This window comes from Heptranchias perlo, chromosome 41, assembly GCF_035084215.1.
Source record: "Heptranchias perlo isolate sHepPer1 chromosome 41, sHepPer1.hap1, whole genome shotgun sequence".
NCBI classification, from domain to species: Eukaryota; Metazoa; Chordata; class Chondrichthyes; order Hexanchiformes; family Hexanchidae; genus Heptranchias; species Heptranchias perlo.
The window spans coordinates 13,641,179-13,767,100 of record NC_090365.1 but is presented as its reverse complement, the minus strand read 5'-3'; the positions used below and the strand labels follow the sequence as shown (position 1 = coordinate 13,767,100).

Sequence of the window (125,922 nt, the reverse complement as noted above, 5' to 3'; positions counted from 1 at the left end):
TATTACCTCAATTTTGTATATAGTTCAGCATATCACTTGATTTTATGTTGTGGAAATCTCATTCTGGGGCAGATCTAAATGTGACTAATGACCTTTTCTGGTGCTTGATCCCAACCACTAATATGCCACTCCAGTTAGTTTTAAATGCCATGACTTGTTTACACTGCAGAGGGGAAGGGGAGGAGGAAAGGCAGTGTTTGCATTAGGAGTTAGACTCTACCAACTCCAGCTTTTCAGTTTATTTAGAATATTAAGAGCTAGAAATTTTAGAACTAATGTAAAATTAGTCATATTTTCCTAAAACTTGACTGGTTAGGCCATCAATGCCTATGGGGCCCTTGTCAAAGTATTTTCCATCAGCTGGATGGTAAGTGTTTAATAAATTAGTGTGGGGAGGGGGGGGGGTATTACAGCTGAGTTGCATCTACTTTACAGGGGTCTCCATCAAGAATGGGAGCCCTGTATGCTTTGATATCATGGTTTGATAACCATGCCTCCCCTTCACTCAACCCAAGGATGTGGGTATATGCAGAAATTAGTTAATTCAGTATTGACCAGAAATTGCCTAACTACCTTTTTGCTCTTTCCAAAGTGGGGTTTTCTGATCTTCCAGTTCTGGTTTTCTTTAAGATGTTGGATGTGTTGCATATTTCCAGCAGACCAGGAACCAAAAATTACCACTCTGTACCATACCCTCTAGTATTATCTACTGAGGCAGGGGAGCCATCCCCATGCACTGAGCTTTAAGAGCAGTACAGTACTTCTAAAAGATTAAATGTTTATGCTTGCAACAAACAGATTTGAGTTCTGTTGTAGCTAATTACTCTTTAATCTGCAGTTGGGTTGGACACCTGATGCCTACTTTCTAGACTGAAAATATCAAGTTTCTAAAGTATTTCTCATAACTTGTCCCTCTGCCTCCTGTGCCTGAATATCTCCCACTGTTGCCTGGAAGCCAGAATTAGATGCAGTCTGACTGGATGGAGCACTTCAGTTTATTCACTACCTCCCTTACCTTATTTTAGCTGTCTAGGTCAACATCCTAGTGACTTCTTATTACTGCTCTGCACCAGTTGGACACTAGTATTGAGTAAGACTCCCAAGTGTCTCATCCTTTGCTATCTTCACACCACTAAGTATGTATGTCATCCACTTTTCCTTCTTGGATGCAGCACTTTACACTTGGCTGCATTAAATTTCATCTGCCACTGCTCTAGCCACTCACTTTTTGTTCAACTTGCTCTCTAATTCTCCAGTCTTTTATTCAGATGTGGGCATTGCAAGCATTGTGCCCATCCTTAATTGCCCTTGAAGGTGGTGAAGGTACTCCCATAGTGCTGTTAGGGAGTTACAGGATTTTGATCCAGTGATGAAGTTGCTCCATTTTAGTATCTATAAATTTGACCACCTTTACACCTGAGTTTATGAATCCAGATCCTATAAGACAGTAGTGGTCCTGTCACTGAGTCCTGATGCACCTAACAATTCAGTACTTTTTTAAGCTGCTGCCGCTGCCCCCGCCCCCCCCCCCCCCAAAAAAAAACCTCCTAACCCTGCTTGTTTTCTACCCTTCAGCCAGTTTCCAAAGTTTACTGTCCATGTTAATATGGACAGTAATACTTCCTAGAAGACTCTTTAAGATTAAGGGCTAAGTGAAGATGGTTGTAATTTGCTAAGTATCCATTTTAAGGCTCTGAATTTTGGATGATACCATGTAGTTAATTCACTGAAGTTGAATTAACAGCAGAGAGATATTAACAGTCATGATATAGTTGCAATTACAGAGACATGGTTGCAGGGTGACCAAGGATGGGAACTGACCATCCAAGGGTATTCAATATTTAGAAAGGACAGGCAATAAGGGAAAGGAGGTGGGGTAGCATTTTTAGTAAAGGAGAAAATCAATGCAATAGTGAGGAAGGATATTGGCTTGGAAAATCACAATGTGGAATCTGCATAAGTGGAGCTAAGAAACACCAAGGGGCAGAAAATGTTGTGGGGTTGTCTTATCGGCCCCCAAACAGTAGTGGAGGGCATTAAACAGGAAATTAGAGATACATGCAAGAAGGGTACAACTATAATCATGGGTGACTTCAGTCTCCATATAGATTGGTCAAACCAAATTAGCAATAATACTGTGGGGGAGGAATTCCTGGAGTGTGTACGTGATGGTTTTCTAGACCAATAGATTGAGGAAACAACTAGAGAACAGGCAATTCTAGACTGGGTATTGTGCGATGAGGATTAATTAACAACCTTGGGCGGGGTCCCTTAGGGAAGAGCGACCATAACATGATAGAATTCCTCATTAAGATGGAGAGTGAAGTAGTTGAATCCAAAACTAGGGTCCTGAATCTAAAAGGAAATTACAAAAGTATGAGGTGAGAGTTGGCTAGGATAGATTGGGGAACTTTACTAAAGGAGATGACGGTGGCTAGGCACTGGCTAATATTTAAAGAATGTGTGCAGGAATTACAACAATTCATTCCTGTCTAACACAAAAATAAAACAAGGTGGCTCAACTGTGGCTTACAAAAGAGATAGTATTAGATCCAAAGAGGAGACATAAAATTGCCAGAAAAAGCAGCAAGCCTGAGGATTGGGAGCAGTTCAGAATTCAGCAAAGGAGGACAAAGATTGATTAAGAGGGGGGAAATAGAGTAAACTAGCAGGGAACATAAAAACTGACTGAAAAGCTTCTATAAATTTCAAGAGGAAAACAATTAGGAGGAAGTTATAATGGGGAACAAAGAAATGGCAGAACAATTAAACACATACTTTTGGTTCTGCCTTCACAAAGGAGGACACCAATAACCTGCCAGAAATGTTAAGGAACCAAGGGTGTAGAGGGAGGAATAGAAGGAAACCAGTATTAGTTTTTAAAAAAAAATGCTAGGGAAATTAATGGCGCTAAAGGCTGACAAATCCCCAGGGCCTGATATACATCCCAGAGTACTAAAGGAAGTGGCCCTGGAAATAGTGGATGCATTGGTGATCATCTTCCAAAATTCTATAGACTCTGGAACAGTTCTTACAGATTGGAGGGTGGCAAATGTAACACCACTCTTTTAAAAAAGGAGGGAGAAAAAAACAGGGAATTACAGACCAGTTAGCTTAACATCAGTAGTGGGGAAAATGCTAGTGTCTATTACAAAAGATGTGATAACAGAACACTTGGAGGGCATTAATGGGATTGGATAAAGTAAGTCAGCATAGGTTTATGAAAGGGAAATCATGCTTAAATCTACTGGAGTTTTTTGAGGATGTAACTAGTAGGATAGGGGAGAACCAGTGGATGTGGTGTACTTGGATTTTCAGAAGGCTTTTGATAAGGTCCCACACAAGGTTAGTGTGCAAAATTAAAGCATATGGGATTGGGGGGAATATACTGGCATAGATTGGTTGACAGACAGGAAACAGACTAGGAATAAACAGGTCTTTTTCTGGGTGGCAGGCAGTGACTAGTGGGGTACCGCAGGGATCAGTCCTTGGGGCCCCAGCTATTCACAATATATTACCAATGATTTGGATGAGGGAACTAAATGTAACATTTCCAAATTTGCAGCAAAGCTGGGGTGGAATGTGTGTGAGGAGGATGCAGAGAGGCTGCAATGTGATTTAGACAAGTTGGGTGAGTAGGAAGAACATGGCAGATGCAGTATAACATGGATAAATGTGAGGTTATCCACTTTGGTTGTAAAAACAGAAAGACAGATGATTATCTGGTGATAGATTGGGAAAAGGGGAGGTGCAACAAGACCTGGGTGTCCTTGTACACCAGTTGCTGAAAGCAAGCATTCAGGTGCAGCAAGCAATTAGGAAGGCAAATGGAATGTTGGACTTCATTGCAAGAGGATTTCAGTACAGGAGCAAGGATGTCTTACTGCAGTTATACAGGGCCTTGGTGAGACCACATCTGGAGTATTGCATGCAGTTTGGTCTCCTTATCTGAGGAAGGATGTCCTTGCCATGGAGGGAGTGCAATGAAGGTTTGACTGATTCCTGGGATGGCAGGCCTGACATATGAGGAGATTGGGTGAGAGATTGAACCAATCTTCTGATTAAAACCAGGTAACCTTTGTTCCCATTTTCCACTCTCCACTTTTCAGTCACCTTCATTTTCATCCTTTTCAGAGAAGCCAGTCAGAACCATATTCACTAGAGTTTAGAAGAATGAGAGGTCATCTCATCGAAACATAAAATTCTAACAGGACTTTCTGCAGGGAGGATGCTCCTGCTGGCTGGGGAGTCCAGAACCAGGGGTCACATTCTCAGGATACAGGGTATGTCATTTAGAACTGAGATGAGAAATTTCTTCACTCAGAGGGTGGTGAACCTGTGGCATTCTCTCCCACAGAAGACAATGGAGGCTAAGTCATTAGATATATTTCTTAATGCTAAAGGGATATGGGGAAAAAGCAGGAACAGGGTACTAAGTTAGATGATCAGCAATGATCATTCGGAATGGCGGAGCAGGCCCGAATGGCTTACTCTTGCTCCTATTTTCTATGTGGTGGGCCTGCAAGCCTTTTTGAAATATTAACCAATGACCTGGCTACTTTGCTGGTAGAATGTTTTCTCTTTAGCTGTTTTATTCCATACCAATTAACAACTACTAACATGTAAACCAAGAGTTTTTATTCCAATAGCATATATATAAATGCTAAGGGCCTTTGCTGGACAAAGTAGGCAAAGGTTTTTTTTGGGCATCTATGGACTTGGACATCATTTTGTCAACTATGGAATAGAGGAAATAAACATTACCATTTATGGGCAGTAATTTGAGATGTGAAAGGATGGTTCTCCTTTCTACGTAAATGGGATGGCCGAGATAACTGGACTATAGTTCAGACCCCGGAAGGGAAGAGTTGTAGTGCTGACTAAAGTTGAGTTCTTGAATAGGGAGAGGGCTATTAAAATGCTTAATTCCTTCCCTAAAACATCAACACAGCAATGACATTACCCTTACAGGAAAAACTGAACAACATATAGCTGCTGCATCTACTGTAACTGACAAAGGAGTGCCTCCCTGGGTTAGAATCAGTATTCCATTGCAAGTCTCTGAGCAAGAGAAATTATGTAGGATGTGCAACAAATGGGATTTTAAACTGTGCACAAGTTCAGTAAAGTGGCACATGTATTGGTGTGACCCACTTATTTCAATTTCTACAGGCTTTTGTTTTGAGAAACAAAGGCAAATGCTCAAACTGCAGGACATGAAGGTTGAAATTATGAATTACAATGAGGCAAATCTAGAAGTGAAATTTAGGCTTTAAAGTCTAAAAGATCTGGAGTTCTGAAGTCCTAGGGGAAAAGAGTTTGAAAAGGGGCAACACAGTGAGGGTGTAGGCAGGTGAATGTGTTTGAACTATTTAGCAGTTTTAAGAAAGTTCAGAACTCCTCTAACCTCAGGAACTCTGATAAAATAGCTGCAAGGTTGTAACAGAAGGCTATAGAGCTGATTGCTTATCAGACCAACCTGTTTGAACGAGCACCTACCACTACTTGGTTTTAACGAGCACCTACCACTGCTTGCACTCTAACAAGCTGTTGGTATATGTCGTGTATTCAATATATAGTACCCTATTAATTAGCATATCCTATTTGTGCAGTGTCACCTGTTCAGATTCAGGTATCAACTTTCAGCTTGTATCCAATTACAATCTGCATGATTTTTACACTGCAAATACTTCCTTCACATTGAACTGGATAAGTATTTTAGAAAATTTAAAAAACTGAATCCAAGGAAAATGAAAATACTATGAACTGAATTTTAATTGCCAAACATTCTAATCCATTTGAGCTAATTCTAGTAATTGTGCTTTTGCTCTTATGACAATGTATAATAGGATATTTAGAAACAGGAAATTAATTGCGGTGACTAGGATTAGAGGGCATGGAGCTGGTTAACTTCTCACATGTCTCATTTAACACAGATTTTTCTCATTTCTGAAAGTATTGATGCCTGCCTCTTATGAGAGCAGCCATATAGTACATCAAGTTGCCACTCTTCAGTTGAGAGGCTATTTGTGGAGAGTAATGTAACCAGGTTGTGTGAATGGCCACAGGATAGTGAGCAGGAACCTTGCTGCTCCTTTCCTTCCTTCCCATCCCTCTAAGTTTGGGTGCACTCAGACCACTTGTAGCACCCCTACCTACTGAGAGCAGGCACAAGGCAGTAATGAATTGCAACTGCCACCTTCCTGATTTATTTGACTCCCTATATAGGATAATGCATTCACCATTGGGTGCTACGCACAACTTACCTCAATGTTAAACAGCATTTATCAACTTGCTTGGGAGTTCTTTGTAACCTTCCAAATAGTTGTGGAAAACCGTAGCCATTTTCTGGGTATTAGATGTTGGTATGCACTCACTCAGCACCTGTTCCAACCCCTTCCAATGAATAATGGATAGTTCATTGTTAATTACTGAATAAATAATGAATTGTTCCATTGGGTTTAAGGTTTCATATACCTTACACTATAATATGGTTCAGTCTTCAAGAACCTGTGCTGTTTCATTGCTGGGGGATTAGCTGAGAATGATGTTTAAACAATTTGGCACTGCAAATCAAGTATAGTGGTTGCAAAAAGTAACTTCTTTTTTCTATCCAAATACTCTTCATGTTTTCTATTTAATTCAATGAACACTAAAAGGGTACAGACAGATTGTTGTAATTCCAAATGTGCAATAAATGAAGATGGTAGCAGAAGCCTGAGAGCATATATCACAAACTAGAGCAGCATGCCCCAATTTTTTAAAAATTCATTCTCTGGGTGTGGATATCACTGGCATGCCCATCCCTAGTTACCCTGAGAAGGTGAGGGTGAGCCTTCTGCTTGAACCCACTGCAGTCCATTTGGTGAAGATACATCCACAATGCTGTTGGGTAGGGAGTTCCAGAATTTTGACCAAGTGATGATGAAGGAATGGACGATATATGTCCAAGTCAGGGTGGTGTGTGTCTTGGAGGTGAACCTGGAGGTGTTGGTGTTCCCGTGTGCCTCCCCTTGACCTAGTTGGTGGAGGTCACAGGTTTGGGAGCTGCTGTCAGAAGCCTTGGGTTCTAATAACAAATCGAAGACAGATTATCACATTGCTCTTTGTAGGACCTTGCTGTGTGCCAATTGGCTATATTACAAGTGACTACTCAAAAGCATTTAATTGGCTGTAAAGTGCTTTGGAACATCCCAAGGTCATGAAAGGCACTATATAAATGCAGGTTTTTTCTTGGTGAGTTACTGCAGTGCATCTATAGGTAATACACACCAGCCATATAGTGCTGGTGGTGGAGGGAGTGAATGTGGTTATTGGGCTGCTGATCAAGCAGGCTGCTTTGTCCTGGATAGTGTCAAGTATATAGTGGTGTTGCAGCTGCACCCATCTGGCTAAGTAGAGAGTATTCCATCACACTCCTGACCTGTGCCTTGTAGATGGTGGAGGGGCTTTGGGAGTCAGGAGGTGAGTCACTTGCCACAGAATGCCTGCTCCGGTACCCAAGGCATTTATGTGGCTGGTTGTGGTGAGCCCCGGCATGTTGGAGGATTCAGCACTGGTGATACCATTGACTGTCATGGGGAGGTGGTCATTATCTGGCAGTTATGAAGGCATTGGACCAGGACTTCATATCACAAGAGGGACAGTTTTACTCTGCCAAAATGCTCCCATGCTGCCTCTAATCAGCAGTCCAACACCAAAACAGGGGGTTGACTGAAAAACAGAGGGTCAAGATAGCTCCTTCTGAATCACAGCATTTTATAACATCATTCAGCTCCTCATGGCTGTAGCAGCTCTCTGACACGTGATCCCTTTAGTCCTATTTCCCTACCCTATTAAATATTTCTTTCAAATCTTTGCTTTTAAATGCTATTATGGAACTTGACTGTACTATTGTTTCTGGTTGGGCATTCTATATCCCAAGAGCACCCTGCATTAAAAATAACAAAAAGTGTGTTATCAAATTTATGTTGTCGAGTTGTTGACTCACTGATCAGTTTTTTTCCCAAGTTGCCTAATTAAAATGTCTTGTAATTTGGAACACCTCTTTCAGATGAACTGTTCCAGTGAAACAAGCTCACTTTCTCTAGTTACTCCTCACAACTGAAGTCTGCCATTTCAGGTACCGTCTTAGTAAATCTCCTATATTCTCCCCATACAATTGACACTTCCTAAACTGAAGAGTTACAATGTAACTCTGCCCTAAACAATGATTAATAGTTTTAGCATTACCTCTGCTTTTGTACCCCATGCCTCATTTACAAAAATGGCATATAATTTTTCTAAAAGCTTTTTTGATTTCTCCTTCCACTTTTTAAAGCTTTTGCATCTGAGCCCCTAAAGTGTCTCTGGTTAGATTCCTTTTAAAGTTTTACCATTAAGTGTACATTTTTATTCTACTTCATCAGCTCTCATTTCTCTATATTGAACTTCATACAGCATCCATCTCCTAATCTATGGCCTCCTAAAGTCACTTAGTTCTCATTACAGTTAATGATATTGCTCCCCTTATGCCCGAGTATAGAAAGATGGATGCCCCAAAAAACTAGGGCCCTGCAGCGTGGACGGTTTGCAGGGGTCCAGGGAGCATCCCAGGGGTGGCAGCAACCAAGTTATCACCATTTCTGCCCCCCTTCTTTCCAAGTTGATGAGGCTTTCAGCACCTTCTGGCTCCTGATCATCAGTAGCCCAAAATCTGGAGACCTAGAGTGTAGTTGCAAACACCTTGAAACTGTTGTTGCGCTCCTGTTTGCTGCCTGATCTGTAGGTGCAGGGTGTAGGCCAGTGCCTGGGGTGCCCCAGGAGCTGGTTGGTGACACAGGATTGGAAAAGCTAGCACTTCTGAGCCTGGACACGTGCAGTGTGTATTGGTGTGCTGTTCTTGGCTAGCACTAGAACAGACGAGTGGGCTTCACTTCAACAGCGTTTGGACTAACACCCTCCCTAGGAGAGTAGCTCATGCTGTGTAACTCATGGTGGGGGAGGGGGAAAATAATTTATTTTCCATTACAAAGCATACTGATTCCAACAAGATACAGAAGCAGACAAGATGAATGGACAATTTGAATTAAGTTCCACACAGATTTTATTCATTATATATTTATGTTTGGCCTGAAATGGTATTTTAACATTACACCAAAAAGCACCCATTTAGTTTGGATGTCATTTAAAAAAAATACAATCATTTCACAAACAAAACTTTTTTTTAAAATCAAGAATGGTCTCGATCCAAAAAGTCAAACAAATCCTTTAAATTTTCCTGTTGCATTCTAGTGAGATTTATTTGCTGAAGTTGTCAACAAGCTGTTTCTGTGGCCATGGCCCCGCTCCAGTGGATATGAAGTGATAATTCAGGATGCCCTTGGCTTGTTGGTATGTTTTAGCTTTTATCTGGAACAGTTATGGACACTCATTAGAGGTCACTTCTAAAATACAGAAATGTGTGGATAATTCTGTAATTGTTAATTCCCAAAATAAGGTAATCAATAGCAACATCACAGCTGATGTAAAAATTCTTCTGCTAGTCATAGCAAAATTATATAGGTACATAAGGAACAGGTTTGAAAGGCCCAGTCCATCAGCACTCTATTTACACTGCTTGGTGTCCCAGAGTACTGCCAGCACCAGTGAAACACGAGTGCACCTGCAGCTGTGTGTTATAAACCAGGAATGTCTGATTTGGACATCAGTACTGAAAGTGGAAAATGTTCTGTTCCTCAGTACAAAAACTCAATTTAGGATTCAAGATAAAAATTTATTCCTTGGATGAAATAGCAGGCAAATCAATGAGGGAGAGAGATGCAAGGGATATTACTGCCAGGTTAGGCAGTTAGAGGTAGAACAGGATTAATTCTGAACATATCTAAAAGGCAGCTGGTGTGGGGATTAGTGCTATTCATTTTATTTATTTAAAATGCTGATTAAGGGTTAGTCAAAGCATCGTTTTACTGCACATTTGTCACAGTAGATATGTAGAACAAGACAGCTTGTAAAATATCTTTTCAAACTAAAATGATCATGTATTTGAACTCATTTTTCACACTAAACTTTCCAGATTTTGGTTGTTTTTGTTGAGTTTTAGAGAGTTCAAAATGGTTGAGATATGCTTCTACCACATAACATAACTTGTTATTGAGAAATCTAGGTGAAGGACCAAGACTCAATTCAGGACACCACTAAGGCTTAGAAACGTGGGACAGAAGGCAAGCTAAATCAAAAAAATAATGACTGGGTGATGTCAAACTTGGGTTTCAAAAGCATGTAGGCTGTAGGATCCCCTTAGACTTAGGGGAAGTCACTACAGATCACTCCAGCAGATGGATCAAGTGGAGTATCGACGGTCACAGCAGCAAACCATTCCCGGCTTTGGGATGGGCTGGGCAAGGAGAGGAAATGGGTAAATCAGGAAAGTGATTAAAGGGATTCTGTATGTTAATTTGTGACTGCCTTTTTCAGTGATCCCATAGCACACTGCTGTGTCATTTTTTGGGGGTAAATAGGGTAAAAACAGTACATTTACCGCAGGAACAATTATAAAAAAGGTGTTAGAGAACGTCTACTAAAAATTGATCAAAGACTTTACAGACAACAGGACTTGTGGACTCCACTTCCAAATGAAAATTTCAGCCAATAATAGTTCTGCATTGAGAGATGGGCTCTGTGGGGTCTTTCACTCTATTCCATTCATTGTAGTGGCTTTATTTTAAATATATACTTTGCCAAGTGAATGCCCCATTGTTTAAATATTTAAATGCCCTAATGTGGACTTTCCCTCTACATATGGAAATTTCTGTTTACCTTGGCATCATGGCATGTTGACAGGTCGAGTAAATCTTGGCTGTCCATTTCTTTCGCGACACGTCGAAAGGAACAGAACTTGGCAGCCTTGCACAAACGACTGGCATTGCTGATTCCATTTTTAAAAGGGGAACTAGAAGAATATTTTTAAAGAATTGTTGAGTAGGAATAATTTAAGAAAAACCAACCAGGCATTAGAAAACACCCAATAATCTTGATATTGTAGTATAATCTCCACTTTTTTTTTTAAACAAAATACTCTGTACGTCAGGCATTTTTTTATGACTCATTTGCCAATACCAGAAATCATAAACCAACATTTTCTGTAAACTTCATTTCTTCATTGAAATGTGCTTTTTGCATAAATGCCAGTCAATTACAGAGGATCTGCAGTGCTATAAATTTCAGTAGTTCTCTACCATTTGGTTTGTGATATGAAACCTTCTAAAATGATCACCTTTGAGACCGAGCAGATGGTCTTACGGCAGGTGGTCTCTTAATACAGGCTCACATTTAATTACTGTGAAATGCAGTGCATGTCACACCTTCACAGGTTTTTAAATGGTCTGTAATCCTCAGGGCCTCAATTTTTATACGCATTCAACTTGTACATCTTTCTTTCCTCGTGTTAATTTATTATTGGGGTAAAGTTATTATAGCCAGGCGAGCTTTAAATTAGGATTACTCCTTCAATCTACTATTTTGGTTGAATTGCTAATAACACAACTTGGTAGAAATTACAGCCGGCACTGTTCTCTCAACACGAAATTCCTCTGTGCGATATTTTAATGCAGGTGTTAATCCAGATTAATAATGATGTTAGAGAGGGGATTTTTTTTTTCATAGTTTGGTGTAGATTTAGGACCGACAGCAGCTGTCAGCTCCTGGAGAGTCAGTAAGTGAGGAGATCCTATCAGAGTAGTGCCAGGTAGCAGTGATGTATTTACCTTCCATTTTCTAACTGATGTCCAAAAATATCTGACAACCCTGATTAACAGCCACGTCAAAATAACGTGGAGTGGAATTTGGTATGACTGTGTTAAGTGTTCATATGAGAATAGCACTGATTGTCATTTCTACCCCAATATCAACAACCTTCTGCCAGTTAAAGACATTGTATACATTACTTTTAAACATTTAATATTTCAGGCAGGGTGGAACCCTTGCTACTAAAGCAGAATCATCAAGACTTACTCTTCTGTGATCTTCCCTGTCGCTCCATCCACTATCTCCACTGTGCTATCCCCCTGACACCAGTTTATGCTCAGCGTTTTGTAAAGCGGTTCAATCTCCTTCGGTTCTTCCTCACCACAATGGGAGAAGTGCGCCCTCACAGCAGTGAACGGATCAGGAAGCTTCTCATTCAAACTCTCATCCACACGCTGATTGATTGCTTTTGTGACGATATGCACCGCATGGAATTGGTCAGCTGATTTGGAAATACAGAGAAGTATCCACTGTGTTTGCCAGTTATTTTTCCTTAATTTGTCATTCACTTTCACTCTCACGTTTTTGGGTTTGAAGTTACATTGTTCAATATTCAAAATTTATTTAAAAATGGAGTTAAGACAGTGTGCCTCAGTAACATTTTGTTGAGGGCCACAATCTCATTCAGCATCTTGCTCAAAGGGGCACTCTTGCAAATCCTCAAATACCTTGACACTCAATGATGGAACCTATGCCCATCAGAGCGAGTACCCAATTTCAATCAAGCATTCTGGATAATTGCCTTGGACCAATAATCAGTGAAAACTATATCCTCTACAGCTTTAGTATAGTCCTTTTACTTACTCTGTGGATACAAGGATACCCCATCTCTGCATAGCATTCCCTTGCATTTTGCCACAAGAAAAACCAAACTGGTGACATATTAGTCAGATAGGCCATGAATGCATTGGCAAAGCAACATGCAGAAATCAGTCTGCCGAGAGCCACAGGCAATGGGGAGGTACACTTCAAATGATCCCTGGGCCATATTATCACTAGCTCTAGATCATAATGATGCCAATTTAGTTTCAATACAGTTCAAAAATCCTCATAGCATTATTCTCAAGTTATTTCTCCATATGAAATCCATTGTACTTACGAAGGACAATACTGGTGATGTACAGCGGTTTGATAAAGTGGCTGAGGAGGGCTCCCTGAACTCCCAGCACCATCCATCGGCTCAGTTTATCGCTAGCAGTCATGCAGCAGACTAAGGTTGTCGTCACACTAGAACGACAGTTTGCTGCTGGCATGGTGGAGCCTTTGGAATGAATGTGAAGTCTCATTTCAGGGTTTCGGTACGGCACAGGGTCCCTACAAAGGACGATTATACAGTGAAGTAAATCAAGCAGAGATGAAAAGATAGATAAGTTTTCAGCAATTCCATCCATAACTATACATCTGACAAGATAAAAATGCATTTACCCTGTTTGTACTGTCAATTTTACCACGTGAAAACAGCATGGAGCTGATACAAGTATTAAGCTGCCATTACAAGTCAGTAAGATCTAAAACCTGAGAAAAAAAGTGAAAGGCAAATCTCCCCAGAACACATGGGTAAAACATCTATAGGACATGCCAGTCAGAATAGTAATGTAGACACTCCACCTGGAGCGCAAAGTACCCAGCAACCCCCTCCCCTCCCACCTACTGCTTAAAAATCCCCAAATAGTAATAAATAATGCAACACGAAAATAGGGAACACTAACAATCCTCCCAAATCACCACCGCCCCCCCTCCACGTACCAATGACTCCATTTGATATTCACACAGATTTTTTTCAAGAAAAGGAAGTGAATTTCCCCTCTATTATTAAGAAATCATGTTACATATCCACCAGGGTCGCAGTTGAAAACACTTACATGAGAATGCTCTGTGCAGCCCCTTTTGGCACTTTGCTGAGGTAGAGATGGAAAAAAATATTGTTCTTGAGGGAGAGGAAATCACTTCCTAAAGACTTGCAGAAGATGCATTTTTCTAAACCCTCAGGATCATTACTGCAGAACAGAAGGAGCTGCTTAAACAAATATCTGCAAAATGGAAAAAGTTACTGACTATAAAAAGATCACAATACTACGTATTTGTGTTACAACAGATAAAACCGTTTCTTATCATAATTTCTTCTCTCCCCGCACCTCCATAACAACAAAAAGCTGACTCGATAAGAAATCAAACTTCAAACAATTCCAATGTGTTGCGATAGCAAGATATACAGACCGGGTAGATCCTAGGTTTGATCTCTGGTCTGTGCTGTTAGTTAATATTAGCTGAGGCAGTGAAGCTAGGGAAATGGTAGAAAACAAAATGCCTGCGGTCCCACTCCTGATCACTGGAAGTACGTGGGAGTTAGTTACAGAGAGGATCAGACTTGCTCGTTGTGCCCCTGAAGTTGTATACCTGCCAATACTCACTGTCTAGGCTCAATCAAAAAATGTCTCTCTCTATAAAGAATTTTCTTACTGGAGAGTCAGCAAGAGGAAAAATAAAGCACTGAATAGCCACATCAGCAATTCTGATAGCTGGCAGGGTACTATGCGAGATCGAGCACAATGTTCATTAAATTACTTTTATACCACACTGAGGGATGCGGTATTGGCTCCATTTCACGCTTGCCATGCTTTCACTGCTGGCTCTCCGTTGTAAACTTAGGGAAGTCACAGTTCTACATCTACTCAAACCTATGCTTAATGGTCTTCCACTGAGCGAATTTGTTCTTATGCATGAAAGGGGCTGCCCAGATAGTCAATTGTTTTCAATTAAAATGTGAAGAACTACTGAAATTAAGAAATTTGAAGACATTAGTCAATGCCTGCGTAACCCTTTAGAGGGAGCTGTTGTGTTAGGTAGTCCAAAAACTATATGGGGCTCGATTTTCAAAGTAAAAAAACAGGTGGGTTGGGGCAGGGGGCATTGAAAATTGCCACCATTTCAGACTCGCCCATTTCCGGTTTTCATGGGGGTGTGACAAGGGGCGGGCGGCCAACCCACTCCCTCAAGGAGGCTTCAGGTCTCCATTTTTAACTAATTCCCCATTTCAACCCCGGAGGGCCAGGACTCCCAGGCCTTCAGTTTTACGCCTTGCGAAAGGAGGCAAGGCGGCCTGAGACTGCAGATAAGTGCCTAGAAAGGCACAGCTTATGGACCCGGAGGAGGAGTGCTTCCCCCAGGCCCAACAAGCCTACCTGCACTGACCACCCCAACCCGACCCCGATCGCGGAACCCCTCCCCACCCCCAACCCAATCCTCCCCCCCGCCTCCTCCCCCCGGACCCAAACCGCCCCCCCCCCCCCACGAGCGATCGCAGATCCCTGCGATGACTTACCTGAAGACGTCCTCTCCCTGGCCGGTCTCCCGTCGGACTGAGACCAGCCTGTCAATCAGCCAGTCAGTCGGACGGCAGAATTGTAACGTGTGGGAAACCCGTACTAATAGGTTTCCCGACTTCAAATTGACGCCCCCGCCCCCTTCCCGGCTCAGTTTCAAAATTGAGCTCATGGTTTCAGTCCGCTCGGATATTGTGTAGGGTAGGAACTGCTGGCCAGAGTACATACTAGGTTAATTTGCATTATACGGAGCAGAAATTTTGAGGCAATATTAATTCTAGTTTCTCAGCCCAAAATGTACCTCTTAGAAGATCTGTCTTAACATACATGTATGTAGTTATTCAGATCAAAATTTTTGGAACTTGTGGTATAACTCTTTTGCAGCAAGCCAAAGTTCAAATAATACCAAGGTGAATTGTCCATTTGCAGTTTTCATTTTCGCAAATAATTATAAGTTATCTTAAGAAAAATACAAACAGTCTCATACAGATCCAAGCTCATCCATTTAGTTACAATCTAGTGCCCTCCATTGTAGATTCCAACGGTTTCGTAAATTATTCCAGGGCTCTCGTCTCCATAAACCAATCCAGAAGTCCAGTCCTTCTGTTGATACTCATTTGAGTGAAGAATTTCCTATCATCAATCCTAAATTTGCCTTTCACTCGTTTGAATCGGCGCCATCTTGTTCTGATGTCTTAGTTTAATTTTAAATAACATCCGGGTTCATCTTTTTTTGTAGATTTTATCTTAACATACCTCTATAAAGTCCCTCAGTCATCTCTTTTCAAGCCGGAAAAGTCTAAGCTTCTCCAGTCTTTCCTCACAATTCCATCCTCTCACGCTAGGGATCAGTCTCATGGCTCTTCTCTGCAGTGCCTCTAGGATGCGAATGTGTGCCTAGTGTCTCTATTTGGGCGAACTTTTTATGAATAGACATTCCAGATACTGGAACAACCAGTGTGTTACGGATTTGAGGTAGAGGTCTCAGGGCATATTTCCGTGCATTTAAACAATTCTGCACACTGCAGTTTCTGCGTTATTACCTTTGCAATGCCCGTCTTGCAACCACTACAGCGTGGCAGTCGTGAAGTGAACGACCGTCAAAACGCATCCAACTGCTGTAGCAAGTCTCTCCTGTTCCCAAAGCAACCACTTCATATCGTTCACCAGTTTCACCATTGCAATCTTCAGTCACTGAAACCAAAAAGGAAATAAAAGTGGAAAAATATCTGCTTTACAAGGGTAATATTTATACATATTGAAATAATTTGGGTGTAGGGGCTGTAGAACGAATTCATGGAGAGTCTTAATGCATTTATTGGTGAGTATAGGTCCATAGTACAGAACTGAGTAATTTCACATATTGACAGTGCTGTTAGGTAGGGAGTTCCAGGATTTTGACCCAGCGACGATGAACGGCGATATATTTCCAAGTCAGGACGGTGTGACTTGGAGGGGAACGTGCAGGTGGTGTTGTTCCCATGTGCCTGCTGCCCTTGTCCTTTGCTGTGAATATACCATTCACATCATTTACTGCAAAATTAAATTTTACTATTTTATATTTCAATCAGACTTTAAAGATATTTACTTCATGATACTATGTAGGTAAACTGCTACTTGTAACAATCTTAGCAGCCAACATCCATTCACAAATACTATAATACTATAGATTCAAGTACAAGTTACAGGCTGAAAGAGGAGTGCTGCCATCTAAAGGTTGGTACTAATAAGAACATAAGAAATTGGAGCAGGAGTAGGCCAATCGGCCCCTCGAGCCTGCTCCGCCATTCAATAAGATCATGGCTGATCTGATCCCAACCACAAATCTAAAGAACACAAGAAGTCGGAGCAGGACCCGGCCACATAGCCCCTGGGCCCTCTCCGCCACCCACAGGGCATTGACCGATCCGAACTCAGCTTCATGTCCAATTTCCTGCCCGCTCCCCATAACCCCTAATTCCCTTTACTTCTAGGAAACTGTCTATTTCTGTTTTAAATTTATCTAATGATGTAGCTTCCACAGCTTCCTGGGGCAGCAAATTCCACAGACCTACCACCCTCTGAGTGAAGAAGTTTCTCCTCATCTCAGTTTTGAAAGAGCAGCCCCTTATTCTAAGATTATGCCCCCTCGTTCTAGTTTCACCCATCTTTGGGAACATCCTTACTGCATCCACCCGATCAAGACCCTTCACAATCTTATATGTTTCAATAAGATCGCCTCTCATTCTTCTGAACTCCAATGAGTAGAGTCCCAATCTACTCAACCTCTCCTCATATGTCCGCCCCCTCATCCCCGGGATTAACCGAGTGAACCTTCTTTGTACTGCCTCGAGAGCAAGTATGTCTTTTCTTAAGTATGGAGACCAAAACTGTATGCAGTATTCCAGGTGCGGTCTCACCAATACCTTATATAACTGCAGCAATACCTCCTTGTTTTTATATTCTATCCCCCGAGCAATAAAAGCCAACATTCCGTTGGCTTTCTTGATCACCTGCTGCACCTGCATACCAACTTTTTGATTTTCTTGCACTAGGACCCCCAGATCCCTTTGTACTGCAGTACTTTCCAGTCTCTCGCCATTAAGAAAATAACTTGCTCTCTGATTTTTCCTGCCAAAGTGCATAACCTCACATTTTCCAATATTATATTGCATCTGCCAAATCTCCGCCCACTCACCCAGCCTGTCTATATCCCCTTGCAGGTTTTTTATGTCCTCCTCACTCTCTACTTTCCCTCCCATCTTTGTATCATCTGCAAATTTTGATATGTTGCACTCGGTCCCCTCCTCCAAATACTGCAATCAATATTCTCAAGATGTGGAGATGCCGGTGATGGACTGGGGTTAACAATTGTAAACAATTTTACAACACCAAGTTATAGTCCAACGATTTTATTTTTAATCCACAAGCTTTCGGGGGCTTTCCCCTTCCTCAGGCGGTGTGGAAGTGACAATTTCGAATCCTTCGCATTTTAAGATCACATAACAAAGCCTGGTGATTACTGCCCGTTGCCAAGGCAATCACAGTGAGCAGACAGAAAGGTGTCATCTAAAAGGCCACTGAATATACAACCCCCCAAAAAAAGAGAGAGACAGACAGAACGAGGACAGTCAATGACCCGTTATACGCCATGTTCTCCGCAGCCTTCAACATGTCATCAATGATGACGAACACCTCGCTATGGCCATCCCCACACCTCCACTACTCGCCTTTAAACAGCCACCCAACCTCAAACAAACCATCGTTCGCAGCAAATTACCCAGACTTCAGGAGAACAGCGTCCACGACACCACACAACCCTGCCACGGTAACCTCTGCAAGACATGCCAGATCATCGACACAGATACCACCATCACACGAGAGGACACCACCCACCAGGTGCACGGTTCATACTCCTGTGACTCGGCCAACGTTGTCTACCTCATACGTTGCAGGAAAGGATGCCCCAGAGCATGGTACATTGGCGAGACCATGCAGACGCTGCGACAACGGATGAACGGACACCGCGCAACAATCGCCAAACAGGAGGGTTCTCTCTGTCGGGGAACACTTCAGCAGTCATGGACATTCAGCCACCGACCTTCGGGTAAACATACTCCAAGGCGGCCTTCGAGACACACGACAACGCAAAATCGTCGAGCAGAAATTAATAGCCAAGTTCCGCACCCATGAGGACGGCCTCAACCGGGATCTTGGGTTCATGTCACACTACACGTAACCCCACCAGCGAACAAATGTTATCTGTTTTTAATATAACGGGTCATTGACTGTCCTCGTTCTGTCTCTCTCTCTTTTTTTTTGGGGGGTTGTATATTCAGTGGCCTTTTAGATGACACCTTTCTGTCTGCTCACTGTGATTGCCTTGGCAACGGGCAGTAATCACCAGGCTTTGTTATGTGATCTTAAAATGCGAAGGATTCGAAATTGTCACTTCCACACCGCCTGAGGAAGGGGAAAGCCCCCGAAAGCTTGTGGAATTAAAAATAAAATCGTTGGACTATAACTTGGTGTTGTAAAATTGTTTACAATTCTCAAAGGAACTGGTTTATAGCCCCATCATGTTATTGAGTCAGCAACCTCTATCAGTGATGATTATTGACAAGTTAAGGATTAAGCCACTGCTTCTTGTACACAATCAACACAGTTGGACAGGCTACAATATTTAGGAGACTGGGTGCCAGCATGTGTTGAAACATTGTTCATCTGCATTCAAGTCTTGGGTTTGAATTTAATCCTGAATGATGAATGTTCCTTCCCTGCAATAGCTGTTACGTATTTGAAGAAAAGAGTTTCCTGGTATCAATCTAATTTCCACTACATGCAAGTTAAAAAATAAAATCCTTCAATGTAGCAGTATTACATCCACCCTAACTTGGCAGAGTCACCAAGGACACAAGGTCAGTTGGCGTGTGTAATAGCTCACACTGGGGTAGAAGGTTGCTCTGCGCGGAGGGCAAAGAGAACTGGAAGAGTAATCAATTCACTTGAGCTTCCAGTTTGGTATTTTCCCCCCACTAAGTTTGTTAGCAGAATAACGTTTAAAAAGTTATGTTCACCTGAAGTTTGTAATCATCGCTGAGTTGGCCCAAAAGTAAACTTCTATTGTGGTGTAGATGACACCATCCTCTAATTTATATTATTTCTCTAAAGCAGTACTGCAAAAAGAAAATATATTTTATTTATTTTTAATCTTTTGGTACTGGCCCACCCTCTTCAAAAAGGTCATTTAAGTCCCTAATACTCCAGAACATGGGAAATTCAAATGCAAGGCAGTATCACAGTTACCACTACCAACCAGCCATAAACTACAGGTACTATTGGTGATCACTACTACCAATGGGAGAATCCCATTAACGATTTGGGTAATATGGGGGGGGGGGGCTTTAAACTTCTGTACCAAACCAAAGGCGGGCACCATTACTTAGTGCAAAGAGGAAAATTCTCTATTCCCAGATTTTTACTCCCCCCAAAATCAGCATTAAACTTAGTGATAAAACTATTTAAAAAAGGAAGAGGGCAGAAGAACCAGATCTTATTCATTTTCCACCTCAAATTGTAGATTTCCGTCACAATTGAATGCCATGCAACGATTGACTAATTTACCTTTCTCCACTATGAAAGCAGCCAGAGTCCCTCTGCAGCTTTTGTATTTGGGAAGAGACTCCAAGAGCATATTCAACATACATTTGCTAATTGCTGCACAACGAATGGGGTGAATAACCAGATTTTCTGAAATAAACCAAGAGAGATTGCACTCAATAACCCGAACTTAGAAAATAAGCAGGTTAGGACTTTAAAAATCCTATTCTTTCATTCAAACTTTACTGCCTCACTTTTAAGCGATCCCGCCTTCATTTCCTGTACCAATCATTTACCAGCCATGAAAGCAGACAGTTGACATACTTCTGGGTCTCAGAGAACTGGCAATTAATAGCAGCTCAAATCGGCAGATATACAAGGTACTTTCAGCTTTGCACTTGTACTACATTGAATTTTGGGGGTGCACTATCCAAGCGCCACTCTCCTTCGATATTTACAGTCTCTGTGGGCACGCTGGGCTCCACTTTATACACAGCCCTACAGATAGCAAACAAGCAGGAGCTGCTTTTAGAGTTTACAATGCAAAACCCTGCTTCTGTAGAGATTTGTAGAGCTGCATTTTCATGGGTTTAATAGGATAAGGCAGTCAGGCTTCTTTATACTGCGGAGTGGAGCGAATGGAGGGAGACCTAGCCTCACTTTGACAGCTGCACTGATTATGTAAAATTGCCTACGGTCACACAATTGCATGACTTCAGGTTCAACATGCATGTTAACATAGTTCCCTCATGTGGGCAGGAACAGTAGGGTTAACTGTAATGACAGTTATTTAAAACAATTTTACTTTTAGAAATGGATACAGATGACAACAAGCACTTAAAAATCTAATGCCTACATCATGAATGCAATTAAATACAAACTTTCATATTGAAAATAAACAATCAATCTAAGGGAATAACTTTTAAAGTTAGATTCAACACAATGGGCTGCACGCTCCTCTTTTGGGCAGAGTTCCAGCAATTCGGGTCTTCCACCGATCCTTCCAAATCTGCCCCAACCCCTAACCAGTTCTCTGCATTGGGGGTCATTTGATATGTACAGTGGGCTGCCTGCTATCAAGGGTTGCCAACTCTGGCTGGACGTATTCCTGGGACGTTTTATCATATGATCTTCCAGCTCCAACCACCCGCTCAAACTGCCTTTTTCTTCATCTCCACTATTTTTATAACAAATAAATGAATGTGCTTAAAAGAAAATGATAAAAACACACCATTTTGTTTTTTAATGCAGTCATGATTTTTCTCCTGGGTTGCTCGCGGCAGTGTCCAGGAAATCTTTAATTTCTGGAGATTCCAAGACAATCCTGGAGGGTTGGCAACCCTAATCAAGAGGGAGCTTGCAAGTGTTCGGCTGCAAAATCCCAGTGGTGCTGCAGTGGGACTGCTGCTGCAGCATCAAAATAGGCAGTCAGGCATTTAAATGGGCAAAAGAGCCCCAATGATCAGAAAAGTGGCAGCCCAGCAGGCCTCTGCAAAGACCGAGGCCTACAGCAGGAAGTGGAAGCCAGACTAGGGAGAGGGGAGCTCGGTACAAGGCCCCCTGCCTCCATTGGGGGACCTCAGGGCTACTACGACACGACGCCCTGGAAAGTAGCTGTAGGTGTGGCGGACGGCAGGAAAATCTGCTGGGAAAGGGACGGCCAGGTGGCAGTCACGGTAAGGGGAGGGAAATCTAAGTCGGGCTGAGACGGCAGTAGGCCGCGCTGTCGTAATTCTCCCTCACTCTCCACCACCACCCTGCCCGACTTCTCACCCAGGAGAATCTAGACCAGCATCTGACATGCACATCAAGGGGACGTATAGATTATGCCCTATTTCAAACAGAACTTCATCTATGAGGAGAGGAAGATGTTGAAGGATGGTTTAAAATTTGCTTATCCACATTTGGGTTATTGAGTAGTTTGACAAGTAATAATTTCTCCCACCCCTCTTGCACATTGCAGCAGAAGACATTGGAGGATTCAAATGTTCTTTTCTAAGTTAAACAACTTTCCTGAGTAAAATACAAAGTTTGTACATGCTCTTACCGCTCGAGGCTCGAGGGCTTCTCACAGATAACACTCTGGCACCTGTAGATGGCTTTATGTCTTCTGGTGCTTGATCTGGAGCTTGAGCTGTTGGATTTAAGAAAGGATAAACCAATAGTGTTCTATTTTTGATTGAAAAAAAAAACTGAAAGCAATGGAGTTTATCATAATCATGTATAACTACTGCCCAACTGTCAAACTCACATACGGTTCTTGCTCTTGAAATAGTTACACAGCAGCCCAATAAGATCCTGTTTGTTATGTTTTTATTCTTTGATCACAGTAACCAGGCAAGTGAACTTCTGAGAAACTATCAAAACAAGGCTAGAAAATTGACATCACTTGCTGCTAAATGTGGGGCAAGCAACTTTAGTTCACAAAGCCATGCGTGTCACACCAAGTTAGACGTTTCAGTGAGGAGATATAGTAAATAGCTTAGTTACAATGCAAGAAAAATAGACAATGAATTTAACAATAAATAAATGTAAACATAAACATTAAATAATGTCCATTATTAAAAGAATGAATGAATGAAAAATGATAGCATTAGGTGTTTTACCAAGAAGAAATGTTCTCAAAGTTTGTGAAGAGGATTTCAGAAACATCAACATATATTTGTACATTTATTATTGAGAACATCATTCAGATAACAACTTGAGTGAGAAAACAGACAACATAGGAGCTTTAATGGTTAAATGTCAAAAGGAAGAATTTTGGCCTCCCAAACTTCAGACACTACTGCTAGGCTGCCCAGATCTGTTTTAAGTGCTGCGAGCCCTCTGCTTCTTCCTTGAACGGAGGCCCAACCTGTCCCCATCCACCACCCCGCCCCTCCGCCTGGCTGAACTTGTTCTTACATTGAACAATTTCTCCTTTGACTCCACTCACTTCCTCCAAATAAAAGGTGTCGCTATGGGAACCAGTGTGGGTCCTAGCTATGCCTGCCTTTTTGTGGGATACGTGGAACATTCCTTGTTCCAGTCCTACTGAGGTCCCCTCCCTCACCTCATTTTCCAGTACTTTGATGATTCTATTGGTGCTGTTTGCTGCTCTCGCCCCCAACTGGAAAATTTCATCAACTTTGCTTCCAATTTCCACCCTTCCCTTGCCTTCACATGGTCCATCTTCGACTCTTCCCTTCCTCGACTTCTCTATCGCCATTTCTGGGGCTAGGCTGTCCATCAATATCTATAAGCCCACCGACTCCCACAGCTACCTTGATTACACTTCCTCCCACCCCACTTCCTGTATGGAATCTATTTCCCTTCTCCCGGCCTCCATCGCATCTGTTCTGATGATGCCACCTTCCACACCAGGGATTCCAATATGTCTTCCTTTTTCCTCAACTGAGGATTCCCCTCCATTGTTATTGACAGGGCCCTCGACCTTGTCCGTCCCATTCCCGCACTTCTGCTCTCACCCCTTCCCCTCCATCCCAGAACCATGATAAGGGTCCCCTTTACCCCCACCCCACCAGCCTCCACATTTAACATATCGATTAGCAGATCTGTTAAAGGCAAATCGTATTTAACTAACCTGATAAGAGTTTTTTGATGAGGTAACAGAGGGGACAGTTGATGCAGTATGTATGGACTTTCAAAAGGTGTTTGATAAAGTGCCGCACGGTAGGCTTATCATCAAGATTGCAGCCCATGGAACAAAGGGGGCAGTATCAGCATGGATACAGAATTGGTTAAGTGACAGGAAACAGTAGTGGTGAACAGTTGTTTTTCAGACTGGAGGGAGGTGCTCAGTGGTGTTCCCCAGGGATTGGTGCTGGGACCACTGCTTTTCTTGATATGTATTAATTACTGGGACATGGATGTACAGGGCACAATTTCAAAATTTGCAGATGACAAAACTAGGAAAGGTAGTAAACAATGAGGAGGATAGTGATAGACTTCAAGAGGACATAGACAGGCTGGTGGCATGGGCGGATACGTGGCAGATGGAATTTAACAGAAAAATGCAAAAAGATACATTTCCGTAGGGAGAATGAGGAAAGGCAATGTAAACTAGAGGGCACAACTCTAAAACGAGATCTAGGGATATGTGTGCACAAATCGCTGAAGGTGGCAGGGCAGGTTGAGAAAGCAGTTAAAAAAGCATACGGGATCCTGGGCTTTATAAAGGAGATCTTGAAACATTTGCCTGAGGAAGGAGAAAATCTCCGAAAGCTTGTGAATTTAAAATAAAATTGCTGGACTATAACTTGGTGTTGTAAAATTGTTTACAATTTATAAATAGAGGTATAGAGTACAAAACTTGGAAGTCATGATGAACCTTTATAAAACACTGGTTTGGCCACAACTGGAATTGTGTGTCCAGTTCTGGGCACTGCACTTTAGGAAAGATGTGAAGGCCTTAGAGGGGGTGCAGAAGCGATTTACTAGAATGATTCCAGGAATGAGGGACTTTAGTTACGTGGATAGACTGGAGAAGCTGGGGTTGTTCTCCTTGGAACAGAGATGGTGGCGAGGAGATTTGATAAAGGTATTTAAAATCATGAAGGGTCTGGACAGAGTAGATAGAAACTGTTCCCATTGGTGGAAAGGTCAAGAACCAGAGGACACAGATTTAAGGTGATTGGTAAAAGAACCAAAGGTAACATGAGGAAAAACTTTTTTTTTTATATATAAACACAGCGAGTGGTTAGGATCTGGAATGCACTGCCCGAGGGGGTGGTGGAGGCAGATTCAATCATGGCCTTCAAATGGGAACTGAATAAGTACTTGAAAGGAAAAAATTTGCAGGGCTATGGGGAAAGGGCAGGACAGTGGGACTTGCTGGATTGCTCTTGCATAGAGCTGGCTTGGACTTGATGGGCCGAATGGCCTCCTTCCATGTTGTAACCTTTCTATGATTTTACCTATCATCCTCCGCCATCTCCAGCACGATGCCACCACCTAACACATCGCCCCCGCCCTTTCAGCATTCTGAAGGGACTGTTTCCTCAGTGACACCCTGGTCCACTCTTCCATCACCTCCAACACCAGCTCTCCTTCCCACTTGAGTGCAAAAGATGCAACACCTGCCCCTTCACCTCCTCCCTTCCCACCATCCAGGGCCCCAAACACTCCTTCCAGGTGAAATAGCGATTTACTTGTTCTTCTTTCAATTTAGTATACTGTATTCTCTGCTCACAATGCGGTCTCCTCTACATTGGGGAGACCCAACGCAGATTGGGTGACTGCTTTGCTGAACACGTCCGCAAGCGTGACCCTGAGCTTCCGGTTGCTTGCCATTTTAATTCCCCATCCCACTCCCACCTCTCTGTCCTCGGCCTCTTACACTGTTCCAATGAAGCTCAACAGAAGCTCGAGGAACTCATCTTTCGATTAGGCACTTTACAACCTTTTGGACTCATTGATTTCAATAACTTCAGCTCATAACCGCTGCTCCCATTTTTCCAGACAACTGGTGCTAGTAATGGTTCTGCTGTTGCCATTTACAGGTCCTCTGGACCAATCTTTTGTTTCTTTACTTGTCCCATTACCACCCTCCTTGCATTGCACCATTATCCTGTGTGTCATTTAATCACTCCTGCCCTCCACCCCATCAGAGACGTTCCCTTCTGTTTCACTTTCCCCCCCTCCCCCATCCCCTTTGCCTGGCTCTGTACTTGCTAAAAACTGTTTAATCTTCAACTTCTTCCAGTTCTGGCAAAAAGTCATCGACCTGAAACGTTAAGTCTTTCTTTCTCCACAGAGAACGCCCGACTTGCTGAGTATTTCCAGCATTTTCTGGTCTAAGTGCTCGTGGTCTGGTCCCTAGACTCTCAGCAAAATCCAAGGTTGTCAATGGAGACTGAGACTCCCTACCAAGTCCCCTGCATAGACCTTAGTAGAGACAAACAAGGAACTAGAAGCACTGTAACCACCCTGGCTTGAAAGAAGATCCACGAGGTGCATCAGCCCTCTTCCCAATATGACGCAATGGAGAGCTCCCAGAATGTGAATTTTGAGCCTGGCACGAGAAAGGGATCACCAGATTACTACTGAGAATTCAATAATTTAAAAAAAAGCTAAGGCAAATCAGGAAGTAATCATTAGGTAATACCAAGTTTGCAGTTTAAATGCCATAGTTTTGAGACTCAGGGAAGAATGAGAGCGAGAGACAGTGGGGCAAGTCTTGATTTCAACAGTGAGAGTGAAAGGAGAAGGACATTTTTAGGACAGCATATTTGAGATAGAGGAAAGTTCAGAGAAGCATTGATCATAATAGCGAGAGAGCGAGAAACTAACACACACAAGAGGTGATGTACGTTGGCTAGACTCGAGAGCTATGAAGAAAAACAAACAATGATGTTCAAAGAACTGAAACAAGATATACCTAACTTGGGATGGCTGGATGCCAACACTGGATACTTGAAATGGGAAGAAATCCCAATCCCCAGCATTAATATCCCTCACTTTGATGCACACATTAAAAAAAATGTGGATAGGGCTGAATAAGTGACTATGGACATTGATTTGAAAAGGGGACACAGAAGCATGGGGATCCACAATTAATGGAAATAAGTCAGAGCATGTGTCAACAATGACAGCGCAGAGTAATTTGAAAGAAAATTACATGGATAGGCACATAGCTTTGGAAGGAAACTATTTCATAGTAACTGGCTTAGAAATGCAATGTCAGACTCTTCAAAGCCTTGGGCAACGTCCACGATAATGACAAATGATTTAACTAAAAGCATTCCTTGCTTTTTGTGATTATATATTAACGATTTGGATTTAAATGTAGGGGGCATGATTAAGAAGTTTGCAGATGATACAAAAATTGGCTGTGTGGTTGATAGTGAGAAGGAAAGCTGTAGACTGCAGGAAGATATCAATGGACTGGTCAGGTGGGCAGAAAAGTGGCAAATGGAATTCAATCCAGAGAAATGTGAGGTAATGCATTTGGGGAGGGCAAACAAGGCAAGGGAGTACACAATAAATGGGAGGATACTAAGAGGTGTAGAGAAAGTGAAGGACCTTGGAGTGCATGTCCACAGATCCCTGAAGGTAGCAGGACAGGGAGATAAGGTGGTTAAAAAGGCATATGGAATACTTTCCTTTATTAGCCGAGGCATGGAATAAGAGCAGGGAGGTTATGCTGGAACTGTATAAAACACTGGTTAGGTCACAGCTTGAGTACTTTGCACAGTTCTGGTCACCACATTACAGAAAGGATGTAATTACACTAGAGAAGTTAGAGGAGATTTACAATAATGTTGCCAGGACTGGAGAACTTTAAGCTATGAGGAAAGATTGGATAGTCTGGGCTTGTTTTCTTTGGAACAGAAAAGGCTGAGGGGTGATTTAATTGAGGTGTACAAAATTATGAGGGGCCTAGATAGAGTGGATAGGAAGGACCTATTTCCCTTGGCAGAGAGGTCAATAAACAGGGGGCATAATTTAAAAGTGATTGGTAGAAGGATTAGAGGGGAGCTGAAGAAAAATGTTTTAACCCAGGGGGTGGAGGGGGTCTGGAACTCACTGCCTGAAAGGTAGAGACAGAAACCCTCAACTCATTTAAAAAGTACCTGGATGTGCAGCTGAAGTGCCGTAACCTACAAAGCTACGGACCAAGTGCTGGAAAGTGGGATTAGGCTTTAAAAGCCCTAGACTTCAAAGAAATGATTGGTCTGACTCCCATGGTATTTACAAATCCCCAAGAGTGCTGTACAAATTTCACTGTTCACCATGAAGTACATTTTGGCCATCATTTTTGGCCGGCACGGACACGATGGGCCAAATGGCCTCCTTCTGTGCCATAAATTTTCTATGATTCTATGAAAGCAGAGCGTCAGAGGCAACACGATCAACAATGGAACAGCCAAATTGAAAACATTAGCAATCATGGATTAGGCTAGAATTTCCAAATTGAAAGCTAAAACCAGAATGGTAGAGTCAATAAGCAATTGTCCTTGTATTTTTATGGTCTATAAAAACTAAACCACAAAGAATCCCATATACAAGACACAGGCCTATATTTATGACATAAAATCAGTTCTAAAGATCAGATTTTACAGCAAGTCTTGGATATATCATTAAAGGTATGAAACAGTTTGTCTTTTTTCCACTCACCATCTCCAAAACCAGAGCTGAAATTAGTAATATTCTAAATTAGTGTAATTTTAAAATCATAAATAATGGTGTAAATACAAAAAAGAGTAAACTAGAATCTGAACTGCTCTGCCACTAAACCAGTCACTTTTTCTTGCCGAAGATCTTTTAAAACTTATATAGCCCTGTAATAAAGTTCAGAGGACTAAATTAATTTGTTAATTTCAACTGAGACAACTACTGCACTTCACAGCACAGGTAATATATTATCTTTGGCATATATTGACTACGCAAACAGTATTTTTCCCCAATAATGAATTTTTGATTATCACTTAAGAGCGGAAGATCTGATAATATGCAAGGATTACATCACGACTGTTAATCTTTCAACAGACAGCATTCACCATGACAGCTTCTGTCGGCACAGATCGAGATCACTTCCACGAATGGCACAGTACACATTTCTCAGTTTAAATCATCTGGGTATCTTGATGGGATTGCAGGCCTTGGATCATTTTAGATGCTTCTTTCGTAGATGCATTCGCTGCTGTCTTCATTGGATCAATGCAATTTTATTTTGCACCCGTCCCAGTTTTGGAAACTAAAGCTCAATACAATAATTTTCCACTTTAAGAAATTCACCTGTGTTTTTTAAGCATTTAATAGCATTAAAGCAGTCCCAATGGAAGAAAGCAGAGGGACAAACCATCCAGTGGCAAAGTGCAGTCCAGACGGCAATGGTAAAAATATTTGAACTACCCTACTCCTATGCGTGAAGAACTTATAGACCTAGAAATTTTTGGCACCACACCTCTTTTACAGGCGCAAAACAGGCACCTAAATGTCCAATATGGCAGGCGGTGTGTCTTTCCGGCACCAAAAGTGCTCTGCCTGCCACAACGGATTGGGCTCCTGCGTAGGCGTCCAGGGCTCATGCCAGAAGTATTGAAAACGCTCATTAAAAATACTTAAATAAGGGTCCTACGCTCTTAGCTGTGCTGCTTGGCTTTTGCTGTTTCCGAAACAGATTCACTGTGGTCTTGGGTGGGCTGGTAGGGCTGCCTTTGGGACTGGGGGAGGAGAAAGAAAGAAGCCAGAGAGCAGGAACAGCTGGGAGAAGAGGGAGGACGAGGGCACAGCGCAGGAGGCCATATCCACAGTGGATCTTCAGGGAGCACATTCCTGAACTTCACTGTGGAACAACGTCTCAGGTGCTTTCACTTCACAAAAGGTGGCCAACACCAAGCTACGTCACCTGCCGCAGCCACAACTCGAGCTCGAACCAGGGCATGGATAGCACTGCCTGTGGCTGTGATGGTCACCGTGGCCCTCAACTTTGATGCAACTGGCTCCTTCCAGGATGCAGTAGCTGACATCAGCAACATCGCAGTTTGCAGTCCACTGTTATATCAGGGAGGTCAACGAGGCTCTCTACGTCAAGAGGAACACCTACATCTCTTTCCTCATGGACAGAGCGAAGCAGGACGAGAGGAGTGGGCCTTGCACCCTAAGATGGGCCAGTGTTGACTGGCTTCCAGAGTGTCACATCACTCCTGCATTCTGTTCTCATGCAGAGCCCTAGGAGTCCTGTGGTGCAGTCCCAGGAGCGACCTCAAGCAGCTTTGGGCCTGGCCACAGACTGCTGCATCTTGGCGTGGGCAGGGCAGTCAGGCACAGCTGGCTGTGTAGCACGAGAAGGCATGCGGCCATCCTGAGAGGATAGCCTCTCCCATGGAACTAATATCACGCTCCTGGGACTGCACCTCAGGACTCCTAGGGCTCTGCATGAGAACAGAATGCAGGAGTGATGTGACACTCTGGAAGCCAGTCAACACTGGCCCACCTTAGGGTGCAAGGTGCCATAGAATGCATTCACATTGCCTTACGTGCTCCCCATCACCATCCAGGCATCTTTCCGAATAGAAAAGGATTCCACTCAACATCCAGCTTGTTTGTTTGTGACCACAGGCAGTGCATCCTGCAGTTCTGTGCCTTGTTTCCTGGCAGTAGTCATGATGCAATCATTCTGTGCCACCTTTATTCCAACCGGTCCGTCAGGTCACAGGCTGGCTATTAGGGACAAGGGCTGTTTCCTTCACACTTGGCTCATGACTCTTGTCAGGAACCCGGGCACAGCTGGCTTACAGAAGAGCCATATGGCACCAGCAATGTCATCGAGCAGGCAGGCGGCATGCTCAAGCAACACTTCCGCTGCCTGGACCATTTGGAAGGAGCTTTACAATACAACCTTGAGTAGGTGTCCAGATTTGTCTGCTGCATAACCATGCTATCATGAGTGACCAGCCCTTACTAACATCTGGGCAGCAAGGCAGCATGAAGAGGAGAAAGAGCAGGAGCAGCATTGAAAAACAGTGCTGCTAGAACTTTCAGAGAGCAGCTCATCCAAGAGCACTTCACCTGAACCATTGTTCTCATCACCAATACACCAACAGTCCCACAATCCTTATCACCGTCCTTACCACCGCCATCCGAATGTCTTCCTTCAGTCCAGCTTTATGGGTTTTGCCTTCACTTTACTACAAATATAAATACCAACACCAGATCCAGAACAAAAAAAAAAATTATCCAACTTCACATTTCCATCTGTATCTAATAGTTAACAGAAATAATTAAGAATCACCCTTGTGCCTGTTTCTGTGCTAGTTTATTTATCCCAGTGCTCCTACGAAGTGTTTCCCTAGTGGCTACAGCTTGGCCGGTAGGAGGCTGCGGAGCTTTCATTGAGGACACTTCAGATGGCTCTGGTGGGCGACCTCAAGCAGCTTTGGGCCTGGCCACAGCATCTTGGCATGGGCAGGGCAGTCAGGCACAGCTGGCTGTGTAGCACGAGAAGGCATGCGGTCATCCTGAGGGGATAGCCTCTCCCATGGAACTAATATCACGCTCCTGGGACTGCACCACAGGACTCCTAGGGCTCTGCATGAGAACAGAATGCAGGAGTGATGTGACACTCTGGAAGCCAGTCAACAATGGCCCACCCAGCCAAGATAGCAGCCATGGAATCAATGTTAGCTGCCATGAAAGCTGTCAAAGGCTCTGTCATGGTGGGCACCATTGTCGTATTCATGGAGCAGACTACTCGGTCCATATTGGACAGAACGCTATGCGCGAAGCCTACGCGTGGAGCTGGACTCCTCCACGCTCTGAGGCATTGTATGCAAGCTTGCTGTCAGACTACCTAGTACACCTAGCAATTCCTGGTTTATACCAATCAGCCTTCTTCAGTAGGCTGGGCCCTTGAAGTCTGCATCAGAGTCCTCTACAGCAGAGTTAGTGTGATCTCACCCTCCAGCAAGCTGGGATCTGTGGTGTCCTATCCTCGCCGTAGCTCTGTGATTCAGCTCGAAGACCGCCCCTCCAGCCTAGCCTCAAGTACAGCTAGTGCTAGTCTGAGCTAGGCTGGCTTGGGTGAGATCAAGCAACAGTGCATCTTCAGGAAGCCTAGCCTCCACTTCCTGATATGGTAGAGGCATCTCCACATTTTCAGCACTTGAAGTGAAAGATGGGGACATGGGTTAACTTTCAGTGTGACGGCAGAGCAGAGGAAGAAGTGGCTGGTGAAAGCAGCTGCAGTTTGTCATGCAGTGTGTAGTGAGATAGAAGTAAGAAGAGAAAAATGTGATAAAACCCTGCGCGACATCTCCTCCAGCGTTGCCAGTCAACTCGGTCATGTCTCTCCTTGTGATGGCCAGCATGATCTCTTTCCACCTGGCGGGGGCGGGGGTGAAGAAAGAGGGTGTGCAGACAGGCTCAGCCTCTTCCAGTGGCAGTCACCTGCTGCAGATTGTGCACAACCTTCTCCTGCAAGAAAAGGAGTGAGTTAGTGACAGTCTTGGTGTTTAGAAAATATGCCTGTCATGGCATATAATAGTTGGTATGCAGTGTGCAAGATATGAGGTGTGGGGAAAATGAGGGTTGCAATAGTGGTGTACATCAGTTGTGCTTCACTCTTGCAGTTTATGAGCTCACTTGAATCTTGCAATTAGATTACAGGCTTGTACTCAACAGCTATTAATTTTTCTATATAAAAATGTTTCAATGATAGGCAGGTGCAAAAGAAAATTCTCCAGCCAGCAGAGAATCACAAAATCCAGATATGAGTCAGGAATTGTGTTCAAATATTGACAGAAAACAGCAAATTGCATTTATATAGCACCTCAAATATAAATATCATCCCAAAGTGCTTCACAAATGATCATAGGGAAATGACTGTCAAGCTAGGAAGGCAAAGATTAAGAGGTGATGATGCACAGTGGGTACACTGACTGAGCTGCTGCGTATTTCCAGGAATCTGGTTTTTCGAGTTTTCACCAGTGTTAAAATGGCAGTAGGGGAGGAGAGAATACAAACCGACTAGTGTACAGTATATTACAGGTAGCTGAACACAATAAATATGGAATGCAGCTGTCACTTGTATAAACCCAATAGTAATGCTTAGCAAGTCCTCACCAGTTATAGCACTCTACACCACTAATGTATACATTGTTCTACCATCAAAGAGCTATTCACAGTTTATAAAAATTTCAGCAAGCCATCCTAATGACATAAAAAATTGAGGGGATTAAAATCTTGGAGAATTATTTTAATGAGAAAAGCACTGCCATAATGGTGGCGTAGAATCGAAACAGTTACTGTGGTTTTGAAAGAGTCCTGCTTGACACAAAGCTACAAATCAGATTGTTGAACAGATCAATTACTTTGCACCAAAAGTTTGCATCACTTCACAATAGAAACACATTTTGTGTGATGCAGATAAAATGAAATATTCTGCCAAATGTCAATTACTGCAGTACATTTCCTATGTGCTCCTCCAAGAGGAGCACCACTACAGAAAATCAGTGGTAACTCTACTCCACTGATATTTAAGTAACATACTTCTCGCAACCAATGTTGTATAATATTAGGTGATGGAAACTTGCATGTTTATATGACTTGATGTAGTCAAAATTGCCTGCAGAAGCAGGCTCATGCATGGGAGGCAAAGCAGATCTTCTCCACGAGAGCAATGCAGAGCTCTGCCAGGGAACATAGCAGGGGCACTAAATCCAAGACAGGTAGGCTGAACCCAGAGAGTACAGGGGGGTTGGGGCCTGGCACAATGAGGCTCAGGGTACTCAGAACAAGTGGCCAAGAACAGTGAGGCCAGTAGTGAAGACAAATGTAGGTCCCCTACAGTCAGAAATGGGGGAAATTAAAATGGGGAACAAAGAAATGGCAGAACAATTAAACACATACTTTGGTTCTGTCTTCACAAAGGAGGACACAAATAACCTCCCAGAAATGTTGGGGAATCAAGGGTTTAGTGAGAGGGATGAACTGAAGGAAACCAGTATTAGTAAAAAAAGTGCTAGGGAAATTAATGGGGCTAAAGGCTGACAAATCCCCAGGGCCTGATAATCTACAATCTACATCCACTATTTCCAGGGCCACTTCCTTTAGTACATAGAGTACTAAAGGAAGTGGCCCTGGAAATAGTGGATGCATTGGTGATCATCTTCCAAAATTCTATAAACTCTGGAACAGTTCCTACAGATTTGAGGGCGGCAAATGTAACCCCACCATTTAAAAAAGGGAGAGAAAAAAAACAGGGAATTACAGACCAGTTAGCCTAACATCAGTAGTGGGGAAAATGCTAGAGTCTATTATAAAAGACGTGATAACAGAACACTTGGAGGGCATTAATGGGATTGGACAAAGTCAGTATGGGTTTATGGAAGGGAAATCATGCTTAACAAATCTACTGGAGTTTTTTTTGAGGATGTAACTAGTAGAATAGATAGGGGAGAACCAGTGGCTGTGGTGTATTTGGATTTTCAGAAGCCTTTTGATAAGGTCCCACACAAGAGGTTAGTGTGCAAAATTAAAACACGTGGGATTGGGGGAATATACTGGCATGGATTGAGAATTGGTTGACAGACAGGAAACAGAGAGAGTAGAAATAATCAGGTCTTTTTCCAGGTGGCAGGCAGTGACTAGTGGGGTACTGCAGGGATCAGTGCTTGGGCCCCAGCTATTTTTAAAAATTCGTTCATGGGACGTGGGCGTCGCTGGCGAGGCCGGCATTTATTGCCCATCTCTAATTGCCCTAGAGAAGGTAGTGGTGAGCCGCCTTCTTAAACCGCTGCAGTCCGTGTGGTGATGGTTCTCCCACAGTGCTGTTAGGAAGGGAGTTACAGGATTTTGACCCAGCGATGATGAAGGAACGGCGATATATTTCCAAGTCGGGATGGTGTGTGACTTGGAGGGGGAACGTACAGGTGGTGTTGTTCCCATGTGCCTGCTGCTCTTGTCCTTCTAGGTGGTAGAGGTTGCGGGTTTGGGAGGTGCTGTCGGAGAAGCCTTGGCGAGTTGCTGCAGTGCATCCTGTGGATGGTACACGCTGCAGCCACTGTGCGCCGGTGGTGAAGGGAGTGAATGTTTAGGGTGGTGGATGGGTTGCCAATCAAGCGGGTTGCTTTGTCCTGGATGGTGTCGAGCTTCTTGAGTGTTGTTGGAGCTGCACTCATCCAAGCAAGTGGAGTGTATTCCATCACACTCCTGACTTGTGCCTTGTAGATGGTGGAAAGGCTTTGGGGAGTCAGGAGGTGAGTCACTCGCCGCAGAATACCCAGCCTCTGACCTGCTCTTGTAGGCACCATATTTAAATGGCTGGTCCAGTTAAGTTTCTGGTCAATAGTGACCCCCAGGATGTTGATGGTGGGGGATTCGGCGATGGTAATGCCGTTGAATGTCAAGGGGAGGTGGTTAGACTCTCTTGTTGGAGATGGTCATTGCCTGGCGCGAATGTGACTTGCCACTTATGAGCCGAAGCCTGGATGTTGTCCAGGTCTTGGTGCATGCGGGCACAGACTGCTTCATTATCTGAGGGGTTGCGAATGGAACTGAACACTATGCAATCATCAGTGAACATCCCTTTCTGACCTTATGATGGAGGAAAGGTCATTGATGAAGCAGCTGAAGATGGTTGGGCCTGGGACACTGCCCTGAGGAACTCCTGCAGCAATGCCCTGGGGCTGAGATGACTGGCCTCCAACAACCACTATCATCTTCCTTTGCCCTAGGTATGACTCCAGCCACTGGAGAGTTTTCCCCCTGATTCCCATTGACTTCAATTTTACTAGGGCTCCTTGGTGCCACACTCGGTCAAATGCTGCCTTGATGTCAAGGGCAGACACTCTCACCTCACCTCTGGAATTCAGCTCTTTTGTCCGTGTTTGGACCAAGGCTGTAATGAGGTATGGAGCAGAGTGGTCCTGGCGGAACCCAAACTGAGCATCGGTGAGCAGGTTATTGGTGAGTAAGTGCCGCTTGATAGTACTGTCGACGACACCTTCCATCGCTTTGCTGATGATTGAGAGTAGACTGATGGGGCGGTAACTGGCCAGATTGGATTTGTCCTGCTTTTTGTGGACAGGACATACCTGGGCAATTTTCCACATTGTCGGGTAGATGCCGGTGTTGTAGCTGTACTGGAACAGCTTGGCTAGAGGCACAGCTAGTTCTGGAGCACAAGTCTTCAGCACTACAGCCGGGATGTTGTCGGGGCCCATAGCCTTTGCTGTATCCAGTGCACTCAGCAGTTTCTTGATATCACGTGGAGTGAATCGAATTGGCTGAAGACTGGCTTCTGTGATAGTGAGGATATTGGGAGGAGGCCGAGATGGATCATCCACTCGGCACTTCTGGCTGAAGATGGTTGCAAACGCTTCAGCCTTGTCTTTTGCACTCACGTGCTGGACTCCACCATCATTAAGGATGGGGATGTTTGCAGAGCCACCTCCTCCCGTTAGTTGTTTAATTGTCCACGACTGGACGTGACAGGACTGCAGAGCTTTGATCTGATCCGTTGGTTGTAGAATCGCTTAGCTCTGTCTATAGCATGTTGCTTCCGCTGTTTAGCATGCATGTGGTCCTGAGTTGTAGCTTCACCAGGTTGGCACCTCATTTTTAGGTATGCCTGGTGCTGCCTCTGGCATGCTCTTCTACACTCTTCATTGAACCAGGGTTGATCCCCTGGCTTGTTGGTATTGTGCTGGAATACAATTCTGCTGCTGCTGATGGCCCACAGCACCTCATGGATGCCCAGTTTTGAGCTGCTAGATCTGTTCTAATCTATCCCATTTAGCACGGTGGTAGTGCCACACAACACGTTGGATGGTGTCCACAGTGCGAAGACGGGACTTCATCTCCACGAGGACTGTCCGGTGGTCACTCCTATCAATACTGTCCTGGACAGATGCATTTGCAACAGCTCGATTGGTGAGGACGAGGTCAAGTAAGTATTTCCCTCGTGTTGGTTCGCTCACCACCTGCCGCAGGCCCAGTCTGGCAGCTATGTCCTTCAGGACTCGGCCAGTAGTGGTGCTATCGAGCCACTCTTGGTGATGGACTTTGAAGTCCCCCACCCAGAGTACATTTTGTGCCCTTGCTACCCTCAGTGCTTCCTCCAAGTGGTGTTCAATATGGAGGAGGATTGATTCATCAGCTGAGGGAGGGCGGTAGGTGGTAATCAGCAGGAGGTTTCCTTGCCCATGTTTGACCTGATGCCATGAGATTTCATGGGGTCCAGAGTCAATGTTGAGGACTCCCAGGGCCACTCCCGCCTGACTGTATATCACCTCTGGTGGGTCTGTCCTGCCGGTGGGAGAGGACATACCCAGGGATGGTGATGGAAGAGTCTGGGACGTTGGCCGAAAAGATTCTGAGAGTATGGCTTTGTCAGGCTGTTGCTTGACTAGTCTGTGGGACAGCTCTCCCAATTTTGGCACAAGTACCCAGATGTTAGTGAGGAGGACTTTGCAGGGTTGACTGCTGTTACAGTGTCCGGTGCCTAGTGGTCCGTCCGGTTTTATTCTTATAACTTTTTTTAAGCGAGATTTTACAACTGATACGAGTATTTTAATTCCAGATTTTTATTTATTTAATTAATTGAATTTAAATTCCTTAGCTGCCGTGGCAGGATTTGAACTCATGACTCCGGATTATTAGTCCAGGCCTCTGGATTACTAGTCCAGTAACATAACCACTATGCTACCGTCCCCTATTCACAATATATATCAATGATTTGGATGAGGGAACTAAATGTAACATTTCCAAGTTTGCAGACGACACAAAGCTGGGGTGGAATGTGAGCTGTGAGGAGGATGCAAAGAGGCTCCAATGTGATTTAGACAGGTTGGGTGAGTGGGCAAGAACATGGCAGATGCAGTATTACATGGATAAATGTGAGGTTATCCACTTTGGTTGAAAAAACAGAAAGGCAGATTATCTGAAAGGTGATAGATTGGGAAAAGGGGAGGTGCAACAAGACCTGGGTGTCCTTGTACACCAGTCGCTGAAAGCGAGCATTCAGGTGCAGCAAGCAGTTAGGAAGACGAATGGTATGTTGGCCTTCATTGCAAGAGGATTTGAGTACAGGAGCAGGGATGTCTTACTGCAGTTGTACAGGGCCTTGGTGAGACCACATCTGGAGTATTGTGTGCAGTTTTGGCCTCCTTATCTGAGGAAGGATGTCCTTGCCATGGAGGGAGTACAACGAAGGTTTACCAGACCGATTCCTGGGATGGCAGGACTGATGTATGACGAGAGATTGGGTCGATTAGGTCTACGTTCACTAGAGTTTAGAAGAATGAGAGGTGATCTTATCGAAACATATAAAATTCTAACAGGACTAGACAGACTCGATGCAGGGAGGATGTTCCCGATGGATGGGGAGTCCAGAACTAGGGGTCACAGTCTCAGGATACAGGGTATGCCATTTAGAACCGAGACGAGGAGAAATTTCTTCACTCTGAGGGTGGTGAATCTGTAGAATTCTCTACCACAGAAGGCAGTGGAGGCCAAGTCCTTAGATGTATTCAAGAAGGAGATAGATATATTTCTTAATGCTAAAGGGGTCAAGGGATATGGGAAAAAGTGGGAACAGGGTACTGAGTTAGACGATCAGCCATAATCATTTTGAATGGTGGAGCAGGCCCAAAGGGCCAAATGGCCTACTCTTGCTCCTATTTTCTACGTTTCTATGTTTAGTCCGAGGTTCATCCAAGGGAATCACCTGTGGCTCGAGACAGGAGAAGTTAAAGTAGCAGCAGGCTGCCTTTTAAAAAAAAATAAACCTTTTAAGTCCCCACTCCAGCAGTTCCCATGGATCACATATTCCCAACCCACTAGACCGAAGGCAACCACATGCCCAGAAGAAGATGTAAACTCAATTTTTATTATATACAGTTTTGTTATATAGGGAAATGAGGGTCCCCTTGTTATAGAACCCTTCGTTGAGGGTTCTATAACAAGGGGACATAGATTCAAGGTAAAAGGTGGGAGGTTTAGAGGGGATTTGAGAAAGAACTTTTTCACCCAGAGGGTGGTTGGAGTCTGGAACTCACTGCCTGAAAGGGTTGTGGAGGCAGGAACCCTCACAACATTCAAGAAGCATTTGGATGAGCACTTGAAATGCCATAGCATACAAGGCTACGGACCAAATGCTGGAATATGGGATTAGAGTAGACAGGGCTGATGGCCGGCGCGGACACGATGGGCCGAAGGGCCTCTATCCGTGCTGTATAACTCTATGACTCTATGAATATTAGCAAGAACATTGGAAATGGAGCAAAGTTATTTGGTCTGTTATAGGATGCAATTTTAGCAAAGCTGCCCCCTTAAACTTTGTATTTAAATTTCTTACATTATGGGCTGTCCAAACAGCAGCACTACCACCACATTACTGCTGGTTGCACTATTGAGCTATTGTAAGGCTCTATTTTCAAGTGGAATTTGGTGGTACTGCACACCTGACTGCATTATCATATTTTCAGATTTGGTGAGGACATTATCTTTCCCTATAAAATGGGATTACTTTAAATAAATAGTAGTCCAAGTTCTTTTCTTCCCTTTAACCTGACAAATCTACACCTAGAATTTTCACAGTCATTCCAAAATGAGATATTAATTTCTGCAGCAACAGTGTAAGCAGAACTAAACAGAAAACAAACAGTAGTATCAGTCAGCTCCTAAAAGAGAGAATGTCAAATGATCTCATCTGAAAAGGTTAATCCATCTTTCTCTTTTCGATTCAGCCCATTAACTTGCTCTGTGAAAGGAGTATCTGTTGATTCTCTACCCTCTAACCCTTTCTCCCTCTTTTTTTTCCAACCTTACTAAAATGCTCGTTCCACTCAGTCCATCTTCCAGAACTCCTCCTGTGAAATTCTGTAATCCACACATGGTAAAAAAATAGTTGTCCCCAATAAAATTCAATTCTACCAATCACAATACTGAACAATTCAGAACAATGAAATGTGCCTCATCACAGCTGAGTGACAAATTTACAATGTTCATTCTGTGATAAAATATATCAAATCTGTCACAAACTAGTCACCAATTGTGGAATTCTAGAAAGAATAATAAATGTGACGGATGGGCACACTGATGTTGAGATGAGAGAAAGAATGAATGAGGACTCTTGTGAGGTTGAGATTAAAGAATATTGTGAGGTTGAGATTAAAGAATATTGTTGGAGAACTGTAAAGATTTGACCAAAGAGTTGCGGTCACCTTGTATTAAAAAGGAACAAGTATTCTATCCTTATTTTATTGCTCAGTAAATACAAAGATTATGTATGAAATGTAAGCAAATGGTATGGTAAAGGTGTATGCAAATAAGCGGAGGGAGGAGACATCACCAGGGTAATAGCTGGGTACGCTTTCAATGTAATTTAAAGGGACTCTTCCCACCCCCCCCCATAACTGACCAGAGAAGACCTGATGCTATTACAGGGTGCAAAGTGGAAAAGTGCTCTATTCCCTGCTTGGCCATACCACAGCTTAATTAATACAAAGGGACAGAGAAAGATAATCAGCTGCAGATCTTATGATCCACAACCTACCGTTTAACCTACGCCTTTTCTGTACCGTTTCTTCAGGTACGCTACATCTTTTTTGGCCTGGAACTTCTGCAGGAAAAAGTACACAATCAGACAGTGACCTGCAGACTGCTCAATGGGATTATCGAACATTTAAAAAAATAACTGTACAGCATATTAAACTAACAATTTAACCTTTATAAATTACTGGTTACAACTCAGCTGGAGTATTGTTTCCAATTCTGGGCGCCACACTTTAGGAAGGATGTCACAGCCTTCCAGAAGGTGCAGAGATTTACTAGAATGGTGTCAGGGATGAGGGACTTCAGTTATCTGGAGAGACTGGAGAAGCTGGGGTTGTTCTCCTTAGAGCAGAGAAGGTTAAGGGGAGATTTAACAGAGGTGTTCAAAATTATGAGGGATTTGAATAGAGTAGATAGGGAGAAACTGTGTCCACTGACAGGAGGGTCAGTGACCAGATGATGCAGATTTAAGATAATTGGCAAAAGAACCAGGCCAGGGGTGAGGGAGGGGGCTTGAAAGGGTGATGGAAGCAGATTCAATAGTAACTCTCAAAAGGCAATTGGATATATACTTGAAAAGGCAACATTTGCAGGGCTATTGGGAAAGAGCAGGGAAGTGGGACTAATTGGATAGCTCTTTCAAAGTGCCAGCACAGGCACACTGGGCTAAATGGCCTCCTTCTGTGCTGTGTGATTCTATGAACTGGGTAGCAGCTTTGGGGAAATTTAATAGAATTTTGATCCTGAGTATTTTATGACTAGATATTATGAATGTTAAGCTATTACCCAATTAAGCCAATTTGTGACAGATTTATGCTCTAATACATTTAGCACAGAATTTCAAAACATTAAGTAATTGCCTATTCTTCATTTTATGTACTTTAATCCCCATTGCACCACAGCAGAGTTATCTCTAGACAATTCTGCTACTGGCACTATGGTTAAACTGCATCACTTCATTTTTAAACTTGTAATAATCAAGAAGATTGGCCCAGATACACCTATAACATGACCACATCATTCTTTATACTTCTGGATTTCAACTTACTGATCACTGATCTTTGAAGTTGGTTTTCAGAAGAGCATGCCGGAAGCAGCACCAGGCATACCTGGAAATGAGGTGCTAGTCTGGTTAAGCTATAACACAGGACTACATACATGCCAACAGCAGAAAGCAGCATGCTATAGACAGAGCTGTGCAATCCAACAGCCAACAGATCAGGTTAAAGCTCTGGAGCAGTGCCACATCCAGTCATGAATCGTGGTGGACAATTAAGCAACTAATGGGAGGAGGCTCCAAGATCATCCCTACCCTCAACGATGTGGAGATGCCGGTGATGGAAAATTGTTTACAACCCTCAACGATGGCAGAGCCCAACATACAATGGCAAAAGACAAGACTGAAACGCTTGCAATCCTCTTCAGCTGATCTTTTTCAGACTCCTCCGGAGATCTCCACCATCACAGATGCCAGTCTTCAGCCTATTCAATTCACTCCACGTGACTAAGAAACAGCTAAATGCCCAAGCAACATCCCTGCTGTAGTACTGAAGACCTGTGCTCCAGAACTAGCCATGCCCCTAGCCATGCTGTTCTAGTACAGCTACAACACTGGCATCGACACGGCAATGTGGAAAAGTGCCTAGGTACGTCCTGTCCACAAAAAGGACAAATCGAACTCTGCCAATTATCACCCTATCAGCCTACTTCCAATCCTCAGCAAAGTGATGGAAGAAGTCATCAACAGTGTTATCAAGCAGCATGACCTGCTCACTGATGATCAGTTTGGTTTCCGCCAGGACCGCATGGATCCAGGCCTCATTACAGCTTTGGTCCAAACAGGGACTCTAGCTGAATTCCAGAAGTGAGGTGAGATTGATTGCCCATCATCAAGGCCTAATGGGGAGCCATGGAGCCCTAGTAAAACTGAAGTCAATGTGGATTGGGTAAAACTCTCCAGTAGCTGGAGTCATACCAGGTAGATGGTTGTTGATGTTGGAGGCCAATATTCTCAGCCCCAGGATATCATTGCAAAAGTTCCTCAGGGCAGCGTCCTAGGCCCAACTATCTTCAACTGCTTCATCAATGACCTTCCCTCCATCATAAGACCAGATGTGGGGCTATGGCTGATAATTGCAGTGTGCAGCTCTATTCGTAATTCCTCAGATAATGAAGCAATCCATACCTGCATGCAGCAAGAGCCGGACAACATCCCGGCTTGGGCTAATAAGTGGCAAGTAACATTCACATCACACGAGGACCATCTCCCCATGACATTCAATGGCGTTACCACTGAGTCCCCCCACCATCAATATCCTGGAGGGTCATTACAGCAGCTCAAAGGCTGGGTATGCTGAACAGAGTGGCTCATCACCTGACTCCCCAAAGCCTCTCCACCACCTACAAGGCACAAGTCAGGAGTGTGATGGAATACTCTTCACTTGCCTGGATGGGTGCAACAACACTCACGAAGCTTGACACCATCCAGGGTAAAGTGGTCAGCAACTAATCCGCTAGCCTAAATATCCACCTCCTTCACCACCAGCGTACTGTGGCTGCACTGTGTATTATCTACAATGTGCACTGCAGCTACTTGCCAAGACTTCTTCAGCAGCTCCTCCTAAACCCACAACCTCCACCATCTTGAAGGACAGGGCAGAAGTTGCAAGGGAACACCATCACCTCCAAGTTCCCCTCCAAGTCACACACCATCCTGAATTGGACACATATAGCTGCCGTTCCTTCATTGCCATTGGGTCAAAATCTTGACTTGTGGGAGCACCTTAATCACACAGACTGCAGTGATTCAAGGCGGCAGCCCACCAGCACCTTCTTGGGGCAGCTAGGGATAAGCAATAAATGCTGGTCTTGCCTGCGACCCTACATCCAGAGAATGAACAAAACATAACTAAGATCATTTGTTTTAGGCTAAAGAATATTACCCTCTGTACCCTTGAAATATCAGATACAAAAGGATTAACACTGATTTTTTTCTGTGGATGTTTTAAATATACATTTTCATTAAACAGTTAACAGGAGGAAATGGCAAAAGAAAATGGTTTCAGCAATATCATTTCAACTACATGTTAATTCAGCCCCCTCACATTTAGAGGCTCATTAACCCCATTTCCTCCCACTCTGTACCTTGATAATGTAATCAACAGTCTTTGTTCCTCAAAAAAGAGAACCTAGAAATACTGGTCAAAACATCTGTGAATTTATAAAAGGAAGTTAATGAAAATTTAACTTCCTTTATTTAAATTTACTGTAGGCTTGGTTCTGATCTTATTTAAAAAGGATCTGACAAGGTCATCATGTAAAATGTCTCAGCTAACTGGAAATTAATCTGCCAAGCAAACTTAAAACCTTTTTCTACTCGGGTCATGTGAATAAATGGCTCTTTTAATAGCCCATAAATGTAATATAGACTAACCCTGAACACTAATTTAGTCTATCCACACCTGCCTTGCAATTATGCTATCTATCAAACTGCTTTATTTCTCTATGAACTACCTGTCTCAATTTCATTTTTCTTCAGTTTCCTTAAAATAAACTGTTTTGATCTCCAATTGTTTCTACATATAATGGCTTAATATCATAGATTTGGTCCCTGGCAAGTTAAGTAAGGATTGGGGGAAAATCAGGGAACTCTGCAATTGGGGGAGGGGGCCAGCCCAGCATAGGGGAGGACCAAGGTATCGATGTGGAGCCAAGAACAGCACTCCTGCTCCTCCTGACCTACAAGGAACTTTAATAAATAAAAAAAATCTCACTTACCTGGGCCTCCTGTGGTCAGGATCTTGGCTGCCAGCAGCTTTTGCTGGTGGCCCTGAGCCAGCCCACAGTTAAAATGGCTTGTGCACCCCAATGACATCATCGGGACACAACTTTGCCATTTAAATCAGGCTTCAATCCTATGGGATGGACAACCTTCCCGTGCCTGAAATCAGGCAAGTTAAAATGGTGTAGCATGGGAATGCAGCATGATCCTCCCCACCTCACATCATTACCATTGGCCGGGGTTTAAAATAGACCCTCTACTTTCTAATGGACATAGATTTGTGCTTTCAAAAACTCTTTAATTTGGCACTAGAATTGTTAATCTAACTCAGAAGCCACAGAATGGTTTAAGTGGGAATTGGAAAAATATCACACTAGTTCAGCAGGGGCTGCTATTCTGAGGTAAGGGCTGACATACATCGCTGAAGTAGAGCAAACTGACACCTTGTGCATACCCCACTTCCTTCACTCCACTATTGGCAGCCATGCCTTCAGCCATCTAGGCCAAAGCTCTGAAATTCCCTCCCCAGACCTCTGCCTCTCCCTTAAGACACTGCTTAAAACCTGCCTCTTTGACCAAGCGTTGAGTCACCGGTCCTAAAGTCAACTTTCGGCTTGGTGTCAACTATGTCTGATTACGTGCCTGTAAAGCGCCTTGAGAAGTTTTACTGTTAAAGGCGCTATATAAATGAAAGTTGTTGTAAAGGGAACTTTACTCTGCATCTAATCTGTTCTACATCTGACCTAGCAGCACCTAATTCTGACACTGGGCACCCAATTAAATGTTCTATTCCCCAGCAGTAGAACTCCTCATTTTAAATGAGGATAAAAATTTAAGCTGCTGCAATCAATGCAGTTAGTGGATTCTGTGGTTAAACAGAAGTAGCTTTTGCAGGGGAAGAAAATTAGCCTCAATATATACCCTTACTTTTTGCCCACAGTACATTTTAGATGGTCAATGTTTTGTTTAAGAATTGTCAGCAGGGCCCTCGAACTAAGATAACAGGATGTTTTGTGAGTTGCTAAGTTGTGACTTAGGGGGTGGAAGGAAGGCTATGTTCTCACGGTTTGAGCATCTCAAGAATCAATTCTGTATGAAAAGTATCCCATCCCACCCACCACCCAAAGAAGAAAAAAAAATCAAGCTCAAACAAATACAAAAATACTTTTTTCTCCAAAAAATTATTTTAAAAAGCAAATGAAAAAGAATAAAAATCTAATCTCCACTGATTGTTTTTATTTCACAAGAATTCAAATTATACAACAAATGATGTAAAGCCACTATCAATGTCCAGTTTTGATGTTAAAAATCAGGATATTCATAGGGGTTAGAAATATAATAATCAAATATTGTGTGCAGTATTCTCTAAATGAAATGCTGAATTGAGTGGAACACAATTTGGTGCATAGGTACCTGGGGAAAAGGCTACTTAATGCTGTATCCTGTATGGAGCCTTTTAATTGGATTTACTTCAACTGCTCTGTATGTAAGAAGGGCTGATGGCATAGTGCTTTACTTAGTAAGCAATACTGAATTAACCCAATAAAGATAGGTTCCTTACCCTTTGATGCAATCTGCTGCAACTGTTGGCGAAATTGTTTCAATGCAATTTCAGCACAATTGTGCTTGGCCTCTTTTTTGCTGACACCTACTCCTTCTTTAAACTCAAATCCATCCACAACTGCACGAAAAGAATAACAGGACATGGCAGAAGCCTCTGCCAAACAAAACAAGTAAAATGTCATTTCACCAGCTTACAAAATTTTAAAAAATACAAACAATTATATTAAAATAATGCCACATCTAGAAATGGGCAAATAATCAGAAAGCATAGGGACAGGAGTAGGCCATTCCACCATTCAATTGTATCTTGGCTGATCTGTATCTCAACTCCATTTACCTGCCGTTGCTCCATAATCAATCAATAAATACCCTTACCTAACAAAAATCTATTGATCTCAGTCTTGAAAATTTCAATTGACCCAGCATTCACAGTCTTTTGGGAGTGTGTTCCAGATGTGTGTGGAAAAAGTGCTTCCTGATTTCATTTCTAAACGGTCTAGCTCTAATTTTAAGATTGTGCCCCCTTGTTCTAGATTCCCCCACCAGAGGGAATAGTTTCTCTGTATCTACCCTATCAAATAGCTTTATCATTTTAAATACCTTGATTGGATCATCCCTCAACCTTCTAAACTCAAGGAAATACAAGCCAAGTTTATACAATAGGGATGAAATTGGGCCTTTTAGTGTCCGTTTAGGTGCTACGCGGCCAACGAAGCCTTGAAAATGGGGTCTGAAATGTGTACGCACACGTCTGATGGGAAGTGGGCAGGACGCCATCTTGGGAAAAGGATTTGCCCAACGACTGCAGCATGCAAAGTAGGAAGATTATGCTGCGAATCAGTGTGCAATGCTAATTTATTAGGGACCTCTGCTATTTTGGAACTCCATACTACATCCAGCATACTGTCTTAACCTCGCACAGTTGAACATGTCTTAAAGGGCATGAAGGAACCCACCCCCCAAACAGTTTTTAAAAGGGATCATGCAGGAGTTACAGGTTAGTTGCTGGGTTATTTCTTCTGGCTGCTGTTGCATTTGTACGTGTTTTTGGAGGTTTTCTATTCTTGGATAAAGTTTCAATGCTCTACAGAGAGTGGGCTGGCTGGTTGACAGGCAACAGCAAGGGCACTGGCGGAGTGACAAGGGTGGGAACAGGAATGTGGTCATCCTGAGAGAGGATAGCAAGTTCATGTTCCATGGAGCCACTGTCACTTGCTGCCTCCTGTTATGCACCACCTTCTCCTGCAAGAAAGAGGGAAGTGTGTCAGTGACTGTCCTGCAAGATATTTGGGTGATGTGGTAGTCATGGTTGAATAGCTACCAGTGTCCGTGAATTGTGAGTTGTGGGTGTGAGGCTTGCAACAGTGCTAAGTGTGTGAGGGTGAGATAAAGTGTATGATTTGAACGGTTGAGTACCGACAAAGATTGTTGGTAGGTGGGTGACAGGGGTGTAGTGAATTGAGCAGTGGATGAGGCTAGTGGTGCAGTTGATACAATATGCCACTTGAAGCTTGAATTCACTCACCTTGACAACTCGTTTTAAATCATTGAACTTTCTCCTGCACTGCATCCATGTTCTTGGAGCTATGCTCCTGGCATTGACCTTCGCTGCTATTTCCTCCCACTGCCTCTTCAGCATATATCTGGAGGACCTCTTTCCCCACTGTGGATACAGAATGCCCCTCCTTCTCTCCAGTGCATCAGAGAACCTTGGTGCACGCTTTCGCCCAGGCGCAGCCATTTCTCAAAGTATCACAGCACAGATTCAGTTTTGAAACGACTCCCACCACTTCTTGCAGCCACAATGCACCTCCCCTTTAAGAGGTGCAGGCTGCCTTTAAGAAGTGCGAGCCACTCACTATATCGGGGGCCCTCTGCAGCGAAATAGCGCAGGTGCGCTGACTGCACGCAGCAATCATTTAAAACAGCAGGCAGCGTGAATGTAATGTGCTGCCTGCATCGCTATGAACAGGTGCGAGTTAATCGCATACCCTGATCACGACGCCCATTTTCAGGGGTTATCAATTTAACTCCCAATGTGTCCTCATAATTTAACCCTTTAAGCCATGATATAATTCTGGTGAATCTGCACTGTACCCCATCCAAGGCCAATATATCTTTCCTGAGGCTTGATGCCCAAAACTGAACGCAGTACTGCAATGGGGGCTGACCAAGGGTCTGTACAACTAAAGCATCACTTCCTCATTTTTCTATTCCAACCCCCTTGAGATAAAGGCCAACATGCCATTAGCCTTCTTGATTACTTTTGTACCTGTGTACTAGCTTTTAGCTATTTGTGTACATGGACACCTAAATCCCTTTGCTCCTCCACAGTTCCTAGTCTCTCACCATTAAGAAATTACTCCGATTTTTCTTTCTCGGATCCAAAGTGGATAACCTCACACTTCCCCACATTGAACTCCATCTATCATAGTTTTGTCCACTCACTTAATCTGTATGTCCCTTTAATTTCCTGCTCCTATCTACACAACTTACTGTGCCTCCTAACTTAGTGTCATCTGCAAACTTGGATATACAACTCTATTCCTTCATCCAAGTCATTGATATATATGGTGAAAAGTTGAGGACCCAGTACAGATCCCTAGGCTACAACACTTGTCACATCTGATCAGCGAATGTTCCCTTTGTCCTACTGTCTCCTATCTTCCAACCAATTACCAACCCTAGTCACAAGGTTACCTAAATTTTGTGTTTTCATCTTGCTGATAATCTCTTGTACGGGACATGATCAAATACCTTCTGGAAGTCCATACAGACACTCTCCTATCCAGCATGCTAGTGACCGCCTCAGAAAATTCTTTAGATTAGTAAGACATGACCTACTCTTCATAAATCCAAAAACAAAATACTGCAGATGCTGGAAATCTGAAATAAATCCATAATGACTCTCTAATCAGCTCACACTTGTCTAATTGCTCAGTCACTGATAGATTCCAGTAACTTCCCCACAACTGATAGGTCTGTAGTTACCTGGTTTCTCTCTCCCTTCTTAAATAATGGAGTAACACTTGCAACTTTCCAATCTAAAAGCAGAATTTCTGAAGCTAGAGCAATTTGGAAAATTAAGACTAATGGATCTGCAATTTCCTCACCAGTTTCTTTTAATACTCTGGGGTGGAAACCATCAGCTCCTGGAGATTTGTCTATCTTTAGTCCCATTATTTTCTCCATTATCATTTTCAAAAATATCTACTAAGTTCCTCCCCTTCATTTATTTTTAAGATTCCCTTGTACCGCTGGTGGTTAGTCTCTTCCTCCACTGTGAAAACGGATACAAAGTCATTTAAAAAGTCTGCCTTTTCCTATTGCCCATTATAGTCTCACCTGCATCTGTCTCTAACGGTACCACATTCTCCATTACCACCATCTCAATATATTTATATAAAAAAAAACTTTTGCTGTTAGCTTTAATATCCCTTACAAGATTTTTTCCCCCATATTCCCTTTCTGTACCTCTTACTACTTTCTTTGAATCCCTTTGTTGCTTTTTATAGCTGCTCCAGTCTGCTGGATTTCGACTTTTCCTTGCATTTGTTTAAACCTTATCCTTTGGCCTGATATTATCTAATCATTTGTTGACCGTGGTAGTTTAACTAGACAAGTGGAACTGTTGCCTTTTAGTGGTATATACTGGTTTTATATTGTTCCAAAATACTTAGGAGCATAGAACAGGTGTAAGCCATTCAGCCCCTCAAGCCTGTTTAATTCAATTAGATCATGGCTGATCTGTATCTTAACTCCATCTACCCAACTTGGTTCCATATCCCTTAATACCCTTGCCTAACAAAAATCCATCAATCTCAGTTTTGAAATTTTCAATTCACCTAGCCTCAACACTTTTTTTTCTCTTTCCCCCCCAAAAAAGAGAGTTCCAGACTTCAACTACCCATTGCCTGAAGAAGTGCTTCCTGACCATCCCTGAACAGCCTTGCTCTAATTTTAATGTTATGCCCTATCGTTCTGGACTGCCCCACCGGTAGATACCCTATCAAATCCTTTAATCATTTTAAACACCTCAATCAGATTATCTATACTCAACAGAATACAAGCCTAGTCTATGCAACATGCCCTCATATAATTTAACCCTTTTAGCCCTGGTATCATTCTGGTGAATCAGCACTGCAAGGCCAATATATCCTTCCTGAGTTGAGGTGCCCCGGAACTGAACACAACATTCCAGATGCAATCTAACCAGAGCTTTATACAACTGTGAAATTACTTCCACCCCTTTGTATTCCAGCCCCCTTGAGAAAGAGGCTAACATTCCATTTGCCTTTTTGATTATTTTTTGTAACTGTCCATTAGTTTAAGTGATTTCTGCATATGGACCCCTAAATCTCTCTGCTCTGCCACAGTTCCTAGCTTTTCACCATTTAGAAAATACTCTGATCTATCTTAGGTTCAAAGTGGATGACCTCACTTCCCCATATTGAACTCCATCTGCCACAGTTCTGCCCACTCACTTTCAATGTCCCTTTGCAACTTTCTGCTCCCATCTACACTACTTGCTGTGCCACCTAACTTAATGTGGTCAGCGGTGGATATACTTCCCACTGTTTGTCTGTAGGTTTATCCATTAACAGTTCAGCCCAGTTTACTGTGGTCAATTCATTTTGCATCCCTTCAAAATTTTCAATGAGAAATAAACTGACCACGGTAAACAATAAATGCCAGCAGATTGATAGTGCGATGGTTCAATGAATTGGTCCATTAATACCAAGGGGTGTTATAAATATAGTAACTCTATTTAAGACGTATGCATCTATAGGTGGTTTCCCACATGGCAAGTTACCACCACTGTGCGAGTCAGGATAAGGCAAAGAGATGCGAGTCTTTTGCGCGAAGGAGGGAAAATTACAAATAAGTTATCCCAGATCATTCTTCCATGAATGACAATAGCTGGTTAGAGACAGCATTAGCAAGACTATGGAGAAGGCACAGACTGAACAGACCCAAATGAAAAGAAAAACCACAAAATATAAATTCCTCTTAAAAAGGGCATGTCTAACAATGTATTCAGCAGAATACCTGAATTCTCCACCTCTTGGAAATGCAGAAAGCATCCTTTGCGCTGGCAAAACAGGTGTAGAGCAGAAACACGATTCACATTTTTCTTCTCAAATTTGTTCAGCAGTGCAATCAAGTCACTCACATCCTCAACTGGTTCAGTGACTGCAAGAAGCTCCTCTGTAACAAATTGAGCTATCAGAAATTGAGACTCAATTTATAACAAAAATTCAACACTGTGGGGCTGATACCTTTGAAATAACAGTAAACTGATTGTGATTCATTTTAAAATTCTCAAGTCTATCCATAATAGTCAAAATGTTCTACTACATATTTGCCATATAAAATAGGGTTTGATGAGGGACTTCAGTTATGTGGAGAGATTAGAGAAGCTGGGTTTGTTCTCTTTACAGCATTGAAGGTTAAGAGGAGATTTAATAGAGATGTTCAAAATTATGAGGGTTTTTGATAGAGTACATAGGGAGAAACTGTTTCCACTGGCAGGAGGGTCAGTAACCGGACACAGATTTATAGTAACTGGCAAAAGAACCAGGAGTAGATGAGAGGCGCATGGGAACAACACCACCTGCACGTTCCCCTCCAAGTCACACACCATCTCGACTTGGAAATATATCGCCGTTCCTTCATTGTCGCTGGGTCAAAATCCTGGAACTCCCTTCCTAACAGCACTGTGGGAGAACCGTCACCACACGGACTGCAGCGGTTCAAGAAGGCGGCTCACCACCACCTTCTCAAGGGCAATTAGGGATGGGCAATAAATGCCAGCCTTGCCAGCGACGCCCACATCCCGTGAACGAATAAAAAAAAAGAATTTTTTTTAATGCAGTGAGTTATGATGATGATGAAGCACTGCTTGAAAGGGTGATGGAAGCAGATTCAATAGTAACTTTCAAAAGGAAATTGGATACATACTTGAAAAGGAAAACGTTGCAAGGAAAGTGCATGGGAGTGGGTCTAATTGGATAGCTCTTTCAAAACCAGCACAGGGATGATGGGCTGAATGGCCCCGTTCTGTGCTGTATGATTTGACTGTCTGACAATCAGTTATAATCCCAGTCTGATCTTACAATATTCAATGGCTGGGTGATAATCAAAATGGCTCAGTGAACAGTCTTGGGCCAGCCTGTTAGATGACAATTATTAGCCAGGGTATGTATATGAGGAGGATAGACGTGTATAATAAAACAGCAAATTGGGTAATAACTTCTCATCTACATAACTATTCTGCATTTTAAAAAGTCATGATTTAAAAACTTAGATAAAACAATGTAAAATGTATAAGGAGTAATCTATTCACTGTAATTATTCAAAGCACTTGTTCACAAAATGAGTGATCACTATCTGGAACAGTCTTCCATGAAGGGCAGAGGAGGCAAAGACTTGAGTCATTCAAGAGGCAATTGGATACTGTAATCGGGGTGGGGGAATCAGATTTCTGTGGAAGGACGGTCTAGATAGAGTGAACTCACTATTATGAACTTTGTGCAACATGCTATGAGATAGATATTGGATAGTACGTATATGATACAAGCAAACACAAAGTCCAGATCCCATAATAAAACCACAAGCAATTTGGTCAAACGCGGTAACACATCTGAGGATTGAGATGACATTACCTCTCAACCTCTGACTTTCCGCTTCAGTTAATCATTTCCTAGTGAATCTGTTGCCCTACATGCTGTAAGTTTGAAAATTAGTTTTAGTGACTATAGTATATTTATATACTATAGTCACTTATATATCCAGTGATAGTGAAAACAGACTTTTGAGGTTCTTTTATATGGAATATCCAATTTTGATCCTATTCTGAATTTTTGAAATTAATACTTTGTAGTTTTAAATATTTGCCACTAGTTCCCAGAAATATTATATTGTCATAACTGCCACTTTTTAGCAGTGAATTTGATGAGAAGTTATGGAAGAATAATTACCCGAGTCATTGGGCCAATCCCATTGTTCAGGTACAGGCTTTTCAAAAAACAAACCAGTAAAAGCACTTACTTGTAAAAGCTTGCACAATCTCCCTTTTCTTCCCATTAAACTGTTTAATATTTTTGTTTAATGTCACTGGAGGAAAATGGCTGTTACAAAAGAACATACCAAACAGCATCATAGAATCATAGAAAATAGGAGCAAGAGTAGGCCATTCGGCCCCGCTCCGCCATTCAAAACGATCATGGCTGATCGTCTAACTCAGTACCCTGTTCCCGCTTTTTCCCCATATCCCTTGATCCCTTTAACATTAAGAAATATATCTATCTCCTTCTTGAATACATCTAATGACTTGGCCTCCACTGCCTTCTGTGGTAGAGAATTCCACAGGTTCACCACCCTCTGAGTGAAGAAATTTCTCATCTTGGTTCTAAATGGCATACCCCGTATCCTGAGACTGTGACCCCTCGTTATGGATTCCCCATCCATCGGGAACATCCTCCCTGCATCGAGTCTGTCTAGTCCTGTTAGAATTTTATATGTTTCGATGAGATCACCTCTCATTCTAAACTCTAGTGAATATAGGCCTAGTCGATCCAAACTCTCCTCATACATCAGTCCTGCCATCCCAGGAATCAGTCTGGTAAACCTTTGTTGCACTCCCTCCATGGCAAGGACATCCTTCCTCAGATAAGGAGACCAAAACTGCACACAATACTCCAGATGTGGTCTCACCGAGGCCCTGTACAACTGCAGTAAGACATCCCTGTTCCTGTACTCAAATCCTCTTGCAATGAAGGCCAACACACCATTCGCCTTCCTAACTGCTTGCTGCACCTGAATCCTTGCTTTCAGCGACTGGTGTACAAGGACACCCAGGTCTCGTTGCATTTCCACTAGTCACTGCCTGTCACCCAGAAAAAGACCTGTTTATTCCTACTCTCTGTTTCCTGTCTGTCAACCAATTTTCAATCCATGCCAGTATATTCCCCCCAATCCCATGTGCTTTAATTTTGCACACTAACCTTGTGTGGGACCTTATCAAAAGCCTTCTGAAAATCCAAATATACCACATCCACTGGTTCTATCTATTCTACTAGTTACCTCCTCAAAAAACTCCAGTAGATTTGTTAAGCATGATTTCCCTTTCATAAACCCATGCTGACTTTGTCCAATCCCGTTAATGCCTTCCAAGTGTTCTGTTATCACATCTTTTATAATAGACAGCATTTTCCCCACTACTGATGTTAGGCTAACTGGTCTGTTTTTTCTCTCCCTCCTTTTTTAAATAGTGGGTATACATTTGCCACTCTCCAATCTGTAGGAACTGTTCGAGTCTATAGAATTTTGGAAGATGACCACCAATGCATCCACTATTTCCAGGGCCACTTCCTTTAGTACTCTGGGATGTAGATTATCAGGTCCTGGGGATTTGTCAGCCTTTAGCCCCATTAATTTCCCTAGCACTTTTTTTTTACTAATACTGATTTCCTTCAGTTCCCCCCTCTCACTAGACCCTTGGTTCCCTAATATTTCTGGCAGGTTATTGGTGTCCTCCTTTGTGAAGACAGAACCAAAGTATGTGTTTAATTGTTCTGCCATTTCTTTGTTCTCCATTATAATTTCCCCCATTTCTGACTAAGGGACCTACATTTGTCTTCACTATTCTTTTTCAGGGAACTCAATCAACATGATTGAAGTGAGGAGACAATAAAAATTAGAGTCACTCTTATGAATGCACTTGTTTAGATCAGATCCCAGGAGAGTAGTATCCACCCTGTTCAATCCAGTTGTTTTATCCCAGCTGCAAACTTGCAGGCCCAGATTTTTGTGGTCTACAAAACTGATAACATGAGCCAGATTTAGCAGTGTAGATTTAAACACAAGTATAAAAGCAGCTAGGCTCATTTTAAGAAACTGAAAACTGGTTGTGGCTAACACTACAGCAACTGCTTTAACTTGAACTGCCATTACTCAATAATTCTCAACTGGCACAATTACCAGTTATATTTTCTAATGTGTCACTAGAGTCGAGAAGCCCTGACTGAATAGGACTACAAGACAATGACTAGAATTTTCAATGTAGAAATGCTTTGGCTATTCAGGTCCCTAAAGGTCAGGTTAAGCCACATTATGAAATTAACTTTTGTCAAGGGTCATAATCTTAAGCAGTATCTTGGTTGAGAGTCTCTCTCAAATACTGCTCAGCAAAGTGGTGTGACACAGCTTTGCACCAGAGATTCCTCATAACTGATTTCATCTACACTGCTATGGGAGTTGCTAACCTGGCATTCTCCACAGGCAGGAAAGGGGAAACAGTGTAGAAGAGAGTTAATCACCATAGGCTTCTCATGCCTCTTACTTACTCTGTAAACCAGATGCTATGTTAGAGGGTTCAAACCAGGTCTGCAGCCTATCCACTCAATGTTAGCAAGGGACAGGAAACAAAATAAATGACTAGACCAGGGGAAGATAAACATTAATTCTCTGCTCATATACTAAATATTTCCCTTTTCTTCAGCGTCCTTCTTTCGTTTCCCAGTCTCACTGTGTTTTCCTTCTGTTCCCACAATGTCTAGTTGTTGAATATTGCAGATACTGTTTATTAGATGTGCTATGGATGCCGGGAAAGCCCCAACTCTTGCGGTTAAGTGAGAATCCTTGCACCAGCAATGACTAACATCTGAACAAAATGAAGTCTCTTCACCCCTTTCCAAAAATTATATAACCTCTTAATTACTAAAACCAAAAAACTGTATTCTCCTGGCCATACACCGTACCTGTGTCGTGTGTATCCACCTGCATCCGCAAACCTTCTCCGTTCTCCAATTTCTCAGTTTGGAGCTGCAATGTGGCGGAAGCAGTTGTATTACAGTCCAGGTCCATTCCAGAAGCAGTCTGCCCTGTGGAATCCGCTGGTTCTAGGCCTGTAGTAATAGTCATTCGATCGTCCATTGGGCTTTCATTTTGCACTGATGGCGAATACGATACATTTCGTGAAAGCGACGCAGCCAATCGAAGGGTTCTTCTTCCTTCCTTTGGGGTCTCCCGTGCACTCATTACTCTGAAATTTCATAAGTTTTCCTATTTAGTTAAAATAAGACTTGATATTACAATTAGTTTACATCCCAGCAGAGAGGCACTGCCCACAATAGAAACATAAGTTTGATCTGCCACATAATATGGCTGATCCCATTCATGACATTTTAGGTAAATCATTAAGGAGAGCACAGCCACCTCTGGGGCACAGGCAATGAAAGAGAGCAATTGGTAGAGGCAAGTCACTTCTTGACTACAGATGATGCAAAGCAAGTAAACTATGATAGGTTTCAATATCCTTACAAAAATAACACCCTATTGTTTAGGCCTCCCTTCTCCACACACTACACCATAAGGGTAAGCATATCACCTCCTCCCAAGCAGTTTCTCTTGAGTCAGCTGTTTGCTTGTTCCCACATTCTATCAGTAATACCTTGTTTCACACAACAGAGGGCTACCTCCAGAGCCAAATAGCACCTAGCCAAGTAACTTTGTGATTGCAGTTAAAAGGGGAAGTATAGATCTAAGACTACCTACTGCTGAATCAAAGTGCACTCAGATTTCGATAACTAGGAATTAAAGCATATAACATTTTAATATGGGACAATTGAAACTCCAAAAAATTTAGATAGTTTCAGTTCTTCCACTTAGGACAAGTCAGCAATGCACAATTCCCCTTTACAATAAGTGTTGATTTCAACTTTAATACTTTTTTAAAATTGGGGGTGGGGCAGGTTAAATACACTTATCACATATGTTCATGCTGCAGAAGACACTTGTTCCCCTTTTTAAAAGATCTGAAGTCAGCATCAAGCACTCCTGGCTGAGGTACAGGTACTATTGGTTGTGATCTGGAGATCCTGCCACACTTCCTCAGTAATATACCATCTACTCTACACATGACAATTCCATTTTGCACACTACTCAAATTAAAGGCAGGGAAAGTGATTTATTGCAGCAAGTGATTTGTTATTGCTCAGAAATCAGCAATTGTCACCGCCTTTAAAGCAAAATTGCAGTGTCTTGGCAGCAAATTACACTAAACAATTAAAAGAGATATTCAAATAATTTTTCAAAGGATGTTGCACTACACCAAATCACACACTAATTATAGATGGTTCTGCACTTGGCTACCGACTCCAATAATTAAAGTTAACCGTTGAACCCAAAATTTCAAAGTACAGCTGTCCCTGTACGCATCAGAGTAGGTTACAGACATCTGCTTAAACATTAACTTGAAAAAACATAGGTTAAAATGTACTGATATAAATGCTAAACATGAATTCTTTTGAACAACAATCTGAGGATAGACTGGCTGCAGAACATGCTTGCTTTCCAACACACTATGCCAGATTGGTAGGACCAGAGTTTACACTTGTAGCGTTCACCCTAACACAGTAGTTTCCGTACAAAGCAGGCAGTGTTGTGCAATAAAAATCAGATGAGCTACATGCACTAATTTTAGTAGAAAAACATTACATACACTCACACAATACAGGTAAATGCATTTCACATGTACATTTACTTAGCAAACATCTACCATCATTCAGTAACCAAGAAAGTAAAGCACTCAACAGATTAAAAAAAACCAGCTTTTCGTCACACAATTTTACCAACAAATGCATAAACTATGCAAATAGGTGTATGGAGATCAAGTGCCCTGTCATAGTACTATTTTTTTTATTTATTAATCAGAAATGCAATTAGCCACATCTGAATTTCTAATTTTTCACATGTGACAAGTGGCTAATATAAGGCAAGCTATCAATGAGCAGAGGCATCAGAGGAAGAAGTGAAAGTTCAGAGGGAAAGCTACTTTTACAGAATCTCTAGATGTTATTTTCAGACACTGGAGATGGTTAGGGTAACATGCCAAACAGACCTGACTACCCTGGATAAGGGCAAATTAGATAGAAGAGTTTCACCTGAGCAGTCATAGAGCTCCCAGTATAGGCTAGCCTCCTATGTATCAACTAGACTGCCCAGTTTTGGGGTGACCAACCATTAATTTTTGTCAATTGGAAACAGACAGCAAAAGCACCTTCTTCAAATTGATGCATTTAACAAAGAATGCTGTGTGCACAAGAGCAGGCTTACTTAGCATCAATGCATGTGAGTGGATATGCTTCGTGCAACCACACAGTATTTTTTTTAAACACAATCCCACCCCAGCAGGATTTGATCTGGGCAAAAGCTGTCCCTCAGATAGATCCACCAGTGCCAAAGCAGGCCCAAAAATGGGACAATTATTTACTATTTTATCTATCAACGTGCCTTGAACTAAAATACAAATAATAACTTTCAATTTTTTTTTCAAACTCTTCCAAAACAAAAAGTGGGCCTTATTTTTGAAATTTGGAGATAGACCTGCTGCAAACGCAGACCTTTGCTGTATTTTCCTCTCTTATTTTACTTTTGGACTAGAATGAGCCCTACTTCTGGCTGGATGCCTTGTTCTTCCTCAGACATCAACTCACCTCCACCAAGCGGAAAACAGCCCACAAAAAGCCCGCCAACCGGAAACGCCCTCGGTGCCCCGCCCTCTCCCCCACGCGGGCGAGGGCTCGGCCAATCACCGTGCCGTCTTTGTTGATTGACGGGAGGCACCTGATGAGCCACGCCGACGCTTTCCTGCTTTGGCCGCCATTCTCACTTGGACTAATGAGAGGCAATGAATTTGAGGTAAATTATATTAATGACTCTGCACAGAGTTTGCTTATGATTTGGGACTGATGTGCTATATCAAAATAGAGCATTTTTATGTGGTTATGGTAAGGCTCTTTGGGGGCTAAATTGGGCCGCGTTGCGCCTGTTGTGTGGGCACGGACTCTTAAGCACCGAAAATGGTGTCCAAGATGCGCGTGCACACTTTCGGCCTGACGCGCGCGGAGCGCCATCTTGGTAAATGTGGTTGCGCACGAATGCTGGAAGCATGGAGATTATGACGTTAATCGACGTGCAACACTGATTTGAAGCAGTGGTCGGCATTTTCGAATTCCCCGCTCCAGCTAACATCCTGTCCTAACCGTGCACAACTGAACAGGAGTTAAAGGGCATGAAGGACCCCCCTCCCCACCAACGCTATTTAAAGGGAGCATGCAGGAGTTACAGATTAGTTGCTGGATTAGTTCTTCTGGCTGCTGATACAAATGTATGTGCTTTTGCAATATTATATAGAGAGTGGTCTGGCTGGTCTTGCAGTACTGTTGGTGGCATTTAAAATAGTGTACTGAACAACATTTCTTCCAGACGTGGATGGCCTGCTGGGACTTCCTCTGGGAATTGAACATGACTGGGAGCATGCAGAGAAGCTATGCAGAGCAGGACAAGCTGCTAGAAGAGGGAGGAGGAGGAGGAAGAGAGTAATCAGCAGGGGGCCATATCCAATGACGGCCTTCAATGACGGCCTACCTCAACTTCAGCGATGACCAGTGCATCCGACAGCTGCGGTTCATGAAAGAGGTCGTGACTGAGATTTGTCAACTGCTGCGGGCACAACTGCAGCCTCAGAGCAGGGCAAAAACAGCCTTGCCTGTGGCTAGCGAGGTAACCGTGGTTGTTAACTTTTACGGCTCTGGCAGCTTTCAGGCTGCTGCAGGTGATATAAGCAACATCTCGCAGTGTGCAGTGCTGTATGAGGAAAGTCAAGGGGGCTCTGTATGCATTCCGAAACAGATTCAACACGTTCCCTCTTTACAGAGACAAGCAGCATAAGCAAGCGCGAGGGTTTTCTCGCATTACAAGCTTTCCCATGTGCAGGGCGCCATTGACTGCAAGCATATTGCCATGCATGCTCCACATCAGAACTCGGCCATATTCATGAACAGAAAGGGATTCCACTCCCTCAATGTGCAGCTGGTGTGCGACCACACGCAGCGCATCATGCAGGTCATTGCCCGCTATCCTGGCAGCAGTCATGACTCCTTCATTCTGCGGCAGTCCAACGTGCCACCTATATTTCAACAGCACGGCAAGTCAAAGGCTGGCTATTGGGCGACAAGGGTTATTCCCTCATGAAATAGCTCATGACTCCAGTCTGGAAAGCACACGCACATGCACAGCAGGCACACGACGAGAGCTCTGCTGCCACACGGAACATCATTGAGCATATCGTAGGCGTCCTAAAGCAATGCTTTCGCTGTCTGGAGGAGCCCTGCAGTACACAGCTGAGTGGGTATCAAGATTTGCCGTTGTATGCTGCATGCTGCACAACCTTGCCATTATGAGGGAACAGCCCTTGCCACTGCCTATCCGATGGAGGAGGAGGAGGAGGAAGAAGAGGAAGCGCAGCAGGAAGTGGAGGAAGAGGCAACAAGGTTGACTGGCCCTGTCTGCCAGGGCTCTGTGTGATCAGATTATAAATGAGCGATACCAGGAACCTCAACAACATCTCCCCATTCACCAACAGTCCCACACTCCTTTCCTTTCTGCTCCCATTAAATCATCCTCCTTATGATTCCTCCCTCAACTCATTGAAGAAATGAAAGCTAGCACCAAATGCAAATCAAAATTTATCAATTAACATATGTAATAAAGCAAACAAAATGAGACTATTCACCCTGGCGCATTCCCTTAGTGCCTGTTGTTCCTGTGCCTTTACTTATCCTAGTGCTCCTACAAGGTGCGTCCCCAGTGGCTGGAGCATGGGTGGTGGATGGCACCTGACCTTCAATGGAAGAGAGTGCAAATGGCCTTAGAGGACGACCTCAAGCATCTCTGGGCCAGGAGGGCCCGGCTTCAGACTGCACCGTCTTGGCCTGGGCTGCAGCAGTCTGGCCTGGCTGGGTAACAGGCAACAGCAAGGGAACTGGCGGAGTGGCAGGGTGGGAGCAGGAATACTGTCACCCTGGGAGAGGACAGCAGGTTCATCTCCCATGATGCCACTGCTACTCTCCCGGGGTGGCGCCTCATCACTCCTGGTGATCTGCTGGAGAACGAATTGCTGGAGTGCTCTGACGCACTGGAAACCCCGTTCCACAGTGTTACCCAGAGCCACGATAGCAGCAAACTGAGCCTGTAACGTAGCAATCTGAGCTCCAAATACAGCATGCAAACCTTGGATGGTAGCTGTTTGTGCTGCAATGGAAGCTGAGACATTGGTCATCAGACGTTGCGTCATGGTGGGTTCCACAGGTGTGCTGATGGAGGTGACCACCTATTCCATGTGGGAAAGGATGGGCTCCAAGCTCTGCACAAAGACCTGTGATAAGTTGGAGCTGGACACCTTCATGCCCCTTGACATTGTGCGCAGGTTTTCTGGCAGGTTTTCCAGTGCACCAAACATTTGGTTGTGTACACCCATCAGCCTTCTTCTGTAGCCTGGCCCATCGAAGTCATCATCTGACTTCTCTGCAGCAGAACTAGTGTGCGAGCTCGCCCTCCGGGTTAAAGTTAAAGAACCAAATGTACCTCATTGAGGTACTTAAGGTGCTTTATTTATGACACTGCCTAATAATCCTGGGTACCAATTTCAACTTTACTATATTATTATGAAGCTCCCACCAGTTTCAGACAGGAGCTACTTCCAAAAATGCATGTCCTTGTAGCGGCCTGGAGTTTTCCATGGTATTACACCCTGTGATCTGACACACAAGGGCCATTAACTGCATGAAAATCAACTCAATGTCTTACATTTTATTTTCAGTAGTTTTTTTTCCCCAGTTTTCTCTCTTCCTTTTGTCAGTGCTGATTCTTATTGTGGTACACTTCCAGATGTGCCAGCAACCATCCAGTACTTCAACCAAGTGGCCGTTCTTCATGTGTCAGCCTAGGGTGTCAGCAGATTATTTAACCGTGGCGGGCAACACAACCAGGCCCAATCCCATCCTCACCCACTGTCCACGTATACATGCATTTTCCAGCTATAGCAATGAGGAGCAGGAACCATGAATGATTTTCCCACTCCCGAGAAGGGGGAACTGAGAGAAATTGTAGCACCCTATCTCAGCTGACAGACCGCAGAATCGAACCTGAGACCTTCCTGATCTATATGGCTCTGTACTCCACCATGCAGTGAATGTACCCACTAAGTCATTGGAGAAACTACTGCTAACAGTTTGAAAGTAATCATTTATTTTGTTGAAAATTTCAACTTGTTTTTAAGAAGACTTGATTGCACTTTAGGGAAAAGGTTAATAATACAGAAATAAATAAATACCACTTTTGTATATGATTTATTGCTGTTAAACCTACAAGAGACAGAGCATTTACAATGAAGGAATAGTTAAACCAATTTTTTTGCTGAAAAAAATACAAGAGTCTCAAATGTCCTGGTCAAACAATAAAACATTATAGGTTTGATTTTTTTAAATATATATATCTTTTATCAACTATTCGCAGGTTCTCCATGGCCAGGTGCTGGGTGAAGCTGTACTACTAAGCCTCAAAATCATGCCATAGTTTTAATATGCCTTCCCAGTTCCTTATTCTGAAAAGTCAGAAGAGCAATGGGAATTTTAAAAAATTCAAAAATGTGCTTCACATACAAAACACAAGTGCTCAGAAGTCATGAGGGTTTGAATTTCAGCCCTGCCTGACATTCAGATTTGTTCGCACATTGCTGGAAGCCTATTTGTTCAACGCAATGGTATACAAACACACTACCAGAGAGTGGCAAGACTCAGGTTTGAGCTCAAAACTGCCAATCCCATGAATTTTCCAAACTCAGCCAGAAGAGAGAAAAGGAACAGGGAAAGAGGGAAATAAGCAGAAAGGACCAAAAAACTAAATGTGAATGTGGGAGGGAAATACAGTTTTAAAAAATCCATATGCCATATTCAACATGAACTGAGTCAGTTCTCAGGTGATTGCACTGAAGTAGTGGAGTATCTCAATTCAGGAGTGAGGCGGCTAGCGTATAGACATAGGAAGCATGGCAGCTGGACGTGCCACTTTGTTATCAAAGACAAACACAAGTGCCGTTCTTGCCTCATCTCCCAGCTGGTGGAGATTGTACAAAAACAACGGTCCACAAATGGGAGTAAATTTACAGCGATTGCATGCTTAACATATAATCTGATAAAAGAAACTTAATTCAGTTAGGTCAAAAATACTGTAACCAGTAGGTTAAAGTTTAAACACTCTGTTAGAATAAAAGACAACAGAAAAATGGGCCATGCACAATATTTTGTCGAAATAATGACACTGGAAAAGGATGCCGCAACATTTGCCTTCATCCAGAAGCAAAACAAACTTTAAATTGTGGTTTGGATGACAAACGAAGATCAGAAGATATTTCATTTCACTCAAAAGCAGTCATCCTTATAACAATAAAAGGATGTAAATAGAAGATGACCCCTTTAGGGACAAGGATTATGCGGATGTTGCGTGAAAGGATAAAAATATATTGCAGCATTGTTTTTACATGGTTCATAAAAAGATCGACTGAAATGTTCGTTGGGAGTATTACAGCCAATAGAAAGATCCTTACTTAGAGGAATTTTGATTTGCATGAGAATCTGCCGACCCTGAATAAGCAAAGAAAAGAAACAGTATTAGAGAGAATAGCTGTATTGGTAACATTGTTGTAAATCGTTGTCATTTTACCTCTAGACTTCAAGATTGCGAGCAACTCAGCCACTCAAAATAAAAACAGGAAGTGCAGGTTTGTCAGCATCTGAGAGACAAGATAGACTAATGTTTCTGGTGGAAACCCCTTGTCAGACACCTGAAACATTTACTTTAAAAAAAAATTGGATGCTGATAGACATGATGCAGATTTCCAGCATTTTCTGTTTTTATTTCAGATATCCAACATTTGCAGTTTTCTTTTTATCACCTTAGAGGAATGTTAAGGATCACAAACAGAGATGGAAACAACCGACAAAATATAATTAATACTATTATATGGTAGTGCAGTTCTTTGGTCAATCAACATGGATGTAGATTCAGATACATGATTCTCCACATGGAAAATTCCTGGTCTCAGCCATATCTTCGGGAGAAGCGCACAGTGAAGGTTAGATACTCTCCCAGGAGGAAAGAGGGGAAAATAAAAAAGATCAGAGGAGGAATCATCTCAAGTTGCATGCACCCACTTTCTAGTGATGGATCGATTCCTGTAACCAAAAATGGTACACATGCACACAAACTAAAGCAATTTGGTCTATTTACTGACACCAGAACATCCATATGCTGTTTCAGAAGAGCAAAATGCACTTCTTATGTGCTGATGAAGTTGTGGTTGAATAATTTATTATTTGGAGGTACTTGCCTTTCTGCAGTTAGAAAAGCAAATTAAAATTACAAAAGGACTTTGTCATACCAGAAAATCCCAGTTCACAAACACATCATGACATCTGAAGATGCTAACAATCTGATATTCCACTGATCTCAGAAGCTGAGGCAACATGCATGCAGGGCAGCATAGTAGCAACAATGCTTTGTGTTGAAATGAAAGCTTGGAGACTCAACTATGGGTATAAATTCTTGTCCAGTACCGCAAAACAGGCAATAGTGAATTGGCAATCTGCAAAACGGGCAATAGCGAATTGGCAGTCTGCAGAATGGGCTGTCAATTCGCTGTCATCCGTTTTGCGCTATTGCCCAAGACAAATTTATGCCGCCTGAGTCTCTAACATTTACAATGAAGATTCCTCTGTATCACTGTATGTGCTTGAGGGGGGTGGTGCCTTCACTTACTTTTCTCTCTGACAGGGATGGAAATTTAAGGGAAAGGTCCCCTTCAAACCTCCTTTGTGTGCTTTTTATTGGGTTGATCAAGGAGTGGTGTTTACAGCATACTTGGAAATGTCAGTCAGCTGAACGATCCCACTGTCCTGACTTAGGTAGGAGACGGTGAGGCATTTAGTGAGGAGAAAATTTAATAAGGTCACAACAAATTGAAGGAGATAATTCCCCTTCCTTTATATTATCCTCCTTCAGATTCCCCCTAGCCATGGATAATAACCTGGTCCTGGGTCTCTTCCAATGTTAATATGTAAATGGCCACTAGAAAGTACACAAGGACGTTATAAGAGATGTTGAACTTTTATAAACCACTGGAGTATTGTGTCCAATTCTGGGCAAAGCACTTTAGGAAGGATGTGAAGGCCTTAGAGCGGGTGCAGAAAAGATTTAATAGAATGGTTCTAGGGATGAGGGACTTCAGTTAGGTGAATAGACTGGAGAAGCTAGGGTTGTTCTCTTTAGAGCAGAGAAGGTTAAGAGGAGATTTGATAGAAGTGTTCAAAATCATGAAGGGTTTAGATAAAGTAAATAAAGAGAAACTGATCCCATTGGCGGAAGGGTTGAGAACCAGAGGACATAGATTTAAGGTGATTGGCAAAAGAACCAAAGGCGATAAGAGGAAAAGCATTTTTACGCAGCGAGTAGTTATGATCTGCCTGAAAGGGTGGTGGAAGCAGACTCAATCATGGCTTTCAAAAAGGAATTGGATAAATACTTGAAGGGATAAAATTTGCAGGGCTATGGGGAAAGAGCCGGGGAATGGGACTAACTGGATTGCTCTTACAAAGAGCTGCCATGGGCTCGATGGGCCGAATGGTCTCCTTCTGTGCTGTAACCATTCTATGACTCTATGAAGTCCTTCCTCTCCATGTCCTATCAGTGCTGTTCCTTTAGAAATGCTTGCTTTCGCTCCCTGACAAAAGTAAATGTGTGAGGGGGGATGTAGACTAGGAGAGTGAACCTGGAACACTGCATAAACTGACTACGTTCGCTCGGGAGATGAGTGTAGTTTTTAAAAATCGGATTATTGTCATTTTGCATAAGCTTGTGCCATTCTGTATGTGTCCTATTTTAATATTTATAAATCTAGTTCGACAATTCAGTATCAAAGCCCAGTGCAAGTGTGGTATGTTGATCGTACTATCTTTCAGTGTGGCTTGGAGAAAAATAAAATGCAGTGCATAAATAATATACAAACTAGGATTGTTTGAGTGCTAGAGGGTATGAGGATGCTGCAGGGGAAGAAAGCTGCAGGGCTGTTGGTTCTGGCTCAGAGGGGATACGAGGTCTACTTAAAGGAAGTGCAGTCTGGGTGGAGTTAAGAAGCACCAAGGGGCAGAAAACACTGGTGGGAGTTGTCTATAGGCCTCCAAACAGTAGTGGTAATGTAGGAGACCATTGCAAGAGGGAACAGCTCCTCAAAATACCCTAAAATTACATCACACTGGTGCCAACAAGTTAAGAGATACCTGTCCTGTCACAGGTACATTGGTCCACTGTACCATCCAACGACTAAGAAGACATTTTGAAAATAAATGCTGCTGTTACAATAAATATATCTCTATTGCAACACCATAACATAAGACAGTTGAACCTTCAGTATTCTGGGATAAAACGGCATGTCTCTTACTCTTAAAATCAATAATTGATGTGATCAATTTATGAACATCTTACCTCCTGATAGTAGCACTGGAGTCCAACATGAGTGCCCAGATCAGACAGTGCTGAATGGAGATCTTCATACTGTAAATTGAGAAAAAGGCAAATTGAGAAAAAGGCAAATTCAGGTTGACTAGAGGAGAGTGAAAGAACGAGAAAGGGCAAGAGGGAAAATGGATTGAGAATATCCAAGGGTGTTCGATATTTAGAAAGGACAGGCAAAAAGGAAAAGGAGGTGGGGAGGCATTGTTCGTAAAGGATGAAATCAAAGCAATAGCACAGAAAATCAATATGTAGAAGCACCAAGGGGCAGAAAACACTGGTGGGAGTTGTCTATAGGCCTCCAAACAGTAGTGGTAATGTAGGGCATGGCATCAAACAGGAAATTAGAGATGCATGTAACAAGGGTACGACAGTAATCATGGGTGATTTTAATCTACACGTAGACTGGCCAAACCAAATTAACAATAATACTGTGGAGGATGAATTCCTGGAGTGTATGAGATGGTTTTTTAGACCTGTACATTGAGGAGCCAACTAGGGAACAGGCTATCCTAGAATGGGTATTGTGCAACGAGAAGGGGTTAATTAATAATCTTGTTGTGCGGGGTCCTTTAGGGAAGAGTGACCATAACATGATAGGATCCTAAATCTAAACAAAGGAAATTATGAAGGTATGAGGAGTGAGTTGGCTATAATTGATTGGGGAGCTTCATTAAAAGGCATGATGGTGGATAGGCAATGGCTAACATTTAAGGAACAAATGCATGAATTGCAACAGTTATACATTCCTTTCTGGCGCAAAAACACAAAAGGAAAAGCTGCCCAACCATGGCTAACAAAAGAAATTAAGGATAGTATTAGATCCAAAGAGGAGACATATAAAGTTGCCAGAAAAAGTAGCAAGCCTGAGGATTGGGAGCAGTTTAGAATTCAACAAAAAAGGGCAAAAGATTGATTAAGGGGAAAAATAGAGTAAACTTGCAAGGAACATAAAAGCTGACTGTAAAAGCTTCTACAAGTATGTAAAAAGAAAAAGATTAGTGAAGACAAATGTAGATCCCTTACAGTCAGAAACAGGAGAATTTATAATGGGGAACAAGGAAATGTCAGAGCAATTAAACAAATACTTTGGTTCTGTCTTCACGGAAGAGGACACAAATAACTTCCCAGAAATGCTAGGGAACCAAGGGTCTAGTGAGAAGGAGGAATTAAAGGAAATTAGTATTAGTAAAAAAAATAGTGCTGGAAAAATTAATGGGACTGAAAGCCGATAAATTCCCAGGGCCTGCTAATCTGCAACCCAGAGTACTAAAAGAGGTAGCCATGGAAATAGTGGCTGCATTGGTTGTCATCTTCCAAAATTCTATAGATTATGGAACAGTTCCTGCAGATTGGAGGGTGGCAAATGTAACCCCACTATTTAAAAAAGGAGGGAGAGAGAAAATGGGGAACTACAGACCGGTTAGCCTAACATCAGTAGTAGGGAAAATGCTAGAGTCTATTATAAAGGATGTGATAACAGGACACTTAGACAATATCAACGGGATTAGACAAAGTCAACATGGATTTATGAAAGGGAAATCATGTTTGACAAACCTACTGGAGTTTTTTGAGGATGTAACTGGTAGAATAGATAAGGGAGAACCAGTGGATGTGGTGTATTTGGATTTTCAGAAGGCCTTTGATTAAGTCCCACATAAGAGGTTAGTGTGCAAAATTAAAGCACATGGGATTGGGGGTAATATACTGGCATGGATTGAAAATTGGTTAACTGACAGGAAGCAGAGAGTAGGAATAAATAGGTCTTTTTCGGGGTGGCAGGCGGTGACTAGTGGGGTACCGCAGGGATCAGTGCTTCGGCCCCAACTATTCACAATTTATATCAATGATTTGAATGAGGGAACCAAATGTAATTTTTCCAAATTTGCTGACAACACAAAACTAGGTGGGATTGTGAGTTGTGAGGAGGATGCAAAGAGGCTTCAAGGTGCTTGAGACAAGTTGAGTGAGTGGACAAATACATGGCAGATGCTGTATAACGTGGATAAATGTGAAGTTATCCACTTTGGAAGGAAAAACAGAAAGGCAGAGTATTATTTAAATGGTGATAGATTGGGAAATGTTGATGTACAAAGGGACTTGGGTGTCCTTGTACACCAGTCACTGAAAGCAAACATGCAGGTGCAGCAAGCAGTTAGGAAGGCAAATGGTATGTTGGCCTTCATTGCAAGAGGATGTGAGTACAGGAGCAAGGATGTCTTACTGCAGTTATACAGGGCCTTGGTGAGACCACACCTGGAGTATTGTGTGCAGTTTTGGTCTCCTTACCTAAGAAAGGATATACTTGCCATAGAGGGAGTGCAGCGAAGGTTCACCAGACTGATTCCTTGGATGGCAGGACTGTCGTATGAGGAGAGATTGGGTCAACTAGGCCTGTATTCACTAGAGTTTAGAAGAATGAGGGGGTCTCATTGAAACATATAAAGTTCTGACAGGGCTAGACAGACTGGTTGCAGGAAGGATGTTTCCCCTGGCTGGGGGTGTCTAGAACGAGGGATCACAGTCTCAGGATACAGAGTAGGACATTTAAGACTGAGATGAGGAGAAATTTCTTCACTCAGAGGGTGGTGAACCTGTGGAATTTTCTACCACAGAAGGCTGTGGAGGCCAAGTCACTGAATATATTTAAGAAGGAGCTAGATAGATTTCTAGACACAAAAGGCATTAAAGGGTATGGGGAGGGAGCGTGAATATGGTATTGAGATAAAGGATCAGCCATGATCATATTGAATGGCGGAACAGGCTCGAAGGGCTGAATGGCCTACTCCTGCTCCTATTTTCTATGTTTCTAGAAGCAAAAGAAGAAAATGAATCATGAAAAAAACCAGAATGAGAGAAAGCATAAGAGTCAGTGAAAGACAACAAGGAATTATTTTCTTCAATTTAGGAATTCACTAATAAATATGCTATTTGAGACACTAGGGATAATAAGTGTCACAACTTGGTGAACTGTGATGCTAATTATTTTGCTTCCAAACCAAGGGACTCTTGAACATTTCTTTTATGTAGAAAAAGTGCATTTTCAAAAAATATAAACCTTCAGGAAGGATAAAGGCACATTAAAAAACATACTTTTGATTTAAGATTGTATTAATTAAAGTGTCACGTTATATTGTACATGCATACACTTTACATTGTCAGTATGCATTTATATACAGACCAGTTTGGCACCTGGTTTATGATTCAGTTGGCAATTTGTGCTACTATATATTATTTTGCTCTGGGGACGGAGAAGAATGGCGAGGTTTGGAAGATTATGTCAGTGAAGATTGCTAGGCTTTTTTTACCCCATCCTTATATGCAGCCTTTTATTCCTATCTGTGCGTGAGCTTTGTGAGATTTTAGTTATTGGCCATAGTCCAGTTTGATGAGCACTTTACAAGCAGCTGCAGTGATAGACAAAGTCAGCTCATGGAATTGATTTTAACCCTACCCTCCTGGCAGAAGCCAGGTGGCTGGGTAGTTAAAATCGTCCATGTTACTTACCCACCCTGGAGCCGCCAAGAGCCAGCTGTTCCCGATTTAACCTGCTCTCATGAACAGGCGGCAAGGACACCCACCCAAAGCCGACACGGGTCCATTTTTACTTATGTTTGTTGGGTCCCAATAACATCATCAGGACCCGACTAATTTTAACTTGGCGGCCTGAATGTGAAGCCAGAGTGAGTTTCCCACCAGGCCAACCTAGAGGGGAAGAGGATCGGGGTTAGAAGAGGACCAAAAACTTGAGACTCAATGAAGGGCAGATAAAAATATTCAAATTCTCTAAACAGTTTTGGGATGGATATTATTAGATCTTACCGTGTAACTGTTATTGCATGAAGGTTTTATCCCAGCAGCATTAAAGGCCCTGAAAGAAGAGTTAGAGAGTCTAAGTTAATGCTGTTGTAAATTGAAGTGGGACCTACTAGTCTGTACGTTTAGCAGTATCGTTGTGGGTGACAAATGGGAGATCTCAGAATAGCACTTCTTTCATAACTGGATATTCATCTAGTCCATTTTCAAAGAGGTCAGATTAATCAAAATATCACATCAGGTCAATAATGCGATACTCAGCCCATACGCTGATGCACACCGGATGCAGGCGAACTATAGTATCAGGCACTGTATCCCATTGTGCGCCTGTTGCACATAGAATTGGATAAGGTGATGGGTAAATATCTGTGGCACTGAGAGCCTTTGCACCAGGTGTACACTAGGCATATTACAGCCTCAAATAAAATATTAACCAAGTTTTTGCCCCATAATACAGTCTCAGCATCTGAACAACACTGATGGACCATACGGTGTAGTTCCATCATTGACCTGTTCAGCCATGTTGATTCCTATACTTAAAAGGGAGTCTGCTTGGTAGTTGCATCAGGTAACTGCATGTTGACCCATGTAATTTTATTGTTTACTTTGTGGTGTTCTTGGGTTTCACTACAGTAGCTAGTTGCACCTTCTTAAAGCTGCACCCTATGGTGTTAGCCAAAGGAACTGTAATTGAGCTCTGCCCAAATAGGACCCATGGGTTTCCTGCTATACACCCGTTTCTATGTGCTGGTTCTGGAGGACAAAGGACAGTATAAGAGGAGACATATAGTATAGGTCAGCCTAGATATTCAAGACGTTCGCAGCCAAATGGGCTTTACACAACTTGTTATGAAAAGGGCCGTTGCTTCGGTTCAGGTGGAGAAGAAGAGAACCTGCCTCAACCTGGATGAAAATGATGTGGTGGCAGAAGGGGACCTCCACCAGGAACTATAACACATATTTGCACAGCCAAACATTTACTCAACAAACTGGAGTCTCTGAACATGCAGCATGCAGGTAGCTGGCGATGGCAACATGCTTATGATTACACTGTGCCATATTTCATGGGCCACTGGACAAACACACTAACAAGGCAACAACAAAGATTGAGCATGCAAAAATACGAGCATGTCTGTGTATTTGGGAAGTAAGTAAACAGTTGTCAGAGTGTTGATCACACTCTGTGTGCTGTCCCAAGCTAACAGTGAAGTTCTGTGAGGCATTCATTATATGGCAAGATTACAAAATTTGGCAAAGTACGATGATCATCACTTTCAGATAGCTGTAAATTTCTTGTGCACCAGTTCGCACCATCTGTGGATAGGTGACTTGGCATTGACTCTGCTACCTCCATCTACGTTCCTGTCACTCTACTTTTTAGAATAGGATGCCCCTCAACCACCAAAAAGTACGGCCCTTCTAGCTAACAGCTCCTGGAGCAGAACCTCCAATGCTACATTTTGAAATATTGCCTTTATAACTCTTAGCCTTGCTGTAGCTATTTCTTCTCCTCAAAAACAGCACAAGTTTAAAGCAGCCAGCACCCGTTTAAGAGCTGCTAGCACCAAAAAACCCATCCCTTGACCTCAGTGTTCTACCAGCACATCATGCAGTGAGTGGCCAAACAGCTGGCCTTCCATTACAGCGCAAGGTTAGCTTTTAGTGCTACAGTTATGTGCATCACCCAAAAATCAACAGAACATACGCTAAATGTACCACGTTATCAGGACCATCATTGAATACATATATATTGTGCCTCAGGGCTCAAGAGTCGAAAAGACTCACTATACCATGCAACAAAACATCAGCCTCCTGACAAAGAGGGGAGTCTTGACGGTGTGGAGAGGACTATACAGTGTTTCAATGGTGTAGTAGTAAATAGACAATATTTTGGATGTGTCTAATTGGAGTGAAATCTTCCTTTTAACTTGCTGTTCTGTGCTTCCTCCTGATACACTAACAATAGAACTCACGCATCAATGGAGAGCTTTGACCGGAGCTGGAGAGCCAGGCTGAAGTACTTGTGTGGGCAAGACATGCTGTCAGCACATGTTGCGCAAGTGCCATGTTTGGACCATTCCTTTGTCCTGCAACATATGGGGAAAATCATTAAATCATAATGCATATTTGTGGCACAAACGTGATAAGAAGCAGACCAGTTTCTGGACTTCAACAGATTCAATACTGGGAAAACAAACATGTCCTGTAGATCTTGTTCTCTATCTTGTCATAGATGAGGAAGTGACAATAATTGGGCGAAGAACCTGGCAAGGCTGGGACATGGAGGGGCCTGCTAATCTCAATGGCAGGGCCTCATTAGAATATTGTTGGGCTGCCTCCTGCCCAGCAGCTGGCCAAATTGAAAGCCTGGCCGGTGGACAGGAGGGAAAATTAGCAGCAGGAGGCCACAGCCGGGAACCCATGGGGCAATCCCTGGCACTGGGAATGGAGCATCAGCTCTGGTCCGCAATCGGGAAGGGCAGGAGGAGGCTGAAGATTGAGGCCAAGGGGCGGCTGGAGATTGGGGCCAGGGAGGATGGAGATCGGGGCCGGGAGGAGGCTGGAGATCGGGGATGGGATGGGGGGGCGGGGGGGGGGGGGAAGAGGCTCCAAGCAGTGGTCGGGGCTAGGGGTGGCTGAAATTCCCTCTGAGGTCTGGTGGGAGCACTCCTGCTCCTCCTGGCCCAGAAGGAGTGCTAAAAGAGCAGATCTTTAGCATTTACCTTCAGGAGCCGGCAGCTCCAGCCTTGGAGCAGCTGCTGGGCAGCCGACAGTGCAGGCCTCCCCCTCACCTCCTATTAAATTTAAGTCCAGCGCCGATGATGTCATCAGGCCATGACTTTGAAATGTTAATTACGCCCCCACCTTTTGCTGAAGCCTCGTCAATGGCCCGATTTCTGTATGTTAAAATGTAATGGGGTGGGAATGGGGTCAGGTTGCTCGACCCTGATATTTTAGCCCTCCCGACCCTCTCCCGCCTGCTGGTGGTGGTGGGGGGGTGGGTTAAAATATTTTTATATTTTTAATGCATTAAAATATATTATATAAAAATAAAGTCAGAATAATAAAAATACGAGAGAGTGGGGAAAGGGATGGTGAACAGAAGTATAAAACAAAGTTTTAGTTTAGATTCAATATATTGCAGCAATAAAGCTACTCCTGTTTAAGTACCTTTATTACTGTAATAATGATGTTTATTTCAGCATCACAGTGGACAAGCTGAAAAATAACTGGTCCAGGGAGACTGGAATTTTCCTGAATCTGAGTATCTTGAGGGCCTAGTTCTAATTAATGTTCAGTTGCAGTAACATGAGATAAACCACATGGTACTGCAGTTTGAGACCAGGATTTTTAATTTCCTCCAAAATCTGTTGGTTCACATTGTGTAGCTTCTGATGAATGGGGGGAATGTAAAACATGACAATTTGAGAGTTATCAGTAAGAACCATGAAGTTTATTTATAGTTTATTTTTTCTCCCCACTGTTTTTGATGACGACTGCACCACACATTAGGCGACCGAGAAGACAAGTAGGCGCCTTGCTCCCAGGTCTGTCAGCATTGCTCTGTAACCGCTCCATGGGAGATGTGCAAGAGTATCACAAAAGAAGTCACCTGATTTTCCATTCTTCCCAATATACTACCTATATTAAGGGAATTGGATAAATACTTGAAGGGAAAGAATTTACGGGGCTATGGGGAAAAAGCATGGGAATGGGACTAATTGGATAATTCTTTCAAAGAGCCGGCACAGGCACAATGGACCAAATGGCCTGCTCCTGTGCTGTACCTGCTATGATAGTCCCGTCACCAGCGAATGTCTTCCTGGGTTTCTCTTCTTACCCCTCCTCATCTAGGTACGGGCAGGGATTGGGAAATCACTGTGCAGGAGTCAGATTAAAGCTTGTGAAAGTATCTCTGTGAAGATTGTGCATACCACTTACCAAAATGTGAAAGCACTGCTTTTGACTAGACTTGGCCAGTAATGCAGCAAGTCATCCTGAAGATCCTGAAACACAAGTAAAATTAAATGAAAATCAGCAGCATGTTTTGGTATGTAACATTTTTAAAGCACTTATGTGCCTGTGGCACTACAACCTGAACGCTTTGAGAATTGGCAAGAATATCAAACTTTTTGGGCCAGAAGTACAGAGGAGCAAATAAAATAAAATTGGAATGAGAGGACAGTTCTGTTTTATCCTGCCCCTTTTAGGGCTTCGGGTAGGGGCCTTGTGTTTATATTTTTGACATAAGAGCAAAATTGATCCAAACTTAGAAGTAGTTAAAATTGTAAATTGTAACAATTTTAGATCTTAACCATGGCTCCTATTTTCTCAGCCAGCAGGTGCTGCTAGTGGAGAAAGCTGCACCAGAGCCACTGGGAGTGGAGGAGGTGTGAGCTGGCACTTGGGTTGGCGGGGTGGTCTGCACTCTTGGGGTCTACCGACCTTCCTCCGCCACATTCACGGGTCACAGGAGCCATCTTCTCTGCCAGATTTTCCATGCCTCCCTCCCCCTCTATTATTCTGCTGTAACCATTTACACCTCCTCTGGACTCATCTTTTGTTTCTTTGCGTGTCCCACTACCAACCCTTTTGCCTTGCACCATCATTCCTTTAGTCATTTGATGGCTTCTGCCCTCTGCCCTGGTACAGACCTTCCCTTTTGTTCTTTCCTACCATTCCCCCCCCCCCCCCCCCCCCCACCTTTTCCCTAGATCTGTACTTGTTGAAAAACTGTTAAATCTCTAACATTTTCCAGTTCTGATGAAAGGTTATCGATTTAAAGCGTTGGCCCCGATATTTACGGGGAGGTCCTGAATTTAATGGCAGGACTTCATTTTTACTCTGTTTCCCACCTGGCAACCAGCCAGAAAGCCTGCGGTACAAGGCCACAGCCGGAGAACCTTGGGGACGGCCCCGGCAATCGGAAAAGATCGGGCATGGTGGGGATTGGCTTGGAGCGCGGCAGGGAGGGAAAGATCGGGGTATAGTGGGGGGAAAGACTGATAGCAGCGGGGGGTGGGGGGGTCAGCAGATCACGTGGGGGGATGGGGGTCAGCAGATCACGTGGGGGGATGGGAGTTGGCAGATCACGCGGGGGAATGGGGGTGGGGGGGGTGCGGGCGGCAGGTCGCGGCAGAAGGTTTGCTTGCCGGGCCAGGGGAAGCTCTCCTGATCCTCCTGGCCCACAAGCAGTGCTGGAAAAGCACTTACCTGCTGGAACTGGCAGTTCCCACCTCCCTTTAGTTGCTGGGTTTCCCAAGCCCTGGGAATCTTGGCCTGCAGCTGTTAAATTCAAAAGGCTCCCAAAATTTGAGGAAGGCAGCAATAATTAATATAATGACAGACCCGCCTCACTAGAGCGGGTTACTTGGACGCCCCCAATCCCGCAGTGGTTATACTGGAAGTAGGCACATTTGCAGGGGGTTAGGGTCGGATTTCATATTTACCGATTTTAAACTCCGCCCGCCCCTCTCCTGCCCCTGTTGGGATAGGTTGAAATTGCCCCAGTTAACTCTGTTTCTCTCTCCACAGATGCTGCCTCTCCTGCTGAGTGTTTTCCAGTATTTTCTAGTTTTATTTCAGATATCCAGCATCCGCAGTATTTTACTTTTGTTCCACTGACTTTTTTTTATGATCATGAACAAAGTAATAATGTGTTAAAAAGAAACATTACCACGGCCAAATGTCTGCTCTACCACCACTTCCATAACATTGTCCGTCTCTCCTCTGCCTTAGCTCATCTGCTGCTGAAACCCTTATCTATGCCTTTGTTATCTCTAAACTGCAATATTCCAATGCTCCCCTGGCTGGCCTCCCATCTTCCACCCTCCATAAACTTGAGCTCATCCAAAACTCTGCTGCCCGTAAACTAACTTGCACCAAGTCCTGTTCTCCCATCACCCATGTGCTCTCTGACCCACATTGGCTCCCGGTCTGGGAACGCCTCGATTTTAAAACTCTCATCCTTGTTTTCAAATCCCTCCATGGCCTCACCCCTCCCTATCTCTATAACCTCCAGCCCTACAACCCTCCGAGATCTCTGTGGTCCTCCAATTCTTGCCTCTTGCACATCTCTAATTTTAATCGCTCCACCATTGGCGGCCGTGCCTTCAGCTGCCTATGCCCTAAGCGCTGGAATTCTCTCCGCCTCTCTACCTCTCTCTCCTCCTTTAAGACACTCCTTAAAACCTACCTCTTTGACCAAGCTTTTGGTCACATAAGACCTCCTTATGTGGCTCTGTGTAAAATTTTGTTTGATAAAGCTCCTGTGAAGCGCCTTGGGACGTTTTACTACGTTAAAGGCGCTATATAAATGCAAATTGTTGTTGTTGAGGGCGACAAAGTACTTTCAGTCTAAGAGCACTTCTCCCAGAAACACTACTGAGGAAAGAAAACATTGACAGGATCTCCTACCTGCAGTGATGTTCCTTTGTTGTAGGAGCGAAAAAGCAGCTCATGGACACCTGCCAAGTCAAGGCAGATTACGATTTTCCTGATAATGGCTGCTTTATACATTCTTATCAAACTTTATCCCCAGCATTAAGGGTTCTGTTACAGATGCAGCACTCAGCGTGTCACCACTTGTCAGAGTAAAAGTCACCTTGGGAACCTGTGGGTGTTTACCTCAGCAAAATAATAATGCTCACAAAACTATAAAGTCACAATCCTTTCTTCTTTCAAGGCTATCTTTTATTCTTTACCATTCTTTTATCACTTTTTCTTGATTTGATTTATATCTAAATTTTATTCCTCAATTGTGAGAGTTATAATCCATGCACCTTAGAGCAAGTTAAAGTACACTTAGATGACATATGAGTGTAAAGTCTGGCAATGCGGGAAGAGCAACCACTTGACCTTCAGTGCACTGACCCTGCATGTATTTCCAGGGTGAGCCTCATTATAATGTGTGGACAAACTCCTAGTGTGGAAAACGCCTGCAATTGGGTGCTCACCTGCTGGTGGCTGAGAAATCAGATGCTGCTACAGGATGTCAAGGCCTGCAATAGCTTAAAGGGGCAGGCATTTTGTCTTGCCAGTTTGGAAGACAGAACCCTCGTCTTACAAAATATGTCTGCATGACAGCCTGATCTCAAATGGGATCAGTGAAATTCTCCTAGAGAAAGTGAACCAGAGCAACGGTGCCCTCATTGGGACAGAGTGCCACAGGAACCCCTGCTGAGTTGCTCAAGAAGAATGGCAGGAGGTGGCTACAGGCATCAGTGTCATAAGCACCACACCATGCACCTGGAAATAATGCACAAAGAAGTATTGACCATACCAGGTCAGTCTGGATAGGAGAATCCACCATTACCTTCTACTAACATGGTGTGCTTGTCGTGTATGACACTTATAATTACCTCCCATTCACGCCGTAATAAAGTACTTTCAGTGTTAACTATAAGTGCGCAGGACGGCAATACATCTGGACCCTCTGCCATTCCCCTCCAATATCTGCACATGTCCCATGCAGCTGCAGAAATGGTGGAGCTTGCAGATGGTCCATCTCAGGATTCAATTGTTGAGGCAAGGGCCACCTCAATCCCAAGAGGCTGTTATGGACATATGGCAGCCAGATAGATACCTCATGCACCCTTACTACTGAGGTAGGACTTAGTTTAGATACAAGGGTAAGTTCAAGGACACATACATCACACATTGCCACCAAAAAGGAAGCATACTGGAACATTCACGCATATTACATGTAAGGCTATTAAAAATTTGGTGACACTAAAGTAGTTTGTGTAGAGCATGTTCTTGGAACAGTTTCAGAATTTCCATCAGGTGGAGGGATGGGAGATTTTGGAGTTGATTGGAATACTAAAGGGGAAAGCATATTTGTGGTGGGCATGCAGAAGAGGCAGAGGACTCTTAATGCACTGGTACATTTCCAAATGACATCTTTGTCGAATGGCTATTGTAGGCACAACAGGTTCTCTTCAGCTGCCTCTTCAGACTCCTGCTTTTCTTGGTTGTCCCTTTGCTGCGTCTGCAGCCCTTCCTCCTCTGGGCTTCCATGATGATGACTCTTTGCAGGGCAAAGTTGTGCATCAAGCAGCAATCTTACCACAGTCCTTGAAATCTTGCCTGGCCTACATTACAGGACAGCCCCAAACCGATCAAGGCACCTGAGGCAGTGCTTTAACATGCAAATAGTGTGCTTTATAAATATTCTAGTAGTTGCTTGCATCTTCTTATACCTGTTTTCAGCTGATGTCCTTGTATGCTGCAGAGGATGGCCTTGATTGCCCAGGACCCCCCTTGAGACTTGTCTCTGTGGATCAAATATTGATGGGATGGTAGACAGCCTTAAAATTAAGGTGTCGTACAGTTGCCTGGGAAACTAGCATTGATCTACATAATCCGATGCTGATGCTTGCAAATAAGCTAAAAATTCAGAATGGTCGAGAACCAGAGGACACAGGTTTAAGGTGATTGGCAAAAGAACCAACGGTGACGTGAGGAAAAACTTTTTTATGCAGCGAGTAGTTATGATCTGGAATGCGCTGCTTGAAAGGGTGGTGGATGCAGATTTAATCGTGGCTTTCAAAAAGGCATTGGATAAATATTTGAAGAGAAAAAATTTGCAGGGCCACGGGAAAGAGTGGGGGAATGGGACTAACTGGAGTGCTCTTACAAAGAGCCGGCACAGGCTCGCTGGGCTGAATGGCGTCCATCTGTGCTGTAACGATTCTATGATTCCCTATTCACGTAAGTCACACCATTGTGTGATAGTGCACATAAGGCCACAAGGGTGCAATCTATAGAACCCGGACCTTCAGGAATCCTGCAACACTGTAAAATTGCACTGTCCTTTTATGCTGTTCATGGTTCTGCATCTACCCCCACCCCCTGCATCCATGCAATCTCCTCGGAGAGGCAAAGAGTCAGAGAAAAAAACCTTAGGCCAATTTAGCAATAAATCCTGGGACATTCTTCTCTCAGTACCATAGGCAATCAAGCAAGTTCCGAGAGACCATGGTGTCTGGGTGACAACTCCCAATGACCCGTCTCCCTTCTATATGTAGATATGTTTGCCACTCTTAGAAACTTGTCCTGCTCCCTATGAAATGCGTCCATTTGAAGTGAGTCCACACTCATTGAATGTGCTGACAACTTATTCCAGAAGTCCAGAAAAGAAGTACCTCCCAGCATCTAACCTAATTCTATGCTTTTTAAACTTATTCTTATGTTCCCTGGTCCTCCCTTACCTATCTAGCTCGAATAGCCTATTCACTTGGACTGAGCCTAAATCTTTCATTATTTTAAAGACCTTAGTCATGGCTCTTCAAAATATAAAGCAGAGCATCTCTGGTGCAGCCTGAACTGCCTGATATCCCCAATTGATCCTTCTCTTTCCTCTAGAAGTCACAAAGAGGATTTCCATGGGGAAACCCAATGTGGTACTGTTACTTACATTTGGATAAAAATGGCAGTGGCCCAACAATTGCCATAAAGTGGACAGAGGAAACAGAAAAAAAACATTCAAATAGTCTCGGAGTCATTCTAGCACTGTTAATATTATGACAGGGAATTTCCTCAGAACTGTTCCCGCTCTGCCGCTGTAACTTCGCTGGAAGTGCAGTGAAAATCTGATATATTCACTGCTAAATCTCTTGACCACATTTTCATGTGACAAAAATATGCTTCACTTTTCTTTCAGACAATGCCTGCCAAAGTGAAACCGTGTAAATTTATAAAGCTATAAATTAATATTTGTGGTTCCGTAATTCAGATTATTCATAAGTCAACCCAGCACACTTCTCACAACACAGAGCTAAGGATACTGTGGGGACATGGGTGCCTTATTGGTGCTACTTCCCGTTTTCACTTGGTTTCCTTTCAACTAGAATGTTAATATTAAGTTATTAATAGAATATTAAGTTATTTATTCTATCTAAATAATACTGTTGTTTTTTTTTACTGCTGTGTTGTTTGGCATGGTACAGAATCACATTATTCAAAATTGTAACAAAAAACTGTCCAAGTGCTTCATTTGACTATTTCCGCTTACACCGATGTCCTCTTGAGTTAACGACCATGATTTATTGCAGAACGGTTTCCCACGTGGCCTGGAATTAAATATAAATGAAGTTCTTCAGTTCTGGCCATCTATTGAGTCCAGTTCAACCCAACTGATCTACCTAACTCATTGGATTCGATCCAATCCGTTCAATCTGTTCGATATATCCAATCAAATTGCGTGTCCAACCCACTCAATTTGTCCATTGCAATCCAAACAAATCCATCCAGTTCAATCTAAGCCAACTAATTGCTAATCAAGCCATTCTATCCAAATAAACATAGAAAATCTTATTACATGATTGTTACATAAACTATAGCAATTTTCCTAACCGAAACATTTTCTATTTGTTCCAATTTTTTCCCTTCCTCGTCTGAATGTACTGACTCTTACAGGGTTAAGGTTCCACAGGTGCTAGCAGTCCTCGGATACCTCACCCATGTGGCCGTTCCTTAGGGATGAAATTACACATAGGAACCTGTTCCGCCATTCAATGAGATCATGGCTGATCTGTATCCTAACTCCATTTACCCACCTTGGCTGCATATCCCTTAATACCTTTGGCTAGCAAAAATCTATCAATCTCAGATTTAAAATTATTAATTGAGCTAGCATCTACTGCTTTTTGTGGGAGAAAGTTCCACACTTCTACCACCCTTTGCATGAAGAAATGTTTCCTAACTTCTCTCCTGAATAGCCTGGCTCTGATTTTAAGGTTATGTCCCCTTGTCCTAGACTCCCCACCAGTGGAATTTTTTTTCTCTACCCTATCAATTCCTTTCAAAGTCCTAAAAACCTCAATAAGATCACCCCTTAACCTTCTATATTCCAGGGAATACAAGCCTAGTTTATATAATCTCTTATAGCAAGTGTTGGCAGGCTGTTCGACTCTTGGGGGCCCAATCCAGTCATCACCCAATATCCACACACGAGCACTTTCCAGTAGCAGCTGCTGGATAGTAATCAGGAGTGGGAACCTAGCTGATTTTTCCTCTACCTAGCCTGGGGCCGTTTGTAGTGAACCAATTGTTATCCCAGCTGAAATCAGCTAAGTCTGCACAGATTGGGACTTGAAACTGGGATCATTGTGGCCTATATAGCTCAGTACCTTACCACTCTTGTATATATGCCTATAGACAAGTACTTTCTACAGAATATAATAAAGTCATTGTTAATGTTCAAAGGAGTAAAGCTTATTGTTCGCAAAAAAAATCCATTATGGGTCCTATGTATACTGTGTATGCAGTACTAAAATTATGTTTATTTGAGAGAATCAAGTGTAGGTCATTGCATGCACGGCATTGGAATTTTAACTACAGAGATCACTTGAAGGATGAGATAGGTTCAAGGAGCTAGACCTGTAAACTTTAGAAAAGTGTAGACTCAGGCAATTTGATCGAGAGTTATAAAATAATGAAGGGACTATATTGTGTATGTGTGGACCAATTATTTCAACTGGATAGGTTAGGAAGGACAGGGGTCAGGCTAACAAGTTACATAAGAGCAGAACTAGGTTGGATGTTAGGCGGTTTTTATTTTCCCAGAGAATTGTGGACCTGTGGAACAGGTTGCCGGCTCGTGTGATGAATGCTAATTCGCTGTATTCCTTCAAAAGAGAGTTGGACATGTTTCCAACTGGGGCATAGATCACCTCGCACACCTGTAATATAAATCAGGGTCAATGTGATCTCCTGGACCAGTTTTGATTGCCTAAAAGGGTCAGAGGGGAATTTTCCAGATTTGTTTTTGGCCTGGGATTTTGACTGGTTTTCTGTCTCTTCTGGAAGCTTACATGGCTCCAGGTGGGTAGGGAGTGTCTGTATCGTGATGCATGAGGCATCACAACTGCGTGGGACTGGCTAGATGGACCAGTGGGTCTTTTCCTGTCCGTCATTTTCATATATTGGTATGACAGACAGAGTTTTCAGATTGGCCAGCTGTGCTGAATTCCATGACATAGGGAATTAAGTTGAAGCTAATTGAATGTACTGACATTAATCAAGTATTTGTTGATTTCCTCAGGTTTGTTGGTGCATAATTTGTGTTGTAACCTTGTGCCTTTCCATATTGTTGTAGGAAGTGGCAGATATTATTTACTAAGTGATGTTATGTGAACTGCTATCCTAAAAAGATGATAAAATACCACTGGAATAATGCTTTTGGCATCCAAACCATCGAGCACGGAACTGATTTCCAATTTGGTGTGAGGTAAACACATATGGCTTTTTTGAAATGTATTGTGGTGTTCTTGTATGACAGTATCCTCAATAGTTTTGCAATATGCCTATGCCAAATTAAGCCAGTGTAATTTCCACACATACAATAGAATTTTAGCCAAATAAAAGTATTTAACAGATAGCGAATAGTTCTTTCTGATTACCAGAGTCCATGTATAGTCCAGCCGTCCACGTGTTTTGGAATGTTACACTGTTTACTTGAAAAGGTCTAAAGAAATGGAAATAATTTTTGTTTGGTTATCTTTTTTTGTATTTTCATTTTTATATAATTGCTCAGCTGGTATCCTCACTCAGCTGAATTGGAAAATAATTAGACTGTAGATTATTTTAAGAGCTTCTAGTAATAATGTTGTGCTGGAGTGTATTATAGAGAACTGTCCTTTCACCTCAGAAACTGGAGGAGGTTCAGAACCATTTCTGAGCAACAATGGTAGGGAGCTACCACTGAGATCCAGGGAAGAAAGTGGGCTGGTTGGGCTAGCACGCATTGCTTTATGAAGATGTTGCATCACAGTGGTTGCCTATCACATGTAGGTTAAATTGAGGAGGACAGTGTTGATTAAATGCACCTTGGGCACATTTCTATTCAACTGAACAGGATTGCTGTTTCAGAAACTAGGTTGTTCATTACAGTTTTGCAGATAATGATTATTAACCTTTTATTTTATGAGATGAAATTGATCTTAGTGCTTCCTATTTGCCAGAGGAAGTGCTTTTCATACTTACAGAAACGTTTATGACTAATGGATGAGTTCCAATGGGGCGGATGGTCTTTTCTCATCTCTGACTTTTCTAATGTTGGCCGTATGTCTTTATGTACCAAGAATGGACAACTTAAAACCTGAACCTCCATTTATACAAAAGTTTTGAGAGGATTTGCCACACTCTAGATGTCATATTTTGTATAAAACACCAGCAAGTCACAACTGAAAAAACTTTTTAAAAAGACTACACGATAAAGAAACCCAGTTATTTCCTGTTGTTTTATTGACCTTGAGGTAACCCGTAGAGGTTGTTGAGATAACAAAAGACCCTATAAACAACAATTAGCCTCTAATTGACATGCGGACCTATTTAGACCACTTCCTTAAAGAAAGTACCTGAGCAGTGACCTTAAAGAGATGACAGGCTAGGTTAGTAGCTACATTTTACAACTATGCTCCAGTCTGCAGACCATCCAGCAACACAATGGGAGATTAACTAATCTTTTGGCATTTTGGTAAGTTTTGTTATTGCATAAAGAACTAAAATTAAGAATAATAGGCTGCAACAGGACTTCCTGTCTGCCCAGGGCCCAACATAATAAGCTATTCTGGGAAAAGAGTTAACACGCTGCCCCAGTACCTCGAGGTGGTGGCAAAATTCAAGATGTTGACAGAATAGCTGCTGAGCAGTTAATTCCTAAACAGGATGTCACTGATCAAAGTCCCAGGGTTGTGGGGACATTCAACCGTGCCTGTTTTAGCTGAGTGTGATTCATAGTTCTCATTCAACTCACTTGTTGGAGCAGCATGCAAAGGTTAGGAGACCCATCTCCGAGAAAGAAAAAAATTAGCCTAACTCTAATTCATATCTTCGGCATTGGTTTTTGAGTGGCTTATTTGGAAATTACTGAAATGTAAACGGAATACCAGCCTGTTTTCAAAAAACAAAAGTTTTTAAAATTTTGTGCTTTGTGAAATGGAAGTATTAGTTTTAAGAGCAAAGCAAACTACAGAATTTATCCCATGATTCCACCCCCTGCCACGGCCCTAGCAAGACCTTGGTCCAGTTTTGGACTTGATACAAGGCGCCGGCAAAAAAATGGGTATTATTCTAATCAACAGTGTCCCAGTAGTCCTGTGATTTCCAAAATCAAACACGTTGCTTTGTTTTACAAAAATAACATTATTTGCAAAATCCTTACCATGCAGAAGGATCCTGGCCATAGTTGAGCAAACGTCAAACACTTCCACTTGCAACTTTAAAACAAAAAGGAAAAGAGCGTGACCCTGAAATTCTGCGGCAGTTTATCCATTGCCTCCCATTGTAACGCCGGCTGGAGACTGGTGGAACTCCCAGGGAAATGGCTGAAAATGACCATTAGCATCGTTTTTCTAGGGGCTCCACTGGTCTGCCGCCCAAGTTACGGCTGGAGGCCAGCAAAACTCTCGCAGAATTTCAGGGCCTGTATTTTTAGTGTGTTCATTAATCAACAGTGCACTGAGGTTTCCCCCCCTCAATGACCTAGTGTATAAATACATTGTCCATGTGGTTCTAAACGGTACAGACCAGAAAGGTTCCAGCTTCAATCCTCAGTGCATGTTAGCTGATCTCAACAGTTGAGGTGCTACAATTGTCCTCAGAGCCCCTGGGATAGGGAGTAGAAAAAAAAACAAGCAGGGATACCACTCCTGATGTCGGTGCAATGATTCCTGCTGGAAAGTGCATATGTGTGGTTGCTTGGTGAGGACTGGATCAGGCTGGCTGTGACGCACCATGTTGCACAGTCCACCGATATTCACTGTCTAGGCTCATATATGAAGAATGGTCACAGGAGTGGGTGCCGGAGGGCTACCAACACCAATGGAACTGTACCCCAGCGTGGGTCAGTGTCTTCATAAGAGAAGGTAAGAAAATTGAAGGGAAAAAATAAAAACATAGCAAGCAGCCTAATTGCCCTGTATATGATGCACAGGTAAAATGCCATGGATTTGAGATCTGGATTGGCTTGTCACTCAATCCCATTTGCCTAGCTCAAGGAAGACTCAATAGTTGCCCATCATACCACTGAAATCATAGACTCTTACAGCACAGAAGGAGGCCATTCGGCCCATTGTGTCTGTGCCAGCACTTTGAAAGAGCTATTCAATTAGTCCCACTCCTCTGCTTTTTCCCCATAGTCCTGCAAATTTCTCCTTTTCAAATATATATCCAATTCCCTTTTAAAAGTTACTTTTGAAACTGCTTCCACCACCATTTCAGACAGTGCATTCCAGATCATAACAACTCGGTGCGTAAAAAAAATTCTCATTTCCTCCCTGGATTTTTTGCCAATTACCGTAAATCTGTGTCCTCTGGTTATTGATCCTCTTGCCACGGGAAACTGTTTCTCCCTATCTACTCTATCAAAACCCCTCATAATTGTGAACACCTCTATTAAATCTCCCCTTATCCCTCTCTGCTCTAAGAAGAACCACCTCAGCTTCTCAACTTCCATGAAATGTGCATAGAATTAAAGCACGCTGACTACTGAAGCTGGGAAAGAGAAGGGAAGGCTGGCATTGTCCATCCAACACTGCTTGTGGCTTGACTCATCCCAAATCATCATAGACTCTGGAGGTTCCCATGGCCCACACCGACCCCTTCCTATTTAGAGGAGTTTGAGTGGTAGTTATTGGCTGTCCTGGACAGTTTTTTTTAAATGCACCAGTGCACTGTGGCCTGGGATGTGAATTACATCCATGATTGCCAGAACAGTGATGTTGTAAATCATGACTGTTCTGTCTGGAAAGCACTGAGTGGAAACAGGTGAGAAAGAGTGGCCTCAGTTGGGCTGCAGTTCCACACCTATTTGCAGCCAGTTATAAACCAGTATTGGCAGAGGTATGAGACACAGGTTCCCAGGGTGACCTCCCAGTCGATGAAGGTGTATATGTGGGGAAGCCTAAGGGGAAAATAAAAGAAAACAACCTTTAAAATGGAATTAATATTTTTTTTGTTCAATTTGAACCTATGAATATCTTACTTTTCCTGGCATCCCCTGTATTTTCATAAAGCATGTACACACCCCAGTAGATATGCTAAAAAGTTTGTTCTTTCCATACTTGGCATGTCCTTGTTTGTATGTGTATAGAAGAAATGTGCCATTGAAATACAAAGAAAACACAGGAACAATTGTAACACATAGGAAGAACCTAGTAATCATGGATGAATGAAAACTAATGAAATATGATAAGATAATAAACTTTGTACCATAATGGAAACAAGAAACAGGAATAGAAAATGGTTCAATATTTTTAGGGACTGGGTTTATTTTAGCAGCTGCAGCAGATTGTAATGTACCAAACCTACCTGTTATTCATGTCGGCTTGTGCTGCTATGGTGGCTGTCAGACCAAGCACAGTCAAACATATTCCAGCGTACAAGGCCATCACTAAAACACATTCACCGTTCTCCTATCAAAAGACAGAACAACCAATGAGTTATACTGTTGGGAACTTTTCTAAAGGTGTTGGGTCAAATCTTGCTGGAAAAATAATGCAGAGTTCACGACGCACGCCGTCGTTAATGCATAAATCGGCCAGCAAGTTCAGGGGATTAAGAGATACACCGTGAGTTGCGAATCTTCAGAACTTTCTGGGCGTGAATAAACTAAGCTGCTTTGGATACCACAGTCTGCGTGTCTAATTCCCTACTGGGTCCTAGGCTGGTATCAACATGTTACAAGAAATAGACTGTTGGTCCTGCTGTTCACTAATTGTTGCCCCGTTACCCTCGCCGTGCCGTTATCCGCTCCCACTTCCAGCAAGTTACGGTGCAAAGGTTTTTCAAGCTGAAGGGTGCAGGAAAAAGTCTAACCAACGGCACATGCTGTGAGATGCTCTGCTCCAGCAAGATTTGGCCTGTTACTTTTCAGAATTTTGCATTTGTCTACAAATAAGTGGTATGCTTTGTTTGCATGATATTGATGGGTGTATATGTTATTACACTTGATTCTGTTGACATGATTGTACATGCTTAATAGTGTTACATGCTTGACAAGGGGGATATTTTGTTCCCAATGACCTGTGTGCAGGAAGGAGTATTTGGGCAAGGTTTTTCCTACCTTCTCACCAGGTGGTGTTGGGTATGGTTTTGTCTGTAGTGGGTATTCTATCTTCCCCCCTCCCCCCACAATTGATTCCATGACTGACACTTGTGATGTGACAAAACTACATGTACACTCTTACCTTCTTAACAAGCTGCCACAGCAATTGTTTTTTTTTATAAAGCAAAAAATGCTAAGATCAGCATCTGAATGAGAAAAATAGGCCACTGTTTCAGGTGCACACCTGCTGTGTGTTTGTAGCATTTTTTGTTTCAAAGCCTCCAGCATTGGAGTTATCACAATAAATTTAGTGACCAGTATTTTAAAGGGATATTGCTAAATTATATTACATGGTCCTGTTCCAGACTTTAAAACAAAGATATGTACAATTGCATCAATACATCTGCACTGACATTTTCTATTTAATCTAAGAAAACACTAAAGTAAAAAAAAAGTCTAGAAAAGCTTATAGTGCACCAAATATAGGAGGAGATAATGGATACTATGGGCTCCATTTTAGCACCCGCTATCGGGTGCGTTCCTGGCAGGGGGGCTCCGAAAATCGGGGAATCCCGGACCGGGTCGGGAGCCCGGCTCCAACCCGCCCACTTCCGGGTTCCCCACAGACGCGCCGATGTGCGCGCGCAGCCCCCGCATGTGGGACTCCCGCAGGCAATTAAAGCCGGCGGGGTGCCACTTAACAATATTTATCTAGCTATTTCAGGTCATTAACAGACCTGATTAAGGGAATATGTCAGGAGGGGTGGGATTTTAGAAACAACTGAGACTGTTTCCCATACTGGGGGAAACACTCCCAGTTGAAATGGACGTGTTGCAGCTATCAGCCTGTGGCAGCTGCAAAGGTCCATTTGACAGGTGTGAGGGGGAGACCCTCACTCATTGCAGGAGGCCACTCTGTCACTTTGGACAAAGTTTGGCCTCCACCACCCTCCTCCTGACAATCAAATTCACCAACAGAGACATGTACCTACCTTGCGGACCCCCTGAGATGTACATCTTCCGGATGGGGGCCGCCGTAGCTGCAGTCATGACCTCCTCGGAGGGCGAACAGCATCACCAGCCTCGCCGACCAAGCCGTCCACCTCTGACACGTGGAGCTCCACAACACAGTGCTGTGACACATCCACCTGCACAGCAAGAGGGAGGGCAACCGCAGAGAGAGATGCGTCACAGGGGGCACTACCCTCGCCACAGGGTCCACAGACCGAGGCTCAGCTTCCTGGACCTCTCTGAGCAGCAGTGCACACGGAGGCTCAGAGTCACTCGACATGTAGTCGTGGACATCTGAAGTCTCCTTCATGCCGAGCTGCTCCCGGCTGGCCCGAGCACCATCTTCTTACCTGTCGCTGTCAAAGTCGTCACTGCCCTCAACAACTTCTCCTCCGCATCCTTCCAGGGTGCCACCGGGGACATCGCCGACGTCTCTCAGTCGTCTGCACAAAAGAGCCCTGCAAATACACCTACACCCACTTTGCAGTGACACAATGGGTGGCATCAGGTGTGGGTCTTCATTGTGATCCTCAGGAAAGGGCATTATTGCACAAACCAGACAAGATTCGCAAAGACGTGGCAGTAGTGGTGCCAATATAATATGTGATGTGAGTTGGTCAGAAATCAATAGAAGTAAAAACCATGACAAACCCTCAAACACCGTTGTGCATCCCCTTCATGCTCACAACACGTTTGCCTTACGCTTCCTACTGCACATATGTGATGCATGCCCAGTGGCTGCAGCACAGGTAGTGGCAGGTTGAGTGCGGCTAACTATGAAAGAGATGCATGAGAGGGTGAGTATGAGATAGAGCCATGAGATTGTATGAGGATTGGGTTGAATGGTAGTGGCGGGATGAGTACTGGCGAGGTGAGTAATTGCAGGTAAGATGAGGATGAGGTTTGAGTGAGTTTGAGGGGTGATGTGACCGAGTAGTGTTGGCAGTGCAGAAGGAGATGTGGGGTGGGGGCGGTGATGTGGCAGACGGAGTGTAGGGGAATGAGTAAGTGTACTCACTTTGGCTGACCTACTTAGGTCATTGCAGCGCCTCCTGCACTGTATGCAGGTGGGCGATATGTTGGTGGTGCAGGTGACCTCCTCTGCCACCTCGAGCCAGGCCTTCCTGGTGGCAGAGGCAGGCCGCTTCCTCCCGCCCGCCGGGGGGAAGATCTCTGTTCTCTCCCTCCTCCTCACCCCATCTAATGATACCTGGAGTGAGGCATCATTAAACTGGGAGCAGCCTTCCCCCTGGGCTGCTCCATGCTGTATTTTTTCCTATTTGTTGCAGCATCAGTCAGTGGAGGACTGCCCCTTTAAATAGAGCTCTTCCAGCTGACAGAGCTTACTGCGCATGCGCAGTCCGCCCGATGCGCAGCACAGCAGTGGGGAACCCGGAAGACTAGGTAAGTGGCTCCAATTAGGCTGCGATCGCGCGGGGGGGCATACTGATTTCGCCGGGCGCGTTACCCACGTGCCCAATCTACCCCCCGCTGCGAACCCACAGCCCTGGCAATATCGAGCCCTCTGAGCCTGTAGCATTGATGTGCATTGAGTTCAGGCAGTCTGTATTATTGGACAGAGAGGCTTGCTTTGCACCCATTATACATAGTACACTGTAATCTGCTGGGAAGCATCCCTCTTCAGAGGTCAGCTTTAAGGACAACAAGCAGCACTTTAAAAGCTGCTGGCACGGATAACGCATCCCTTGACCCTATGGTGCTCAGTGCATTATGCGGTGTATGCCAGGAACATTGTTAATTTATGTTACTGAGTAATTTATGTTACTCAGCTAGCCTCATACAATAACGTGGGGTCAGCTCACAGCGCCCAAAGCCCAATGTGCATGGGATCCACCGGCACTACACCAGGACAGTGTTATCAGCCCTACAGTGTTTGGTACAGCACAAACTTATCCCGTATTATGTACTAGACTGTTAGCAGAGCTATGCTCAAGCTATCCTGGTCGTTTCAGGAACTTAGCCCGCCAGAAAACACCCCAGTATGGTGATAGTGACACTTCAATATTATTGCTTAAGAATATTTAAAGAGATCAGGACAGCACACTAAGTTAAATCTTGGCCGTCTTTCTCTGAACAACATTCAGAAATGAGGAATTTACAATCTTGAGCATGGTCCCAATCCATTCCAGTGCAACGCACACAATATATGACTTGTCCATGCACAGTCCCACACCCAGGCTCATGTGCTGTACATTGTTTTGCCCACATATTTTAGCAATATAAACCTCAATCCTCATGTCTAGTTCTTGCACATGGTGAAAGTAATGGGCATTAACCCTTCACTAACAGCAAGTTTATATTAGATGAGAAGAGAATATACAGCTCATCCAGTGAGCTCCTCGACAGTGGGATGATATGTAAAATCTACTCAATCACACCACTTTATTATCAGTTTCTAAAAAAGAACAAAAGCGTTTACTGTGCCTTTCCACATTTAAACAAGGGTTTTGTGTTTCAAGGCTTAAAGAGGAGTTTTTGCACAGGCTCAATTTGAGGAATTTTTGCTGCTCTGAAAATTAAAAAGCACTGGGGTAAGTTTGCATTGCAACAGAAATAATGTTAGTTTTAGATTTCAATCTTTTTTTAATTTAAGCTATATGATGCTAAATAAATTAGTGGCAGATGCAATCAGTAACACAGTCACATCACCGATAGTAGACCTGTGCCCTTTTCTGAAACAGATTTGTAAACAGTATTTGGAATATACCTTGCCTTGGCAACACCATCCTTTTTAAAGGAGACTTATCAACTCTTCTTTCTAGTGACAGTTTTTAATTAAAACATATAGGAGTAGATTTTCATCCAGTGCCAGGGCATAAGAGCTTGGCGGAGCAGAAGACTTATCGCAAAATTGGGCACAAAACGCTCACTATTTTCTATCCATTAATTTTAGTTGGCAGAAAATCATGGGGACCACACCTACAATTTCCTGATATGTGCTCCAGGGCAGCAGGGCTTCCCAATGGGCGCATGCATTCGTAAAATCAGCCCTATAGTGTAAATGCACCTTGCTACTGTCTAACTGGCTCCTTTAAAGATGCAGAGTGTGTAATAGCTGGTGGGCACTGTACTAAAAAGGGCATGTCCACTACATCAACTGCACAAATCACACCAAAACAGCTGGGCTACTTACCAACTGTTTGCTGATTAGAATTGCTCCAAGGAGTTCCTTTGTGGCCTTCTGCAGTTTAACAATACCAGTCTTGTTTCGATAGTCACAAACATTCTAAAGGTATAAAGTCGTATGGTGACAGAAAGAAGAAGTCTCCTGTTTTACTTCCTCTTTTAATGAATAGAAATATTGCAAAAGGAAGATAAGATTATGACCAGTAATCTGGAGGTCTTTAGGGGAGCAGTTTGCAGAACTTTCCTCAACAAATTAAATAGAGTTAGGTAGAGTTTATGACAGAGCAGACATTACATGGATTCTGGAAGGAATGGGCTTGATGGGCCTGTTCTCATTCCATGCTTTCTCATATTCTTTTCCTCTTAATGTACCTTTTTATATAAGCAGCGTGTCAGATTGGCTCGGTTGATAGCACTCTTTCTTTTGGGTCAGAAGGTTGAAGATTTGAGTCCCACACGTGTGTATAATCCAGGGTGATGCTCCATTGCAACAATCAGGGATTGCTGCACTGTTGAAGGTGATGTTCTTCAGATAAAATGTTAAACAGATGTACCACCTGCCTGTTTGTGTTGACATTAAAGATCCTATATCACTCTTGGAAAAGTGGGGAGTTCTCCCAGTGGCCTGACCAACATTCCTCCTTAATTAAGACAACTAACAAAAAAGTAGAATAACTGGCCATTCATCTCATTGCTCTTTGAGACATTGATGGTGCAAAATGGCTTTTGCATTTGTTTAACAAGAACACACCAAAAGTAATTAATTGTATAAAATCTTTTGAGACTGACAATATGATAAAGTACTACATAAATACAAGTATTTCTTTCATAGCATTTTTTAAGCTTACAAGATTATATTGTAAACAATTTTACAACACCAAGTTATAGTCCAACGATTTTATTTTTAATCCCACAAGCTTTCGGGGGCTTTCCCCTTCCTCAGGCGGTGTGGAAGTGAAAATTTCGAATCCTTCGCATTTTAAGATCACATAACAAAGCCTGGTGATTACTGCCCGCTGCCAAGGCAATCACAGTGAGCAGACAGAAAGGTGTCATCTAAAAGGCCGCTGAATATACAACCCCCCAAAAAAAAAGAGAGAGAGACAGAACGAAGACAGTCAATGACCCATTATATTAAAAACAGATAACATTTGTTCGCTGGTGGGGTTACGTGTAGTGTGACATGAACCCAAGATCCCGGTTGAGGCCGTCCTCATGGGTGCGGAACTTGGCTATTAATTTCTGCTCGACGATTTTGCGTTGTCGTGTGTCTCGAAGGCCGCCTTGGAGTATGTTTACCCGAAGGTCGGTGGCTGAATGTCCATGACTGCTGAAGTGTTCCCCGACTGGGAGAGAACCCTCCTGTTTGGCGATTGTTGCGCGGTATCCGTTCATCCGTTGTCGCAGCGTCTGCATGGTCTCGCCAATGTACCATGCTCTGGGGCATCCTTTCCTGCAACGTATGAGGTAGACAACGTTGGCCGAGTCACAGGAGTATGAACCGTGCACCTGGTGGGTGGTGTCCTCTCGTGTGATGGTGGTATCTGTGTCGATGATCTGGCATGTCTTGCAGAGGTTACCGTGGCAGGGTTGTGTGGTGTCGTGGACGCTGTTCTCCTGAAGGCTGGGTAATTTGCTGCGAACGATGGTTTGTTTGAGGTTGGGTGGCTGTTTAAAGGCGAGTAGTGGAGGTGTGGGGATGGCCATAGCAAGGTGTTCGTCATTATTGATGACATGTTGAAGGCTGCGGAGAACATGGCGTAGTTTCTCCGCTCCGGGGAAGTACTGGACGACGAAGGGTACTCTGTTGGTTGCGTCCCGTGTTAGTCTTCTGAGGAGGTCTACGCGATTTTTCGCTGTGGCCCGTTGGAACTGTCGATCGATGAGTCGAGCATCATATCCCGTTCTTACTAGGGCGTCTTTCAGCGTCTGTAGGTGTCCATCGCGTTCCTCCTCGTCTGAGCAGACCCTGTGTATTCGCAGGGCCTGTCCATAGGGGATGGCCTCTTTGACGTGGTTAGGGTGGAAGCTGGAAAAGTGGAGCATTGTGAGATTGTCCGTGGGCTTGCGGTAGAGTGAGGTGCTGAGGTGCCCGTCTTTGATGGAGATTCGTGTGTCCAAGAAAGAAACTGATTCTGAGGAGTAGTCCATGGTGAGCTTGATGGTGGGATGGAACTTGTTGATGTTATCGTGTAGTCTCTTTAGTGATTCCTCACCGTGGGTCCATAGAAAGAAAATGTCGTCGATGTATCTGGTGTATAGTGTTGGTTGGAGGTCCTGTGCAGTGAAGAAGTCCTGCTCGAACTTGTGCATGAAAATGTTGGCGTATTGGGGTGCGAATTTGGTCCCCATGGCTGTTCCGTGTGTTTGGGTAAAGAACTGGTTATTGAAGGTGAAGACATTGTGATCCAGGATGAAGCGGATGAGTTGTAGGATGGCGTCTGGAGATTGGCTGTTGTTGGTGTTGAGTATTGATGCTGTCGCAGCGATGCCGTCATCGTGGGGGATACTGGTGTAGAGTGCCGAGACGTCCATTGTGGTGAGAAGTGTTCCTGGTTCAACAGGTCCGTGGGTACTGAGTTTTTGTAGAAAGTCTGTAGTGTTGCGACAGAAGCTGGGGGTTCCCTGCACGATGGGTTTCAGGATGCCCTCGATGTATCCAGAGAGGTTCTCACACAGGGTTCCATTGCCTGATACGATAGGACGTCCGGGTGTCTTGGCTTTGTGTATCTTTGGGAGGCAGTAGAAGTCTCCCACGCGGGGAGTACGTGGGATGAGAGTGCGTAGGATGTTTTGAAGGTCTGGATCGAAGGTCTTGATCAGTTTGTTGAGCTGATGGGTGTGTTCTTTGGTCGGGTCTGCGGGTAACCGTCTGTAGTGTTCCTGGTTGTCCAGTTGTCGGTATGCTTCTATGCAATAGTCCGTTCTGTTCTGTATGACGATGGCTCCTCCTTTGTCCGCTGGTTTGATGACGATGTTGCGGTTGGTCTTGAGAGCTTTGATGGCGTTGCGTTGTGCTCGGGTGACATTCTGGACTGTCTTCCGAGTGCGGCTGATGAATCTGGCATAGACGCATTTCCTGACAGCTTGAGCATACATGTCAAGCTGAGGGCAGCGACCCTCTGGAGGAGTCCAGTGAGACTCTTTCCTCTTCGGTTGCTGTATCGCGGATCCCTCTGTCTGCTGTTCCGGATCGTTGATTGTCTCATTGGGTTCGCTGCTGAAATTTTGTGGTTTGTGGTAGAATTCCCGGAGCCTCATTCTCCTGATGAATTCCTCTGTGTCTGCCGCGAGACTAGTGGGGTCCATTTTGGTAGTGGGGCAGAAATTGAGCCCTCGGCTGAGAACTTCGATTTCGTCTGGTTGAAGGGTGTGGTCGGACAAATTGACGATAGATTTCCCTGTGGTTGCAACCGTGGTACCAGGGGAAGCTTGGTCGATGCTGGTGGTGATGCCGAGTTTCTCAAGCTTCCTGCTCTTGGTTTTCATGTAGGCAGCGTAGTTCCGTAGGACCCACGGTGAGGAATCACTAAAGAGACTACACGATAACATCAACAAGTTCTATCCCACCATCAAGCTCACCATGGACTACTCCTCAGAATCAATTTCTTTCTTGGACACACGAATCTCCATCAAAGACGGGCACCTCAGCACCTCACTCTACCGCAAGCCCACGGACAATCTCACAATGCTCCACTTTTCCAGCTTCCACCCTAACCACGTCAAAGAGGCCATCCCCTATGGACAGGCCCTGCGAATACACAGGGTCTGCTCAGACGAGGAGGAACGCGATGGACACCTACAGACGCTGAAAGACGCCCTAGTAAGAACGGGATATGATGCTCGACTCATCGATCGACAGTTCCGACGGGCCACAGCGAAAAATCGCGTAGACCTCCTCAGAAGACTAACACGGGACGCAACCAACAGAGTACCCTTCGTCGTCCAGTACTTCCCCGGAGCGGAGAAACTACGCCATGTTCTCCGCAGCCTTCAACATGTCATCAATAATGACGAACACCTCGCTATGGCCATCCCCACACCTCCACTACTCGCCTTTAAACAGCCACCCAACCTCAAACAAACCATCGTTCGCAGCAAATTACCCAGCCTTCAGGAGAACAGCGTCCACGACACCACACAACCCTGCCACGGTAACCTCTGCAAGACATGCCAGATCATCGACACAGATACCACCATCACACGAGAGGACACCACCCACCAGGTGCACGGTTCATACTCCTGTGACTCGGCCAACGTTGTCTACCTCATACGTTGCAGGAAAGGATGCCCCAGAGCATGGTACATTGGCGAGACCATGCAGACGCTGCGACAACGGATGAACGGATACCGCGCAACAATCGCCAAACAGGAGGGTTCTCTCCCAGTCGGGGAACACTTCAGCAGTCATGGACATTCAGCCACCGACCTTCGGGTAAACATACTCCAAGGCGGCCTTCGAGACACACGACAACGCAAAATCGTCGAGCAGAAATTAATAGCCAAGTTCCGCACCCATGAGGACGGCCTCAACCGGGATCTTGGGTTCATGTCACACTACACGTAACCCCACCAGCGAACAAATGTTATCTGTTTTTAATATAATGGGTCATTGACTGTCTTCGTTCTGTCTCTCTTTTTTTTGGGGGGGTTGTATATTCAGTGGCCTTTTAGATGACACCTTTCTGTCTGCTCACTGTGATTGCCTTGGCAACGGGCAGTAATCACCAGGCTTTGTTATGTGATCTTAAAATGCGAAGGATTCGAAATTGTCACTTCCACACCGCCTGAGGAAGGGGAAAGCCCACGAAAGCTTGTGGGATTAAAAATAAAATCGTTGGACTATAACTTGGTGTTGTAAAATTGTTTACAATTGTTAACCCCAGTCCATCACCGGCATCTCCATATCAAGATTATATTGGTTATCTCAGGATATGGAGTACTTTTCCCCCTTTCCTTCAAGAAAAGTTTTTTTTTGCTTTGTTTTACACTGTGTAGGATTTGAACCCCTACTTTCAGGATTCTAATTTAATCCAATCGAAGGACTGGTTTGTGACAACAACAAGATGACCACGCTACTGGTATTATGGTTAAAGGCAAAGCAGATTTATTAAGCACATCACAATTAGTGCAAAAAAGTGATACTTAACAAAGAGAAATAGTCACAGTCTATTCCTTGAAACCTTGGAAGTATCCCTCCAAGTGACTGTGGCGCAATCTCTCTCTCTGGCTGTGTTCTGTTGACTGAAGAGTTCTCTTCTTCCTACCCAGAATCTTGCACACCTTCCTCAGCTTTTGAGGTCTCTTCTTATACCCTTTTTCAGTCTATGTGGCAGTTCACTATCACATCCACATCTCTCAGCCTTACCATTAATCATGTCTCTTAACCTTCAGAAGTTACATCCCAAGCATAACTCATGGTACCATCTATGCCTTGTTGCAGACTTAATGGTATCTTATCTTAGAGTTTGCATTGCCAGCCTTCACAGGACCCCGTTTGTATAAACAAACTTCTATTCACTAGTCTGCGTGACTCCTTGATTTAATTAACCTTTATTTACATGTCTTTTAGACATTATGCCATCTCAGCACGTTCCTTCCTTAGCACCCGTGATCTCCCCAAGGTCTGTTAATTCCCACTTTAATGTTGTCAGCATTCTGTTAGTTTTAACTGCAAACTTGACTATAATAACCATAATGCACTCTTCTCGGCCCACCAGCACTTTCTTATTGAATACACGTTACATGGTTCGTATTATATTAATACACGGTACAGTTTACATTTATAGATACATAGATTCATAATACATTTCGTTCTGCTTCTACTATTGATTATAATTATACTAAATTATGTCTGTTATTGGGTTAATTCTTACAACTGTGTACTATCTCCTGCACCCAGGCCTCCACAAATGTCTCTTTGAAAACAGCTGTTTGTAGGTCAGAGGCAGGGAGTTACTTCCCTGTGCGGAAGCACCTGGGCTGCGCTTGACTGCACCTCATACTGATTTACTACTGTTGCTTTACTTCAAGTTATGTAGTGCCTATCACATCAAAAAGTTTCAAAGTACTTCACAGAATAACTTATTTTGATGTGCAGTGACTGATGGTATGTTGGTAAGCAACCAGAACCTCAGTATATAGAGGTGCCACCACTAAGCATTTTAATGGACGAGGGACTTTAATGCTGAAGCAGGGACTTTATGAAAGGTCTGGTGCTGTAAATTTTAAAAAACATTTATTGCTACAATATAATTTGAATAGAAGAAGAAAGTTGATATCACTCTGAAGATAAGAAGATGTATAATAAGAAATGATTTTCTTGGATTCTCCTTCCTGTGGATGTTGCATAATTTGAACTCTCCCCAAATTATTTAAACTTCTGAAGGGGGTGAATAGCTGGAGCTTAAACTTTAAAGCTGAGAAATTTATACCTATAACTCAACAAGTGGAAATTTGAAGAGAGTCAGACTTTGACTGCAGACTCCATGCTAGTCAAACTAATATTACAGTCTACATGATTCAACGCTGACTGATTGCATTCCACTCCAGAGCAATAACACATTACAATCACATTGTACAACCTTACAGGTAACACAAAAATGGTTGCAATGTATTTGGTTTTATTAATGTAGAATAATTACCTTTGGTACATGTACTTATCCCAATAATGAGATTCAGGTTCCGTGGACTGAAGTCTAATTTAAAACTTCTATTTTTTAATAAATTAATCATGTAAAATATTTACATTTTAACCTAAAAAATTATATTTCTGAACCTGTACACAGGCACATTCATGGATGCTGCACTACTAGCATGGAGCCTGGCCAGACAGGAGCCTGGTTGGAGATAGATCTATAACACTTCCACTTCCGTAATATCGTCCATTTCCACCCTGCCTCAGGTCATCTGCTGCTGAAACCCTCATCCATACCTTTGTTACTTCTAGACTCTACTACTCCACTGCTCTCCTGGCCAGCCTCCCACCTTGCACTCTCCATAAACTTGAGCTCATCCAAAACTCTGCTGCCCATATCCTAACCCACACCAAGTCCCTTTCACCCATCACCCATGTGCTTGTTGACTTACATTTGCTTCTGATCCAGCAATGCCTCAATTTTAAAATTCTCATCCTTGTTTTCAAATCCCTCCATGGCCTCGCCCCTTCGCTATCTCTGCAACCTCCTCCAGCCCTGCAACCCTCTGAGATCTCTGCGCTCCTCCAATTCTGGCCTCTTGCACATCCCCAATTTTCTTCGCTCCACCATTGGCAGCTGTGCCTTCAGCTGCCTAGGCCCTAAGCTCTGGAATTCCCTCTCTAAACCGCTCTACCTCTCTCTTCTCCTTTAAGACGCTCCTTGAAATCTACCCCTTTGACCAGTCACCTGTCCTAATATCTCCTTATGTTGCTCGGTGTCAAATTTTGTTTGATAATCATTCCTGTGAAACTCCTTGGGACGTTTTGCTAGGTTAAAGGTGCTATATAAATGCAAATTGTTGTTGATATAGCCCCAATTCTTTAACCCACGCTTGTGCCAGGAGTGCTGAATTTGTTGCACTAAACCCTGGTGTTGAAAATTCCGAAAGATTAGTCTTAAATTTCAGTAACATAAGAGAGAGCGGAGGCTCACAGCGTAAAGAGGGAGCGGCGAGAGCGGAGGCTCACAGCGTAAAGAGGGAGCGGCGAGAGGGGAGGCTCACAGCGTAAAGAGGGAGCGGCGAGAGCGGAGGCTCACAGCGTAAAGAGGGAGCGGCGAGAGCGGAGGCTCACAGCGTAAAGAGGGAGCGGCGAGAGGGGAGGCTCACAGCGTAAAGAGGGAGCGGCGAGAGCGGAGGCTCACAGCGTAAAGAGGGAGCGGCGAGAGCGGAGGCTCACGGCGTAAAGAGGGAGCGGCGAGAGCGGAGACTCACAGCGTAAAGAGGGAGCGGCGAGAGGGGAGGCTCACGGCGTAAAGAGGGAGCGGCGAGAGCGGAGGCTCACGGCGTAAAGAGGGAGCGGCGAGAGCGGAGGCTCACAGCGTAAAGAGGGAGCGGCGAGAGCGGAGACTCACAGCGTAAAGAGGGAGCGGCGAGAGCGGAGACTCACGGCGTAAAGAGGGAGCGGCGAGAGCGGAGGCTCACGGCGTAAAGAGGGAGCGGCGAGAGCGGAGGCTCACGGCGTAAAGAGGGAGCGGCGAGAGGGGAGGCTCACGGCGTAAAGAGGGAGCGGCGAGAGCGGAGACTCACGGCGTAAAGAGGGAGCGGCGAGAGCGGAGGCTCACGGCGTAAAGAGGGAGCGGCGAGAGCGGAGGCTCACGGCGTAAAGAGGGAGCGGCGAGAGCGGAGGCGCACGGCGTAAAGAGGGAGCGGCGAGAGGGGAGGCTCACGGCGTAAAGAGGGAGCGGCGAGAGCGGAGGCTCGCGGCGTAAAGAGGGAGTGGCGAGAGCGGAGGCTCGCGGCGTAAAGAGGGAGCGGCGAGAGGGGAGGCTCACGGCGTAAAGAGGGAGCGGCGAGAGGGGAGGCTCACGGCGTAAAGAGGGAGCGGCGAGAGCGGAGGCTCACGGCGTAAAGAGGGAGCGGCGAGAGCGGAGGCTCACGGCGTAAAGAGGGAGCGGCGAGAGCGGAGGCTCACGGCGTAAAGAGGGAGCGGCGAGAGCGGAGGCTCGCGGCGTAAAGAGGGAGCGGCGAGAGCGGAGGCTCACGGCGTAAAGAGGGAGCGGCGAGAGCGGAGACTCACGGCGTAAAGAGGGAGCGGCGAGAGCGGAGGCTCACGGCGTAAAGAGGGAGCGGCGAGAGCGGAGGCTCACGGCGTAAAGAGGGCGCGGCGAGAGCGGAGACTCACGGCGTAAAGAGGGAGCGGCGAGAGCGGAGGCTCACGGCGTAAAGAGGGAGCGGCGAGAGCGGAGGCGCACGGCGTAAAGAGGGAGCGGCGAGAGCGGAGGCGCACGGCGTAAAGAGGGAGCGGCGAGAGGGGAGGCTCACGGCGTAAAGAGGGAGCGGCGAGAGCGGAGGCTCACGGCGTAAAGAGGGAGCGGCGAGAGCGGAGGCTCACGGCGTAAAGAGGGAGCGGCGAGAGCGGAGACTCACAGCGTAAAGAGGGAGCGGCGAGAGGGGAGGCTCACGGCGTAAAGAGGGAGCGGCGAGAGCGGAGGCGCACGGCGTAAAGAGGGAGCGGCGAGAGCAAAATCAAAAAGTGACGTCACAACACCAGGAAGAGCGTCGAGGGTAAGTCCGTAAGTATTTAGTTTTTTGATTCGTGTTTTTAGTGCTTAATGTTTTAGTGTTAGTAAATAGTCTTAAAGCTAAAACTGTTTAGCTATCAGTTTTAAATAACTGTTAGCTAACATGGCAGGACAGCTGGGGCCCGTCGAATGCACATCCTGCGCCGTGTGGGAACTCCAGAACACTTCGCATGTCCTGGAAAACCACATAAGCAGGAACTGCCGCCAGCTGCTCGAGCTTAGAGTTTCTGAGCTTGAGGGATGGCTGGCATCACTACAGTCCATAAAGGAAGCTGAGAGTTTTGTGGACAGCACATTTCAGGAAGTGGTCACCCCGCAGCTACAGAGTTCATCAGGAGAGGGAGTGAACGACTACCACACAGACTAGAAGGAACAGACAGACCAGTGTAGGAATCCCCTGGGAGTGTGGCTCCTGACTGCACTCCCCGGAGTTGTCACCACCCTCACTGAATAACAGTGAGGGTGGTGACAACTCCGGGGAGTGCAGTCAGGAGCAAACTCATGGCACCATGGGGGACTCAGCTGCACAGGGGCACAAGAAAATGTAAAAATGCAGTTGTTATAGGGGATTCAATAGTCAGGGGATAGACAGGCGTTTCTGCAACCGCCGACGTGAGTCCCGTATGGTGTGTTGCCTCCTTGGTGCCAGGGTAAAGGACATCACTGAGAGGGTGCAGGACATTTTGAGGGGGGAAGGGGAACAGCCAGAAGTCATGGTATATGTGGGAACCAATGACATAGGAAGGAAGAAGGTTGAGGTCCTGCAGGCAGACTTTCGGGAGCTAGGGAGGAAGTTAAAAAGCAGGACCTTAAAGGTAGTAATCTCTGGATTACTCCCAGTACCACATGCTAGTGAGTATAGGAATAGTAGCGCTAAAACAGGTAATGCTTGACTGGAGAAATGGGGCTGGAGGGAGGGCTTCAGATTCCTGGGGCATTGGGACCAGTTCTTGGGCAGGAGCGATCTGTTCAAGATAGACAGGTTGCACCTCAACAGAGCTGGGATCAATGTCCTCAAAGGGAGGTTAACTAGTGCTGTGGGGGAGGGTTTAAACTAGTTTGGCAGGGGGTGGACATCAGGATGAAACGTTTAGAGAGGAGAAACAAGGTGCACAGAGGACTGTGAGAGACAAAAAGCACTAGAATAAAGAATAGTTCAGAAAGAGGAGGGATCAGATGGGGCAAATGCGAGGCAGTCTAAGATGAGTTTGGAGTGCATATGTGTAAATGCATGTAGGGTGGCAAATAAGGTTGATGAGCTGCAGGCACAAGTTGCCACATGGGACTATGATGTAGTGGCAATAACAGAGACCTGGCTCAAAGGGGAGGATTGGGTACTTAATATTCTTGGCTACAAGGTATTCAGGAAAGATGGGGAACGAAAGAAAGGAGGGGAAGTGGCAGTATTGATCAAAGAAACTAACATTGGAACATGATGTAGTTGAGGGGTCAAGGACAGAATCTATTTGGTCAGAATTAAGGAACAATAGAGGGCTATTACGCTACTGGGTGTATACTATAGGCCACCAATTAGTGGGAAGGGAACAGAGGAGCAAAATTGCAAGAACTATAGACTAGTGATAATGGGGGACTTCAATTGTCCCAATATAGACTGGGATAGTAACAGTGTAAAAGGCAAAGTGGGGGAGGAATTCCTGAAATGTATACAAGAAAACCTTTTTGATCAGTGTGTTTCCAGCCCAACAAGGAAGGAAGCAGTGCTGGATCTAGTTCTGGGGAATGAAGTGGGGCAGGTGGAGCATGTTTCAATGGAGGAGCATTTGGGGAACAGTGATCATAATATCATCAGGTTTAGAATAGTTATAGAAAAGGACAAGGAACAATCAAGCGTAAAAATGCTTAACTGGAGGAGGGCTAATTTCAGTGAGTTAAAAGGGGATCTTGCCTAGGTGGATTGGAATCAAAAATTGGTAGGCAAAACAGTAATTGAACAATGGGAGGCCTTCAAGGAGGAGATGGTACGGGTACAGAGTAGACACAGGAAGGGCATCCAAAGCTGGAGTTCCCTGGATGACTAAAGATTTAGACATTAAAATGAAACAGATAAAGGAGGCTTATGAAAAATGTAAGGTTCATAATACAGTGAAGAACATTTAAGACTGAGATGAGGAGGAATTTCTTCACTCAGAGGGTTGTGAATCTTTGGAATTCTCTAGCCCCAGAGGGCTTTGGATGCTGAGTTGTTGAGTATATTCAAGGCTGAGATAGATAGATTTTTGGACTCTTGGGGAATCAAGGGATATGGGGATCGGATAGGAAAGTGGAGTTGAGGTTGAAGATCAACCATGATCTGATTGAATGGCGGAGTAGGCTCAAGGGGCCATATAGCCAACTCCTGCTTCTATTTCTTGTTTTCTTATAAGAACCCAGCTGAATACAGAAAGTACAGAGGAGATCTAAAAAAGGAAATAAGAACGGCAGAGAGCAAGTATGAGAATAGATTAGCGGCTAACAGAAAAGGGAACCAGAAGTCTTTTATAAACATATAAATAGTCAAAGGAAGGGTGGGGTCGATGTAGGGACAAAAGAGGAGATCTTATGGAGACAGAGTACATGGCTGAGGTACTAAATGAATACTTCACATCGGTCTTCACTGGAGAAGAGGATGCTGCTAATGACACAGGAAAGGAGGAGGTAGTAACGATATTGGATAGGATAAAAATAAGGAGGAGGTACTTAAAAGATTGGCAGTACTCAAAGTAAAAAGTCACCTGGTCCAGATAAGATGCATCCAAGGTTACTGAGGGAAGTAAGGGTGGAAATTGCAGAGGCTCTGGCCACAATCTTCCAATCCTCACTAGATATGAGTGCGGTGCCAGAGGACTGGAGGATTGCAAATGTTACACCCCTTTTCAAAAAAGGGGAGAGGGATTGTTGACCGGAGGTCACCGGTTACGGTTATTGGCTTAGTACAAAGAGGAGACGAGTCAATTCTCTCTTAATTCTCAATTCGCTTTATTAACATTGTTAGATCATGCACATATAGCTTATACGTCTGGTTAGATATAGGCATGCAGTTTACAGCAGGTTATACAGTTTTATACCCAAACTAGGATTTAAATGCACACCCACTAGGTTTCTCTGACACTCCCTGAGTGGTCACAGAATAGAAAGGATATTATATTACCCGGAAAGGAGAGCTGACGCTGGCCAGGCGTTCCGTTCTCTCTCTCTTGACGTCGTCTCTATGTCCCCGACGTAGGGTCTTCCACTTCCGCGATGGTTAGTCTCTGGAGTCTCGCACACACTGGCACCAAGCCTGCAATTCTTCAGTCTTATTCCCAAGTTGTCTTTCTCCTGTTGGCTTAGATTTGCTCGAGTGGTCGGTGTCATCCCCTGATTGGCTCTGTTCCAAGGGGTTAGGTAGCATCACCTCATTACTCCTTTTCTAAATAAGGACTGGTGTCTCATCACAGCCCCATTGTCTCTTAGAAGCGTAACTAATTCAAACCGGTTCCGGCCAGCTCAGACCAGTGACTGAACTCCAGGTCACTCCAGTTCAAAAGTTACTTTTGCCTGAGTGTTAGCAATTCGGAATAAACTCAGTAGTTTTTGCAGCCCCTGGCCAACAGAGATAAACCCGGCAATTACAGGCCAGTCAGCCTAACGTGGGGAAACTTCTAGAGACAATAATGCTGGACAAAATTAATTGGCACTTGAAAAAGTATGGGCTAATAAATGAAAGTCGGCATGGATTTGTTAAAGGAAAATAATGTTTAATTAACTTGATTTAGTTCTTTGATGAAGTAAAGGAGAGGGTTGATGTGGGTAGTGTGGTTGATGTGTATATGGACTTTCAAAAGGCATTTGATTAAAGTACCACATAATAAATTTGTTAGTAAAATTAAAACCCATGGAATTAAAGGGACAGTGGCAGTGTGGATAGAAAATTGGCTAAGGGACAGAAAACAGAGAGTAGTGGTGAATAATTGTTTCTCAGACTGGAGGGAAGTATACAGTGGTGTTCCCCAGGGGTTGGTATTAGGACCACTACACTTTTTGATTTATATTAATGAAATGGACTTGGTTATAGAGGGTATAATTTCAAAGTTTGCAGATGGCATAAACCTCTGAAATGTAGTAAATAATGTGGAGGATAGTAACAGACTTCAGGAGGACATAGACAGACTGGTGAAATAGGCAGACACATGGCAAATGAAATTTAACGCAGAGAAGTGTGAAGTGATACATTTTGGTAGGAAGAATGAGGCGAGGCAATATAAACTAAATGGTACAATTTCAAAGGGGGTGCTGGAACAGAGAGACCTGGGGGTGTATGTACACAAATCTTTGAAGATGGCAGGACAAGTTGAGACTGCTGTTAAAAAAGCATATGGGATCATGGGGATTCTTAATCGAGACAGAGTATAAACCTTTATAAAACACTGGTTAGGCCTCAACTGGAGTATTGTGTTCAATTCGGGGCACCATACTTTAGGAAGGATGTCAAGGCCTTGGAGAGGGTGCAGAAGAGATTTACTAGAATGGTTCCAGGGATGAGGGACTTCAGTTATATGAAGAGATGAGAGAAGCTGGGGTTGGTCTCCTTTAGAGCAAAGAAGGTTAAGGGGAGATTTGATAGAGGTGTTCAAAATTATGATCCTGATAGAATAAAAAGGGAGAAACTGTTTCCACTCGCAGACTGGTCGGTAACCAGAGGACACAGATTTAAGTCATCCCAGCCTAGTCTTATGCACATCCTCACAGTTGGATCAAGTGGGAGCATTGGCAGAGACCGGTCATCTTGGTGCTGACGTTTGGCAAAAGAACCAGAGGCGACATGAGGAAACATATTTTTATGCAGCGAGTTGTTCTGATCTGGAATGCACTGCTTGAAAGGGCGGTGGAAGCAGATTCAATAATAACTTTCAAAAGGGAGTTGGATAAATATTTGAAGGGAACATTTTTTACAGGGCTATGGGGAAAGAGCAGGGCAGTGAGATTGATTGGATAGCTGTTTGAAAGAGCCGACACAGGCACTACCATGTTTCTAATGATTAAAGTCTCACACATCCACTTTCACAATTTATGTTGGAAAACAGTGCGATTGTTACAGAACTTCACATAAATATAACTTCCTAATGTCAAATAAAATAATTGTTCTGTATGTGTGAACTGTTTTACAAATAGATAGAAATATTGATAGTATGGTAGATCATTGCCCAAGAGGAGTAGCACTCAAACTTGTGGCCGCAAATTCCTGCCCCAAAATCGGTATAAAAATGCACTAATCTGAGAGGGGGCGGTGAGGGGTGAGGAATAGGATTTGGGGCGGGACTTGTTTATTCCATCCATCAGAATTTGTGTTGCAATTGAGGGTGGCCACATAATACACTGGTCTACAAATGGTAACAGTGGCCCAAGGGACACCTGTGCACTCGTGGCATCCAGCACTGCGAACAGCTTGCAGGACTTTACTGAAATATGGAAAGTGGCCTATTTGAAAATGGAGCACTTTTTTAAAAATTCGATCAGATAGCTCAGCAACCATTTACGTTACAGTGAGACACTGCAGCGAGTTTCCACTCTCCACCTTGGTCAGAGGCACAAATAACAGGTGGGTGGAAGTCCTGACCCAAGAAAGATCGACTACCATCTCAGCAGAGAGGAAATTTAGGGCTGCTGTGTCATGGACGAGTATGATGAAGGTCCTTGAATGTAGATCTTCACACAGTATGCTCCTTAGCTGAACTTTTTTTTAAACTGAAAAGCTACGTTAAGGCCACCAAAATAGAAAAGAATAGGAAAAGACTAACTGGATCAATAGGAAATAGGTTAGATAACACCAAGCTTGTAGATTGTTTAATCTCAGGGAAGACTTGGAAAAATTGGAGGAAGAGTCATCCCAGCTTAGTCTTATGCACATCCTCACAGCTGGATCAAGTGGAGCATTGGCAGAGACCAGTCATCTTGGTGCTGATGTTTGTCTGCCCCTTGATCTGATCACGTTGAAAAACTCTGGCAAAAAATGTTACCATTGAACACCGATAGATGCCCACCAACCAGCTGCAAAAACTTTGTCCAACCCACCTGTCAGACCTCCAGGATTGAACTTAAGATGGAGCCTATCAATATTGCTAAAGCTGCCTACTCACAGATCACTGTCAACCAAAGACACCCATGAGTCTCAACTGTGGAATGAGGCATTGGAATTCAAACCTAAAAAAGTAGGGAGGGAAGGAAGAAAAGATACATGAAGCAAAAATAAATAAGTAATATGAATCTTGCTTGGATAAATTGCATCTGACAAGCAAGTCAAATAGGTAGAACCAAAATTGCCAAATCCAGGTAAAGGACCAAGGTTCGAAAGAGTAGGAGAGAGATGAGGTCGATGAAGAAATAATGATTAGGTGACGGCAATTTTTTTTAATAAAGTTTGTGGATTATCAAAGAAAGCGAAAATGAGGAATGTCTGGTCCACATATAAGAAGGGAAAGGTACCCTGCCATGCTATGATTCCTGGCTATTCAAAAGATATTTGAATTGTGACCCACACTCAAAGCATCAAGAAAAATCTATACCTAAGCTAATTAGCAAAACCACCCCACAGGTTTAACGTCTAGAGGTCATGGTGGTAAATAACTGTTCCAATGTGGTTTGTGCTGAGGAACTAGATACTGGTGACTACACAGGAACATCTTGTTTTCCATCATTCACAATAAATTTGAAGACATTTCATACAAAGTTGTCAGCTAACATTTTCTGAGAGGGACAAAAAAACTGTCTTTAACTTAATTTTGCTTCCGCCAGCTCAAACTCATCTTCTGCATTCTTTTCCTGCCAGCTGTCAAATGTGTGCTCCATCTGTTTCTGCTTTTGCAATTTCTCTTGAAGAATTTTCCAGTTTGATTTTGTCAGTACAGTGGTATAGCCATTTATAATGGCACAGAAGCTGAGTGCTGCCATTAAAATCAGACACAGAACACTCTCCTACCAATCGCTATTGCTTCTGCCCTCTTGTTGAGAGTTCGCTTTCTTACATGGTAGCTTTGTCCTTAGCTTTTCTCTAGAAAAGAGAAGGCTGAGGGGTGACCTAATAGAGGTCTTTAAAATTCTGAAGGGTTTGATAGGGTAGATGTAGAGAAGATGTTCCCACTTGTGGGGAGTCCAAAACTATGGGACATAAATATAAGATAGTTACTAATAAAACCAATAAGGAATGCAGGAGAAACTTCTTTACCCAGAAAGTGAAACTGGCTACCACATGGAGCAGTTGAGGTGAATAGCATAGATGCATTTATGGGGACGCTAGATAGTATGAGGGAGAAAAGAATGGAAGGATGTGCTGATTGGGTTAGATGAAGTAGGGTGGGAAGAGGCTCGTGTGGAGCATAAACACCAACACAGACCAGTTGAGCCAAATGGTCTGTTTCTGTGCTGTAAATTCTATGTAATTTTTGCTCGGATGCTATCTGTTGTTGTTTTTAACCAATTCCCCCCTCCCTGGGAAGATGCTGACTGTTTTTGATGGACTGTTCTATAGGCACTGGCACCACTTTGGTACCTCGTGCAAGTGGCCATGAACAATGTGCTGGGAGTACCAGGTGGGTAGGGACCCCAGATTTGGATGCTAGCAGCAAATGAAGGGCTGCTGGCTGCCCATCAAGTCTGGCGTGGTTTTCCGGGGGGTGGGGGGTGGTGGAAGATGGTGATGGGAAGGGAGTGGATGAGGACAAGGGCGGGAAGAGCCAGATAGCGGGTTAAAGATTTTTTTTAACCACTTTGGCCATTACAAAGAGGCACTATACAATCAGAGCCCTGCTCGGGCACTCCAATTGCAGTATGAGAAGTTCTCCCCCCCCCCCCCCAAACCCCCAATTTTGAATCATTTTCATTGCCCTAATGAGCCTTGCACTGTCACCTTTAATGACTGGTGTGTCTATACACCAAGGTTTTACTGCCCTTCTACTCCATTTAAACATTTACCATTTAAGATGTATTTTCTTTCCATATTTTTACTTCCAAATATATTACTTCACATTTTTCTACATTGAACTGTACCTGCCACCAAGCATCCTTTCCTGTTAACCAATCGATGACCTCCTGCAATCTTTTAGAATCCTCACCATAATTTGCTATGCTCCTAATTTGCTGTCATCTTCAAATTTTGATATTGTTCCCCCAATTCCTAAGTCCAAATTAATTATTTATTTATAAATAATATATTTATAAATGAGAGTGGCCTCAACACATAGCCCTGTGGAACATCGCTCACCACATCTTTCCGGCACAAGAAACTTTCTACCATTTGTTTTCTGCCTTTTCACTATCCCTGTGGCCACATTAATGTGCCATTATCTTTGCCATGAATCACTGCTGTGCATCTGATTCCTGTTGTCTGTATTGAGGTGTGCAATTCACCCAAAACACGCAGTGCACCTCAATTCAGCCAGCCAGCTGAAGGGCACTGGGCATCTGTACACAAGATGTGTGCAAGGCCCATTATGTTGTGAGAAAGCCCGGAGAGCTTGAGCAGCACTGCAGCTGCAGAGCACCCACTTGGAATGGGTGTTGAAAGGAAGACCCCATTTATTTTTAAAAAAACAAGAGGCTCCCTGCTGTGCTACATGTGGCTTGGTGCCCCTAGCTGCATGCTAACTTATGCCTTCGTGCTCAGTGCGCCTCCCCTCCACGCCAAAATATCTGCCTGTTGCTGAATGGGCAGCCAGCAGCCCTTCACTGACTGCTGGGACTCTGGCCCTCCGGGTGTGACAGATGTAACATGTCTGGAGTAACATGTCTGAGTTGTAAGTTTTTAAAACTTTATCTAACTTAGATTATATTTATGGGCTGCATTTAGTGACGCCATAAGTCCCAGCCAGAATGGACATGATTGGGCAATTCCCCAGTTAGTCACACCTGGAGACCACGCTGCTGTAAGTGACTGGAGCTGATTTTACACACGTAATTTGTATTATGCAACTATCCTCCACCACTGCATTTTGCTGGAGAAATAATCCTGCTGTACTCGGGAGACTCTGTTTGCTGTAGTTTCGGTCATGAGTTCGGAGATTGTTTGCAAGTCTCACTCTGTCTCCAACTCGTTGGCTGATACAGTGGCGTCAGTATTCACTCAGATGTAATTCAGTCCCCATTTTGAAATCATACATCTGTCCTTGCGTCAATTTGGGAAGCAGAGAAATAGACTTGGTTGGAGCAAAGGAGTTTCTCTGCAGTGCAGATTGAGGAGCCAGATGATGCAAAATTGAAGCACTACTGCATCACCACTGGCCAGAGGGTGTAATTACAGCATGACAGTTCACATTGGTATAAATGTGACATAGGAACTTATAGTGTAAAAGGAAGTGTACACAGACATAAGATTTTTTTTAACATATTACAGTTATAACAATTTAAACTCATTACACAGTATAAAAGTCAAAACAATACAATATAATACTGTGGTTAAACCCAATATAGAAGTGAAGTGCAATTTAGAACAAAATCTCCTCTGCAGTTTCTCCCTATACTCTGCTCTGCTGTTGTGCTCAAAGCATCTCACTTTACTGCGTTTTATGCACTCTCTGGCAGCACAATCAGCCAATCTACACACAGTTCGAAAATTCAAACTGATTTCTGGTGGGCATAACTTGGCACCAATTTTCAGTATCATTGAGAGAGGTCGCAAGGAGAATTGGTGTGGGAGATTGAAATGTTACACCAGGGTGTCAGAGATGTTCTTCTGTCTTTTGGGGTTGAAGCACATTTTGTGGCAGTGTAAACGGAAAGCTGCCCCCCACCAATCCATGCTGCACTCTACCAGGGAATGCTCGCTGCTGACACTAGATGAAAAAAAAGGTGCAAATGTCACATTTCCCCAGTGCTAACGTTCCTTAGGTTGAACACAAAAAAGAATATGAAGATCGCAAATTTGAAAAGATGCCAAAATTTCAAGACTCACTGATATTTTTGGAAATCAAACCAAGCCTGAAATCCTGTTGCGTGATGTTCACTTCCCAGCAAGTGGTCCATTTATGTCAAATAAAAGTGTCGCAGAAATTACCTTTCTTATATAAACACTAATCTTACAGATTTGTGCACACACATGATTGAGTTCCACACTCCTTACCATAATAAGGTAAATTATCCAGTGCTTAGCCATGATGTATTTATGGTAGAAAAGATATTCACATCAGTGTATCTTTGCTGCATTTTTACTTGGTGGACGATATCGTATCAAATTCGACTGAGCCTTATCTACTTGAACTAAACCATTCACTGCTCCATTAGGTATACAGGTCAGAATTAGGTACTTATCTTGGCAGGTGTTGAAGGGAAGGGGTTAACAACCCCTTGGACAATTGTGAATTTAAAATATCTGGACATCTGGATATTACATTTGAACAGCATCAGTTTAAAAGTTCAAAGACAGCATTTTGCAGAAATCACTGAATCAGCACAATACAGAACTGAAACTGAGAAAGTGGTTCTGTAAACTTGGAATTTCCTATCAGGCTGGTATATAAAAGATGACGGGGGGAAAATTGGGTAGGGCCTGTTTTTGGGCGGGAGTAGCGTGATCCGCTATTACCCCGCGCCCAACGGTCCCTGCGCAAGCTGGGCGAGATTTTCGTCAGGCCTGAGGACTCACCTGCAATCTGCGTTGGAAATCAGCGTTGAACGAGAATTCCATGCAATTCACACTTTGCACCAGCAGGCTGTCTGTTAGAAATCTCTTAAAGGTAGCCGGTACCTGTTATTTGCTGAAGATAACAGTCTGCTGTCTGCACGGAGTCTGAACGGAGATCAGACATTGCACTCGTAAAGCACAGATGCAGGTCCCATCCCTATGTTTACATACTAATGAGTTATAGAATCATAGAGAATAGGAGCAAGAGTAGGCCATTCGGCCCTTCGGGTCTGCTCCGCCATTCAAAATGATCATGGCTGATCGTCTAACTCAGTACCCTGTTCCCGCTTTTTCCCCATATCCCATTAGCATTAAGAAATATATCTATCTCCTTCTTGAATATATTTAATGACTTGGCCTCCACAAGTTCACCACCCTCTGAGTGAAGAAATTTCTCCTCATCTCAGTTCTAAATGGCACACCCCGTATCCTGAGAATGTGACCCCTGGTTATTGATTCCCCATCCATCGGGAACATCCTCCTTGCATCTAGTCTGTCTAGTCCTGTTAGAATTTTATATGTTTCGATGAGATCACCTCCCATTCTTCTAAACTCTAGTGGATATAGTTCTAGTCGACCCAATCTGTTCTCATACGTCAGTCCTGCCATCCCAGGAATCAGTCTGGTAAAACGTTGAATAAAGGTTGCGCACCACTAAATCCCACATCCTCCAATCTGCATGCCGGACCTCATCAATCTGCCGATCTGAGAGTCCATGCACCAAGGTTCTCTGCTGATGCACTAGAGGCCTTGGTGCAAGAGATGGACAGAAGGAGGGATATCCTATATCTGCGGGGGTCGGTGGTGGTGGTGGGAGCGGTGGTGGGAGCAAGAGGCCCTCCAGACATATATCTAAAAGGCAGTGGGGGACAAAGTCAATGCCAGGCGCACAGCGTCATGAACATGGATGCAGTATAGGAAGAAGTTCAATGCTTTAACATGAGTGGGCAAGGTGAATGAGGTCAGCTGTCAAGTGGCATCTCCTACCACCAGCCGCATCCACTGCTCCACGCACTACATACCCCATCACCCACATACCAACAAACTCTCTCCATCAGTACTCAATTCTTCCAATCAAATGCTTCCTCTCACCCTCACACATTACTACTGTTGCAAGCCACTGACCCATAACTCACAGGCCACACACACTGGCAGCTATTCATACATGACAGGCACATTCTCTAGACACACGTCACGCTTACTTGCAGGAGAAGGTAGTGCATATCAGTAGGCAGCAAGTGGCAGTGGCATTTAGCCCCTCGAGCCTGTTCCACCATTCAATGAGATCATGGTGGACCTGTGACCTAATTCAATATACCCGCCTTAGCCCCATTTCCCTTAATACCCTTGGTTCACAGAAATATATCAATCTCAGATTTAGAATTCACAATTAAGCTAGCATCAACTGCCGTTTGCAGAAGAGCGTTCCAAACATCTCCCACCCTTTGCCTGTAGAAGCATTTCCTAACTTCACTCCTGCATATCCTGGCTCTAAATGCTTGGCTATGCCCCCTAGTGCTAGTATTGAAGTATAGGAGACCTCCAAAAACAGTTACAAATGTCTCGGCAGCCAGAAGCAATAATCCAGCCACTAACCTGTAAATCCTGCATGGTTCCTTTAAGTAGTGCCCGTGGGGGCGTTTTCCAGGCACTCGAAGACACGTTCAGATGGTTGGGGTTAAGACTGTGAGTTGAGTTGAGCGTTAAGTCCCAAAATGGTGTGTGTCACTTTAAATCAGCGTTGCACACTGATTGAAGCCATTTTCTCCCTACTTTACATGATTCCAGCGTTCGTTACCTGCGCCTGCGCTAACTCCTATACCAAGATGGTGTCTGGCGCATGCCAGGCTGGAAACGTGCGTGCGCATCCAATACGCCATCTTGGATGTCTGACAGGCCGTGTAGAGCCGAAACAGCGGGCGCTACACAGCCCAATTTAGCGCCCGACATATCTGAGCAATGCAAGGTTTTGAGAACAGTACAGAACTAATAAAATGAGAAACAAAGTGGGCAAAGCAAGGCTTTGAGAAGGCTTGGACTCTGATAAGAGAGGCCTACATGTTCCATAATCTGGAACAAGTGAGATCAGAGACAGATAGCAGTTGAAGGATGAGATATGGTTCAACATCTCAGGAAGTTTTAGTGACGCATAACAGACATCTGTCCATCATTGAGGCCTGTTGACCCTGAGGCCCAGCAACAGTCAGTGATTGGCCAAAATGGAACTTCCTTTGACTTTTACTTATGCCCCAATTGACAAAAACAAAATAAAAATAGTACTTTAGGACAGATTTGTCACTGCAGTCGATGGAATCTGAAGAAGCTTCGCTTACAGAAAGGATGTCCAACAAGAAGACGATGACCTCAAGAGCTGAAGAGCTGATCACCCTTAATGCCTTGAAGCGAAATCCTTGGTTTAAGGTTCTATGTATTGTTTGTTTTGCCTGATGCTTGTGTGAATCTGTTAAATCATTAAATGATCATGTTGTGAAGTGTATAACAGGTAGAATAAGGTTGTATGCATTGCTTGATTTGCTTTGTGCTTGTGTGAACCTTTTAAATTATTAAATAATCACTTTTTTGATAAACTAAACTACTGTGAGGGTAACTTTCTTTGCTTGACTATTGTCCAGGTTCAAGAATCACTGCAAATCAGGTTTATCCTACAATGTGATGTAAACAATTTTGATGTAAAATAAAGATTGATTGACTCACAGTGAGAATCACTGCATACTTTGTGTATAAGCCAATCATTTTATTAGTGTGCAAAACAACACTATGCAAACTCTGAATAAAGTCAAATGTATAAGTTAGATAAAAAGGGACATGGAGAAAATTCTCCACTGAATGTTCTTAATATAGTTTAGTCAAAGAACAGCAAATGAAGAAATGCTTGTAGAGGGTTGGTGCACCAACACAGCACGCCACATAATGGTAGTTTGAGGGTTTGTAGCGATGAATTCCCTCTTTGGTAAGTTCTGCATTTTAACCTGACTATTACGAGCCTGCAGAAAGGCCTAGTGGCTAGTTACATGATTTCTCATTCATGAATTGAGAATGCCCTACAACACTGTAGTTTTCTGTAAGTCTACTTTGAAAAATACTTTTTAAGAATTTACAGAAACAAATTATCCAGTTGTTTGATAAGAAAGGTGCTGATTTTTAAAAAGAAAGTCTAGTGGCAGCATGTTAGAGGACTAAAGTCTAAACAGTACAATATAATACAGTGGCTAAACCCAGTATAGGAGTGAAGTGCAATTTAGAACAAACTCTCCTCTGCAGTCTCTCCCTCTACTCTGCTCTGCTGTTGTGCTCAAAGCATCTCACTGCATTTTTCGCACACTCTGGCAGCACAATCAGCCAATCTACACACAGTACGAAAATTCAGACTGATTTCTAATGGGCATAACTTGGCACCAATTTTCAATATCATTGAGAGAAGTCGCAAGGAGAATTGGTGTGGGAGATTGAAATGTTACACCAGGGTGTCAGAGATGTTCTTCTGTCTTTTGGGGTTCAAGCACATTTTGTGGCAGTGTGATAGGAAAGCTGCCCCCACCAATCCATGCTGCACTTTACCAGGGAATGCTCGCTACTGACACTAGATGAAAAAAACGTGCAAATGTCACATTTCCCCAGTGCTAACGTTCCTTAGGTTGAACACAAAAAAGAATATGAAGATCGCAAATTTGAAAAGATGCCAAAATTTCAAGACTCACTGATAGTTTTGGAAATAAAACCAAGCCTGAAATCCGATTGAGTGATGTTCACTTCCCAGCAAGTGGTCCATTTATGTCATTTAAATATCCATTTAAAGCCACGGAATGGTGGATTTGAGTTTCATTCACTCTTCTGAATTCTCAATCTCCGCTATGTCATAAAAGCCAAGTGCTTCCCCTTAAGGAGACAGGGAAGATCAGTAGAATTGTGCCCAGGACACTCTTGTGCATCTCCTTGTACATATTGGAAGAGACCTCAGGACAAGTTGCCCAATGGCTCTCAGTTTGCAGTTGTTGCATGGGTTAGAAAGACATGGTAAAAAAGCAGCAAACGTTTACCGCCCAAAATAAAAATGATAAAAAAAAGGACAGGAGCAGCAAAAAACATTATATTAATCAGGCATAAACAGTCAATATGCATTTTTTTTTGTGAGGAAGTGCCTGCTATTCCCTGGTTTCTTCACGCAGCACATCATCCGTGGTCAAGCATGTGGGTGAGGGATCTGTCCCTATGCTTCTGCCAATGCTGTGAAGAGATGCACAACATCAGTCCATGGATAGCTCTCCCAATTTTCCCTCTACGCCTGTGGGGAAATATCTGGCCTCTACCAGACCCTCCTTATATCTCATCTGATATAGGGAACTTATTGGTGTAGAGTGTTGGTGCTCCACTATATTGCCCTCATTTTCTACATTCTTATTGAAGGCTGGAGGGACTCACTATTACTAACTCCCCCTGCCCACTTGTGTGTAACATGTCCTTCAATAGGGCGATGAAGATTTGGTTTCTTTCAGTTCTTCAAAGATACATGTCTTTCATAAGTCTCATCAACGTCTCATCATTAACTTTGATGGTTCCACCCTTAGTCCTTTATTGATCATCATTCTTGGTATCACTACCTCCTCTGGCCTCAAATGGTACTCCAAATCTCCGTTGCTAAAGCTTCCAATTAATTTTCCTCTTTTATATCAAACATTCCTATCTTCTCAACAAATCGTAACTCTCTATAAAACCAAGTACATCAAAAATAGAAACTTTTCTTCCATATTTAGGGAGGCTTTTCTTGCACTTCTCTCGTTGTCCTTGACAGAATATAAGAAAAGGCTCGTCATCTCAAAGGTGGTTTGTCTCTCACCTCTAGCTTTCAACCTCCTGCTCCAGCCCAACCTTCCTTTATTTCATTGAAAGTTTGGTTTTGTTCAGAATGTTCCTTTTACCTCTCCAAATTCTCCCTACTACAAGCTCTTCCACCTCCCTAAATCTTCACTGTGCTGAAATCAAGACCCATCATGCCATCTCCTACTCTTAACTCATTCTGTTTCAAGACTTCAAAAGTGTGTAACTTCTCACCTCCTTTAGTCCATCCTTCCTCCTACACTCTATATATTTTTAAAACCCAAGTTTGCAGTCACCCAATCATTGCTTGTTGATTTACCTACCGTTTACTCTTTCCAACCTTGGCTGTACTATGGACTTTCGTCTTGGTTTCTTGATAAATAAAATACCGTGTAATGCCATAACAGTAACATCAACATATTTGTGTCTGTAATAAAAACAGAATGCATGGCCGATCAGTCAGTATCTAAAAGAGAGTGAGAGGCAAACATTTGGGATCTATCCTTCGTAAGGACTATTCATTTTATTTCTTGCCAGTTTGTTCCCTCTGCTTCTCTCCTGAAGGTGTTGATTCCTTGCTGGGGTACGTTTTCATGGGCCCCTTCCGGTATCTCGCCTAACTAATTATTAGTCATGTACGAGTCTTGATAATAAGTGTCATCAATATATGTTGATTCAATAAATTGCAGCACCCCAACGGCCACCCCTGCTGGGAGTAGCTAACTCAACACAGGACCTTTCTGATCTTTATAGTTCAGCCACTGGAGAAACTCAATGAACCACTGGAGAAACTGCTGAAAACCATTCTAATGAAGGATCCCACCCAAAATGTTAACCATGCCCCTCTTTCAGACCCCTCAAAGCCTTTCCATCAAGGCTCAAGTCAGTTCTGTTACAATCTCCACTTGCTTGCATGGCTGCAGTTGCAACAACACTCTAGAACCCTGACACCATCTAGAACAAGGCAGTTTGCTTTATCGGTGCCCCCACCTCTGGACCCTATGGGGTAGGTCTTGACTTTGTGTGAGTATGTAAAACGGGTGATAACGAGTCAGCAGCCTGTTTTACATCTCTCCTATTGTGGAAATAAAAATGGGGAGAGATGTAAAATGGGCTGCCGACTCGCTATCACCCGTTTTACACAACCGCACAAAGTCAAGATCTACTCCAATATCCTTGCCAAATTAAAAACTCACCACATTCCTGCCTCTTCAAGTTTCATCTTACAACCAACAGTTCCAATCTAATTGTACACATCACGTGTGAGATATTAATAGGACTGACCACACAATTCAAATCCTTAGAATTACATAGCATTTTACAGCACCGAAACAGGCCATTCGGCCCAACAGGTCTATGTCGGTGCCACACGAGCCTCCTTACTTCATCTCATCCTATCAACACATCAAGGTTCCTTTTATTTACTTTTTTCTTTTCTCCCCCCATGTAAAGCAGCTTGGGATATTTCATATGTTAAAGACACTACACAAATAAAAGTTGTTAGAGTTGGGGTTGTACATGCCAGAATTTGAAACAAGTTAAAACTTTAGGACTTGTTATAAGGGCATGTCATATAGAGTGAAATTCTTATGGAGTGATTCTTATGGTTTAAGGATACATTGAGCGTACCATGAATGTTTCGTGTAGTCCTGCTACAGTATTTGGCTGATGCTCACCATGTGGGACTTCTCACCCTGTGTTCACAACCAGAAGGGAAGGTCTGCCAGACCTCTGCAGAGTGCCCAAGACCAGAGACTTCCCAATACCATGGGTGTGAGGTGTGTACTGATTACCAAGACAAGTTAACAAATTCCTTATCATTTACAGACTTTGTGGAAACAACATCAAAAGCTTAGCTTATTAACATTTTACCCACCTTTTGGGCCCGATATTAGGAGGGAGGTGGGTTGGCAGCGGGGGGTCGACTGGGCGCATGGGTAACACGCCCTTTGAAATCAGTGAGTTTGGCATGCGATCGTAAGTAAATTGAAGCCACTTACCTTGGCTTCCGGGTTTCGCGCTGGAAAGCTGCGCAGCGAGCGGACTGCGCACCCGCATCATAGGCTGTCAGCTGGAGGAGCCCTATTTAAAGGGGCAGTCCTCCATTGACTGATGCTGCAGCAAATAGGCAAAATTACAGCATGGAGCAGCCCAGGGGGAAGGCTGCTCCCAGGTTTAATGATACCCCACTCCAGGTCTTACTGGATGGAGTGAGGAGGAGGAGGGAGGCCTTCCACTCGGCAGATGGGAGGAAGTGGCCTGCTTCTGCCACCACGAAGGCCTGGCTCGAGGTGGCAGAGGAGGTCACCAGCACCACCAACATATCACCCACCTGCATACAGTGCAGGAGGCGCTTCAATGACCTAACTAGATCAGCCGAAGTGAATGCACTTACTTATTCCCCTACACTCCGTCTGCCACATCACTGCCCCCACCCCACATCTCCTTCTGCACTGCCAACACTACTCTGTCACATCACCCCTCATACCCACTCAAACCTCATCCTCATCTTACCTGCACTTACTCACCTCCCCAGTACTCATCCCACCACTACCACTCAACCCAATCCTCATACAATCTCATGGCTCTGTCTCATACTCACCCTCTTATGTATCTCTTTCACGGTCCGCCTCACCCAACCTGCCACTACCTGTGCTGCAGCCACAGGGCATGCATCACATATGTGTAGTAGGAAACGTAAGGCAAACATGTCGTGAGCATGAAGGGGATGCACAAGGGTGTTTGAGGGTTTGTCATGGTTTTTACTTATATTTGATTTCTGATCAACACACATTACATATTATATTGTCACCACTACTGCCACGTCTTGGCCATTCTTGACTGGCTTGTGCAATGAGGCCCTTTCATGAGGTTCTCCATGAACACGCTTAATGCCACCCATTGGGTCACCCTACAGTGGGTGTATGTGTAATTCCACGACTATTTTGTGCAGGTGCCTGTTGCGCAGCACTGCTTTGTGTAGCTCCATGTGGCGGAGGTGGACGGCATGCCTGGCGAGGCTGGTGATGTTGCTCGTCCTCCAATGGAGTGATGAATGCAGCTATGGAATACCCCCCCATCCTGACGGTGTGAGTGTGAGGGGGTCCACAAAGTAGATAAATGTGTTTGGACACCAGAGTTTAGGGTATGATGCAATAATTTTAAGTGTGGAGACAACAGTGTGGCAGGCAAAACTTTGTCTGAGGTGACAGAGTGCCCTGCTGCAATGAATGAGGTATTCCCCCCAACTGTCAAGGAATCCTCTGCATCTCCCAATGGCTGCTGACTGAAACACGTCTGCAACAACAGGGAGTATTTCCCACAGCATGGGAAACACGCTGAGGAGAGTCCAAAATCACATCCCTGCTAAAATGTCTTCCCAATGAGGTCTGTCAACGACCTCAAGTACCTCCCTAACTATCTAAACTGTCATCCCGCCGGCTTTAATTGCCGGTGAGACTCCCACATGCGGGGGCTACGCATGCACCGATTCACGTCATTGGGGAACCCGGAAGTGGGCGGGTTGGAGCCGGGCTCCGGACCCGGTCCGGGATTCCCCAATTTTAGGAGCCCCCCCCCCCCCCCGCCACGAACACACTCGCTTGGCCATCCTAAAATCGACCCCTTTGTCTCAGTGCCTTTTTTTAAACTTAGGTGAATACGTTTGTATTAAAACACAACCCTTAAACATAAAGAGCCGATTTTAACCTTCAGCCCTACCTCACCAATCCTCCCCCCCCTCGATCTCACCATTGGCAACCAACCTTTCAGCCGATTAGGCCCCATGCTCTGGAATTTCATTCCTAAACCCCTCCACTTCTCCACCTCCCTCTACTCCTCTAAGACCCTCCTTAAAACCAAACTCTTTAACAAATCTTTTGGTCACCCCTCTTAATTGTTACTTCTTTAGCCTGGCATCTGTTTTTTCTTATTATTCTGTGAAATGGGATGTTTTTCTATGTTAAAGGCATTTATCTCCAATTGGTTGTACATATCTTGTAAACAAACTATATTTGTGCTTGACACTTCATCCAGTTTCTGGGGAGCAATGTCCATGCGCTGCTCTCCTGTTTTTATTCAGATCAGTTTACATGGCTAATACTGTCTCCTATTATGTTAATTGGGCACGTTCTCGCTGGAAAAGAGAAGCCATGATGTGGAGATGCCGGTGATGGACTGGGGTGGACAAATGTAAGGAATCTTACAACACCAGGTTATAGTCCAACAAATTTATTTTAAAATCACAAGCTTTCGGAGATTATCCCCTTCGTCAGATGAATGAGTGAAAAGGTTCTCAAATCGCATATCTTATACTAGAAAAGAGAAGGTTGAGAGGTGATATGATGGCTGTTTTTCGGATTCTAAAGGGACTGGATGATGTCGACCATGAGAAGCTATTTCACCTTGTCCAGAACAGGAGAACCAGAGGCGCTTGAAGGGGGTAAATTCAAAACTAATCTGTGGAAACATTTCAGTGAGCAATTGGTAAATCTATGGAACAGGGAGACGGCGGAAGAAGATAGTATTGATTCATTCAAATGCAAATTAGATAGATTTCTTTCAGAAAATAATATTTTGGGCTACAGTTTAGGAATAATTTGAGACATGACATGTGGTAAGTGTGGCATGTTTGGGAGGAACAGATGACTTTGGACCTATACTTCCTAAAACTCTCCACCACTGGGGGTTTTCCTTGCCTCATGTCTGGGTCTGTTGTAGATTAATTGATAGAGATTGATTGCCACGATTAGTCAACAACTCCATTATCATTGTATCACGCGACTACCAGGATAATAGAAGACGAACTAGGCGGACTCGGACTTTTCTCGTCTAGCAATTCCTGTTCCTCTGTGCACCTAAATCGTGATCCATAATATCATCTGTCACAAGTACGTTGCAACAGAGAGCTGGCTCCATGCCAATTCCAAGTCCGCCCACCCTGCACATGTCATGCCTCTGTGCACAATTACATCATGAAGTCAAGTCTCCATCCATATATCAGCCTCCAACTGGCTGGAGGCATGGCTTCTAACTTCATAGAATCATAGAATGATACAACACAGAAGGAGGCCATTCAGCCCATCGTGCTTGTGCCGGCTCTTTCAAAGAGCAACCAGTTAGTCCCACTCCCCTGCTCTTTCCCTATACACCTGCAAATTTCTCCCTTTCAAGTATTTATCCAATTCCCTTTTGAAAGTTACTATTGAATCTGTCTCCACCGCTCTTTCAGGCAGTGCATTCCAGATCATAACAACTCGCTGAATGAAAAAAATTCTCCTCATCTTGCCTCTGGTTCTTTTGCTAATTACCTTAAATTGTGTCCTCTGGTTACCGACCCCTCTGCCACTGGAAACAGTTTCTCCTTATTCACTCTATCAAAGCCCTTCATGACTTGTACATTTCAAGATATGGGACGGGTATAAGAGGACATGTTTGTGAGTTTTCTTCTCCTTTTATTACTTAAGTTGATACAGACACCAGTTAGGTCAAGTGTAGCAGGTATTAGAGCAACCATCCCATTAAAAATGATGAGAAGATCCATATGATGAGCATCAGCCAATCGTAACAGCCAAATACTGTAGTAGGTGGTCTATACTAAACATGCATGGTATCATCAATGTATCCTTAAACATAAGAATGGTTTAAATGAAAGAATGAAATGGCTTAAGTAATTGTTGCTTGACACCCACGTTGAGTTTTAAAAGCCTGCAAGTTGTAGGAGGAAAGTTAGATCACAATTATGAGGTCCTGGGAATGAATGAGTTAAAAGTAGCAGACCGCATGAAAAATTACCTCAACAAGTAAACTATTTTGAAAAAGGAGACAGGCACAGATGTGCCATACCGGAAAATAAATGAACAGTGGCACTAAGTTCTTAATATCATAAGGGAAGTGGGAATTGCATTCATTGACTCCTTAGATTTATTTTTATTATATCATATTCACTACATATGCACACTTACATGGTAATGCCTTCCGCCACAGGGCACCTCAGATAAGGCTGGGCTGTTTATACTACGTAGAACAGCAGAAGCCCTGTGCCTGTGCAGTTGGCTGCACTAATACATAAGGGTAGATTTTCTGAGTCGTCGCTCAGCAGCTATTGGTAAATCACAGGTTTGTTCCCCATGAAGACTTGGAAAATCTACCCAAAGCATTTTTAGCTAATTGCAGGACTAACCCAGCATCAAATTACATTTGAGGCCAAGGAGGAACTGTATTTGTGTGGGCAAATACTCACCAGTGATGATAATTAGTTACCTTCTCATTTAAAGAGAGGCTATCACTAGTGTCAGCCGTGGCTTAGTGGTAACATTCTCACCACTAAGTCAGGAGGTTGCAGGTTCACTCCAGAAAATTCGGTTGACGCTTCAGTGCAGTACTGAGGGAATGCTGCACTGTCGAGGGTGCTGTCTTTCTGATGAATTGTTAAACCTAGACCCTGTCTGCCCTCTCAGGTTGACGTAAAATATCCCATGCCACTATTTGAAGAAGAGCAGGGGAGTTCTCCCTGGTGTCCTGGCCAATATTTATCTCTAAATCAGATTATCTGGTCATTGCTGTGTGCAAATTGGCTGCTGCATTTCCCTACATTGCAACAGTGACTACACTTCATTGGCTATGAAGCGCTTTGTAGTGTCCTGAAGTCGTGAACGGTACTGTATAAATGCAAGCTCTTTCTTTAACATAGAAGAGTGTCAGAGAAACATTTTTTGATTGGGGAGAGAGGAGAACAATGCATTATTTTGATCACAATGACAACATGAGTGAGAGCTATATTTATGCATTTCAACAAAGTTTACATCACTGTGTCGTGTTGATTAACAAAAAAAAGTTTGGCAGGCGCTTTATTAATGGATTCAGCGGCCCTTTAATTCTGGAATATCAACAGTACCAGTGCCACCCTTGAATGAGTTTATGAACACAAAATAAGGGAAGTGGAAAATGGAAAGCCCCAGGTCTCAATAGATTGTTCTAGGTATCGACTGTGGTTCGTACACGGGTCTGTTTTTGGGTGTTTTTGCAAATCGACAGAAATTGAAACTTAATTTTTAACTTGAGAGTTAAAAATTGGCACACGTAAGGAAAACGAACTTAGATTTGGGCCCTGCAAATTAAACTGATCAGGCCTAAAATTCTTCAAGCCCCGCTCTGCCACTGGAAGTGTGGCATAGTGGAACATCTAGCCGCCAGTCTGCCACGACATTGACCCAAACGCAAATCGTGGGGACGGGGTCATTTGCATAAAGAAGTTGGTACCTCCGCCATTCACGGCACTCTCTGGGCATCCACCCTTTTGAGGGTGGCCAGGAATTTTCGAGAAGCTCGTTACTGCTCTGTCAGGGGGAGGGGTGACCAGGCAGTTCCAATTGAAATTGAAAATTTCTTTGAAGAAAAAGCATTATTATACTGTCCAAACTCTGCTACCCATATCCAAACTCGCACCAAGTCCCTTTCATCCATCACCCCTGTGCTCGCTGACTTATGTTGGTTCCTGGTCTGGGAATGCCTTAATTTTAAAATTCTCATCCTTGTTTTCAAATCCCAACATAGCCTCACCCCTCCCTATCTCTGTAACCTCCTCCAGCCCCACAACCCTCCCAGATCTCTGCATTCCTCCAATTCTGACCTCTTGCGCATCCCTGATTTTAATCGCTCCGCCATTGGCGGTTGTGCCTTCAGCTGCCTAGGCCCTAAGCTCTGGAATTCCTTCCCTAAACCTCTCTACCTCTCTCTCTTCCTTTAAGACGCTCCTTAAAACTTACCTCTTTGACCAAGCTTTTGGTCACGTGTCCTAATATCTCCTTTTATGGCTCGGTGTCAAATTTTGTCTGATAACGCTCCTGTGAAGTGCTATGGGACATTTTACTCCGTTAAAGGCGCTATATAAAAGCAAGTTGTTGTTGCTGCTTTCCAGGAAACTGGTATTCTGGGCACCACTTTTGTGTTCATGTAACAAGTATACCCTGCATCAAGCAGACCTTGGGCTGCAGGAAAGGCAGAACTGGCAGAATTTCTGTTGGACATCAGCTACCAATGTCTCCTTTTTCAGTAATGTCAGGATGGAAGCTGGGTTGGGAAATACAAGAAGAGCCTGCACTCCCCCCATCAACATTTTTCATAATGGGGAGAAGGACAGAAATCCAGTAGAACTGGATCTCCAAGGCCCAGGAATATTGTCTGACCTGTAATTGTTCAGGATAAAATGTTCTGCATCATCACACTGAACTCCCATCTGAAATGACACTGAGGTGTTTAAGCCTTTTTACAAGTAACAGTAACAAGCATTTATAAGTATTTATACAGCTGGTGTGGGTAAGCAATGTTGATCTTTTCACACTGCAGTGAGATCATATGCTACCTGACGCACTGTATGGCAATCACACAGTTCCTTCGAATAGTGTTGCAAAGGATGGCTTTTGACAATTCCGCCATCCCTGCCATCTGCTGCACATTTCTCAGAGAGTCTTTGCAGTGCCTTCATATAGTTCTGATACGCTGCAACCATTCATCTTTTCATGGTAGGATTTCCGAGATCATTGTCTGAATGGTCAGCAGCCAGAGCCTGACATCTCGAAAGCCTCCACTCAGGTACATCATGCTCCATCTCTAATACCTCACTCTCTGACTTGCTTGTGAGTTGTGAATCAACCTGTGGTCAGCTCCTCACCTAGACTATCTGTAACACCTTGAGTTAGATATGATTCTGAGCCCACCCTCTCCAAATTTCTCCTCTGTGCCAGATGAATGTGCTGGCAACAATTCAGGAGCATTTTTGTGAAAGGCAACTTTTTGCAAATGCTACATTGATTATAATTTGATCCTAACTGAATATAGCTCGTTTGAGCCTTCTAATGCTGTACTCTGATTTTCTCCAACAACTGAGAGTGGGATACTCTGGGCTGCAGTTCTTCATAGTAGTTGTCAGTCTGTGACCAGAGATGTGATTTTGCAGACAGTGCAAAATATCCTGCTACTAACAGTGGCTTACATAGGTAGGACCCAGCACAAGCATTGCCCATTAAGTGTAGTTGAGATTGAAGATATTTTGATTTGGGAGTTCAGTATGGTGTTGTGCTACATGACAAGAGCCAGGGAGCTTGTGCAAATATTATCATGTTCCCAGGGAGATTGTGCAAATGCCGACACGTTCCCAGAGAGATTGTGCAAATACCGACAAGTCCCCAGAGAGATTGTGCAAATACCGACAAGTCCCCAGAGAGATTGTGCAAATACCGACAAGTCCCCAGGGAGATTGTGCAAATGCTGACACGTTCCCGGAGAAATTGTGCAAATACCGACAAGTCCCCAGGGAGATTGTGCAAATACTGACACGTTCCCAGGGAGATTGTGCAAATATTGACATGCTCCCAAGGAGATTGTGCAAATACTGACACGTTCCCAGGGAGATTGTGCAAATACTGACACGTTCCCAGGGAGATGGTGCAAATACTGACACGCTCCCAGGGAGATGGTGCAAATATTGACACGTTTCCCAGGGAGATGGTGCAAATACTGACACGTTCCCCACAAGCCCCGTCCTAGCTTCTGAAAGACAGTGTCAGTTACCCAAAGGAAAACAGTGCCAACATAAGAGAGAAAAATTTATTAATATATGCAGAAATGACATGCTAGTAAGTCTACAAACATAAGATAAATATAGAATACAGGAAACTTGAGACACAGCTTGTGATGCAGGGACAAAAATCTGAAGCCTTGATGGATCCCTTGGGAAACCCTGGGGCACAGGGATCTCAGTTTGAAAACCTATTCATTCCCTGAGCAGCCAGAGTTATACATTTAGGCTGACAGCGAAGAGGAGCCTTGCCTACCGACAGTGCAATTTAAACAGCTGGAAAGTCATGCACAGCCACACACAAATTTCTGACTTGTGCTCCCATCAGCGCAAAGTCAGAAAAATATCCCTAAACTGTGTGGAGACTGATTTAATGCAAGGCATTATTTTCTCACTTACATCAGTATGTACATGGGTCGAGGGTGCTGAGGGGCATGATCCCCACTAATCAGAGCTTTCTCTGTCAAAAATAATTAGAGCTAGAGGAAATCCTTATTATTATGTAGCTCTCTAAACTCTCAGTCCCCTCTGGGGTCCTTTTCCAACACCCTGTATATATGATATAGGAAAGAATATAGGAACAGGACTAGGCCATTTAGCCCCTCGAGCCTGTTCTGCCATTCAGTTAGATCACGGCTGATCTGAATCATTTTACCCGTCTTGGTTCTATATC

The 125,922-nt window shown here is 43.7% G+C and overlaps 2 protein-coding genes across 6 annotated transcripts; both read right to left on the bottom strand.

Annotated features, from left to right (window-relative positions):
* Positions 1-9,067: 9,067 nt before the first annotated feature.
* adad2 (adenosine deaminase domain containing 2) lies at positions 9,068-58,014 on the bottom strand. Of its 4 annotated transcripts, none has more exons than XM_067974783.1 (13): positions 57,936-58,014; positions 55,293-55,576; positions 50,581-50,739; positions 45,530-45,685; positions 40,189-40,254; positions 22,234-22,320; positions 20,211-20,336; positions 16,151-16,301; positions 13,647-13,814; positions 12,884-13,098; positions 11,992-12,226; positions 10,798-10,930; positions 9,068-9,390 (listed from the first exon to the last, which is right to left on the bottom strand). In XM_067974783.1, the coding sequence occupies exons 2-13, from the start codon at positions 55,570-55,572 to the stop codon at positions 9,280-9,282; spliced, it is 1,887 nt and encodes a 628-aa protein (XP_067830884.1). In that variant the 5' UTR covers positions 55,573-55,576; positions 57,936-58,014; the 3' UTR covers positions 9,068-9,279. The 4 variants fall into 4 exon arrangements, with proteins under 4 accessions (XP_067830884.1, XP_067830885.1, XP_067830886.1 ...); XM_067974784.1 differs by having other exon boundaries at positions 13,647-13,781; XM_067974785.1 differs by lacking the exon at positions 40,189-40,254.
* Positions 58,015-61,711: 3,697 nt separating this feature from the next.
* On the bottom strand, positions 61,712-91,079 carry rnaset2l (ribonuclease T2, like). Of its 2 annotated transcripts, XM_067975138.1 has the most exons (10): positions 90,972-91,079; positions 86,071-86,174; positions 83,924-83,978; positions 82,161-82,225; positions 79,772-79,829; positions 73,699-73,763; positions 71,730-71,843; positions 69,763-69,811; positions 65,914-65,982; positions 61,712-63,017 (listed from the first exon to the last, which is right to left on the bottom strand). In XM_067975138.1, exons 2-10 carry the CDS (start codon positions 86,148-86,150, stop codon positions 62,850-62,852), a joined length of 723 nt encoding a protein of 240 aa, XP_067831239.1. In that variant the 5' UTR covers positions 86,151-86,174; positions 90,972-91,079; the 3' UTR covers positions 61,712-62,849. The 2 variants fall into 2 exon arrangements, with proteins under 2 accessions (XP_067831239.1, XP_067831240.1); XM_067975139.1 differs by lacking the exons at positions 79,772-79,829; positions 82,161-82,225.
* Positions 91,080-125,922: the final 34,843 nt, after the last annotated feature.

What these genes read in the sequence shown, in the direction of transcription:
- adad2 (XM_067974783.1), bottom strand. Translation starts at nt 55,572, where the DNA reads ATGAGTGCACGGGAGACCCCAAAGGAAGGAAGAAGAACCCTTCGATTG. An exon ending in CCAAGAGGTGGAGAATTCAG is followed by an intron (nt 45,686 to 50,580) that starts GTATTCTGCTGA and finishes TTTGTTTGGCAG; the next exon opens with AGGCTTCTGCCATGTCCTGT. An exon ending in CAACATGCCATGATGCCAAG is followed by an intron (nt 9,391 to 10,797) that starts GTAAACAGAAAT and finishes TAACTGTTCCAG; the next exon opens with ATAAAAGCTAAAACATACCA.
- rnaset2l (XM_067975138.1), bottom strand. Translation starts at nt 86,150, where the DNA reads ATGGCCTTGTACGCTGGAATATGTTTGACTGTGCTTGGTCTGACAGCC. An exon ending in CAAGCCGACATGAATAACAG is followed by an intron (nt 83,979 to 86,070) that starts GTAGGTTTGGTA and finishes TTTGTTTTAAAG; the next exon opens with TTGCAAGTGGAAGTGTTTGA. An exon ending in TAACTCAAGAGGACATCGGT is followed by an intron (nt 73,764 to 79,771) that starts GTAAGCGGAAAT and finishes CTTGTGTTTCAG; the next exon opens with GATCTTCAGGATGACTTGCT.